This window comes from Pelobates fuscus, chromosome 8 (assembly GCF_036172605.1).
Source record: "Pelobates fuscus isolate aPelFus1 chromosome 8, aPelFus1.pri, whole genome shotgun sequence".
Taxonomy (NCBI): Eukaryota; Metazoa; Chordata; class Amphibia; order Anura; family Pelobatidae; genus Pelobates; species Pelobates fuscus.
In genome coordinates, this window is record NC_086324.1 from 180,275,908 (window position 1) to 180,420,086 (window position 144,179).

General features: G+C 44.1%; 2 protein-coding genes across 3 annotated transcripts; both read left to right on the forward strand.

Annotated features, from left to right (window-relative positions):
• The first annotated feature begins 29,679 nt into the window (after window positions 1-29,679).
• On the forward strand, window positions 29,680-30,418 carry LOC134572123 (cuticle protein 16.5-like). Of its 2 annotated transcripts, none has more exons than XM_063430957.1 (2): window positions 29,680-29,972; window positions 30,034-30,418. In XM_063430957.1, exons 1-2 carry the CDS (start codon window positions 29,695-29,697, stop codon window positions 30,416-30,418), a joined length of 663 nt encoding a protein of 220 aa, XP_063287027.1. In that variant the 5' UTR covers window positions 29,680-29,694. The 2 variants fall into 2 exon arrangements, with proteins under 2 accessions (XP_063287027.1, XP_063287028.1); XM_063430958.1 differs by having other exon boundaries at window positions 29,680-29,942.
• Window positions 30,419-30,483: 65 nt separating this feature from the next.
• LOC134572122 (transforming growth factor beta-1-induced transcript 1 protein-like) lies at window positions 30,484-70,891 on the forward strand. The gene is made up of 13 exons (XM_063430956.1): window positions 30,484-30,573; window positions 32,146-32,267; window positions 32,389-32,432; window positions 34,328-34,437; window positions 34,863-34,926; window positions 40,424-40,502; window positions 42,673-43,071; window positions 44,317-44,490; window positions 45,046-45,127; window positions 50,592-50,740; window positions 69,036-70,258; window positions 70,456-70,470; window positions 70,557-70,891. The coding sequence occupies exons 1-11, from the start codon at window positions 30,561-30,563 to the stop codon at window positions 69,300-69,302; spliced, it is 1,503 nt and encodes a 500-aa protein (XP_063287026.1). The 5' UTR covers window positions 30,484-30,560; the 3' UTR covers window positions 69,303-70,258; window positions 70,456-70,470; window positions 70,557-70,891.
• The last annotated feature ends 73,288 nt before the right edge of the window (window positions 70,892-144,179 follow it).

The following is a 144,179-nucleotide window of genomic DNA, read 5'->3' on the forward strand; positions in this document are numbered from 1 at the left end:
AGGGTTACACGGGCACTGAGATTCGAAAACAGGGTAACACAGTCATTAAGATACGGGGTGACACGGGCACTGAGATACTGGGTTACACGGGCACTGAGATACGGGGTTACACGGCCACTGAGGTACGTGGTTACATGGACACTGAGATACAGAGTTACATGGGCACCGAGGTACAGAGATACACGGGCACTGGGATAGGGGTTACACCGGCACTGAGATACAAGGTTAGATTGGCGCTGAGATACAGAGGTACATGGACACTGAGATACGTGGTTACATGGGCGACGAGATACAGAGTTACATGGACGCTGACACACGGGGTTACACAGGCATGTGTTTACGTGGTTACATGGACGCTGAGACACGTGATTACATGGGCACTGAGATACAGAGATACACGGATACTGAGATACAGGGTTACATGGTGTGACAAACGCTCCTTCCCACATACGTTTGCCACAGACTCCTGGAGGAGTCTAGAACCCAGCCTCCTGCCCACTGACTATGGTCCAGGTCTGGGACACCGTTTGTTCCAGACACCAGGTCTGGGACACCGTTACCCTGCCCAGCCGCCATTAGTAGCTTTCCCTGGGTGCCCCTGGTTCAACACTTTCCCTTCATGCAAAACTGAACAGCTGGGTCTCTGGCGGTCTTTTGCATGAACCAAACCCACGAATAATCCCAGCGGTACTTAGCTGCGACCACTATGGAACTAAATTCGGCATGAGCATGCATGTGTTCCCGGTCACCTCAGGGGGACTTAGCCACTCTTAAATTTTAAAATGTTAAATTAAATTAAATTTAAATTAAACAAAGAATTGTATAATAGGGGATGGGACTCTAAATGTGTTATGTGCTTGAGACTTACAACTTACCCTACAATGGATACATCCAAATACACAGATATGTATTCAAATATATTCAAAGAAGGTTCATGTGTTTTCTATCTACCATAAATACCTTATCCAAGACAATAAATCTATGGCTGCATTTATACGTGCACTGATAGACAAATCCTCTGGCTTATTAATTACACAATCCCTGTTCTATATTTATCTGTTATTGGGTTTCTATCTGAAAGCTTACACTTTAACCAGAATCTAGCAAAATACATATATTAGAACACAGCAACAGACTATACAAGAATCCTCAATGTTGGTTATAATGAAATCAATTTACTTAATCAATCCACAATTCAAACAATACACTTACAATACAATAATCCCCAACAATAAAACATAAACTTATAACTAGACATGTGCAATTTGTTTCGGTCCGAATGTGAATTTTGACGAATTTCAGGCAATTTGGACATTCGGGAACTTCTGAATGTCCGAATAGATGAATTGCCGAATTGTCGAAGCCCCGAAATTACTGAATTGACGAAGTTCCGAAGTACAGTATTACCTAAGAACTAATATACTTACCCAGTGGAAGAATGAACAATGTTACACTGTATACAATTTTAAATAAAAAGTATACAAACATAGCCAGGATTCAGCTGTAAGCATTTGCAGCACTTACAACAATCAAGTAACATACATTCATATAAAATGTTACTTAGCCAGTCAATGTAATGACAGGAATGAACTAGAAAAGCTAAAAATTTCTGGGGAAATTGTGTGAAGTGTTCTTGCTTCCACCAGTAGTCTACAACTGGAGTGGGCGGAGTAACTGTTATTATTTATTTATATAGCACATTTAATTGCAACGTTGTTGCCCAAAGTGCTTCACAGTTACATTAAAACATACAGTTATAAAAACATTAGCAGGTGCAAAAGGCCCTGTATATGACATCACTTGCTGCTGCAGCCTGGCAGAGGTCAGAGTATTTTTGCGGTTGCCATCTTGAAACGGTCGTATTTTAAAAACTATAAATCCTACAGTGAAGAGAAAGAGAAAGAGAAATTGACCTTCAAATGTGAGCTTTGCAGAGTGGAGTTTCAATGAATGTCAATGGACTGCGTGAGTTGCAAACAAATGGTCATATTGTGAAATCTATAAGGACTATGGCTTAGCTGTGGACATTTTTAGTGGCAGCAGGGATAGCTGAACGTTTTGATATAAGATTTGTGCAGGTGGGCCTGAAAATGAGGGAGTGGTGGCAGTTTAGAAATCATGTCCTGATTTTTCAGCTTTTGCCAGCTCCCACTCTAGCTTTGCCATTCATTCCTATGGAACAACTCCAAATAAAGGTGCGCTGTGTCTTTAAGACCAAATTTCTAAAGTGCCAAAAGTGCAATTTGTGATAAAGTGCAAAAATATACAAAGTGCACTCAAAGTGTTAAACAAAATTATACATACATATATGTGTCCTCTCCAATAGCAATGAACATATAAAAGGGAGAGACACAAAAAAAAAACAATAATATTGTAAATCTATTTTAAAAGACTTATTAGTATAGTGATATAAAGATTTACACTCACAAAGATAGAGCAGAAAAGGCCTGCTCTAGCTGTATCAGCTTCTTCAAATATTTCCTTAAGGAAAAAGACTGCACGGACAAAAGATTCTTTTCACATATTTAATGCCCAGCTTAGCACAGGTACTTCACCTTCCTCTGCATACAGTACGTGATCAAATAAAACAGGTCGTTTGTACTTTGGGGTGTCGACAAGTCCCTTAGTATTCAGCCGATACTGTCGCCGTCTTCGATTCAGACTTCCGGGAGGAGGAGTTACCAGTTGTGCGTAATACGTGGTGCGTAATTAGCGTGATGACGCGTTTCGACATATTCACGGCTTCATCAGATCTGTCCGTTCTCGTCCTCTTCGATCTTTTATACACATCTCCATGGGTGTGTTTAGCTAATTGGCATCAATAGTCTTTATTATAATCGCCCAACCACTTCTTAACACTGTGTACCTCTTAAATACGAAAAACTATTTAAAAATCAGCTTTATTTCAAAATTTTATCTATTAAAACCTGTTGGTATAAAAATCTATTGGCTTAAAATTGTATATAGCCAATACCACGATATCATAGTCCAAATAAACCTTATATACAAAAATAACTTTAAAATTAAAGAAACAGTACATAACATATAAAAACAACAAAATCCCCTTACTTGAAAATTCTATCTTATTGCAAGTAGTAAAAAATATATTTGTAGCATTAGAAAAATGCCTAATTGCTGTATAAAATATAAAAAATAGAAAATTAGTACATATATAAATTTCAATATAGTAATACATTTTTAAACTGAACAATTATCTAGAAAAATTATTTTAAAAATATTTAAAAATGAAGGAATTTTTCTTTCTTTTCTCTTTTTGGTAGAAGCCTAAATTATTAATATTTTAGCCTAAAAAATTAAATAAATCAAATTCTATATTGAGCCCCCTAGGTTCTAACGTTTTTAATCTATGGACCCACTGCATCTCTTTTTTTCCTATATCTATAATATGATTCCCTCCTCGCCACGACTTCTTAACCATCTCTATTCCTAAAAATACTAAGCCCTTAGGATCTTTGTTGTGATATTTCTTAAAATGTGCAGAGACACTGTGATTATCGTAACCCTTAATGATATTATTCACATGTATATTTAGAAAGATTAGCTGAAATCAAATTTATCCCCGAGACAAAACAAAAAATGTCTTTAAAAAGGTGGACGCTAATAATTATGTTCTGTATAATAGCAGCCACTATACTCCCTGGCTTAATAATATCCCTAAGGGGCAGCTACAAAGAATTAGGAGAAACTGCACTTATAAAGAAAAATTTGAGGAACAAGCCAAGGTAATTATAGATAAATTTAAACAAAAAAAGTATCCACAACAGATTTTAGAAAAAGCATATAATGAAGTGATCAGTTTAGAACCTGGTCATTTATTAAATAAACAAAATAATATAGAAAATGTAAATATGAAAAAGGAAGTGATATTACCCTTGTTTTTTTTTACTTTAATCAAGATTGTAACAAAATAAGATCTATAATCAATAAACATTGGCATGTCCTTAAAAAAGATAATGAACTTAAAAAAATAATTCCAGAGAAGCCTTTTATTACTTTTAGAGGAGCACCTAATTTTAAACGTATTTTAACTTTTAACCATCCAAAAAAGTAATTCGTAAGACCTTTTTGGATAATAAAAAAGGGTTTTATTCATGTAATAAATGTGCAGGATGTAAATGCAGTAGAAACGCGACTTTGAAAGGTATTAGTAAGTTCAAAAGTAATTTTTTATAAATGATTTTATTACTTGTTTTAGTAAAAATGTAATTTATTTATTAATATGCCCTTGTGGACTTCAATACGTAGGGCGAACAATTCGCCCACTACACAAAAGAATATACGAACATGTGAATAATATCATTAAGGGTTACGATAATCACAGTGTCTCTGCACATTTTAAGAAATATCACAACAAAGATCCTAAGGGCTTAGTATGTTTAGGAATAGAGATGGTTAAGAAGTCGTGGTGAGGAGGGAATCATATTATAGATATAGGAAAAAAAGAGATGCAGTGGGTCCATAGATTAAAAAGTTTAGAACCTAGGGGGCTCAATATAGAATTTGATTAATTTAATTTTTTAGGCTAAAATATTAATAATTTAGGCTTCTACCAAAAAGAGAAAAGAAAGAAAAATTCCTTCATTTTTAAATATTTTTAAAATAATTTTTCTAGATAATTGTTCAGTTTAAAAATGTATTACTATATTGAAATTTATATATGTACTAATTTTCTATTTTTTATATTTTATACAGCAATTAGGCATTTTTCTAATGCTACAAATATATTTTTTACTACTTGCAATAAGATAGAATTTTCAAGTAAGGGGATTTTGTTGTTTTTATATGTTATGTACTGTTTCTTTAATTTTAAATTTATTTTTGTATATAAGGTTTATTTGGACTATGATATAGTGGTATTGGCTATATACAATTTTAAGCCAATAGATTTTTATACCAACAGGTTTTAATAGATAAAATTTTGAAATAAAGCTGATTTTTAAATAGTTTTTCGTATTTAAGAGGTACACAGTGTTAAGAAGTGGTTGGGCGATTATAATAAAGACTATTGATGCCAATTAGCTAAACACACCCATGGAGATGTGTATAAAAGATCGAAGAGGACGAGAACGGACAGATCTGATGAAGCCGTGAATATGGCGAAACGCGTCATCACGCTAATTACGCACCACGTATTACGCACAACTGGTAACTCCTCCTCCCGGAAGTCTGAATCGAAGACGGCGACAGTATCGGCTGAATACTAAGGGACTTGTCAACACCCCAAAGTACAAACGACCTGTTTTATTTGATCACGTACTGTATGCAGAGGAAGGTGAAGTACCTGTGCTAAGCTGGGCATTAAATATGTGAAAAGAATCTTTTGTCCGTGCAGTCTTTTTCCTTAAGGAAATATTTGAAGAAGCTGATACAGCTAGAGCAGGCCTTTTCTGCTCTATCTTTGTGAGTGTAAATCTTTATATCACTATACTAATAAGTCTTTTAAAATAGATTTACAATATTATTGGTTTTTTTTGTGTCTCTCCCTTTTATATGTTCATTGCTATTGGAGAGGACACATATATGTATGTATAATTTTGTTTAAAATAATGAACCAAAGAACACGGTGTAATTAATATCAAATAATTAGGTGGGCAGCAACATACATACACAAGCGACTTAATTTGAGTGTAAGCTCAAGATATAGAATGTATGTGCGCTCCTAAATAAACTACAAAAGTGACCAAAATGTATACAAATATAAATATTTATTACTAAATAGTAAAGCAATAGATAGCTAAACAGGTCTATAGTTAATTAGACCATAATTACTAATAACAAGGTAAAATAAATAAATGAATAAAATGGTACAAATAAATCCTGATAGTAATGGATGTCACAGTAGGTGTCCCACAAACCAAACAAGTACAATATAATAGAATGTAGCTATCTGGATATACAAAAAACACACAATGTTATAAAATGAAACAAATATATATGAGTGAACTCAATAAGAGTACCGTGCCTCGGTGGGGGCCCCCACGAGGTATAAGCAAGAGGAATAATAAGGAGCAGGACGAAGTCCGACGTGAGAAGTGTGGTGCTAAACCGCGGTCGGTATCTTCTAAAAAGACCGCGGTATGTTGGAAAAGCACTCCAGCGAAAGATACGTTGCACCGCGGTCGGTGCCTTCAAAAAAGACCGCGGTGTAAGGGGACCAGCCCACGGCAGAACACGCTTCAAGCCGGTACTCACGGGGAATCCTGCATCTGACCTCCTCCTGCAACAGCTGATCAGGATGTCAGACTAACAGCTGTGGCTCATCGACGCGTTTCGTCCCGCCCACGGGACTTTCTCAAGATGCAGAAACAGCCACAGTTCATGCTTTAAATACATCCATCAATTAGCTATTAAATATAGAACAAGTGAACAAATAATATTGAATAAAAATAACAAAGGAAATAATGAATAAAGCTACCCATAGAACACACAGAGGAAAAGTGTAAGCCCCTGAAACATCTATATGCATATATCTTTTTATATAAAAGGCAAAAATGTAACAATAAACGCCTGTAATACAGAACCCATGTTATTTAAAGTGACAGATATTATTTGTGTATATAAATGTTATTAATGTATATAAATCATAATTTTGTTTAACACTTTGAGTTATTTTTACAATATTTCTTGGTATTTGCATTTAGACTTTTAGACAACTTTTAACAGCGCCTATTTTTTACTTGTTTTTGGTGTATATAATTCATTCCTATGGGACAAATTTCGCCACAAGAACGACGATATTCCGAGAACCATTCGGTGAAACGTTCCACAAAGTAATAGCAATCCGATCGGGAACAATCTGCACATTTTGGTATATTTTTGTCTATGTAGTGTAAAAACTGTGGGAGGAGTTAGGGTGGCAAATTTGGCTATAATAAGAATAATAATAATAACTAGAAAAGCTACAATTTCTGGGGAAATTGTGTGAAGTGTTCTTGCCTCCACCAGTAGTCTACAACTAGAGTGGGCGGAGTAACTGTTAGCATTTATATAGCACATTTAATTGCAACTTTGTTGCACAGTTACATTAAACCATACATTTATAAAAACATTAGCAGGTGTACAAAAGGCCCTGTGTCTATGACATCACTTGCTGCTGCAGCCTTGCACAGGTCAGAGTATTTTGGCGGTTGCCATCTTCAAACGGTCGTATTTTAAAAACTATAAATCCTACAGTGAAGAGGTTTATATTGTGAGAATCACAAGACCCAGACCTACATTTTGATGTATATTATGTCTCTGGGATATTAACAATGAAGGCACAGTCGCAGTTTAGAAATTGCCCTTCAAATGTGAGCTTTGCAGTGTGGAGTTTCAATGAATGTCAATGGAAGGCGTGAGTTGCAAACAAATGGTCATATTGTGAAAACTATCAGGACTATGGCTTAGCCGTGGGCATTTCTAGTGGCAGCAGGGGTAGCTGAACGATTTGATATAAGATTTGTATAGGTGGGCCTGAAAATGAGGGAGTGGTGGCAGTTTAGAAATCATGTCCTGATTTTTCAGCTTTTGCCAGCTCCCACTCTAGCTTTGCCATTCATTCCTATGGGACAAATTTCGCCACAAGAACGACGATATTCCGAGAACCATTCGGCGAAACGTTCCACAAAGTAATAGCAATCCGATCGGGAACAATCTGCACGTTTTGGTAAATTTTTGTCTATGTAGTGTAAAAACTGTGGGAGGAGTTAGGGTGGCAAATTTGGCTATAATAATATATATGTGAGATAACATTAAGTGGTCTTGCTATGCAAGAACACTTAATAACTAGAAAAGGTACAATTTCTGGGGAAATTGTGTGAAGTGTTCTTGCCTCCACCAGTAGTCTACAACTGGAGTGGGCGGAGTAACTGTTATCATTTATATAGAACATTTAATTGCAACGTTGTTGCACAGTTACATTAAACCATACATTTATAAAAACATTAGCAGGTGCAAAAGGCCCTGTCTATGACATCACTTGCTGCTGCAGCCTGGCACAGGTCAGAGTATTTTTGCGGTTGCCATCTTCAAACGGTCGTATTTTAAAAACTATAAAAGCTGATTTTTCAGCTTTTGCCAGCTCCCACTCTAGCTTTGCCATTCATTCCTATGGGACAAATTTCGCCACAAGAACGACGATATTCCGAGAACCATTCGGCGAAACGTTCCACAAAGTAATAGCAATCCGATCGGGAACAATCTGCACGTTTTGGTATATTTTTGTCTATGTAGTGTAAAAACTGTGGGAGGAGTTAGGGTGGCAAATTTGGCTATAATAATAATATATATATATGTGAGATAACATTAAGTGGTCTTGCTATGCAAGAACACTTAAATATATATGTGAGATAACATTAAGTGGTCTTGCTATGCAAGAACACTTAATAAGTAGATAACTGCCTGTGACAAACTGCCATTTGCCACTGGGCATTGGAGAGGACCTCTCCAGCGGCAGTGCGAGTTACAGGGAGCCGAAGGTGTCGTCCTTCCTCCCCAGCGGCAGTGTGAATTTCAGGGGGCCGAAGGTGTCATCCTTCCCCCCCATCAGCAGTGTGTCCTACAGGGAGCAGAGAAAGTTGGTCTCTCTCTCCAGCAGCAGGACAATGTTATGGGAGTGGAGACAGGCGGTCTCCCTCTCCAGCGGCAGCCTGTGTTTCAGGTAGAGGAGCACAGCACCCTATCTCCCCAGCAGCAGCTTACCCTACCAAGGGGAGACACCAATCTCCCAGACGGCGCAGATGGGACTGTGGTCTCTGTGCCTGACCTACAGGGATGCTGGACAGCCTGTCCAGATCCCCAACTACCCTCACAGGGACAACAGGAGGAGGGGGTAAGTACGAATTCCCCTCCCCAGCTAACTCCTAACTTGGCCCCAGGGTTAACAGAGGAGATATTAACCCCCACTGACCCCCATGTTCCCCTGGCTACTGAGCCGGACTATGTTCCCAGTACCCCAGCAGAAGAGCTGGCAGCTGGGCAGAGTGCAGTCTACCTCTGCCCTACCTTTGTCCCTTCTCCAGAGCCTGATGTCCTGCAGGCTATCCCAGCAGAAGAGCTGGCATCAGGGCAGAGCACCGCTGGCCTCTGCCCCTCAAGTCCCCACAGCGTGTTGCCCCATCACCACAGTGAAATACCCAGGTGCAGTAACTGTTTGTTGTGGGTGGGCTGCTCTTGCACTTTGTTGTTGTGGGGGGGCTGCTCTGGCACTGGTTTATTGTGGGTTGGTGGATCGACTAACATAGGCACTGACCGACAGAAGGTCAGGTACCTGGTTAGTCTTCCCCCCAAAGGGGAGATATGTGACAAACTGCCATTTGCCACTGGGCATTGGAGAGGACTTATTGCTAGCCTCCTTCCCTGCGACTATAGCCCTGGAAGGTATTGCCCTTTTAGAACTGTATTTGGGCACAATGGGTTTTTGTATGCTGTTCCTGGCCCTTTAAATACGTGGGAGCAGTGTTACAACTTTTAAACTGGCACTTCGAATGCAGTCGAAGTGCCGAAGTCGTCGAAATATCCAAGTCGTCGAAATGGCCGCCATTCGACAAAAGAACACTTGGCGGTGGCCATTTTAACTTATTCGAACGCAGTCAGCGGTGTGTGCAGCCAAATCTATGGAACTGTTTGCGGCTACCCAAATGCACGAACACCGCTGACCCGTACCTTCTTCGACACTGCGGCTGGAGACTAAGTCCCGTTCGAAGATTCGAACGCTCATTCAAATGGGACTTAGTCGTTTTTTCGGTGTAAAATAGACCGACCTCACAGCCCAAATCAATGGAACTGTTTTGGGTAGGAAAATGTGCTTGCGGTCGGTCATAAAGGACTTCCAGCTAACTCTTTAACCCCTGGATGGAATTGGCTGAATTTTGGACATGTTTCTAAGTAAAGTATGCTGATTATTAATATGTGGTTTTTATGAAGATTGAATGTATAGTTTTGGAGTTATAAAAATGTATTGAAAAAATACAAGTTTTAGCTTGGAGATAATTGAGGAGATACAGTAGGAAACTCAATTATCTCCCAAGCAGAGGGGAGGGAATTTGTGGGTTGTAACCATTGTTTGATTGGTTAATGTCTAATTGGTTGTGGGCGTTTCCCTTGCAGGGGAGCAATGCATAAAAACAGAGTACCTGTCATTAAACCAGAGATCTTCTTGACCCTCAATACGTAGCCTTGTCTCGTTATTGGAGGGAACTGCTATATCACACTGGGGATTGCTATGCTCTGCAAACTCCCTTGAGCTTTAATCACTTAGCTCTTGTTCCTGATACGCTCTCCTGGAGGAGAGGTCTTCCACACGGTCCTGGAGGACAGAAGCTGATCCAGGGTGGACGGAAGACGGCGAGGCTCCAGTTAAGCTACGGCGGTTGTGGAGTCTGCGGTGGTTGTGGTGCCCAATGCAGTGCTTGTGGTCCTCGGCGCAAGTTAGGAAGCATCCATCAACGGAAGGTGTCCGTTACACTGCCTAATTCCCACGGTATTAGTGAGCTATCTACTAAAAGGCTGAAAGACCTAAACTGGTCTTTCAGACAAATTTACTAATACTAAGTAAAGATTACTTAGTATTAGTAGATTATGCCTCTACTTGCTATACCGGTAGAGGCATCCTATGGCTGCTCACTTTAAAAAAAAAAAAAGCCCCCCCCCCTCCCGAGCCCCCACCCATTCCGTGCGAGTGGGGGCCTCTAACCTGAAAGGGGGACCCCTAAGCGGTGGATGGGGGCCCTAAATACTAATAAGGGGGGGACCCAATGTCCTCCCCCCTGGCCCCCACCCCTAAATAAAAATGTTACCCCCCAGGTGACTAGGGGTCCCCAAACCCCTAGTCACCCCCCTCCCAAAAAAAAACTAACCCCTACCTACCCCCCTCACCCTAAAAATAATGAGGGGGGGGCATTAACTAAGTACCTGTAAAAAAAAGAAAACTTACCATTTGATGTTTTCTTTCTTCTAAAATCTTATTTTTAGGGCCAAATAAAAAATCCATAATAACCGACGCACTTAAAAAACCCCCAAAAAAACGAGCGCAAAAAAAAAAAAAATCCAACTTCATCCATGTAGAGCTCCGCACAGACTGAGCTCTGCAGGGCTTATAAGCCTTACCCTGCCCTGCAATTAGGCTCAGAGCACCCTGATTGGTGGGTTTAGGCCATCCAATCAGAGTGCTCTGACAGGTAAATGAAGAGACTGACAGCTTCTTCTCATCCTCCGCAATATCGGTCTACAAGATATTGCTCTCTCCTGGTGCTCCTCCTACCTCTCCCAGCGCTCTTTCAGTGTTTCTTTCTCTGGATCTGCTTCTTCTCCCCAACTCCCCTCTGTTGGTGTCCCCCAAGGTTCAGTCCTTGGTCCCCAACTGTTCTCCATCTATACTGCCTCCATTGGTAAACTCATTAGCTCCTTCGGCTTCCAATATAATTTCTATGCAGATGACACGCAAATCTACCTGTCCTCTCCTCATCTCTCCCCGTCCCTCTTGACTAGTGTCTTTGACTGCCTCTCTGCTGTTTCTAACTGGATGGCTGCCCACTTCCTTAAACTAAACTTGACAAAAACAGAAATTCTGGTCTTTCCTCCCTCAAGTGTTGTTACTCCTGTGTCTCCCTCCCTCCAAGTCAACGGTGCTACCATCAGCTCCACCACGCAGGCTCGCTGCCTTGGTGTTCTCTTTGACTCCGACCTCTCCTTCCAGCCTCATGTTCAATTTATCGCCAAATCCTGTTATTTCCATCTCAAAAACATTGCGCGCATCCGCCCCTACTTAACGCCAGATGCGACTAAGGTGTTGGTCCATTCCACTGTCCTTTCTCGCCTTGACTACTGTAATCCGCTTCTCAGTGGTCATACGTGCTCCCAACTTGCGCCGTTACAGTCGATAATGAATGCGGTGGCGAGGCTCATCTTCCTGTATGCCCGCATCTCCCATGCCTCACCCTTCTGCCAGTCCCTACATTGGCTTCCTATCAAATATAGAGCTCAATTTAAAATTTTGGTTCTTGCTTTCAAATCTCTACATAATGCTGCTCCCACCTATCTATCCTCCCTTATACACAAGTATGTCCCGTCTAGGCCCTTATAATCTGCTGAAGACTTACGTCTATCTTCTGTCCGTACTCCCACCTCTGATGCTCGCCTTCAAGATTTCTCGAGGGCTGCACCGTTCCTGTGAAACTCGCTTCCCTCCTTGGTTAGATGCTCACCCAGTCTCCACTCCTTCAAAAACTTGTAAAAAACCCACTTCTTCATAAAAGCGTATCAATTAAACTGTTAATAGCTCCCAACTGGTTCCTCTTCTGCAACTGTCACTAGTCTAATACTATCCTTACCTTTTGTGTAATTTTACCCCACTCCCTCTAGCATGTAAGCTCATTGAGCAGGGCCCTCAACCCCTCTGTTCTTGTGTGTCCAACTTGTCTGGTTACAACATGTCTGTTCGTCCATGCATATTAAAGCGCTGCGGAATTTGACAGCGCTCTATAAGTATCATAATAATAATAATAATAATAATACATTTACCTGTCACAGCACTCTGATTGGTTGGCTTGAAATCCACCAATCAGAGTGCTCTGTGTCATTTTACACAGCGTGGGAAAGTTCTTTGGAATTTTCCCAAGCTGTGTAATTTGACTCATAACTCTCTGATTGGTGGATTAAGTAACCAATCAGAGAGTTATGAGTCAAATTACACAGCGTGGGAAAATTCCAAAGAACTTTCCCACGCTGTGTAAAATGACACAGAGCATTCTGATTGGTGGATTTCAAACCAACCAATCAGAGTGCTGTGACAGGTAAATGTAGAGACTTACCTGTCAGTCTCTTCATTTACCTGTCAGAGCACTCTGATTGGATGGCTTAAACCCACCAATCAGAGTGCTCTGAGTCTAATTGCAGGGCGAGGCAAGGCTTTATAAGCCTTCCCCCGCCCTGCAGAGCTCAGTCTGTGCGGAGCCCTCCATGGGTGAAGAAGGATAATTTTTTTTTGCGCTCGTTTTTTTTTTTTTTTTTATTGCGTCGGTTATTATGTTTTTTTATTTGGCTTTTTTGGGGCTGAAAAAATAAGATTTTAGAAGAAAGAAAACATCGAATGGTAAGTTATTTTTTTTTTTTACAGGTTCTTAGTTAAAGGTCCCCCCCTCATTATTTTTAGGGTGAGGGGGGTAGGTAGGGGGATCGTTTTTTTGGGGGGGGGAGGGGGTGACTAGGGGTTTAGGGCCCCCACCCGCCGCTCAGGGGTGGGGGCTTGGGGGGAGGACAATAGGCCCTCCCATTGGTATTTAGGGCCCCCACCCGCTGCTCAGGGGTGGGGGCCAGGGGGGAGGACATTAGGTCCCCCCTTTATTAGTATATAGGGCCCCCACCCACCGCTCAGGGGTGGGGGCCAGGGGGAGGACATTAGGTCCCCCCCCTTTATTAGAATTTAGGGCCCCCACCCGCCACTCAGGGGTGGGGGCCAGGGGGGAGGACCTTAGGTCCCCCCCTTTTTAGGATTTAGGGCCCCCACCCGCTGCTCAGGGGTGGGGGCCAGGGCATTAGGTCCCCCCCTTATTATAATTGTAATTTATACAATGTAACATTTTTCTTCTTTCACTGCGTAAGTACATTATTAGTACTTAGGCAATACTGTGCTTCGGCACTTCGGCACTTTGACACTTCGGAAATTCGGCATCTTCGGAACTTCGGCACTTCAGCACTTCGGAACTTCGGCACTTCGGAACTTCAGCAATTCGGACATTCGGAAGTACCCGAATGTCCGAATTGCCCGAAATTCGTCAGAATTCATATTCGGACCGAAACAAATTGAACATGTCTACTTGGTATAACTTCAAGCCTGCTTATATACAAAATACTTTATTCATTTACTTTCTAAAGATATTGTTTGTGGCATATCGCCTAAACCCTGTTTTTCTCACAAAGTATCCTGTTTGTGGCAGACCGCCCTTTATTCTTTATTTTCAGTAAATTTGTTATGTCTAATACAACAAATAAAGTTTTAACCAATAACCCTTGCAATCGTCTCCTCTTTGACCTGCTCAGGAGCATGACAGTATTGTAATGTTTTTTTTTTTTTTTAATTCTTTATTTTTCGTGCATAGATATAGATAACATTTAGTCTAGTAATGCCACAACAGCGATTACCATATTTTTCCGACACATAGAATTACAGTTGCATGGCATGAGAGACTGTGCACTTTTTTTTTAAGGTTAAAGACGAGTAGCAGTAGTGTGTGGTAGGTTAAACAGCATATTTTTAGAAGAAAAAACAAACAAACAAAAAAACAAAAAACATGAAGGCATCTGGCTGTATAACATCAGCAGATTGTTTTAAACTTGCTAAGCTAGACAGGCTTATGATTAGTTTTGTTACGTTTAAAAATTATGTTAAATATATGGCATAGCATTTCTGAGACGGTCAAACATGTATACTTATGCCATGTAGGCAATCACGTTAAAGGTTTAGCAAGGGGTGACATGGTATTAGCTCAAAGATTGGTACTTTAAGTTTAGTAGGTGTGCAGGATGTGTAAAGAGACACGGTGGGGAGGTCCGGCTGTAACGAGCTATGCTCGGCAGACCCTATTCCGCTGCCCGTGCTTATCCGATCCCCTCTGGGTGCCAGACACAGTCCTTGAGAGCTCTCCTGAGTATCCTGCTTTTCTGCGTCTCGGCGGGGCGGTGTGGGCTTCTGTGCCCGAGTGTCAGATGAGGTGACCTGTTTGCTTCTCGGGCTCGTGTCCACCTTGGGGCTGAATTCTGCAGTGATCTGTACCTCGGCGTTGTCGGGCAGGCTGAACGGGCCTGGCGGGTTTTGACTCTCCGAGGTGCCCTGCGTCTGTTGTGGTGTCTCCTGTCTGTTTTTGCCCTCTTGCGCTGGGGTCGTTGTAGCTTTGCCTGCCGTGTTAGTGAGGACTGTCCTGCAAGTATGCCCTGCTGAGCCTTTGTTCTGGTTGGAGGCAGTGTCTTTGCAGGGAGGCTGCTTGCCTGTGTGGAGATGAGCGGTTGCGTTCTGGCCTCCAGTTTGCGCCAGAAGTTGGCAAAGATTGCTTCCAGCCTCTGTAGGACCCCTTGTTGTGGGTCTGTAGGCTCGGGGAGACATGAGGCATCCGCCATGTTGGGTGTCGCGTCGTGTGCCTCCCTGGTATGGACCGCGATCACCCCCGACGGTCCAGGGGGGGGAGTAACGGGGCTCCCGCTCGTGATGTGTCGGCATCCTGTGGCGCCGGACCGGGAGATCGGCCGCCTCTCCCGCTCGACGGGCCCCAGGCCTCATGTCACAAGTTGGTTGGCCAGCTGGCCCCAGACGAGTCGCAGCCCCCAGTGTTGTTTTTGTGCCCTTTTGTGGGACAGGTAGGTCTGTTTGGGTTGCCAATTTTGTGTTATTTAGGACCAAGAACAGCTTTATTTGCCTTGTTGTCTGGGGAGCTCTGCAGTAGCACGTCTGTCTTCCATGCTGGTCAGGCCCCACCCCAGTATTGTAATGTTTTGATTGTTTTTTCCACAAGACCACGTGGGTGGTAACCTTGTGGGAAAAGTTGCATACAAGTGCCAATAAACCCTCAGACTGCTGTGTTCCTGTTTTACCCTCAACATAGAGCCTCGTCTCATGTGTGGGGGAAAAGGCTGCATTTACACTGGGGATTGCTATGCTCTGCATATTCCCTTGGCTATAATCACTAAGCTCTGTTAAGAGCTTGTTCCAGCTTCCCTCTCTGCAGGAAGAGAGTCTGCAGTGCTGATGGTGTCAAGTGGAGTGCTTGGAGTCCTCGGGAAGCACTAGGAGCATCCATTAACGGAGGTACTCGTTTGGAGTACTAGGAGCTCTGTTACAAAGACCATGAGGAGTCAGGCAAGGCCTAGACAGAAAAGGAACATGTGAGTGGGAGGGGAAGTGTATAGAGAGATGGGTAAGGAGATCTGTGAATGGTGGGTGGAGCAGTAAGAGGCAAAGGGGTGGGTTAGTATAAATAGGTAGGCAGCTAACTGGACAGCAGCCATCTTAATTATCAGTTGGTAACAGCTTGGTAATTGCATGGTAGTTGCTTTGTAGTGTACTTGCTTGCCAGGTGCTGTTTTCGGCCAGGAAAGTATGGACGTTAAGGCTGTTCTTTCTGCCCTCAGGGCTCAGGCCTTACAAGATGGGGGTCTGAACCTCCAGGCCTCCGCGGTCACAGGGGATCCCGGAGACGAGCTCGGCCACCTGGACGTTTCACCCCTACTGGGGAGGCTACGGGCTCTCCTGGGCTCAGGAGCACATGCCCGGCCTTGCAGATCTGTTGGTCTGTGGCCGTGAGGCTTGCTTCACCTCCCCGTGGGCTCCTGTTACCACCTGGGCATCAGGGCAGTCCGCTGCAGCCCGTGCCCATTTCCAGTCTCCCTTCTCTAGCCACTCACAGCAGGAGCCGTAGCCCCACCTACTGGTCCTCGGCTACCCAGACTGATGCGGCTTGTGTGCTGGCTGGATCTCCTACGGGGGCCGCTGAGGATTTTCCGGTGGCACGATCATCTCATGGGGACCTGCCATGTGCGTTCCACGGCCCAGGCAGGCGGAGTGGTGGACGGGCTCCCAGGCAGGTGAGTATGCCACAGGGTGTTTCACAGGGGGCAGAGGTTTCCCCTCCTGAGCTGGGGTGGATGGCTCAGAGTAGTGTGAGGCAGCTGTCTCCTTCCCCTTCCCGTAGTGGCTCTGTAAGCCCTTTTCCTTACCTGGGTGTTTTGCCTGGGTCTACCGGGCATCCCTTGCCCTCTCTGTCCCCCTGGGGTGGGCCTACCATTCGGGGTCGGGGTGGGCCTTCCCATTTGGCTCCGGACCGGGCTATGTTTCAGCCTTCGTTGGGCTCTACTCCGGTGTCCTTTCCACTTGTTGTTGCAGCTCTGGTTGGTGTGGCTCCGCTGCTCCAGTCAACTCCTGCGTCGTCTGGTTCTGTGTTGGAGCACAGTCGGGCAGTGGGTGGGGGTGGCTCTGGCGGTCAACTTGATTGGGATCTCTGGTGGGGTGTTTACAGGGTTTCTTGGATCAATGGGAGCGTAGCTCTGCGGGGTCTCCAGGCCCCTCTTCTTTGGATGCGCTGGTTTGGGCGGGGTGGGATGCTTCTCCGCTTGCTCCTTCTGGGAAGACTGGGGTTTACGTTTCAAAGGGGATGGCAATGGCCCCTGCTTCAGTGGTCTCCGAATCCGCCCCCACTGTGGTGGGGGGCGGGGCCGCCAGCGGCTCCACCGAGCGTGGAGGTGGTGCCGCCCGCCCATGGTGCAGCCTATATTTGTTAGTCGGGCCCTGCTTCTGCTCCCGTTAGAAGACTTGTCCCCTCCTGATAAGGAGTCCAATGACTCTGACAAGGATAAGGACAAGTTTAGGTTTCGGAAGATCCCCCAAACATTTGGTAATTGGCTCAGTGCCTTCTTGATCCTGGCAAGTGTTATTGGGGAGAAGGCTCCGCATGTGTGCTCAGCCCTATTCTGTTACCAGGATATGGTGTGGAATGCATGTCGGGCATATGTAGGGTTGAGCTGGTGGCGCTATGATGAGTAGTTTCGCCAACGGTTGGCGGTTCGCCCATTCATTGTTTGGGATCAGATGTATATCGGTTTGTGGTTGGCGATTATGACTCGCCCAGCCTCTAACTAGGGGGGTATGTTGTCCTTTCTTGGGGGGGGGAGGGGGAGCGGCACGGTGGGACACTCCTCCACGTCGACCTTACCCAGGTGTGCTGGTTTCTGCTGGCAGTTCAACAAAAGCCATTGTAGGGGGCCAGATGCAAGTTTTAGCATGAATGCTCTGGGTGTGGTGGTTCTCACTCCACAGCCCGCTGCTTCAAGCAAGGATGCCGGTGGATGTCGGCGCAATGCTACCGTGGCTACACCGTTATAGGAACCGCAAGGCAGCGGATTTTCCTGGGGTCTGTCAGAACCTTAAGTAGGTGCTGGATCACCCGGACATGGTGGCAGATAAGCTCAACAGGGAGCTGTCATTGGGGTGTATGGCGGGCCCGTTCTTAGCTCTGTCCATTCCTAACCTCTGGGTCTCCCCATTGGCAGGGCCGGATTAACATAGGGGCTGATGGAGCTGCAGCTCCAGGCCCAGGCCCATGGAATAGGCCCATTTAAAAAAAAAAAAAAAAAAACATTTTTTTTTTTTTTTTTTTACACACTACTCTTAGGTTTGCCACCTGACTGGTATTTTACTGGAACAGCCGGTATTTGAGGCTGCCTGGCCGTGCCGGTATTGCATTAATACCAGCAATATAAATGCAGGTATTTTTCTCAGAATAAATGGAGATTACTCTGCAATACCAGCACCGGCCAGTAGGGGTCACTGTGTGTGGAGAGAGGCAGGTATAGGAAGTTACAGCATATCCCTGCCTCTCTCTACTACTCACCGATCCATGAGGGAGCAGCAACACAGCACAGAGTCCAGACAACAGCTCTACAGTAAGTGAGGGATGGGGGAAAAATAGTAGGGACACATGGGGACACTGAGACAATAGGGGACACATGGGGACACTGAGACACTAGGGGACACTAAGGGGCATATGGGGACACTCAGACACTAGGGGACACATACACTAGGGGACACTGAGACACTAGGACATATGGGGACACAGACACTGGGAGACCTGGGAACACAGACACTTGGGGACACTGGAAAACATGGGGACACAGACACTAGGGGACACTGGGACACATGGGGATGCTGAGACACATGGGGACGCTGTGAGACATAGGGACATTGGGAGACACTGAGACATTGGGACACGGAGACAGTATGTCCCCATTTCTCCCAGTGTCCCCATGTCGCCCAGCCAGTGTCCCTAGTGTCTCAGTGTCCCCAAGTCTCCCAGTGTCTGTGTCCCATGTCTCTCAGTGTGCCTAGTGTCCCCAGTGCCCCTGTATGTCCCAGTGTCCCCATGTCTATGTCCACAACTGTCCCCATGTCTCCCAGTGTACCCAAGTGTCTGTCTCCCAGCCAGTGTCCCCTAGTCTCCCAGTGTCTGTGTTCCCATGTCTCTGTGTCCCTAGTGTCTTAGTGTCCCCAAATGTTTCAGTGTCCCCATGTCTCAGTGTCTGTGTCCCTAGTGTCTCAGTGTCCCCATTTCTCCCAGTTTCCCTAAATGTCTCAGTGTCCCCATGTCTCCCAGTGTCCCCATGTCTGTGTGTTCCCGGGTCTCTCAGTGTCCCCATGTCTCTCATTGTCCCCGGGTCTCACTGTGTCCCCAGTATCCTAGTGACATGGGGACACACTGAGACATTGGGACGCTGGGAGAAATGGGGACACTGAGACACTGGGAGACTAGGGGACTGGGCGACATGGGGACACTGACACTGTGATACATAGGGACACTGAGGCACTGGGTGACTTGCGAGACTGAGACACTGGGAGACAGGGAGACATTGGGAGCAATCCATCTATACAGCAGAATCAAACTGTGAGTAGTTTGTTGGTGATTTTACAGAATTTTCTCTGATGTCACTCCTTGTGATTATACAAATGATTAAGGCTGGTATTTTTTCCCAAGAAAGGTGGCAACCCTAACTACTCTTCACATACTCTTGCTTAAAGGAGCACTACAGGGTTAGGAACACAATCATGTATTTCTGACTGATTGTGCTCACTAGGCAGTACTGCCCCAGGAAGCACCTCGAGCAGCCATCTAAAGAGTGGCCAGTGGAGTTATTTTCTCTGAAAAGACAGTGTTTACTGCAAAAGGCCTGAATGGAATGATTCTACTTACCAGAACAAATACAATAATAGTGTCCCTTAAAGTTTGGAAGCTTAATAGGGATGTATGGGAACAAAACCTGTGTGGACTGGCTGAAAATAAAATTAGTTTAGGTAATGCTGTTGGTCTCTCTAACACTGTGGTATGTCCCATCCTTTCTACACTCACTACATACACCTTTTCTCTGTCTCAGACTGTATACCAGGAACTTCTGCCTGCTAGTAAGAAGATAAGGAGACAAGTGGACCAGCGAGTGCTAGGGGACAGTCCTTAGAAAGCATGGAGTGAGCGCATCATTAGACGCATTTATGTCAAGCTCAGAATGCTGCCTGCATAGTATGCCCTTAGTTGGCCAGCCTGCAGGATTGGCGGGCAGCCTGACATGCATTCATGCCAGGCTGTCCTTCAAATTCTTTGGACAGACATGCCCCCTTTTTGGGCATGTTCTCCCCTTTTGGCAGGTCTGGTGATGTGATTCGCACCAGTGGCCCACCCTTTTACCCCGCCCATTGACTTCCTGCTTCACTGGACACTGCTGTTAGGGGGTATGGATTTACTTGAAAGATGAAAGCATAAATTAGAGAGAGATTAGCATAGAGTATGTGTTTTCTTATAGCTGCATCCTATGAGTTTCCCTCCAACACCATCTCCATCAGATACATGACGCTCGGGAGGTATGACCATTTTAGTGTTTTTGGTCGATAAGATTCTGTAAATAGGCCCATCATAATTGTCAGCACCAGGCCCACTGGGCTCTTAATCCGGCCCTGCCCATTGGGTGTGGTGCCCAAGAAGGAGCCGGGCAAGTTTCTGCTGATTCATCATTTGTCCTACCCATTTAGGGGATCGGTGAATGATGATATTGATGTGGAACTGTGCAGGGTATCGTACGCGTCTTTCGACACTGGAGGTTCGGATGGTCCGAGCTGCTAATTTGGGGGCTGTTATGGCAAAAGCAAATGTTGAAGCGGCCTTTTGGCTGCTTCTGGTGCACCCGGGCTGCCATCACCTGCTCTGCTGTTTTTTCCAAAACAGTTATTACGTGGACTTGTGCCTGCCCATGGGTTGCTCAATCTCCTGTTTCTATTTTGAATGTTTCATCACGTTCCTGGAGTGGGTGGTGCAGAGGAAGCGGCCTGTAACTCGTTGCTACACTACTTGGATGAATTCCTCTGTGTTGGTCCAGCAGGTTCAGACGTGTGTTCACACCTTCTTTGTACCCTGGAGTTGGTCCCGCGTTTTTTTTGGGTTCCTCTGGCCCCTGATAAGACGTCCTTCCACTTGTTTGTGTTTTTGGGGGATTGAGATCGATTTTGAGTGTTGTCTGCCAGAGGATAAGGTATTAAATTTGCGGGGTCTGGTTTCAGATGCCGGGTTTCCCAAGAAGATTCAACAGCGACAGCTGCAGTCACTCTTGGGCAAGGTGGTACTCAGTGACGGATATTTATTTACTGAGTAAATTATGTATGTAGAATGTCTTATGTTATAAAGTTGAAGTTTAAAGATTTATATATTTTAATAAAGCTGTGGCCTATTTTCTCCAAAAAGCAAGTGGTTGTTATTTCAGGCAGTATGTGGTTGGGGGTTTTATTGGTGGGTTGAGTGTTATGCCCATACACATTTACCCTCAACTTACGCACATGGTTGCCCATCCTATACACAAAAACCTGTATTTGTAACTGACCACATTCTGCCCTACAGCCATCATGCATACTGCCTTCTCACACATTTTTATATTATATTAATTCCCATTTATAAAACAAAAAGCCAAGAGTTTATAAAATTAGCCTTTCCATAGTGTAACATCGCGAATGTTATGGAACTGTTTTCGGCATGAGGTGACTGTGTGGACTTGGTTCGCGTTTTTTAACCACTTTAAAATCCGCTAGGAGAGAGCTTTTTGGAGAGAAGGTGCCTGAGACTAAGGGGAACAAATGCTACCTAAGAGCCAGGTGAAGCACCCTGTATTGCGGTCGCAGGAGCTCCCGAAAGTTGACCGGCAAAAGTGCCAAATGCCCTGGAACTATTTTGGGCTAGGTCCACCTGTGCGGCCAGTCAGAACTTTAACACGGTGGCATTTCCCCTACACTGCATGGATCTGAGCACTATCTGGAGCACCTGGGTGCTCAGATCAGGGCTATTTAAAGATGTAAAATTTGTGGGTTTATTATATATTTTATGATGTTTAGGGGTATTTTTATGTTTTTATATTTTTGTGTTTGGTTCTCTGTTCCTGGGAGATAATTAGCTTACCGGTCTTTAACGCAATTATCTCCCAGGCCCATAGATTCCTGGGAGGGGCTTGAAGACAACAGAGATCCTCTGCTGAGGTCTGTGTATAAAAAGGCTGTGTTTGGATGCATTAAACCAGTTGTACACCTAGAAATATGTGTCGTCTAGTTACTGGGAGGGAAAGGGCTATAATCACCAGGGCCGGACTGGCCCACCGGTATACAGGGAAATTTCCCGGTGAGCCGCGGAACCTGGGGCCAGGCACACAGTCCTAATCATCAGGCTCCTGTAATTTAGATAATTTCCCCCTCGGACTGTGCCAGCCTGTGTCCGTCCAAGGGGAGTAATGACGGAGGAGCTGGGCACTGGTGCGGCCGCAACTACTCCCGGCACAGTGTACAGCAAATACGGCCTCATGCCCCATCTGCACTTAAGCCCCACCTCCCGAACACAAGCCAGATGGAAGCTGCTGGAATGAAGAGGCCAGACATTGACACCTTCACCTACCAGTGCCAGGTAAGCTGTGTGTGTGCTAGTTAGTAGGAAACTAATAAAACACAATAAAAAGTCCCACAATTAATATCCAACGCGTTTGGTCCAGTCTGTGGACTTCCTCAGGGATCTGGGGCATTGTTCTCGCTTCTCCGTTTAAGTATGCTTCCTAATTTCAGACCTTCTGATCAGCTGGCGTTCGAATGCGTTCCACCGTGGACCGCAAAGTATTTCCTGTGTGCTGATGTAATTTCCGGCTTTCGGCTGTGATCGGCAAAAAATGGACATAACGTGTGTGTTGTTGTGCTATTTGGTGCCCCATAATTTTAATATTAAAAGAAAAACAATATGGATGCTGGCGAGCGTGGCCTGGACATTACGTAATGCTGTTTCAACACAGGTCAAAGGAACTTTGTATTTTGTAACCTTAAAGGACCACTCTAGGCACCCAGACCACTTCAGCTTAATGAAGTGGTCTGGGTGCCAGGTCCAGCTAGGGTTAACCCATTTTTTTTATAAACATAGCAGTTTCAGAGAAACTGCTATGTTTATCAATGGGTTAAGCCTTCCCCCAAATCCTCTAGTGGCTGTCTCATTGACAGCCGCTAGAGGCGCTTGCATGATTCTCACTGTGAAAATCACAGTGAGAGCACGCAAGCGTCCATAGGAAAGCCTTGTAAATGCTTTCCTATGCGACCGGCTGAATGTGCGCGCAGCTCTTGCCGCGCGTGCGCATTCAGCCGACGGGGCGGAACGGAGGAGGATCGGAGGCAGAGATCTCCCCGCCCAGCGCTGAAAAAAGGTAAGTTTTACCCCTTTTCCCCTTTCCAGAGCCGGGCGGGAGGGGGACCCTGAGGGTGGGGGCACCCTCAGGGCACTCTAGTGCCAGGAAAACGAGTATGTTTTCCTGGCACTAGATTGGTCCTTTAAGAAGTAAACAGGAGGAATACTTATCTACAGTTTAATTTGTGAGCTGTAGGTGTACAAGGGTAACGATAACAATGGTTTATTACTCAATGGGACGTTACAATCCGAGATACTTAAACTTACAGAGCTCCAAAGGGGTAAACAAACTATGCAATTGTTTGTGCATAAACATCACAGGCAATCCAGAGTGTTTGTCAGCCATACAAACCCAAAGTCTGAGGTCGCTTCCATATTTTCAGGATATTAGAACTTAAATGAATCTATTGGACTCATGCATGATATACAAATGTAAACTAAATGTGTGATTGCTACAGTGATGTCTAAAACTGCATCATTGACTGATTTAGGGGTGAAAGGTAATATAGATATACTAATATAATTAGATTCTATTATTCTTTGTAAATATGAATGTATCAATCAGTTATTCATACAGGTTAGATGGATACAGGATATAGACATATTGCATGATGATTAATATAACCAACCCTGTTTCAATTAAAGAATATACATAACCAAAGACAGATATTTAAAGGACCACTCTAGTGCCAGGAAAACATACTCGTTTTCCTGGCACTAGAGTGCCCTGAGGGTGCCCCCACCCTCAGGGTCCCCCTCCCGCCCTGCTCTGGAAAGGGGAAAAGGGGTAAAACTTACATTTTTCCAGCGCTGGGCGGGGAGATCTCTGCCTCCGATCCTCCTCCGTTCCGCCCCGTCGGCTGAATGCGCACGCGCGGCAAGAGCTGTGCGCGCATTCAGCCGGTCGCATAGGAAAGCATTTACAATGCTTTCCTATGGACGCTTGCGTGCTCTCACTGATTTTCACAGTGAGAATCACGCAAGCGCCTCTAGCGGCTGTCAGTGAGACAGCCACTAGAGGATTTGGGGGAAGGCTTAACCCATTAATAAACATAGCGGTTTCTCTGAAACTGCTATGTTTATAAAAAAAATGGGTTAACCCTAGCTGGACCTGGCACCCAGACCACTTCATTAAGCTGAAGTGGTCTGGGTGCCTAGAGTGGTCCTTTAACGTAATTTGAAATATCCCCAGTACAGGTGAATTAAAGGTCAATTCATTTATTTAACCAGGTCATCAATGATCTAATCAAGGTATTCATCCCTAGGGAAATAGTGCCATCTATTGATGGAAGTCCCTAAGGGCCACATTAATAATTAAATATTAAGATACGCCCATAACACATCAAAAGCCAGATTTAAGTCCCAGGTACCGCCCATTTACAAACAAGGGGTAGGAACTGATAAGGGGGAAATAATGGTTAAATAGGGAGAAAAATAAGAGACAGGATTTTCAATATCTTCAGATCATCTTAAAAAAGATCAAAGGAGAAAATAGAGGGCTATGAAAGGAGGAGATTGGCTGACTGAGGGCAATAGACTGAGTTACAGACCAGAGCACCCAGGGAGGAGAATCCCAAATTGAATGCCTTCATCCTAGACTCTTGGTAATGTATAAAGGTTTCGCTTTACTTTATATTAAATAAACTGGACGATTGAATGCCCTATGTGTCTATATTGTGAACTGATCCCTATCGATAGAACAGTTATATCTCATTCTACCTGCAGCCTGGGTCCGATATAACCTTCTTGATTCCTTCTTTAGACGTAGATCAGTTCAAAATACATAGTAAAAACAAAGAGAACATTACCTGCGCTCTGGCCTAAATCCCCATGTACATTTAAACAAAATGGAGGCTCTTTAGTTTTATTCCAATGGCCATTTATATATAAGCTCACCAGCCACGTCAAGGCAAGCCTCAATAGGTGAGTCCTACACTAGCCATTAGATATGCCGATATCAGCCAAGAATCTCCAGTGAGACAGGAAGGGGTGTTTTATAAACCCTTTCACATTTAACCCTTTATAGGGCTTCTACACATACAATAAACTGTGCTGATATCAGACAAAGTGTAAACATCTCTAAGGAGACAGGAAGGGGTGTTTTATAAACCCCTACATACTTAGTAACCCTAAATAGGGCTATAACACATACCAATCACCGTGCTGGTATCAGCTAAAAGGTAAATTTCTCTGTTGAGACCGGAAGGGGTGTTGCCCCTACATACTTCTAAACTCTTAATAAAACAAACATGGGGAGGCTGGCAGCAATGTAACATAGCTGTGTAAGCACAGGTAACGTTCTCTTTGTTTTTACTATGTATTTTAAGCTGTTGGATACTAAGCTACTGCTGCTGTAAGCGCGGTGCTTTATCTTTGTGTTAGTATATGATGTTTGTATCACACAGCTATGTTACATGTGTACATGTGTTACATGTGTTCCGTGTAACTCTGAGATACAGAGTTACACGGAACATGGGCACTGAGATATGGGGTTACATGTGCACTGAGATACAGAGTTACACGGAACATGGGCACTGAGAGACGGGGTTACATGGGCACTGAGATACAGGGTTATACGGAACATGGGCACTGAGAGACGGGGTTACATGGGCACTGAGATACAGGGTTATACGGAACATGGGCACTGAGAGACGGGGTTACATGGGCACTGAGAGACGGGGTTACAGTACACCCCGGTATAAGAGGGGTTAATACTGCTGAAGATGTTCCCTTTCCGAATAGAGAAGCAGCTAACGAAAGCTCCAATTAGCCGAACAGGAACCATACGAAATCCTTCACGAACCAAACAGCCGAACGAGTAAACCATACGAATCCAATACCCCCAAGTATAAGACCAAGCTCCGTATTGAGGGGTAAAGGAACACTATAGTCACCTAAACTTTAGCTAAATAAAGCAGTTTTAGTGTATAGATCATTCCCCTGCAATTTCACTGCTCAATTCACTGTCATTTAGGAGTTAAATCACTTTGTTTCTGTTTATGCAGCCCTAGCCACACCTCCCCTGGCTATGATTGACAGAGCCTGCATGAAAAAAAAAAACTGGTTTCACTTTCAAACAGATGTAATTTACCTTAAATAATTGTATCTCAATCTCTAAATTGAACTTTAATCACATACAGGAGGCTCTTGCAGGGTCTAGCAAGCTATTAACATAGCAGGGATAAGAAAATCTTAATTAAACAGAACTTGCAATAAAGAAAGCCTAAATAGGGCTCTCTTTACAGGAAGTGTTTATGGAAGGCTGTGCAAGTCACATGCAGGGAGGTGTGACTAGGGTTCATAAACAAAGGGATTTAACTCCTAAATGGCAGAGGATTAAGCAGTGAGGCTGCAGGGGCATGTTCTATACACCAAAACTGCTTCATTAAGCTAAAGTTGCTCAGGTGACTATAGTGTCCCTTTAAGCAGCGATCTGTTTAATCTGGGCTACCTGCCCGGTATTTATGCGGTATTCCACCAGGTGGACACTCCCTTAGGGGACCTTGTGGAAAACTGGGACAAATATAATACAGTAGCCAATAGAAACAATTTAGCTATAAACACTCCCCTTTATGCTGTACAGAACCCTCCTCTCTATCCTGGAGATAATTGGGAAGTAACTCAATTATCTCCCAGGATAGAGGCAAAACTCCATTTTACACGTGGTGGAGAAAATACATAAAATTATATAACATTACAATAACTGAAGAAAATATATGGGTTCAACATATCCTCAGATAGCTTGGATCTGAGCGCACATTATTGCCGAATGGTGCTCAGATCCCATACACATAGTCCAATCGCCATGGAGCCAAAGTTGTGCACATAGTCTTTCGGTATACGAATAGGCTCCATGGGATAGCTATCTGAACTGAGTCCATTCGTGAATTAAAACTACCGAACAGGATGGCGTTCGTATACAGAATCCACTGTAGGGAGGAGGTCGGTGGCTTCAGGGGTGTTTGTGTAATTCAGTGTCCGTTTTTAGTTCCATAAGATTCTCGACGAACACCGCTGGGCATTTGTACGTCCAAGATTGCTGCCGCCTCGTGTTCGGCATACGAACGACGACCACCCAGCCTACCCTTATCAATTAGAACATGTCTGCGGTTAACCACAGCGTTCTAATGAGGTCAAGAGGTTAACCAGCAGCACACTTTCATGCTGGGTGGCCGGTCGTTTGGCAGTTCATTCGGGAGTTGGGGAAATAAACGAACGGGGTGTACCGACAGGCAATTAACCGAACAAACAGATGAACCAAGGAGGAATAAAAGTATTTAAAAGACAGATGGGTCTGTCACACAGGGTTACATGGGCACTGAGAGACGGGGTTACATTGGCACTGAGATACAGAGTTACACAGAACATGGGCACTGAGATATGGGGTTACATGGGCACTGAGATACGGGGTTACACGGAACATGGGCACTGAGATACAGGGTTATATGGGCACTGAGACACAGAGTTACACGGAACATGGGCACTGAGATATGGGATTACATGGGCACTGAGGTATGGGGTTACACAGGCACTGAGATACAGGGTTACACAGGCACTGAGATACGGGGTTACATGGGCACTGAGATACAGGGTTACATGGGCACTGAGATATGGGGTTACATAGGCATTGACATAAACAGTTGCTGACACTGCGACAGGCATCTGGTACCAAAGATATTTCCAGAAATTCTGTGTAAGCGGCCTTCAGCTTGTTAAACACAGAGAGAATGGTAAATGCTAAACACAGGTAACTGTCACAACTTCATAAGAGAGAGTGGATATAATACAGAGAATGAAGGAATCCGTAAAGACAGGATGAGGTTTGATTGTCTTTATATATTTCCATGAGTTTGATGTCAGTCTCTTTTTCTCTCTGCCTCCCATTCTGACTGACTTATAATCTATCTTCCAATATTATACTCTCTCTAACACTCTGCCTCTCTCTAAAATTATGTCTCTCTCTAACATTCCGTCTAACATTCTGTCTCTCTCTCTAACATTCTGTCTCTCTTTAACACTCTGCCTCTCTCTAACATTCTGTCTCTCTCTAACATGCTGTCTCTCACTAACACTCTGCCTCTCTCTAACATTCTGTCTCTCTCTCTCTAACACTCTGTCTCTCTCTAACACTCTCCCTCTCTCTAAAATTCTGTCTCTCTCTAACACTCTGCCTCTCTCTAAAATTCTGTCTCTCTCTAACATTCCGTCTCTCTCTCTAACATTCTGTCTCTCTCTAACACTCTGCCCCTCTCTAACATTCTGTCTCTCTAACACTCTGTCTCTCTCTAACATTCTGTCTCTCTCTAACACTCTGCCTCTCTCTAACATTCTGTCTCTCTCTAACATGCTGTCTCTCACTAACACTCTGCCTCTCTCTAACATTCTGTCTCTCTCTCTCTAACACTCTGTCTCTCTCTAACACTCTGCCGATCTCTAACATTCTGTCTCTCTCTCTAACATTCTGTCTCTCTCTAACACTGTCTCTCTCTAACATTCTGTCTCTCTCTAACACTGTCTCTCTCTAACACTCTGTCTCTCTCTAACACTCTGTCTCTCTCTCTAACATTCTGTCTCTCTCTAACATTCGGTCTCTCTCTAACACTTTGTCTCTTTCTCTAACATTGTGTCTCTCTCTAACATTCTGTCTCTCTCTAACACTGTCTCTCTCTAACACTCTGCCTCTCTCTAACATTCTGTCTCTCTCTCTCTAACACTCTGTCTCTCTCTAACACTCTGCCGATCTCTAACATTCTGTCTCTCTCTCTAACATTCTGTCTCTCTCTAACACTGTCTCTCTCTAACATTCTGTCTCTCTCTAACACTGTCTCTCTCTAACACTCTGTCTCTCTCTCTAACATTCTGTCTCTCTCTAACATTCGGTCTCTCTCTAACACTTTGTCTCTTTCTCTAACATTGTGTCTCTCTCTAACATTGTGTCTCTCTCTAACACTCTGTCTCTCTCTCTAACATTCTGTCTCTCTCTCTCTAACATTCTGTCTCTCTCTCTAACATTCTGTCTCTCTCTCTCTCTCTCTCTAACATTCTGTCTCTAACATTCTGTCTCTCTCTCTCTCTAACACTCTTTCTCTCTCTCTAACATTCTGTCTCTAACATTCTGTCTCTCTCTCTCTCTAACACTCTGTCTCTCTCTCTAACATTCTGTCTCTCTCTCTAACATTCTGTCTCTCTCTCTAACATTCTGTCTCTCTCTCTCTAACATTCTCTCTCTCTCTCTCTAACATTCTGTCTCTCTCTCTCTCTCTCTAACACTCTTTCTCTCTCTCTAACATTCTGTCTCTAACATTCTGTATCTCTCTCTCTCTAACACTCTGTCTCTCTCTCTAACATTCTGTCTCTCTCTTTCTCCCTCTCTCCATGTCTCATTCTCGGGATATATCACCCTCTGTCTCTCTCCGTTTCTCTACTTTTTTGGGATATTTTGCAGACGTGGGTTCTGTCTGTATATGTTTATATGTTAAACCTTATAACACCCTTCTGTTTGCCATATAAGGAAATAAAGAGATGTCAGGGACCTCTCCCTAGCCTGCCCCCTCATCCTCATTCCAAACCTACTTTCTCATCCTTAGAGTGCTTCCCCTCATCCTTCAGTCCTCTCATCCTGCGCTCTCAAACTCTGTCATCTCATCCTGCGCTCTCATACTCTCAGTTCTCTCATCCTGCACTCTCATACTCTCAGTCCTCTGGTCCTGCGCTCTCATACTCTCAGACCTCTCATCCTGCGCTCTCATGCTCTCAGTTCTCTCATCCTGCGCCCTCATACTCTCAGTTCTCTCATCCTGCGCTCGCATACTCTCAGTTCTCTCATCCTGCGCTCTCAAACTCTGTCATCTCATCCTGCGCTCTCATACTCTCAGTCCTCTCATCCTGCGCTCTCATACTCTCAGTCCTCTCGTCCTGTGCTCTCATACTCTCAGTTCTCTCATCCTGCACTCTCATACTCTCAGTTCTCTCATCCTGCACTCTCATACTCTCAGTCCTCTCATCCTGCGCTCTCATACTCTCAGTCCTCTAGTGCTGTGCTCTCATACTCTCAGTCCTCTGGTCCTGCGCTCTCATACTCTCAGTTCTCTCATCCTGCGCTCTCATACTCTCATCCTGCGCTCTCATACTCTCATCCTGCGCTCTCATACTCCCATCCTTTTGCCACCAATTGCGATCTTTGCGTTAGTTGCTAATTGTAACCTTTTTCTGTAGACCCAACCTGCAAAGCTGTGACTAAGCTTTCTAATCCAGTGCTTGTTCCGTTTTACAAACTAGCGCACATTGTCACATTGTTAGATTGCAAATAGTCATTGGACTTTATCCTGCCTGGGAAAAATGGAGGATTTGGGTAAGTGTTTGATGGGAGCAGAATCCGTCCTCTTGTTGAAAAAGTAGAATTTGTAGATCAGTAGATTTCCACATTGTACCTTAGTTGACAAACTGCCTGATGTTTCGTTATGTCTTGCGAACAGTGCACTGCTTCTGCCTAGTGTCTCACTTTTTGCAAGTTATCTTTGTGTCATTGGGTCCAGGGATGTCTGGCGTTTGCATCTGACTATATTCTCCAAATGTACTAATTTGCTGTATAGCCGAGCATCATTGTGATGTATTCCAGGATTCTTTTCAAATATTTTTTACTGATTTTTACATTTTTATAAAATATAACAATATAATTTTAAAACAAACATCTAATGGGCATAGTACATTAAAGAAAAAAAAGAGAAAGAAATTATAAAAGTACCAAGGAAAAAAAGAAAAGAATACAAAAAGGGGAAAGGGGGCAATCAGTTTTTTCATTAATAAAAAATAGGTCTGTAGTGTTTCCAATATACATGAGAGATGCATGAATTCTTACAGCAGGTACCTCATACTACCATCGTCACAGGGTGTGTCATCGTATATGATGCCTTTTTTTATCACCTCGGTTTCCCAGATATTCCATTGATGTTTTAAAGTATCAGAGTGTGGATGGGTTGTATTAGTGCCTGTTCATATCTTTTATTATCAAGTATCATATTTATAACTTCCTTACCTGCAAATTATCAAAATGTTCATCTGGGGAATTTAAAATCTGCTAAAAATATTCACCTCAAAAACAATGCACATGTTTTATTAATTGTGAATTAAATTGTAAATGGTATTTTCTTTATATACTAGATGAATTCTAAAAACGATTCAACGGTTATAGCAACTCCTAATCCTTCTTCATTCATTTTATTTTCTCATTAATTGAGTCTATATAGTGTGTGATATGTCTCGGACAGTCCAGGGGGTGGTTTCTAACAGAGTGTGATATGTCTCAGACAGTCCATGGGATGGCGTTTAACAAAGTGTGATATGTCTCGGACAGTCCATGGGATGGTTTCTAACAGAGTGTGATATGTCTCGGGCAGTCCATGGGATGGTGTCTATCAGAGTGTGATATGTCTTGGACTGTCCATGGGTGTGTGATATGTCTCGGACAGTCCAGGGGATGACTTCTAACAGAGTGTGATATGTCTTGGACAGTCCATGGGATTGTGTCTAACTGAGCTTGATATGTCTTGGACAGTTCATGAGATGGCGTCTAAGAGTGTGTGATATGTCTTGGACAGTCCATGGGATGGCGTCTATCAGAGTGTGATATGTCTTGGACAGTCCAGGGGATGGCTTCTAACAAAGTGTGATATGTCTTGCCAGGGAGTTGTGTCTAACTGAGCGTGATATGTCTCGTACAGTCCATGAGATGGCTTCTAACAGAGTGCGATATGTCTCGGACCGTCCAGGGGATTGTGTCTAACAGAGTGTGATATGTCTCAGAGAGAGTGTTGCTGCATGTTTTAGTTTCTACACGGGGGCCCTAATATTTTGTCTTCTGATTGTGACATATTTTTAACTGAGACACTGTGGATGTGACATGTCTTCTGATTTTGACATTTAGATGCTCTCCTTGCTGACCTTCAAATCACATCCCCTGCCCATTGCCCCGTACTGTTGACGGATTCTCCTGGTATGCCTGAGAATAGAGAATCACGCCCTCCACCACCACCATATGAACCCCAGGTAAGTCCTGTCTCACAGCCACCTAGTCCATATGTTCAGTCATTCCATGGAACTGCAAGTATAATATTTTGGTCAAGCATGTCCAGTGTCTTCTTCTAATAACTAACTTGTTATTTGACAGATTTCAAGCTCAGAGAATCACGGAAACCAAGCCCATCTTTACAGGTGACCTCTCTGCACTCTATGTGACAGTCCTTTTTCTTGATATGTCCGCCCCATTCCTGACCTCTGTTAATGATACTCACTCTCTTGGTATGGCTTAAGGTGTCTCTCTCTGATGTTTCAGTCTCTCACATGGAGTCTCCGTCTTGTCCCATACCCAAGTGTGTCTCTAATGTAATCTCGTAGATTGTTTCTCGTAGAAAGACTTCACATAAACCTGTCATTCCCCATCTCTAATGCAGTGTTCAGAGTTAAATGTTGAATCTCAAGTCTCCGTCCTTGATCTCTGTCATTTTCTCATGCAGTCTAATTCCCTGATCTGTTTTTCTTACATACAGTCTCATTCCCTGATCTCTGTCTCTCTCACATGCAGTCTCATTCCCTGATATCTTTGTCACATGCAGTCTCATCCCCTGATCTCTAACTCTCTCACATGCATTCTTATTCCCTGATCTCTGTGTCTCTCACATGCAGTCTCGTTCCCTGATCTTTCTCTCTTACAGGCAGTCTCATTCCATGATCTCTGTCTTTCTCACACTCATTCTCATTACACGATCTCTGTCTCTCTCACATGCATTCTTATTCCCTGATCTCCATCTCTCTCACATAGTCTTGTTCCCTGATCTCTATCTCTCACATGCAGTCTCGTTCCCTGATCTCTGTCTCTCTCACATGCATTCTTATTCCCTGATCTCTATCTCTCTCACATGCAGTCTCGTTCCCTGATCTCTATCTCTCTCACATGCAGTCTCGTTCCTTGATCTCTGTTTCTCTCTCACATGCAGTCTCGTTCCTTGATCTCTCTATCTCTCTCACATGCAGTCTTGTTCCCTGATCTCTATCTCTCTCACATGCAGTCTCGTTCCCTGATCTCTATCTCTCTCACATGCAGTCTCATTCCCTGATCTCTATCTCTCTCACATGCAGTCTTGTTCCTTGATCTCTATCTCTCTCACATGCAGTCTTGTTCCCTGATCTCTATCTCTCTCACATGCAGTCTCGTACCCTGATCTCTCTCTCTCTCACGTGCAGTCTCGTTCCCTGATCTCTGTCTCTCTCACATGCAGTCTCGTTCCCTGATCTCTGTCTCTCTCACATGCAGTCTCGTTCCTTGACTTGTCTCTCTCTCACAGGTAGTCTCATTCCATGATCTCTGTCTCTCTCACATGCAGTCTCGTACCCTGATCTCTCTCTCACGTGCAGTCTCGTTCCCTGATCTCTGTCTCTCTCACATGCAGTCTCGTTCCTTGACTTGTCTCTCTCTCACAGGTAGTCTCATTCCATGATCTCTATCTCTCTCACATGCAGTCTTGTTCCTTGATCTCTATCTCTCTCACATGCAGTCTTGTTCCCTGATCTCTATCTCTCTCACATGCAGTCTTGTTCCCTGATCTCTATCTCTCTCACATGCAGTCTTGTTCCCTGATCTCTATCTCTCTCACATGCAGTCTCATTCCATGATCTCTATCTCTCTCACATGCAGTCTTGTTCCCTGATCTCTATCTCTCTCACATGCAGTCTTGTTCCCTGATCTCTATCTCTCTCACATGCAGTCTTGTTCCCTGATCTCTATCTCTCTCACATGCAGTCTTGTTCCCTGATCTCTATCTCTCTCACATGCAGTCTCATTCCATGATCTCTATCTCTCTCACATGCAGTCTTGTTCCCTGATCTCTATCTCTCTCACATGCAGTCTTGTACCCTGATCTCGCTCTCTCTCACGTGCAGTCTCGTTCCCTGATCTCTGTCTCTCTCACATGCAGTCTTGTACCCTGATCTCTCTCTCACGTGCAGTCTCGTTCCCTGATCTCTGTCTCTCTCACATGCAGTCTCGTTCCTTGACTTGTCTCTCTCTCACAGGTAGTCTCATTCCATGATCTCTGTCTATCTCTCCTTAGCACAGTACAGAAGAATCCTTCAACTATGGCTACTCCTGTCATTGGAGTAGGACTATGTGAGCTTGACAGATTACTCAATGAACTAAATGCGACTCAGTTTAACATAACAGGTACAAAAAGTCCACGAGCGCTCGCTCACTCCTTGTACTCCTGTTTTTTTTCCTTTCCCATCTCTTCCCGTCTCCATATCTGAAGCATATTCTCCATTGTCTCTCATTATAATAAGCATTTACATATATATTGTATATATATTCTGCAGTGCTTTTCAATCATAGAAAGGGGGTATTTAGAGGTGAAACAAGTTTACGAACTATGAGGATAGGTGGATATATATCACCAGGTGCCTTATCCAGGGAATTAAACTTAGGTTTCCGAATTTGAAGGCAGTGATGCTACCAATGCTATCAGCAGCCATAGCTACAGTATGTCTCTCTCACAGCTTCCTTCTCACAACAAACCAACAAACTGCTCAATCTCGCTTGTATTGTTTGAGTTTCCATTATGCTCTTAAATCCTAATTTATTTTGCCCATCAGATGAAATCATGTCCCAATTCCCATCAGGAAAGAAGTCAGAACTGCAGAAAGAAGAGGAAAAGAGGTCAGAAACTAGGTCATATCCTAGATCATAGCTGAATTCCTAGTTCATGAATGCATGCCTACATCATGTCTGAGTGCCTAGTTTCTACCTTAATGCCTTGTTCATGTCTGAATACCTAGTTTATTTCTGAGTATCTGGTACATATCCTAATGCCTTGGTCATTTCTGAATGCCGGGTTAATATCTGCATGCTTAAGTCTGCATGTCCGAGTGCCTTGTACATGTCAGAGTGCCTTGTTCATGTCTACCACAGTCTACGTTCCTACTTCATGTCAATGTGCCTTGTTCATGTCTAAGTGCCTACTTCATGTCAATGTGCCTTGTTCATGTCTAAGTGCCTACTTCATGTCAATGTGTCTTGTTCATGTCTAAGTGCCTACTTCATGTCAATGTGCCTTGTTCATGTCTAAGTGCCTACTTCATGTCAATGTGCCTTGTTCATGTCTAAGTGCCTACTTCATGTCAATGTGCCTTGTTCATGTCTACGTTCCTACTTCATGTCAATGTGCCTTGTTCATGTCTACGTGCCTACTTCATGTCAATGTGCCTTGTTCATGTCTACGTGCCTACTTCATGTCAATGTGCCTTGTTCATGTCTACCACAGTCTACGTTCCTACTTCATGTCAATGTGCCTTGTTCATGTCTACCACAGTCTACGTTCCTACTTCATGTCAATGTGCCTTGTTCATGTCTACCACAGTCTACGTTCCTACTTCATGTCAATGTGCCTTGTTCATGTCTACCACAGTCTACGTTCCTACTTCATGTCAATGTGCCTTGTTCATGTCTACGTGCCTACTTCATGTCAATGTGCCTTGTTCATGTCTACGTTCCTACTTCATGTCAATGTGCCTTGTTCATGTCTAAGTGCCTACTTCATGTCAATGTGCCTTGTTCATGTCTAAGTGCCTACTTCATGTCAATGTGCCTTGTTCATGTCTACGTGCCTACTTCATGTCAATGTGCCTTGTTCATGTCTACGTTCCTACTTCATGTCAATGTGCCTTGTTCATGCCTACGTGCCTACTTCATGTCAATGTGCCTTGTTCATGTCTACGTGCCTACTTCATGTCAATGTGTCTTGTTCATGTCTAAGTGCCTACTTCATGTCAATGTGCCTTGTTCATGTCTAAGTGCCTACTTCATGTCAATGTGCCTTGTTCATGTCTAAGTGCCTACTTCATGTCAATGTGTCTTGTTCATGTCTAAGTGCCTACTTCATGTAAATGTGCCTTGTTCATGTCTAAGTGCCTACTTCAAGTTTGATGGACCAATTAGGTGACCTAATGATGGAATAATGAGATGATTTATTTCTAAGATGATGATGGACCTTGTGATGAATGCACTGATAAAGTGTTATATAATTATGCAATGATAACTTGTTGTAGCAGCATGATGAAGCAATAAGGGAGCAATGAAATAACATCATAATGGGCCAGTTACAAACTATAATGTTAGACCAGTGCTATGATCTGATGATATAATGACTGAGCAGTAAGATAACGCAATGATGGAATAGCGATGCAATTATGTAATGAATGATAGAGCAGTAACATGATGTATTGACAGAGAAGTGTGATGATATGATGATGGAGCTGTATGATATAATGATGGAGCAGTGTGATATAATGATGGAGCAGTGTAGTAATATAATGATGGAGCAGTATGATGATATATTGATGGAGCAGTATGATGATATAATGACGGAGCTATGTGATGATATAATGATGGAGCAGTATGATGATATAATGATGGAGCAGTGTGATGATATAATGATGGAGCAGTATTATGATATAATGATGGAACTGTATGATGATATAATGATGGAGCTGTATGATGATATAATGATGGAGCTGTATGATATAATGATGGAGCTGTATGATGATATAATGATGGAGCTGTATGATGATATAATGATGGAGCTGTATGATGATATAATGATGGAGCTGTGTGATGATATAATGATGGAGCAGTATGATATAATGATGGAGCAGTATGATGATATAATGATTGAGCAGTATGATGATATAATGATGGAGTAGTATGATGATATAATGATGGAGCAGTATGATGATATAATGATGGAGCAGTATGATGATATAATGATGGAGCAGTGTGATGATATAATGATGGAGCAGTATGATGATATAATGATGGAGCAGTGTGATGATATAATGATGGAGCAGTGTGATGATATAATGATGGAGCTGTATGATGATATAATGATGGAGCTGTATGATGATATAATGATGGAGCAGTGTGATGATATAATGATGGAGCAGTATGATGATATATTGATGGAACAGTATGATGATATATTGATGGAGCAGTGTGATGATATAATGATGGAGCAGTGTGATGATATAATGATGGAGCAGTGTGATGATATAATGATGGAGCTGTATGATGATATAATGATGGAGCAGTGTGATGATATAATGATGGAGCAGTATGATGATATAATGATGGAGCTGTATGATGATATAATGATGGAGCAGTGTGATGATATAATGATGGAGCAGTATGATGATATAATGATGGAGCAGTATGATGATATAATGATGGAGCTGTATGATGATATAATGATGGAGCTGTATGATGATATAATGATGGAGCAGTGTGATGATATAATGATGGAGCAGTGTGATAATGTAATGATGGAGTAGTGTGATGATATAATGATGGAGCAGTGTGATAATGTAATGATGGAGTAGTGTAATGATATAATGATGGAGCAGTGTGATAATATAATGATGAAGCTGTATGATGATATAATGACGGAACAGTGATATTAGGTGAAAGGTGTCAAAAAAATAAGTAGGTAATGTGACAAACTCCCCTTTCCAAGTGAGTGTGCGACAAGTTCCTGGAAGAGCCTGCTTGCCAGCCTCCTGTAAAATGTGATGTTCGTATATTTGGTCTATATGGTTCGAGAACCGAACAGCCCTTCGAACTGGAGACCACCCTGGAGCTTGTTAAGCCTAATTGATACTTTGTAGCAATTTCCACTGCAGTGTTCTAAGTGTTCGTCTGGGTGGCCACAATTCCTATGGACAACCACGAGGTGGCGGCCATCTTGTTTGTATGAACAAAGGCAGCGGTGTTTGGTTGTCGAGCTCATGGAACTATTTTCAGACAATGAAACTCCCGAACACCGCTAGACTTCCCTGATCACCTGCGTTCGGTTCTACAACACTTAGAAAGACACTGTTCGGTGGAAACGTTCCCACGAAGAAGGGGAGCAAGCTCCAGGGTAAGAACATTGACTATGTTTGGTAGTTTGTTCGGTTTTTAAACTACCGAACTAGACCGACCGCAAGCCCTGATTCTCTGGAACTATGGACTAGTACTCCCAGTGCCTGGGGGTGTCTAGAGCCAATTCCCCATTTGGTTCCAGGAGGGAGCGGTTCCAGGACCCTAGTCAAGGCACGGTGACTGTGGGCAGGAGTGCTGCGGTTTGTCCCCTGTTCCAGCTAGGAAGCGGTCCTTGGCGGAGGAACCCAGCAGCAGGTACAGGGAGCTCCCTTACAGGTAAGATTATGTATTTTAGAACATACACATTATGGACTGCGCTACCACATTACAATGGGTATCTTTTTATGAGAAATCTCAGCATCAAAGTCACATTGCCCATAAAAGCATCATATACACATACTGATGAATACAGACCAACCAATATAGCTCCATTATGAAATAGTTTTTTTAATGTATGTTAAAACCAATATTATTTTAACAGCTACTAATTAAAGTATGCTTACAATTAAAAAATAAAATTCAGAATGATATAAAATCTTAACTATCAATTAAAAATACAAAAACAAGAAAAAGAAAATGTGGTGAAAGTAACCTCGCCATGGGCTCCTGGAGGAGCCTGCTTGCAAGCCTCCTGTCTCAGGACTATGGGCCCTGCAAGATACACTGTAAAATACACTTTAAAAGGCTCTGTATGTGTTGGGATTATATTGTTCGTGCCTCCTGCCCACAGACTATGGACCCTGTAAAATGTGATGTAAAAGTCTCCGTTATTATATTTGGCCTATATGGTTCGAGAACCGAACAACCGCACGAACCAGAGACCACCCGTGTGCTTGTTACGCGTTCCACCGAAGTGTTCTAATTGTTTGTCTGGGTGTCCGCAATTCGTATGAACGACCACGTGGTGGCGGCCATCTTGTTCGCAAGAACGCAGGCAGCTGTGTTTGGTCATTGAGTTCATGGAACTGAAAGTGGACACTGAAACACCCGAACACCGCTGGACTTCCATTGTTGTCTGCGTTCGGTTCTATACAACTTAGAAGGGCACTGTTGGGTGGAATCATTTCCACGAACAAGGTGAACAAGCTACACATGTTAACTATGGATTCAGTTTTTATGCACTTTTATACTCCCGAAAGAGACCGACCGTTAGTAACTGTTGGGGTTTCTATGGATTTTGGGCGTACTTTTGGGATGTTTATAAATTGTATGTTTTTTGTACCTGAGAGATAATTTAATTATATGTTTGCTTCTCAGATATTTATCTCTCAGGCACAAAATATTATGAGAGGGATTTCCCTGTATTCTTGTACTGGAAACCCCATGCAGGGGCTTTTGCATAAAAGGCTGTGGGGGGCCTCCAATAAACCAGTACACTCCCAGCATTCAGTCTCGACTAATGTATGTGAGGGAAAGTTATACTTGCTATAATCACTTGCTATACTCTCTTGGAGGAGAGGTCTTCCCAGCGAGACCCTAGCCAAGCTGCGGCAGCTAAGGGTACTACGGTGCTTATGGTGTCCGGTGCGGTGGTTATAGTACTCGGGGACAGCTAGGAAGCGCGACTGGTGGAGGTACCCAGCCGGGGTGCCAGGCTCCGCCACAGAAAAAAAAATCAAAATAAGACTTGTTATCTCCTGCCCCAAAATGTCCAGTGTTTTCTATGTGAATTGGTTGAAAAAAACCTCTATACAGCAGCCATAATAGTGAACATGTCTTTGAATCTCTTCAGGGTCACTTGGGCAGGATGGTTAAAACATTATTTGTGTAGAAGCAATTCTGTTCAAACATGTTTGGCCGTTGCTGGCTTTGTCAATGATACAGTCGCAGATCACAGCTGTCTTTTTTTTTTTTTTTTTAAAGGTAATCTATAACCCATGTGGTCAAGCCTTATGCCTACATGTTAGTGCAATATGCAATGCATTTGGTACTTAACTTTCACTTGTAAGTCAATATTACTACTGACAGTCTAAAACTTCTCAAAATTTCTCTATTTTACTAGATCATCTAATTTTAATCTGTACACTCATTTAACTATACATTCTTCAACTCATTAAAATTCTTCAAATGCATTTCTCAATATTGATTGTTTTTTATTTATTTTCATTTTATGTCATTTGTGTTCAGGGGCCCAGGTTAAATAAGCAACACTTTGAGCACTTATTTTTATTTTTTTTAGATTGCTACCCCATTCACACACCCTTTGCTTTAATAATGAAACACACTCTTCCAATTATTTTAGGGCATTAACGGCCTCTTCTGCTACACTGGAACTCGACCGTTTGATGGCATCCCTGTCTGACTTTCACAAACAGAGCACGGTTTGTTAATGATGTTAACATATTAATTTATATGAATTTTAAGCTTTCTGTGTAATGTACAATGTGTCTGAGTGTATAACAGAGCTCCACGGCAATAATACTCCCAGTAACGTGTCTGAGTGTATAACAGAGCTCCACAGCAATAATACTCCCAGTAATGTGTCTGAGTGTATAACAGAGCCCCACAGCAATAATACTCCCAGTAATGTGTCTGAGTGTATAACAGAGCTCCACAGCAATAATACTCCCAGTAATGTGTCTGAGTGTATAACAGAGCTCCACAGCAATAATACTCCCAGTAATGTGTCTGAGTGTATAACAGAGCTCCACAGCAATAATACTCCCAGTAATGTGTCTGAGTGTATAACAGAGCCCCACAGCAATAATACTCCCAGTAATGTGTCTGAGTGTATAACTGAGCTCCACAGTAATAATACTCCCAGTAATGTGTCTGAGTGTATAACAGAGCTCCACAGCTGTAATACTCCCAGTAATGTGCCTGAGTGTATAACAGAGCTCCACAGCAATAATACTCCCAGTAATGTGTCTGAGTGTATAACAGAGCTTCACAGCAATAATACTCCCAGTAATGTGCCTGAGTGTATAACAGAGCCCCACAGCAATAATACTCCCAGTAATGTGTCTGAGTGTATAACAGAGCCCCACAGCTATAATACTCCCAGTAATGTGTCTGAGTGTATAACAGAGCTCCACAGCAATAATACTCCCAGTAATGTGTCTGAGTGCATAACAGAGCTCCACAGCAATAATACTCCCAGTAATGTGTCTGAGTGTATAACAGAGCTCCACAGCAATAATACTCCCAGTAATGTGTCTGAGTGTATAACAGAGCTCCACAGCAATAATACTCCCAGTAATGTGTCTGAGTGTATAACAGAGCTCCACAGCTGTAATACTCCCAGTAATGTGTCTGAGTGTATAACAGAGCTCCACAGCAATAATACTCCCAGTAATGTGTCTGAGTGTATAACAGAGCTCCACAGCAATAATACTCCCAGTAATGTGTCTGAGTGTATAACAGAGCTTCACAGCAATAATACTCCCAGTAATGTGTCTGAGTGTATAACAGAGCTCCACAGCTGTAATACTCCCAGTAATGTGTCTGAGTGTATAACAGAGCTCCACAGCAATAATACTCCCAGTAATGTGTCTGAGTGTATAACAGAGCTCCACAGCAATAATACTCCCAGTAATGTGTCTGAGTGTATAACAGAGCTCCACAGCTGTAATACTCCCAGTAATGTGTCTGAGTGTATAACAGAGCTCCACAGCAATAATACTCCCAGTAATGTGTCTGAGTGTATAACAGAGCTCCACAGCAATAATACTCCCAGTAATGTGTCTGAGTGTATAACAGAGCTCCACAGCTGTAATACTCCCAGTAATGTGTCTGAGTGTATAGAAGAGCTCCACAGCTGTAATACTCCCAGTAATGTGTCTGAGTGTATAACAGAGCTCCACAGCAATAATACTCCCAGTAATGTGTCTGAGTGTATAACAGAGCTCCACAGCAATAATACTCCCAGTAATGTGTCTGAGTGTGTAACAGAGCCCCACAGCAATAATACTCCCAGTAATGTGACTGAGTGTATAACAGAGCTCCACAGCTGTAATACTCCCAGTAATGTGTCTGAGTGTATAGAAGAACTCCACGGCAATAATACTCCCAGTAATGTGTCTGAGTGTATAGAAGAACTCCACAGTAATAATACTCCCAGTAATGTGTCTGTGTATAACCGAGCTCCACAGCAATAATACTCCCAGTAATGTGTGTGAGTGTATCACAGAGCTCCATGGCAATGAGCTAATAAATAAAGAAAGAAATCAGTTTATTTCAATAAAATATTCTGGCCCTGATCTAAATGAGTGAGGATGGGGGGAAGGAAAGAAGGTATAACATCCAAATTTGTAAACAACCAAAACCCTCTAGATATATTGAACAGAATTTTGCTTGTTAGTCTAGGGGCTTATTCACTAAATGTTGCTAAACACATGACAAGTTTGTGACCAAAATCTCATTGCACATTTAGAATGGAAGGGATATTTGAATTGCTATTTCCATTGCATTTTATGAGGCACTAAAAAGGGCATCTATTACCCTACCATGTTGCCAGGATTTCTGCGATGACATTTTTTGCCATTATTTTAGGGATCACTAGTACAGCAGGAATTGGAGACAAACTGTTGTCCTGAGACAATACCTGGTCAAACATTTTCTGAAGGAAAGTGTCACAGTTTTGATCCTGTGACCAGTCCTGAAAGTGTCAAGATACGTATTCCAGACAGCTTGGAGAAGGCATCAGGACCTTTGGCAATGGACTCCTCAAGCTCTGCTGTATTGGACAAAGAGTCAGATATGTGTGCGAGAATACCTGATCCTCTATGTACAGCTGCATTATCCGGTCCTAAAAGCTTGGAAGATCGACCTTGTCCAGAAAGCGAACTTGACTCTATGATGGTAAAACTTCAGTCTGGGCTGAAACTTCAAGGGATTGAAACTCAGAGTAAAGGCCTGTGTCAGAGCTGCCAGCGACCCATAGCCGGACAGGTAATAGGACATTTCTACAACAGGAATAACTTCACTAAACATCAAATTGTGGTGAAACAGAAAATATAGGCGGAATTTGCGAGGTGGAAAAACAGTTTATTGAAGTATTTTTCAGTTCCAGATATTTTTTTGCTTACATTTTCCAAATGCTATTTATCTTTCAGGTCGCCACTGTACATTTTTCTTGGTTATTTAGCTGACAAAGAATTTCAGTATTCTATAGAGAGAATAGATTCAGCACTAACATGTGGGGCACCAAACACTAATAGTTGGGATACTCTCAAACCCAACAGGTGAAATGGTAAAACACAAAAGGTTACAAACAGGTGGCTCCTAGTCCAAGTAATGGTAGAGAGTGTAAAAAACGGACAGTATATAAATACAAACAATGCTAAATGAAGTCAGGAATTTCCCACTTTCTTTTGTAATAAATGCACCAATTTACACCAAATTACTTCACTATCAGATGCCTATTCTGTGTTCCCTCTCGATACATACTACATATATGTTGACCCGTTGAGGATAACAGACTATTACTGGAATTGTCCATCCCATGAGAAGTTTCTCTTCATATGGACCTTCTTCTATAAATTAAGAACAATTAAAATAATGTGATATTACTTTAATAGATCATCTAAGCACTCACAATTAGATTGCACTCAAAGTATTATGTTGTAATATGACCACCATTGTACTATTGTATTAAATATGACTTCAGCAGGACACAATATGAATGCAATAAAACCTATTTCTAACTTAACCTTAAAGTCACCACTCTTCAAAAATGCTTGTCAGTCGGTTCTATGCTTTTCAACCAGTTATTAGACCTCGACAGGTACAACAGGAGTGACGTAGATCTACACTATTACATAAAATGAACAATCCAATACAAATATAACCCCACCAAAGTTTGCAAGTAAATAGTTAAATCCTATTACAAACCTTATTGGTGATCCACTAGGCTTATACAGCTCTTCCCCTCCTCATCTAACTCCTGCTCTAACTATTGCATCCAATTACAATTTTTTTCCCTAAACAGGTAAATCTCTGGGATTGAACTGCTTAAATTTAAGTAAAAACTGTAACAATTAAGGTGTTTAAAACACTTGACGAGTCGAGTTTTCCCGTAGCTGAATCTCAGATCATATCTGGATAGCGCTAATTCTACTTATAAAAGAGATAATGAGCTTGCTGTATCGATAATGCTAATGATAAAATGGGTTAATGATGTAACCATTGTTTTAGGTTGTGACTGCTTTAGGACATACTTGGCATCCCGAGCACTTTGCCTGTGCCCACTGCCACACACTGATTGGCAGCACTAATTTCTTTGAGAAGGACGGCCACCCATATTGTGAACGAGATTATTTTGCATTACATGCTCCACGATGCGCAATGTGTGACTCGCCCATCCTGAAGGTAACCATGTTTTGTGTATGGAAAAAACATCAGTCTGTACTCTCCCTTACAGCAGTATTATTCTCCTTTCATTTCTTTATATTCTTTAATCTTATCCACTCCTTGTTCATTGTATACCCAATTAAAATCCTCTTGTACCTCCGCTGTGAGTGCAGGTTTACCATTATGTCCATTCTTTTCATTTTTCCTGGTACCTAGAATCACCTTTCACTAGCAGGCAGTAATTCATTTAAACATGCACATCACTAAAAGTGAAGTTAGTATATGGACTCTCCTTCCAGTAGAAATGGCAGAAGTTAACAGTACAGAAATTAAAATAATCTTGGGCTAATGGGATCATAAACAAGATGTCCATCGTTATAATTACTATAAAATATATATTTTTCATGCAGAGAGAAATAAAGATTAAACAAACTTGCTAACGTTCTTAATCCAACAGGTTTGGAGTCACATTCCATGAGCTGTGTGGCTTTCTAGGTAAATCAAAGCACCCTTTCTTCATTTCTACTGCATCTTCCTTCACATAATCTTCCCTCTTTATTCCTGCTTTTCCAGAATATGGTTACGGCACTTGGTCGCACTTGGCATCCAGAGCATTTTTGTTGCAAAATATGCAGAAAACAAATTGGTGAAGAAGGTAAGTAGCATATCTGCCTCGGACACACAGTCTCTCTGTCCCCTCTTACTCTAGTTAATCTATGTGATACATCCTGGATAAGCTCTCAATATAAAATCAGATTAAATATACGAATAAGCCGACTCTATCTCCCAATGAACAATGGACTAACTCTAAACAGATTATTCTACGAGCAGTATAACTCTGTCCAGAAATACCTCCTTTTATATCATCTTAATAACCCAGACTGCTCTTCATCTGATCTTTTGAGTGATGACCCAGTCCTTGCCAGGGGGTGTAAGTAGAGATTTTTTTTTATGGGGGTGTCAAGGGGACTGTGGACCTTTAGTCACCCAAAGGGAAAGAGGGGAGGAGCTGTTATAATTTGGTGGAATAGCATGTCAACCCCCACACCTGTTTAATTAATTAGAGCTGCCAGCTGGCAAATAGATCTTAAAATATCATTGGCTTGAGCAATCTACTGGATGCATGCAAGCTAAATTTTAGTAATATGGGTGCTTTGTGAATCTTTTAAATCCTACGCTTCTTTTAGTATTCGGATATGAAAGCTCCGATTTTAATCCACAAACCAAATGCATGTGGGCGATTGCTGCAGATATGCTTGGGGAGACCGAATTCAGACCATATTTTAGCAAATATGAGCATTGCCATGTCTATCGGAATTCAATCATTGTCACAGGATCCTATGTTTAGTGAATAACTCCGTATGTGTTTTTTTTTATTATTTTTTTTAAATTCTTTATTTTATTGTGCACGAAAGAAATACAAAGAGGCAAGCAATGCCACAACAGCTATTGCCAGCTTTTAAGTCAACATCTAAAGACGTGTTTGGCATATCAGAACATTGCACTTTTTATATATTATGTGGATTCTTCGAGGATTAGATCAATATGTCAGTTGTAAGAGAAGGCAGACAAAATACTGTTTCAGGTTATCATACTGACTTTTGTAAAATTATAGAATAACAAGCTTTTCTAAGATCGAAACCAAATAAAAACAAAATTGAGAAATATACTATAACTAGCCATGAGTTATACAGGCCAGGTAACTGCTGTTTTACAGTAAATTACTATAATCTATGACCAAAGAGTGATCATGAGTCTTACTGGTGTAGGACCTGCTGAGCTAGTGGTAGATTTGTTGTGCTGTACCTACATAGGCTGCAGGGCTCTGAAGAACAATACAACTTATGGAACATTTGCATTAGTGCTAGTGTTTTACTGTTGTGTTAAATTACATTAAACTCGATTAAGATACTACAGGGTGCGCTATGCCTCTGCCATGCGAGTCCAACAGCGAAAAGGTATGGTTTATACTGAGCGGGCTAGTCTACCAGCTCACTGCTACTCTTCGTGTGACCTGTGTGTTATAACGTATAGGTCAGCGATTAAGGTACATGCTAGGTATATTCTAACTTCAATATTCAAGCAGGTCTGGCTAGTTCAGCGTGGGTAGTGCTGGTTGGGTAGGTTAAGCTATGAACAGGTTATGACATATTTGAAATGTGTGAGCACATGTGTGCTGCCAACTTCGTTAAATAGTCTACATGACTAACTGAATAACACATCTAGGAACAAAACAGTTAAGCTGAGATTGGTTATAACACCGTTGAATACTGTCCTAGGCCTATGCCCGTGGCAACCAGGCAACTCCGTATGTGTTTATATTCCAAAAAGCAGAGTTTGGAATAGGAGAAGAGTAGGTCAGGAAGTGACTGAGTCCAGTTAATCAGTGGTATATGAAACAAATACAAAAAATAGATAACCGCGTCTAGAACACAATAATGCCCATAAGTGGAGTCACATAAAGATCATATATACGTACTATTTTTTATGGGATCTTTGGCTGTTATACAGTGTATGATATCTCAAAAAGAAAGGAGAAAAAAGAGAGACAATAATAGTGCAGTATGTCTTTAACACAGTGCAATAGAGTGCTATAAAAAAATTAACTCACAATTTACAGAGCTACAAAGAGCTCTGCAGTATTGGGCGTAGATGGTACAATCCCTGTCACAAGATATATTTTCAGCTGCAGACTTTGGCAGTGTCTTGGATATGTGGAAACAAAAATAGGGATATCCAGTAGTGCAATATGTATATCAAAGTGACTGTGCATATACCTCCAGGGTGAAACACGTAAAGTGTGGCTCTGTCTTCCATTTGGATTGCTTTTTAATCTATACATATTTTTTATTCTTTATTTTTGTTGTGTATTCATTAACAACATGCTTGGGTAGCCACGACAGCTATAACAAGCTCAGTAGCAATAGAGTATAACAAAAACATTGCATATTGAGTAACGGCACAATATTTTAGAATAGTAAAGATTATTCGCAGAATATAACAACGTAGGGTTAGTGTTTATGTGTGAAAAGAGTGGTTTCTGATCCGGTCGTAGAGTTAGGTTTGGCATATGTGCTTGCGATCTGGAGTGAGCGTGCATGTGGAGGCATGATGTATGCTTGTGTGTCGCATGTGTCAAGGTTTAGTGGGGACCATGCCCTGTAAAGGAGTAGCTCGATATGCCTTGTTGCGGGGGTACAGGGAAACCCCATTTATAACCCCATTCGGACGCAGCTTTTTCGTTCTCCTCCCCATCGGTGGAGGGGTGTTAGCAGGCTGTCTGCCAAGTGATGGGGTGATTTTGGGCCTTTTAGGGCTGCCGTAGGTGTGCGACCGTTCATGCCGAGAGCTGGCTCCGCCACCCTTTATTTTTAATATACATATATTCTGTTTACCATAATAAAATTAATCCTTTTAAATATAAATTTAAATATAAATTTAATTAAATATAAATGTAATTTATTTTAAATTAATTTTTTTAAAAAATGTTTTGGCTTCCTGAATCACATATATCCCGGGTGGGGATTATACCACTGCTGCGCTAAATACTAGAGCAAGTCCATGCTCTAGTTCATGTGAGTAAGATACCTATCCTTTTGTAAATGCACAGTCACTTTGATATACATATTGCACTACTGGATATCCCTATTTTTGTTTCCACATATCCGAGACACTGCCAAAGTCTGCAGCTGAAAATATATCTTGTGACAGGGATTGTACCATTTACGCCCAATACAGCAGAGCTCTTTGTAGCTCTGTAAATTGTGAGTTAATTTTTGTTATAGCACTCTATTTCACTGTGTTAAAGACATACTGCACTATTATTATTTTTTTTATTTTTTATTTTTGTTATTCTTTATTTTGATTGTGCACAGAATGAACAAACAGCCGGCGTGCGCCACAACAGCGACATCCGGTAGAATAGGTGAACATTGGTATTACATGTCATGGCATTCGATATACAGGCACATTTTTATAATATTAATATGATCTCTAGTACAGTAGTTTAGGTTCACGTTTGGTGTTGAATATGTTAGCATACTGCATATGACATAGGTAGAGGAGAGACATAGGAGGAGAGCATGGCTTGTGCAGAGAACGTACATATAAGATTATTCTGATATGCTCCTGCTAGGCTGATTGACGTGGTGGTGTTACATCTGGCTTGTCTGCCTATGCGGTAGCACATTTCTATGATTGTATAGGCTTAATCAGTGTAGACTATGGTTGCTAAATAGGGGTCAGTTGGCAAATTAATAACATAGAGGCATCTAAAACACCTTATGTGGGCAACAGGCCTAAAACAAACATAAAAACATTAGGTATGCCCTGGGGACCTGTTAGGTATCAGAGGAAAACATGCTTATAGTGTGGGGACACCCCGCAATCCCAGCGTCAGGCAGCTGAGTACTAATGTGTATTGTAGTTATATAGGGCATTTTGCACCCTCAGTGAGGGCAAGGATGTGCTTAAGTCATTCCCATTCAGAGTCCACAGTATGGAGGAGGAAAGCTGGGAAGTCCCCTTATGGCGAAAAGTTCGCCTCAGCCCATACCCTCCAGCCTTTTGGTGTCATTCTGTTGCGGTCCGGCTGGCAAATGTCGCAGTGCCGCCTTGGAGATGTGGAGAGGTGTTGCGCACTTTGCTTCTGCCGTCCGGCATGCCCCAGGGATTGACTGCTGGGTCTGATTAGTTGCTTCTGTGTCGGCTGGCAGCTTCTCCCACCTCTTTGCCGAGTGTGCTCCCAGGGACCACGGTAACCTTTTAGCTGTTTTTCCCTGCGGCCAGCCAGCATGGCGGTCAGGTGCTGCCCATACTGCACTATTATTGTCTCTGTTTTTCCTCCTTTCTTTTTGAGATATAATACACTGTATAACAGCCAAAGATCCCATAAAAAATAGTACGTATATATGATCTATATGTGACTCCACTTATGGGCATTATTGTGTTCTAGGTGCGGTTATCTATATTTTGTATTTGTTTCCTATCTTGATTCCTACAATGTTTTAGGGAAACCTTGTAAGATTGACTTCTGAATTTAAGTATATAGTGAGCATCTAATTTCTGTGTTTTTCTACTCAGTGGTATATGTATCCGCATTTTTTTTCTTTTTGATATCGGTTATTTTTGCCAGGTCATTGACCTTGTATGTAATTTATACGTTTATTTCAATACAAGGTCCGAAATGAAATAAAAAAAAAAGACAAAAAAATCACTGATTGTGGTGGTGACCTATATAATGCAATATAAATTACTACACCAGGGTATAATAAAATCACTTAATACATATGTAGAAAATATACATCAAAATATATAAAAAATAAGAAAGATTATAAAATTACAAATAGAAAATCAAACTGTATTGTAAAAAGACATCACATAAGTTTATGTAATTCAAAATCTATATTCAAACCATGGTTCGATGTCTTGGATTCTCAAAGTTCCTCCTAACGTTACCTCTTGATTAGCAATTCTAGTTGTAATGCTCGGGTACCTGCTTGGGCAAGTGAGCATATCAATATTTGTTTTTGCATTGCAAGTAATTAGCGACTTCACTCACTAAATTTAGAATTGTCATGAAAAAAAGTAATTTGACATTGAATGCTTAAATACCGTAGCTTAATTGAAAAAAAATTCACAAGTCAGCAGTTGACCACCATGGCCTTTAATTCAAAATTCCGTCTGAATTCCCGATCATTGTCATTTTAATGAATTTCCTGCTAAACTTCCTGTTGTAAGCATCAGAGGTGTCGTTTTTACATATCTGTGGGTTCATTTTAGTAATCTTACATGCCACACTATCCCCACATCTAGAGAAAAACCTAGCTGATAAACTTTTAAAACAATATTATGAAAAATCATTTAATTGTGTAATTTTTTAAATATCATTTTGGATATTTTAATATTTTGAAAAAAACTTTTTTTTATTAATACTTTAAAGTCTTCTTGATAATAATAGAGACCAAATATGTGAAAATATATTTGCATGTATTTCATGACCATTTGCAGTAATTACTATTAAAGACCGAATTTCGTTTTATTTCTCACTGGGAAGTGAAGTAAAGAACGAATAAATCTCAGGATGAACAATCTGTGTTTCTTTTTGTGTCTTGCGGCAGGGTTCCACGAGAAAGATGGCGTTCAGTACTGCGCAGATGATTATTTCCGTCTTTTTGGCGCTGTGTGTGCCGGCTGCACCGAGCCGGTGATGGAGAGCTACATATCAGCACTTGGTGGTCTGTGGCATCCCCACTGCTTCGTGTGTAATGTGAGTGTCACATCCTAACATGCTGGCTGTGTAATTGCTTGACAAACACATCATCTGGAGAATCACAGACAAATTACCACGGCCACAGACTTGAGATATTTCTAGTTATTCAGAGTGCACTCACTGTATTTTCAGATCACATAAAAACCACAGTCATTCCTTGTGGTGAACAGAGAGATATTATTAAATATAAATGACTACAGGCAGAGGAATTTAAATCTAATAGGAGGGGGTGGGGCCATATAGGGGGCATGTCATCACCAATGACACATTCTCCCAAGGTGGGCATGTCAGTTTGATGGCCCTCCTGGGCAGCCCCTGCGCAGAGCTCATGGAGAAAATGACATGCTTGTTCTGCATTTGCTGGTGTCTCTGGTGTCCCCATAAGTGAAATAACAGAGAACAAAAGAAGGATTGGGCAAGGAGTTGTGTTTGTGAGGCTACCTCTCTTCTACACACTACAACCCCTATCCCCCTATACACTACAGCCCCATCACCCCCACCCACTACAGCTCTGATCCCTTATACACACTACAGCTAGCTCACTTCCATATTCTACTTTCATACAGTCTGCATCCCCCATAAATACTAAAACCCCTATCCCACAGGCCATGGGGGGGGGGGGGGGGGGGGAAGGGGAGATGAGGCAGGCACCTGGTGGCGAGGGAGGCTGATCTTGCAGTTCCTTACTCCTCCCTCGTGCCCTGTGTGATGCCGGGAGCCGGAATAAGACATCATTCTGGCCCCGGCATACTAAACTGCGTGCCGGAGGAGTGAGGAACTGTCACATCACAGCTCCACACCGGACCCCAGGGAGAGGTAGGCAGGCTGGATGGTGCTCAAAAAATTAAATCCATTTGTGAGAGAGTGCAAGAATGTGTGTGTGCCTGTCAGTGAGAGTATGTCAGTGTGTGTGTGTGTGTGTGTGTGTGTGTCTGTCTGTCTGTCTGTCAGTGAGTGTGTCTGTCAGTGAGTGTGTCTGTCAGTGAGTGTGTCTGTCAGTGAGTGTGTCTGTCAGTGAGTGTGTCTGTTAGTTAGTGTATGTGTCTTTCAGTGAGTGTATGTGTCTGTCAGTGTGTGTGTGTCTGTCAGTGTGTGTTTGTCAGTGAATGTGTGTGTTTGTCAGTGAGTGTGTCTTTCAGAGTGTGTCTGTCAGTGAGTGTCTGTATGTATCTGTCAGTGTGTGTGTCTGTCAGTGAGTGTGTCTGTCAGTATACCGGACTCAGGGTAACCCGAATAGTTACCTCCACTATTCTCCCTCTCAGCCAGACTGGAACCTTGTGTGATTATGCTCGTTTCCCCTAGTAACTAGACGAGACATAGTTCTGGGAGTCATCTGGTTTATTCAGGCACAAATGCTCAATTTATACACAGACTCCCAGCATGGAGTCTCCATACAAGAGTATAGCAAGCCACTCCCTGGCGTCACTGTGTCTGGGAGATAATTGAGTCAAACAACTGTAACTCAATTATCTCTCAGTGACAGGGAAACATACAAAATATGTATACAATCCCCCAAAAGTATCCACAGGAACCCCACAAGTATCCCGCATAGCCCAGATCCGAGCGCCCAAGTTGTCCAAATATTGCTCAGATCCGTTTGGTAGAATAGAATCGCCACCGGGGTAAATTTCTGACCGGCTGGCCACGAGGTTGAAGCCGAAAATAGTTTCATAGAAAGTAGGGCAATGGCTGGTCTCCGATCAGGGGTTCCTGTGCGATCATTATTTAAAGATAGTGACTTGCTTCTAGGGAGCGACCCCTGGTTGATAGTCTCTTTCTCCAGAAAAGCGCTCCCCTAGCTGGTTGGGGCACGGAGCAAGTAGCGGTCGAATTTCTCCAAAGTTTGTGAGGTCCTCAATCCAAAAAGGGTTCCAGGTGTTCGACGACCTCATCCCGCTACCTGTGTTCAGGAGAGAAAATGGCTGCCAGTCCTTCGACCAAGTGCGTTTGGTTATGTGAAATTCCATCCAGGGGAAGCACTACTTAATAGTTTCTTTTGGAGAGACATATGGAGTGGCTGGGGGAGGTAGGAGAAACACATGGAGGGGTTGGGCAGGTGGGAGAGACACATGGGGGGGCCCAATTTTCACACTGGGGCCTCTTTTTTTCTAGTCACGCCTATGATGAGAGCTGTAGTGTATGGGGATAAGGGCTATAGTGTGTGGAATGGAGATAGCTGTAGTGGGTGAGGGTGATGGGAGATGTAGTGTCTGGGATGATAGGGACTGTAGTGTGTGGAAGGGAGATGGCTGTTGTTGGTGGTGCTGATGGTGGCTGTAGTGTATAGGGGATAGGGGCTGTAGAGTGTGGAAGGGAGGTGGCTGTAGTGGGTGGTGGTGATTAGAGCTGTAGTGTCTGGGGGGGATAGGAGCAATAGAGTGTGGATGGGAGGTGACTGTAGTGGGTGGGGGTGCTAGTGTATGGGGGATAGGGGCTGTAGTGTGTGGAAGGGAGGTGGCTTTAGTGGGTGGTGGTGATTAGAGCTGTAGTGTCTGGGGGATATGGGTTTTGGTGTGTATCGAGAGGGAGGTGTCAGGGTACCTGTGGTCTCTACCTCCGAAAGAGGTAGAGACTTAGCCGTTCCTCCATCCAGACGGTCTGATGGCTTCCTTCCTCGCGGTCTATCCGGTCATGTTAAGCCGGCCGCGAGGGAGTGACTGCCTTTTACAGCATCACGACCGGAAGTCGACGGCAGGACGCTACCCGGAACGACCTGTCAGTCAATTGCTGCAGGACCAATCAGGACGCCTCGGAGGCGTGGTTACTTTCCTGAACAGGGTATTTAATGGAGCATCTTTCTTTAGCTCATTGCCCTGTCGTGGTTCTAGCTTGTTCTAGTCACTCAGTGCTTGTATTCTGCTTATTCTTTTTGGTTTTGACCCGGCTCGTTTATCCTACTCTGCTTACCTCTGTAACCTTGATTTGGCTTGCCTCTCGCTCACCTGTCTTCTGTTACCCTCGACCTCGGCTTGTCTTTGACTATTCTCTACAGTACTACTTACGTTAGTCCGGCCATTCTAAGGTCCGGTATACGTATCTGGCTACTGTTTGTACGCTGTGTGTTGGATCCCTGTCCCGATCCTGACATTACGACAGGGCCAATGGATCCTGCAAGTACAAACAGTCAGCTTGCTTCTCCTGATCCTAGGTTTGAAGCCATGGATCACAGAATGGATCAGATGGCGCTTGCGCTACAGGCACTTTTATCTCGTGCTAATAACCCACCAGAGGAGATACATAATACCCCTATTTCTCCTGTCAGTTCAGGTCTAGAGGTAGCCACAGTGGGTGCTTCTTCTCGCATTACCCCCCCAGTACGCTATGGTGGGGCTCCTGAGAAGTGTCGTGGTTTTTTAAATCAAATTAGTATCCACTTTGAATTGCAACCTCGCTCCTATCCTACAGATAGGGCAAAGGTAGGATTTATTATCACCCTACTTATTGAGAAGGCTCTGAGATGGGCCAACCCATTATGGGAAAACGATAACCCCTTAGTGTATAACTATAATGCATTTGTAGCTGCTTTTAGAAGAACATTTGACCCTCCAGGTAGAAAGGTGAATGCAGCCAGATTACTGTTGCGCCTGAGACAGGAGAACCGAACACTTGTGGATTATGCACTAGAGTTCAGGTCTCTGGCGTCAGAAGTCAAGTGGAATGAGCAGGCATATATGGATGTATTTTTGAATGGCCTATCTGATGTAATCCTTGATGAGGTTGCTACTAGAGAACTCCCTGAGAATTTAGAAGACTTAATTTCGTTCATCTCTCGTATAGATGAACGTTTAAGAGAGAGACAGAACACTCGAGAGAGGAATCGGAGACTTCTTTTAGGTTAGCCCCCGCTTTTCCAAGTCCTGACTCCACAGTATCTTTGCTTCCTGAACCTATGCAGATAGGGTATACCCGCCTCTCTGAGGAGGAAAGACAGTACAGGAGAAGAGAGGGTTTGTGTATGTATTGTGGAGCCAAAGGTCATTTACTCTCAAACTGTTCTAACCGTCCGGGAAACGCTCGCACCTAAGTCTCTCTAGAGGACAGGCCTTGGGTGTTTCTATTTTGTCCTCTACTCCTAATTATAAAGATCACAGGCTTCTGCTACCAGTTTCCTTAACTTGGGAGAAGGAAGTAGTCAGGGCTATGGCTTTGATAGATTCCGGTGCTGCTGAGAATTTTATAGACCAAGCCTTTGCTATTAAAAACAATTTCCCATCCCAGCTAAGGGAGACACCCTTGGCCGTTGAGGCCATAGATGGTAGACCACTACTAGATCCTGTTATCTTTCGTGAGGCCGTACCCATTAATTTAAATGTTGGTATCCTACACGTGGAGAAGTTATCTCTTTTGCTCATTTCGTCCCCTTCCGTTCCCATAGTTCTGGGGTACCCATGGTTGAAGAAACATAACCCTATTATCGATTGGGAGTTAGGGGAGATACTCTCGTGGGGCCAGGGCTGCCAGGAAAGGTGTTTAGGCAAGGTTTCTCCATTAGCTAACATTAACATACCGGAGAATCCTACTCAGTCCACAGAAGGACAGATACCAGACCTTTTACGAGACTTAAAGGCAGTATTTGACAAGAAGAATGCCGATTCTTTACCGCCCCACAGGTCATTTGATTGTAAAATTAAGCTTCTACCCGGGACTATGCCTCCGAGGGGTCATGTATATCCTTTGTCTGTTCAGGAAAACTCGGTTCTAGAGGAGTATATTCGGGAGAATTTAGAAAAGGGATTCATTAGGAGGTCTTCTTCTCCGGCCGGGGCTGGGTTCTTTTTCATTAAGAAAAAGGATGGCACGCTGAGACCTTGTATCGATTACCGAGGCTTGAATAAAATAACTGTCAGAAATGCCTATCCCATCCCACTGATTACAGAGTTATTTGATCGTCTTAAGGGCTCCAAAATCTTCACTAAGTTAGACCTCCGAGGGGCATACAACTTGGTGAGAATCCAGCAGGGTCATGAGTGGATGACGGCATTCAATACCCGGTATGGTCACTACGAATACACGGTGATGCCATTTGGACTTTGCAATGCTCCTGCAGTATTTCAAGATTTGATTAATGAGGTACTTAGGGAGTTTCAACATGATTGTGTTATGGTTTACCTGGACGACATACTAATACACTCTAAGGAGATTGAGACTCACCATAGACAGGTCAGAAAGGTGTTACACAAACTTCTGCAACATGGTCTATACTGCAAATTGGAGAAGTGCAGGTTTGATCAGTCTCAGACAGACTTTCTTGGGTATGTGATTTCTGGGGAAGGTTTTAAAATGGATCCTGAAAAGCTCCAATCCATTTTAGACTGGCCTTTGCCCAAAGGACTCAAGGCTATTCAAAGGTTTATTGGTTTTTCCAACTACTATAGGCGCTTCATTAAGGGATACTCTTCTATCATTGCGCCTATTACCAATATGACCAAACAAGGGGCTGTTACTAAGATCTGGTCTAAGGAAGCTCTCGTTGCTTTCAAGACTCTCAAGGAACTTTTTGCCTCGGCTCCCATTCTAGTCCATCCTGATACGACTCTGCCTTTCTTGCTCGAGGTCGATGCCTCGGAGTTGGGGCTGTTCTGTCTCAAAGGTTAGGGGTGGATAAACCAATACACCCTTGTGGTTTCTTCTCTAAAAAATTATCTGGGCCTGAGAGCAGATATGACATCGGGGAGAGGGAACTCTTAGCGGTCATTAAGGCTTTAAAGGAGTGGAGACATTTACTGGAAGGGACACTACACCCTGTTACTATTTTAACGGATCATAAGAACTTGTCTTATATTGGGGAGGCTAAGCGCTTATCCGCCAGACAGGCTCGCTGGTCATTGTTTCTCACTCACTTTAATTATGTACTCACTTATAGACCTGGTTCTAAGAACTCCAAGGCTGATGCTCTGTCCCGTCAATATGAACCATCCACTATAACTGAACCAGTCCTGTCCTCCATAGTTCCTAAGGGGAATATCATCGCAAACACGAATCTCAGGATTCACTCTCCATTGCTTTCCGAGATCATGAAGTTTCAGCATATGGCACCTAAACAGACTCCTGGGGATCGACACTTCGTTCCTGCCGCTCTCCAACTGGAGGTGCTACGCTGTCTCCATAACAGCAAAGTGGCTGGGCATCCTGGCATCCGCAAGACATATGCCCTGGTCTCTAAAGATTTTTGGTGGCCTGACTTACGTAAAGATATTAAAGAATTCATCGGGGCATGTGAGGTTTGTACCAAGACCAAGCTACCTCATTCGCTTCCATGCGGATTTCTGCACCCTTTAGAAGTTCCTGAGAAGCCTTGGTCCTGCCTGGCTATGGACTTCATTGTTGATTTTCCTATCTCTAAAAAGCAGACTGTCATCCTCACTGTGGTGGACAGATTTACTAAAATGGCTCACTTCATTCCCTTACCTAAACTACCATCTTCGCCCGAATTAGCGGAGATATTCGCTAGGGAGATTTTCCGTTTGCATGGGATACCTTCCCAAATTGTCTCTGACAGAGGCTCCCAATTTGTTGAACAATATTTACGTTGTTTCGTTTCGGAACACCAGGACGATTGGGTCGGTTTGATTCCTTGGGCGGAGTTTGCACATAACAATCTCATTTGTGATTCTACGCATTCTAGCCCTTTTTTCTTGAATTATGGCTTTCATCCCTCCATCCTTCCTTCGGAGTCTTCTTCTCAGGGGGTACCGTCGGTGGATGTTCATGTGGCCAATTTAAGGAAGTTGTGGGATCAAACTCGACAAATCCTGCTGCACAATTCTATGCTGGTTAAAAAACATGCTGACAAACGTAGAAGGGCAGCACCGGTGTTTGTTCCAGGCGATAGAGTATGGTTAAGTACCAGAAACATTCGGTTAAAAGTGCCGTCCATGAAGTTTGCTCCTCGATATATTGGACCTTACAGGGTCCTCTCTCAAATTAACCCAGTTGCGTATCGTTTAGCGTTGCCTAATGCCTTACGCATCCCTAATTCATTTCATGTTTCTTTACTAAAGCCTCTAATATGTAACAGGTTCTGCTCCGCAATCGCCCCTCCTCGCTCAGTTCAGGTGGAGGGTCAGGAGGAGTATGAGGTCAATTCCATCGTTGATTCTCGAATCTCCCGAGGGAGATTGCAATATCTGGTCGATTGGAAAGGTTATGGTCCTGAGGAGAGAAGTTGGGTACCTCAGGAGGAGGTGCATGCTCCCCGTCTCCGCAGGGCGTTTCACTCTCGCTTCCCTTCTCGCCCTGGTACCTTCCGCCCGGTGGGCGTATCTGAGAGGGGGGGTACTGTCAGGGTACCTGTGGTCTCTACCTCCGAAAGAGGTAGAGACTTAGCCGTTCCTCCATCCAGACGGTCTGATGGCTTCCTTCCTCGCGGTCTATCCGGTCATGTTAAGCCGGCCGCGAGGGAGTGACTGCCTTTTACAGCATCACGACCGGAAGTCGACGGCAGGACGCTACCCGGAACGACCTGTCAGTCAATTGCTGCAGGACCAATCAGGACGCCTCGGAGGCGTGGTTACTTTCTTGAACAGGGTATTTAATGGAGCATCTTTCTTTAGCTCATTGCCCTGTCGTGGTTCTAGCTTGTTCTAGTCACTCAGTGCTTGTATTCTGCTTATTCTTTTTGGTTTTGACCCGGCTCGTTTATCCTACTCTGCTTACCTCTGTACCCTTGATTCGGCTTGTCTCTCGCTCACCTGTCTTCTGTTACCCTCGACCTCGGCTTGTCTTTGACTATTCTCTACAGTACTACTTACGTTAGTCCGGCCATTCTAAGGTCCGGTATACGTATCTGGCTACTGTTTGTACGCTGCGTGTTGGATCCCTGTCCCGATCCTGACAGGAGGAGGCTGTAGTAGGTGACGGTAATGGGGCTATAGATTGAGTGTACAGTGGCTATAGTGTCTTATTTATCTATATTTATTAAAATCAACATTTGTTTTTGTTTTTTAAAGGACAAATCTTCTTTCTCAATATGTCTGCCATATTCTCTCATAAGACTCCTTTCTACTCCAACTTTTTTTATTTTTAATATCTGTTTCCATGTCTCTCCTACCCTCTTTTGTTTGCCTTAAACAGCCTTGAACTATGTGGGTTTGTGCAAAGACAGGCGGTTTGTAAAATCACTGTTCTACATGCCTGCACTGGCCAATGTGATATTGGCATGGTGGACACCAGTATCTGGGTTTGGCTAGATTGCCAGACTTTGATGTGTGTATGGTGTCCCTGGTGGTGTTTGCCAGTGACCGCAGGGTTGAATGAGGCAGTGATCACAACATTCATAACATAAACGGCTTTTACTGGTAAATAACAAGTTCCCTTCACAACATCTGTCTGTCAGGGGCCTCTCCAGACATGGAGTGCATGGAAATCAGAGCCCCAAAATCCTCTTCTCCAACTTAGAACCCAGACAAACCATACATCCCAGGATGTATAGCACTCTGATTACACATATGGTGTCCAATAGCGACCCAGTTAACGTTCCGAAGCGATGTATAGTTCCATGGGGCCATAGTCTGTGGGACGGAGACTGGCATCTAAGCCTCTCTACGAGTCCCAGGAATGGAGGAATCCATTACAAGGAGAGGAGACAATGGAGGCAGGAAGAGGAGAATATGGAACCAGAGATAGGGGACTATGGATGCATGGAGAGGGGACTTTTGTAGGCAAGGAGAGGGGACTACAGAGCCAGAGAGAGAGAGGACTATGGGGGCAGGAAGAGGGGACTATGGAGGCAAGGAAAGGGGACTATGGAGCCAGAGAGAGGGTACTATGGAGGAAGGAAGAGGCAAGGAAAGGGGGCTATAGAGCCATAGAGAGGATACTATGGAGGCAGAAGAGGGGACTATGAGGCAAGGAGAGGGGACTATGTAAACAGAGAGAGAGGACTATGTAGCCAAGTAGAGGGGACTATGGAGAAAGATAGAGGGGACTATAGAGCCAGGGGACTAAGGTTCTGTCCTTGGTTCCCTACTGTTCTCGATCTACACTACCTCCCTTGAAACTCATCAGCTCCTTTGGCTTCCAATATTATTTCTATGCTCCTGTGGCTTCCAATACCATTTCGATGACATGCAAACCTACCTGTCCTCTCCTGATCTCTTTCCGCCCATCTTGACTCATGTCTCTGACTGCGTCTCTGCTATTTCCAACTGGATCGTTGCTCACTTCCTTAAACTCAACCTGTCCAAAACAATACTTATGGTCTTTCCTCCCTCAAGTGTTTCTACTCCTGTGTCTGTCTCCCTCTGTCAGGATTACAAGTTACATAGTTACACAGCTGAAAACAGACTTGCGTCCATCAAGTTCAGCCTTCCTCACATTAGTTTTTTTGCTGTTGATACAAAATAAGGCAAAAAAAAACAGTTTGAAGCACAATTTTGCAACAAGCTAGGAAAAAAATTCCTTCTTGACCCCAGAATGGCAGTCAGATTTATCCTTGGATCAAGCAGTTATTACCCTACATTGAAAGATTATATCCTTGAATATTCTGTTTATGCAAGTATGCATCTAGTAGCTGTTTGAACGTCTGTATGGACTCTGATAAAACCACTTCTTCAGGCAGAGAATTCCACATCCTGATTGTTCTTACAGTAAAAAAACCTTTCCTTTGCCTTAGACGAAATCTCTTTCTTCCAGTCTAAACGCATGGCCTAGTGTCCTATGTAAAGTCCGGTTTGTGAATAAATTTCCACAGAACGGTTTGTATTGGCCCCGAATATATTTGTATAATGTTAACATATCCCCTCTAAATAGGTTTAAATTTGTTAACCTTTCTTCATAGCTGATATGTTCCATTCCTTTTATTAATTTTGTAGCCCGCCTATGCACTTTTTCAGTGCCATAATATCCTTCTTTAGAACAGGTGCCCAAAATTGCACAGCATATTCAATATGTGGTCTTACCAGCGATTTATAAAGAGGCAAAATGATATTCTCGTCCCGAGAATGAATGCCCTTTTTTTTTTATGCATGACAATACCTTACTGGCCTTGGCCACTGCAGATTGACATTGCACATTGTTGCATAGTTTGTTGTCTATGTCAATTCCCAAGTCCTTTTTGTGTGTTGTTATCCCTAATTCACTTCCATTAAGGGTATACGTTGATTGTGTATTCTTTACGCCAAAGTGCATAACTTTGCATTTTTCAACATTAAATTTCATCTGCCATTTGAGTGCACAGTCCCCCAGTCTATCTAAATCCCTCTGCAGCAAAGTAATATCTTGCTCACATTGTATTATTTTACAAAGTTTTGTGTCATTTGCAAACAATGAAACATGACTTTCAATGCGGTCTTCAAGATCATTTATAAAAATGTTAAATAGAAGGGGTCCCAGAACAGACCCCTGAGGGACACCACTTGCCACCTCTGTCCAGCTTGAAAATTTACCATTAATGACAACTCTTTGTACTCTCTTTTTAAGCCAATGTTCTACCCAAGAACAAGCATTTTCATCTAGACCGATTTCCTTGAGTTTGAACACTAATCTAATCTATTGTCTGGAACTGTATCAAATACCTTGGCAAAATCCAAATAGATCACATCCACTGCAACACCCTGATCTATACTTCTACTTACTTCTTCGTAGAACGCAATCAAGTTAGTTTGACATGACCTGTGCTTCATAAAACCGTGCTGATTTTTGCTGATAACCATGTTCTTTTCAAGGAATTCTTGAATATTATCCCTTAATAACCTTTCAAATATTTTCCCAGCCACAGAAGTTAAGCTCACAGGTCTATAATTTCCAGGCAAGGATTTTGAACCCTTTTTGAATATAGGAACCACATCTGCCTTCCTCCAATCCTCCGGAACACTTCCTGAAAGAAAAGAATCTTGAAAGATTAAAAACAGAGGTTCACTTATTTCTACACTTAGTTCCTTAAGTACACGTGGATGGATACCGTCAGGCCCTGGAGCTTTGTTTATATTAACTTTCTTTAGTTGCTGCAGCACCTTTTCTTGAGTTAACCAATTACAATTATTCTGCAAGTTTTTAGTAGTAATCATTTACATAGGTTCATTTACATAGGTTCTTCCTTACATAGGTTCTTCCTTAATATATACGGAGGAGAAATAGTTATTTAAAATTCCTGCCTTTTCCTGGTCTTCATTAACTAACACCCCTGTTTCAGTTTTTAGTGTAGCTACACTTTCATTTTTTTTTTTTTTTTTTTTTTAGAATTTATGTACTTAAAAAATGCTTTGCGGTTGGTTTTGCTCTCTTTCGCTATCATTTTTTCATTTTGAAGTTTAGCAAATCTAATTGCCTTTTTGCACTCATTATTTGCTTCCTTATATCTTTTATAAGATGCATCTGATTTGTCCGATTTAAATGCTTTAAATGCCCTTTTCTTATTTTGAATCTCTTGTTTTACTTCTCTACTAAGCCACATTGGTTTTAATTTGTTTCTTTTATATTTATTTCCCAATGGTACATACTGAGAAATGTACCTTTCTAATATTTGTTGGAAGATGATCCATTTATCCTCAGTGTTCTTTTCACTAAAGAGTTTATGCCAGTCAATATATTGTAAAGCTGCCCTTAACTTATTGACATTGGCCTTTTTAAAATTATATGTTTTTGTATACCCCGTGTGCTTGTGATCACTATTTCCCAAGTGCTCACCTACTTGAATGTTGGTCAAAAGATCGACGTTGTTTGTTAAAACCATCTCCAGACAAGCGTCCATTCTAGTTGGTGCTTGTACAAGTTGTGACATGAAGGTGTCATTTAACAAGTTTAAAAACCTAATTCCCTTTGCTGAGCTCCTAGTCACTCTGTCCCAATTTATGTCCGGGTAATTAAAATCTCCAATAATTAAAGTGTTACCCAGATTTGCAGCTTTCTCAATTTGCTCAAACAGTTGTTGTTCCTCGTCAATATTAACATTAGGTGGTTTATAACATATCCCAACCAATAGTTGGTTTCCCTTCTTTTCCCCCAAGCAGATATTTACCCATAAAGCTTCCACATTTTCCTCATCGCATTCCATTTGCTTAAGATTTGGCTTTAAATCATGGCTGACATACAAACATACCCCACCACCCTTCTTGTTTTTCCTATCCTTCCTAAATAACATGTACCCATTTACGTTAACTGCCCAGTCATGTGTCTCATCCCACCATGTTCCAGTTATGCCTATTATATCATATTGTTTAGTGTATGCTAATGCCTCTAGTTCCCCCATTTTGTTATTTAGGCTTCTTGCATTAGTAAGCATACATTTAATATCATGAGTCACTTGTACTTTTTGTGAATTATCAATATTACATAGCTTCTCTGTTCTGAGCTTGCCCCTCCCCCGTCTCCACCCCCCTTACACTGTGCTAAAGCCCATCTCCTTTATTTCCTATCTACATTTTGTAGATTGTTATGACCCTCCCCTCCCCCCCTACTACTAGTTTAAAATCTCCTCCAACCTTCTAGCTATCCTATCCACCAGCACTGCAGACCCTTTCCCGTTTAGGTGCAATCCATCACTACTATAAAGGTTGTACCCAATCGCAAAGGCGGCCCAGTGCTCTAAAAACCAAAACCCTCTTGTCTGCACCAAGACTTCAGCCACGCATTGACCTCTCTAATCTCCCACTGCCTTTCCACTGTAGTGCGTGGCACAGGTAATATCTCAGAGAATACCACCTTGGAGGTCCTTTTCTTAAGTTTGCTACCTAATTCCCTGAAATCATTCTTTAGGACCTTCCATCTTCCTCTTACTTTGTCATTGGTACCAACATGGACCATGACCGCTGGGCAGGGCCGGATTAATATAGGGGCTGATGGAGCTGCAGCTCTAGGCCCAGGCCCATGGAATAGGCCCATTTTCCCACGGGGGAGCAGCTACACAGCACAGAGAGTTCAGACAGCAGCTCCCAGTCTGCAGACAGCTCAGGGAAGTGAAGGATGGAGGGGAAAGGCAGCAGGGAAACATGGGGACACTGAGACACTAGGGGACACAGACAAGGGGACACTGTGAGACATAGACATTTGGAGACACTAGGCACACAGTGTCTCCATGTCTCCATGTCTCCCAGTGTCACCATGTCTCCCAGCCAATGTCCCTAGTGTCTCAGTGTCCACACTATCCCTGTGTCCCCTAGTCTCCCAGTGTCTGTGTCCCCATGTCTCTGTGTCCCTAGAGTCTCATTGTCCTCATGTGTCTCAGTGTCCCCAAATATCTGTCTCCCAGTGTCCACATGTCTCCCAACCAGTGTACCTAGTGTCCCAGTGTCCCCATGTCTCCCAGTGTCCCCATGTCTCCCAGCCAATGTCCCTAGTGTCTCAGTGTCTCCACAGCACCCAGTGTCCCCTAGTCTCTCAGTGTCCCTAGTGTCTCTGTGTCCCCATGTCTCCCAGTGTCCCCAAATATCTTTCTCCCAGTGTCCATATGTCTCCCAGCCAGTGTCCCCATGTCTCCCAGTGTCACAAAATGTTTCAGTGTCCCCATGTCTCCCAGTGCCCCAAAATGTTTCAGTGTCCCCATGTATCCCAGTGTCCCCATGTCTGGGTCCACAAGTGCCCCCATGCCTCCCAGCCAGTGTCCCTAGTGTCTCCATGTCTCCCAGTGTCCTCTAGTCTCCAAGTGTCTGTGTCCCCATGTCTCCCAGTGTCTGTGTCCCCATGTCTCGGTGTCCCTAGTGTCTGTGTCCCCATGTCTCCCAGTGTCTCCATGTCTCCCAGTGTCCCCATGTCTGTATCCAAAAGTGCCCCCATGTCTTCCAGTGTCCCCAAGTGTCTCAGTGTCCCCATGTCTCACTGTGTGCACATGTCTCACTGTGTCCACATGTCTCACTGTGTCCACATGTCTCTCAGTGTCCCCTAGTATCCTAGTGACAAGGGAAACACTGAGACATGGGGACACGGGGAGAAATGAGGACACTGAGACACTGGAAGACTAGGGGACTGGGCATCCAATTCTTTGGACAGACATGCCCCCTTTTTGGGCATGTTCGACCCTTTTGGCAGTTCTAGTCACGTGATTCGCATCAGTGGCCCACCCTTTTACCCTGCCCCTTGACTTCCTGCTTCACTGAACACTGCTGTTAGGGGGTATGGATTTACTTGAAAGATGAAAGCATAAATTAGAGAGAGATTAGCATAAAGTATGTGCATTCTTATAGCTGCATCCTTTGAGTTTCCCTCAAACACCATCTCCATCAGATACATGACGCTTGGGAGGTATGACTGTTTGTGTTTTTGGTCGATAAGATTCTGTAATTAGGCCCCATCATAATTGTCAGCTCCAGGCCCGCTGGGCTCTTAATCTGGCCCTGCCGCTGGGTCGTCCCCAGCCCCTCCCAATAATCCATCCACTCTGTCAGCAACATGCCGGACCCGAGCACCCGGGAGACAGCAAACTGTCCGGTTGAGCCGATCAGAGCGGCAGATTGCCCAATCTGCTCTCCTAATGATAGAGTCCCCTACCACCACAACCTGTCTTGCCTTCCTTACATTTTGATCCCCACCTGTACTAGGGGGGCTGTTAGAAGTAACAGCTTCCTCTAATACAGCTACTCCTGAGCTGATGCTCCCAACATCTTCCCTCAAACTGGCAAATCTGCTAGGTTGCACCAAATCAGGACTAGCTAGCCCTTTCCTCTTCCCTCCCCTCCCCTGCTTCCTCGCCCCACTGTCACCCAGCTCCATGCCTGTTCCCCATCTGTCTTATCTCCTCTCTCTCCACTACCTGTCCCCACTAAACTCTGCTCAGTGAGCAGCAGACTCCTCTCAAGATTGTCAATCTCCCTCAAAGTTGCGATTTGCTTCTCGAGATCTCCAATCTGAGCTTCCAGAGAAGCCACTCGCACACAACCATCACAGAGGTATGGACCCTGGACGGGTACATCCAGGCATCCATAGATGCAACAAGATGTGCATTGAGTCAAACCTGCAATCTTGCTAACATTCATTTTCCCAGATACAGAACAATAAAACAATTACCTTGATAGTTTAAACCCCTTGTTAGTTTCAACTCCTGGTTTTCTAACTCCTACTTAATAGAGTTTGCTTTCAAGTAATGCGAGCAAGTGCAGTGAGGTAGGTGTGTGCCTTTATGGGGATACAAATCCCACACAGGTGCAATTAATGAACACTCCCACAATCAATCAAGCAGCAACACAAAAGAGGGGGGAAAACCAGAACACAGAAAAAAAAAAAAATATATATTTTTTTTCAACTTTACCAATTGAACACATGTGAGCACGAAGTTGATCCAGCACACAGAATTGTATCACACCTAGGACTAAAAGGTAACGTCTTACCGGGCCTTAGAATGACTTAACGTACCAAAGAATAGTCAGAATACTTGCCGAGGTCAGGGATACAGAAAGAGACACAAGGATGGGGGAAAACCAAAAGTCAGGGATACCAGAATACAGAGAAGTCAAACGAAGCCAAAGTCATATACCAGAAATAAATGCTCAGGAACCCACTCTCGGACAACCACTAAAGGAAACCAGCAATGAGCAGAAGGAATAGGTAAGCTTAAATACCCCTCTTGTGGATCCGATTGGCTGTAACCGGCCTTTGACCCCAGAACGTGTGTGTGCGTCCTTTACGTGACGTCACATACACGTCGACGTTGTCCATGCCATGGGCAGACATGGGGTTACAAATTGGTGTAGATCCGCAGCGTCCGGCGTCCATCAACATGCTGCAGGGGTCAGACATATTGACGCATGGCTGCTGAACGGCCCCACCGCACTTGCCGGCAAGGCAATCACTAGCAAGGTGAGGATGAATATGTTACACCCTCCAAGTCAACGGCGCTACCATCACCGCTAACTCACAAGCTCGCTGCCTTGATGTTCTCTTGGACTCCAACCTTTTCTTTCAACCCTCATGTCCAGTCGATCACCAAATCCTGCTGCTTCCATCTCAAAAACATAGCGCGCACCTCCCCCTATTTAACCACAGATGCGGCTAAGATGTTGGTCCATGCCATTGTCCTCCGTACTACAATCCACTTCACAGTGGTCTTATGTGTTCACAACTTGCCCTGTTACAGTCTGTAATAAATGCAGCTCTCCTGTCCTGCTGCACAATGCTGTGTAGAGCGTTGCCATGGTAACACACGGCAATGCTCCACACAGATTGTTCGCCGGAGGACAGGAGAGCTGCTTCCCAGATCTCTCCCCCTGCCTTCGGGTCCTCCCGACATGGAAGCAGACAAGATGCCTGCCGTTTTGGGCAGTCAGGTGCCTACTCTGCATTGTTACCGACAGCCAGCGGCCCCCACCCCCAGCGACCTATGGCCGCGTGCCCACAGAAAGGGCACGGCGTGCCACCTGTGGCACGCGTGCCATAGGTTCGCCATCACTGCCCTAAATAGTAGTGAATTAGGGTGAACAACACACAAGAAGAATTTGGGAATTGTTATAGACAACCAATTAGGCAGCAATATGCAATGTCAATCTGTACTTTCTAAGGCCAGTAAGGTTTTGTCATGTATGAATAGGGGCATAAATTCTCGAGATGAAAATATAATTTTGCCTCTTTATAAATCGCAGGTAAGACCACACCTTGAATATGCTTTGCAATTTTAGGCACCTGTTCTAAAGAAGGATATCATGGCACCTGAAAAAGTGCAGAGACGAGCTACAACATTTTTAAAAGGAATGGAGCATTTTAGTTATGAAGAAAGGTTAAAAAATGGAAATCTCTTTAGTTTTGAAAACTGGCGCCTAAGAGAGGATATGATAACATTATACAAATATATTTGGGGCCAGTAAAAAACATTATCTGGAAATCTATTCATAAACAGGGCTATACATAGGACACGAGGTCACACATTTAGGCTGGAAGAAAGGAGATTTAATCTAAGGCAAAGATTTGTTTTTTTTTACAGTAAGAGCAATAAGGATATGGAATTCTCTGTCTGAAGAGGTGGTTTTATCAGAGTCACTACAGATGTTTAAACTGCAATTGGATAAATACTTGCAAAAACATAACATACAGGGATATCATTTCTAATTAGTGGGGTAATAGCTGCTTGATCCAAGGAGACATCTGACTGCTATTTTGGGGTCAAGAAGGAATTTTTTCCTAGTTTGTTGCAAAAAAGCGCTTCAGACTAGGTTTTTTTGCCTTCTTTTGGATCAACAGCAAAAACATATGTGAGGAAGGCTGAACTTGATGGACGCAATTCTCTTTTCAGCTATGTAACTATGTAATATCTGTGTGTAACTATGTGTCATTGTGTGTGTCTGTGTGTCTGCATGTGTATTGGTGTGTCAGTGTGTGTATCTTTGTGTGTCTGTGAATAAATATGTGTGGAAGTGTATACATTATATACAAATGCCTACATTCCTTCATTCAAACATCCACATTCACACACATACGCCATACAAAAACATGCTTACATTCAAACACAAATTGTGTGTATGTGTATAAATATATATATATAAACATACAAACACACACAATATACACACACTGCATCCACTACATGCACTGCATCCACTACACATGTACTAATACACACCATGTCCACTTTACACATGTTGCATCCAATACACAAACACACCCTGTGTCAACTTTACACAAACTGCGAACTTGGAGGCAGGCCGTTTGGGCGGGCTGGTTGGCTGGCCTTGTGGGCAGGCTTGGAGGCAGGCCCCCAGGGACCCAGACTTGGGCTGTGTTAGGGGCCCCAAAAGCTCTGATGGCAGCCTTGCTCCCTAATACACAAATATGTCCCATATAGGCCCCAACACTCTGCCAAAGATCTACATCTAGCCTCTGTCCATACTCCTACCTCTGATGCTCGCCTTAAAGACTTCTCTAGGGCTGCACCGTTCCCATGGAATTCCCTTCCCCTCTCTGTTAGATGCTCACCCAATCTCCGCTACTTCAAAAAATAATTGAAAGCTCACTTTTTTTTAGGAACGTGTATCAATTAAAAGGTTAAACGGTTAACAGCTTTCCTTCCTTGCACCCTGATTCGTCTCCTGCAACTGTCAACACGAAAATAAAAACACAAAGTCCTGAGCGAATACTATTCTAACAAGCTACTTTTCCACCCTACCCTTACCTTGTATCACTATACCCCACTCCCTCTAGCATGTAAGCTCAGGGCCCTCGACCCCGTTGTTTCTGTGAGTCCAACTCATCTGATTTTAAATATGTGTCTCTTAGTACACCCATTGTAATTGTACAGCGTTGCTAAATTTGTTGACGCTTTATAAATAATAATAAGGAGACATGGAGAGGGGACTGTAGAGCCAGGGATAGGAAACTATGAAGGCAGGGATTTTTTTATTTATTTATATCATAGATTGTGGTTTTTTTTTTCTAGGTTTGTCACACGCCGTTCATCAATGGAAGTTTCTTTGAAAATGATGGCCTTCCTCTGTGTGAAACGCATTATCACTCCTGCCGAGGCTCGCTGTGTGCAGGATGTGACCAGCCAATAACAGGTCGTTGTGTAACTGCAATGGGCAAGAAGTTTCACCCTCAGCACCTTAACTGCACCTTCTGTCTCCGACAGCTGAACAAAGGGACCTTCCGGGAGCATGACAGCAAGCCATACTGCCAAGCTTGCTATGCTCGACTTTATGGGTAGAAATGTGATTTTGCAGTGTGGTACCGGAGTCCTAATGCAATGGAGCCTCTGCTTGCCAGTCAGTATGTGAAGATGCTGAGACTGGTAGAACGGTCATCTAACATCATGAATGGCATGTGGATGTGGCTATACCACGAGATAATGTTAGACCCAATACCTTCCTGACATGGGAATTAGCTTGCAACTTAGCAGTCTGCTGGCTCTTAGGATGGACCAGAAGGGCCATGTGAACAAAAAGTGATTTAGCACCAAAGTCCTATAATTGGAACAATCAACGTGACAGAATGTTCCTTAGGCTTCACAGCTGATTGTTCCAATTTTAAACTTTTTTTTCCTTCATAAATATAGCCATAATGTTTATAAATAGACTTTCATGCTTTGGTAACATTCTAAGGAATAAAAACAGGGACAGCTTTTATTTACAGGGAAATGTGGGTTATTTGATATAGATAGGCAGCTCCGTGTCTTTATATGACCAATTGCTCTGCAGTCGATATGCTGACTATGTTACAATACAGCACAATGCCCTGTGGATAAACACACGATCTGTCAGACTGTAAGGCACAGATTGTAAGGGAATCCAGGAACCGCCCTGTAGGGGGAGCCAGCACATGCTCTATCGGACTGTAGGGCACAATTCCTGGTAGGGGAATCTGGTTCTCTCTCTGTCACAGTATGATACAATGCTCTCAACTACCACTGGAAAATCTAGGATATGATCTCTAGGCAATATGTGATCTCTAGGCAAAGCTTGCACATAGTGTGACTATAAGCCAAGCAATCTGCAGAAGGAGCCGGTAGTGACTGAATGGTCAGTGGTCTGTACGGGGTTCCAGTGTATGCCTTTGTGACTATTTGGTCAATCGTCTGTAAGTATTGCTGGTACATGACTATGTGACTGTATTGTCAGTGGTTTGTAGGGGGAGCTGGTACATGCCTGTGTGGCTGTGTGGTCAGTGGTTTGTAGGGGAAGCTGAAACATGCCTATGTGACTCTATTGTCAATTGTCTGTAGGGGGAGCCGGTACATGCTTGTGAAGTCAGTGGTCTGTAGGGGGTGCCGGTACATGTCTGTGTGGCTGTGCGATCAGTGATCTCTATAGCAAACCGGTACATGACTGAGTAGCTGTATTGTCAGTGGTCTGTAGGGGGAGCTGGTAGATGCCTGTGTTTGTGTATTGTCAGTGATCTGTAGGGGGAGCCGGTACATGCCTGTGTTTGTGTACTGTCAGTGGTCTGTAGGGGGAGCCGGTAGGTGACTGTATTGTCAGTGGTCTGTAAGGGGAGCTGGTAGATGACTGTGTGGCTGTGTGATCAGTGATCTCTATAGGGAGCCTGTACATGACTGTGTGATTATATTGTAAGAGGTCTGTAGGGAGAGCTGCTAGATGCCTGTGTGGCTGTATTGTCAGTGGTCTGTAGGGGGAGCCATTAGATGACTGTGTGGCTGTGTAATCAGTGATCTCTTTAGGGAGCCGGTAAGTGACTGTGTGGTTATAGTAAACAGCAATTTTTTTAATGTTTGTTTAAAAAATATATGCTCTAACATTTCCCATGTCCCTCACTATGAATAAAATAAACGGTACACATCTTCTGTGTTTCTATATATTCTTTAGACATTAAGGACATTCTTCAAGGGAAGCGAATTAGGGATAACAACACACGAAAAGGACTTGGGAATTGTTATAGACAACAAACTATGCAACAATGTGCAATGTCAATCAGCAGTGGCCAAGGCCAGTAAGGTATTGTCATGCATAAAAAAAGGGCATTCATTCTCGGGGCGAGAATATCATTTTGCCTCTTTATAAATCGCTGGTAAGACCACATATTGAATATGCTGTGCAATTTTGGGCACCTGTTCTAAAGAAGGATATTATGGCACTGAAAAAGTGCACAGGCGGGCTACAAAATTAATAAAAGGAATGGAACATATCAGCTATGAAGAAAAGTTAACAAATTTAAACCTATTTAGTTTAGAAAAACGTCGCCTGAGAGGGGATATGTTAACATTATACAAATATATTTGGGGCCAATACAAACCATTGTGTGGAAATTTATTCACAAACCGGACTTTACATAGGACACTAGGTCATGTGTTTAGACTGGAAGAAAGAAGATTTTGTCTAAGGCAAAGGAAAGGTTTTTTTTACTGTAAGAACAATAATGATGTGGAATTCTCTGCCTGAAGAAGTGGTTTTATCAGAGTCCATACAGATGTTTAAACAGCTACTAGATGCATACTTGCAAAAACAGAATATTCAAGGATATAATCTTTCAATGTAGGGTAATAACTGCTTGATCCAAGGATAAATCTGACTGCCATTCTGGGGTCAAGAAGGAATTCTTTCATAGCTTGTTGCAAAATTGGAAGTACTTCAAACTGGGTTTTTTTGCCTTCTTTTGGATCAACAGCAAAAAACATATGTGAGGAAGGCTGAACTTGATGGATGCAAGTCTCTTGTCAGCTATGTAACTATGTAACTATGTAATATGTAAAGGAGAACATGTTTAGAGTTTATGTTATTAATGGGCTGGGGTTCTGCAGTCTCTCTAGCTAGTCCAATGGAAGTTCATTTATTTTGATGGACTACCAACATATATCTTGGAGACCCAGTCCCCGACACAAGTCATTTCTCATCTTTATTATTATTATTATTTTATTATTTATTTAGCGCCAGCAAACTCCGTAGCTCTGTACAATGAGTATTATTATACAACCCTTGACCATAGTAGCTGCCATCAAGATTTATTTTGCAGCCTCTGTAAATGTCAGGCCTTAGTTCCAATGATTATCCCTCTGTTGAACACTCCAACCCCTAAAGCACCTTAAAGGATCACTATAGGGTCAGGAACACAAACATGTATTCCTGACCCTATAGTGTTAAAACCACCATCTAGCACCCCTGGGCCCCTCATGCCTCCATGGAAATAGCAAAATCTTATCTGTATTCAAGCTTAAGCCTGCGGTTTGCCTCAGAAAAACAAACAGTCTGTTGACATCATCAGAAGAGGTGGTCTGATCCAATCACAATGCCCCATAGGATTAGCTGAGATTGACAAGGAGGCAGATCAGGGGCAGAGCCAGCATGATTCAAACACAGCCCTGGCCAATCAGCATCTCCCCATAGATATGAATTGAATCAATGAATCTCTATGAGGAAAGTTCAGTGTCTGCATGCAGAGGGTGGAGACACTGAATGTTTGGATGCATTTTATGCAGCCATGACCCAGGAAGGATCTCTAACAGCCATCTGAGGAGTGGCCAGTGAAGTTATCACTAGGCTGTAATGTAAACACTGCATTTTCTCTGAAAAGACAGTGTTTACAGCAAAAAGCCTGAAAGTAATGATTCTACTCACCAGAACAAATTCAATAAGCTGTAGTTGTTCTGGTGACTATAGTGTCCCTGTAACTTGCCAAAAGTTACTTACGGGTAAACATAGTGTTTTCTCTCTTATTTTATACAACTGCCGATTTCAAGAGAATTAATGCGTTTTATAAATATCCTGTTGCACCTGTCCAGCTGTCAATCAGCTCTTTGTACTTCAGCACATAGCGGAAGGCAATACTTCTTATAGAACTGTCCATCACTAATGATGACCTCCTAGAGGTAAATCTACAGCAAGAAGACCCAGGTTAAGCCACCATATCCATGTATCCCCAAGCCATTACCAATAAGGTGACCAACATTCAGCAGTTACAAAACAAGTAACGTGAATAAAAGTAAAAAAAGAATGAAATGCATAATTCATCTAACCGTTTATCTGTGTCTCTGTCTGGAAACAGAAGCTCCTGTACCACGGTCCGCGCTGCCCGGTCACGCTAAGGGACACTGGGGGGAAGGGGGAGGGGGGAGGGAGAGGAGGAGAGACCACTAAGGAACAATGGAGGAGGGAGGGAGAGGAGGATAGATCGTTAAGGGACACTATGGGGGGAGAACAGACCACTAAGGGACATTGGGGGGGGGGGAGGAGAGACTACTAAGGGATACTGGGGGAGTGGAGGAGAGACTACTAAGGGACACTGGGGGGGGGAGGAGAGACCACTATAAGACACTGAGGTGGGGGGAGGGAGTGGAAGAAAGACCACTAAGAGACACTGGGGGGGGAGAGACCACTGAGGGACACTAGAGGGGAGGGTGAGGAGGAGAGACTACAAAGGGACACTGGGGGAGGGGGAGGAGAGACCACTAAGGGACACGGGGGGGGAGAGAGACTACTAACGGACACTGAGGGGGGAGGAGAGCCACCAAGGGAAAGATGGGGGGGGGGGAGACACGTAAAAAAAAGGGAAAGATGGGCGAGGGGGAGAGCTCAATGGGAAGGAGCAGGGCAGGGGAGAGCACAAAGGGACAGGGGGGCAGGGGAGAGCACTGTAGTGGAGCCCTAGTCTTAGCAAGGATTTTTCTCCGCTGGTACTCCAAACTACAGTCAGGAACAAATGAAACAATCCAATGGAACAGTCAGGCACAGCAAAGTAATACAGGAATCTCCTACCTCATCCCCAGTAACTGGACGACACTTAGCTCTGGGGGTCTAACTGATTTTTATTTCCACATACACTGCTTTTATGCCATCTCCCATGAAAGGTGTCACGTCTAAACATTTGTTATGAAGGAACACAACTGCAGATTTCTTATAGTTTGAATATTTATTATAAAAAGTAGAAGATATTGTGACGTTAAGTCCAATTTACAGGTACTGTAGCTTTAATTAGTAAATGATAACTGAAGTCCACAATTACAGGCACTGTAGCTTTAAGTAATAAACGATAACTGAAGTCCACAATTACAGGCACTGTAGCTTTAAGTAATAAACGATAACTGAAGTCCACAATTACAGGCACTGTAGCTTTAAGTAATAAACGATAACTGAAGTCCACAATTACAGGCACTGTAGCTTTAAGTAGTAAACGATAACTGAAGTCCACAATTACAGGCACTGTAGCTTTAAGTAGTAAACGATAACTGAAGTCCACAATTACAGGCACTGTAGCTTTAAGTAGTAAACGATAACTGAAGTCCACAATTACAGGCACTGTAGCTTTAAGTAGTAAATGATAACTGAAGTCCACAATTACAGGCACTGTAGCTTTAAGTAGTAAACGATAACTGAAGTCCACAATTACAGGCACTGTAGCTTTAAGTAGTAAATGATAACTGAAGTCCACAATTACAGGCACTGTAGCTTTAAGTAGTAAACGGTAGTAATTAGCAGACACTGAATCAGAAAGAGTCTCTTAGTAGTATTAACGAATTAGGTGATAAGAAGTTACAATAGCTGTTCCATAGCATTTAACTGAAGCAAGACAGATGCAGCTAACTTGTGTAGAGAATGAGTTGAAGTTAGCTGTAACTGGGTTGTTTTATAGAAGGACTTTGGAGACAGGAAATAACGGCTTTGAGATGTAACGCTTATCACAGAGGTTTTACTTAGCTTCCGGCACATAGAACACTGGTTCCCGAGATCTCCTCAGAGGCGGTTATCATAAGTGAAGAGAGTTCAGCTTTAGTCGTGGATGAGGAGAGGTGAAGGGAACTTGAAGTGTCTTCCAGTCCGGTCCGGTAACAGAGGGCTTTCACAACGAAGTTGTAGCCGGTTCGTGAGTACGGAACGTAGTTCAATAATCCAGCGTCGATCAGCTGGTGCGGTCAGATTAAATAAGGAGACCGTGTCATAAAGGGGTGTGGCTAGGCTCCGTGGAACCAGGAAGTAAGAGGATACCATAGTTAAGGCATGACAGTACCCTCTCCTTAATGAGCAACCTCTGGGTGCTATTGACTTGGTTTAGAAGGGTAACGCTTGTGAAATTTGGAAATCAATTTGTCAGCATGAACGACAGAGGAGTTTTCCCATGTATCTTCATCAATTCCATATCCTTTCCATCTGATGAGGTATTGTAAAGAGCCACGATGGATCCTTGAATCCAGTATACTTTGAATTTCGTATTCTTCTTCACCCTGGACCAATATGGGATCAGGAGAAGTAGTGACATTTCTATAGAAAGGGTCAGGATGATGAGGTTTTAGCAAGGACACATGAAAAACAGGATGTAGTTTCAAAGTAGGTGGAAGTTTCAATTTAACAACATTACGGTTGATAACCGATATTATTGGAAAAGGACCAAGAAAAAGGGAACTTAACTTCTTTGATGGACGGTTTGTAGAGATGTTCTTTGAGGAAAGCCAGACAAGATCACCGATTTCATAAGAGGGTGGAGGTTGTCTTTTTGTATCAAAAAACTTCTTTTGATTGGAGGAGGCCAATTCTAGATTTTCATGCAATTTCTTGAATAAAGAGGACATATGAGAGATTTGATTCGAATCGGAGAGGTTAGATGAAGAAACTGTCTGAGCAGGAAATGAGGAGGGATGAAATCCATAATTGGATAAAAATGGAGTCATTTTGCTGCTGGTATGAAAAGAGTTATTGTATGCGAATTCTGCCATGGGTAACCATGTTATCCAATCGTCTTGTAAGTGAGAACAATAACATCGTAGATATTGTTCTAAGCATTGGTTGACTCTTTCAGTTTGTCCATCTGTTTGAGGATGATATGCAGATGATAGTTTACGTTGGATATGAAGAGTAGCACATAATGCATTCCAGAATTTGGAGGTAAACTGAGTTCCTCGGTCTGAAATGATTTCGTCTGGCAATCCATGAAGTTTAACTATGTTGTCAAGGAATAATTTTGAAAGTTCAGAGGATGAGGGTAACTTCTTTAAAGGAATAAAATGAGACATTTTCGTGAAGCGGTCTACTACCACTAAAATGGTGGTATGATGGTGAGAAGGAGGTAGTTCCACCAAGAAGTCCATAGAAATGGATTGCCAAGGTCGTTCAGGAATCGGTAAATTCAATAATTGACCGAATGGTTGATGATGGACATGTTTGGATCTTTGGCATATAGAACAAGATTTGACATAAGATTCAATAGTTTGGTCTTGACGAGGCCACCAATAGTATCTTTTAGACAATTCAAGGGTCTTTTTTATACCTGGATGACCTGCCAGAGGAGAATCATGAATAAATTCAAGTACTTTAATTCTGAAAGAGGGAGGTACATAAATCCGGTCTTTAAAATAGTAGAGACCGTTTTTCTTGGATAATTTAATTGATTTAGGAAGTTCAAGAGCATCTTCACTGAGATCTTTAATGTCGTCAATAAGAGAAGATAAGATTCCAATGACTGTAGGCGGAGGAGGTTCAAATATAGTGTCTTTATGGATCCTGGAAAGGGCATCTGCCTTTTTGTTTCTAGACCCAGGTCTAAAGACGATTTGGAAATTGAACCGGGAAAAAAAGAGATTCCATCTTACTTGTCGAGCAGACAGTGTTTTATTGGAGTGAAGATATTCGAGATTTTTATGGTCAGTATATACGATTAAAGGGGTCTGAGCACCTTCAAGAAGGTGTCTCCAGGTTTCTAAAGCCACTTTGATACTTACCGTATATACTCGAGTATAAGCAGAGTTTTTTAGCAAATTTTTTTTGCTAAAAAACCCCAACTCGGCTTATACTCGAGTCATAGTCTGTATTATGGCAATTTGCATTGCCATAATACAGACTGGGGGGAGAGGGGGGCTGGCAGAGCTGTACTTACCTTTCCTGCAGCTCCTGTCAGCTCTCTCCTCCTCCGCGCCGTCCGTTCAGCACCTCGGTCAGCTCCCAGTGTAAGTCTCGCGAGAGCCGCGGCTCTCGCGAGACTTACACTGTGAGCTGACAGAGGGAGCTGCACGGACGGCGCGGAGGAGGAGAGAGCTGACAGGAGCTGCAGGAAAGGTAAGTACAGCTCTGCCAGCCCCCCTCTCCCCCCACTGAACTGCCAATCCCACTGGACCACCAGGGAAGGAGCCCCCCTCCCTGCCATGTATCAAGCAGGGAGGGGGGACGAAAAAAAAAATAATTAGTAATAATAAAAAATAAAAAAAAGTAAATAATAAATAATATTACAAAAATAATAATAATTAAATTAAAAAAATAAAAATAATAATAAATAATAATAAAAAAAATTAAAATAATAAAAAAAAAATCCCCTTCCCCCACCAAGGCTCTGCAACACACACACACACACCACTCATACACACACACACACACACACACCCCACTCATACACACACACAAACACACTGCATTCATACACACACACTGCATTCATACACACACACTGCACTCATACACACACACTGCATTCATACACTCACACTGCATTCATACACTCACACTGCATTCATACACTCACACTGCACTCATACACACACTGCATTCATACACACACTGCACTCATACACACACACTGCATTCATACACTCACACTGCATTCATACACACACACTGCATTCATACACACACACTGCACTCATACACACACACTGCATTCATACACACGCTGCACTCATACCCACGCTGCATTCATACACTCACGCTGCATTCATACACTCACTGCATTCATACACTCACACTGCACTCATACACTCACACTGCACTCATACACTCACACTGCATTCATACACTCACACTGCACTCATACACTCACACTGCACTCATACACACGCTGCATTCATACACACGCTGCACTCATACACACACACTGCATTCATACACTCACACTGCATTCATACACACACACTGCATTCATACACACACACTGCACTCATACACACACACTGCATTCATACACACGCTGCACTCATACCCACACGCTGCACTCATACCCACGCTGCATTCATACACTCACGCTGCATTCATACACTCACTGCATTCATACACTCACACTGCATTCATACACACACTGCACTCATACACACACACTGCATTCATACACACACTGCACTCATACACACACACTGCATTCATACACACGCTGCACTCATATCCACACACTGCACTCATACACACGCTGCATTCATACACTCACGCTGCATTCATACACTCACTGCATTCATACACTCACACTGCATTCATACACACACACACTGCATTCATTATACACACACTGTAAATAAATATTCAATTAATTTTTTTTTTTTAGGATCTAATTTTATTTAGAAATTTACCAGTAGCTGCTGCATTTCTCACCCTAGTCTTATACTCGAGTCAATAAGTTTTCCCAGTTTTTTTGGGTAAAATTAGGGGCCTCGGCTTATATTCGGGTCGGCTTATACTCGAGTATATACGGTAATAATTCTTTTTCCCCTATAGGATAATTCTTTTCGGCAGGAGATAATGATCTTGAGAAGAAGGCGACTGGATGAAGAGGTTCCTGAGGAGTTTTATGTTGAGAAAGGACAGCTCCAATTGCAATTTCCGAAGCATCCGTTTCAAGGACATAAAGATATGAAGGATTTGGAAGTTGAAGAACAGGAGCCGTTATAAACTTTCTCTTTAATTCATTGAAGGCAGTTTGAGCCTTCTCGTTCCAATTGAAGGGATGTTTTTTACTGTTAAGTTGATTGAGTGGGTGAGCTATCTCAGAGTAGTTTTTAATAAATTTTCTGTAGAAGTTGGCGAACCCTAGAAATCGCTGCAATTCTTTTACTGTAGAGGGAACAGGCCAGTTGATGATACAATCAACTTTTGAATTATCCATACTTATTGAATGAGGGGAAATAACATAACCTAAGAAGGTTATTTCATTGACGTGAAAAATACATTTTTCGGGTTTAGCGAATAGTTTGTGAGTTCTGAGTCTGGATAACACCCATCTGACATGTTTTCTATGTTCATCAGGAGTGTTGGAGTATATGAGAATATCATCTAAATAAATGATAACACAGACGTCCAATAGGTCTCTAAAGATATCATTTATGAAATGTTGAAATGTTGCAGGGGCGTTGCAGAGGCCAAAAGGCATCACCAGATATTCGAAGAGGCCATATCTTGTTCGGAAAGCAGTTTTCCATTCATCATTAGCCTTTATCCTGATGAGGTTATATGCCCCGCGAAGGTCAAGCTTAGTATAGATGGTAGCAGTTTTTAATCGTTCAACCAGTTCATTGATGAGGGGAAGAGGATAACGATTTTTAACTGTTATTTTGTTTAAAGCTCTGTAATCAATGATAGGACGTATAGTCTGGTCTTTGTTTCTCACAAAAAACATACTTGAGGCAGCAGGTGAACTAGAGGGTCTAATGAACCCTTTCCGTAGGTTTTCATCCAGATATTCTTTGAGAATTTGCAGTTCAGACTCAGAGAGAGGGTAGATGTGCCCAAAAGGTACTGGGGCACCAGGTATGAGATCTATAGGACAATCGTAGGAACGATGAGGTGGGAGCGTTTCAGCTTCCTTTTTACTGAATACGTCTGAAAAGTCTGAATAACAAGAAGGTATAGTTGGTTCTTTGGAGATCTGAAGAATGGAAATTTGTTGTAAACATGTTTCTTTACAATAATGGGAGTTAAAGGTGAGAGAGAAGGGAGACCAAGAAATTTGAGGGTTGTGGTTCCTTAACCAGTTGATCCCTATTATAACGGGATAGAGAGGTGATGGAATAACATCAAATACTAGAAATTCAGTATGAATATGATTGGTGGTTACCTTTAGAGGGATGGTTTCATGAAGAATCGGTCCCGAGGAGATAAGGGAGCCGTCAATCACTCTAATAGGAACAGAAGTGTTTTTTCGAACACAAGGAATTTTATTCTTTGTTACAAAGGTTGAATCGATGAATACTCCATTTGCACCAGAATCGATGATAGCTTCAGTCATAATTCTCACCTTATCCCACTGTAGTATGAGAGATATAGGAGTGAACTGAGTGGTTGGTGTGCACTTAAGATAGCAGAGGCATAGGCTTGCCTACCGGCCTTTGTCCGTTTCAATAAGGGACAGTCAGGAACCAAATGATCTTGAGAAGCACAATACATGCATAGGTTTAATTGACGTCTTCGGTTCTTCTCTTCAGGAGTGAGAGGACTTCTTATTACCCCTATTTCCATAGGTTCGCTTGGTAAGGAAGTCTTTTCAGGAGCTTTTGAGGGAGTGAAAGGTTTTCGGTCTTTAGAATGTAAGAGGGCTTTTTCGGCCTTTCTTTCTCTTAATCTTCTGTCAATGCTGATTGATAGGTGAATTAGAGCGTTCAAAGTAGTAGGGAGTTCTGTTCTAGATAGTTCATCTTTTACAGCTTCAGATAAACCAATTCGAAATTGGTTGCGCAATGTGATGTCGTTCCATTGCGTTTCTACAGCCCATCTTTTAAATTCAGCAATGTAATCTTCAACGGGTCTATGTCTTTGCTGTAGAGTTCTGATTGTTAAATCAGCTGTTGCTTGTTTGTTAGGATCTTCATAGAGAAGAGACATGGCTTCAAAAAATTCATCCAGTGAGTCTAAGATGGGGTCATCGTTTTCCAGAAAGGAATGGGCCCATGACATAGGTTCACCTCTTAGAAAGGAAATAACCGAACAAACCTTAGTTCTTTCTGTAGGATAAGATCTAGGTTTCAAAGCAATTAATAGTTTGCAAGAGTTAAGGAACTCCCTGTATTTAGAACGATCTCCAGAGAACTTTTCAGGGTTACATACAGCAGGATCACTAGCCGAGTGCAGAATAGTATGAGGAGTATGAGTTTGTAAATCTCTGACATAAGTGAGAATTCTTTCGTTAGTAACTTGCAGGTCTTGCACACCTTGGGCTAGTGTATCAACTCTTTGATTCAGTGTAGTTATCGTAGAATCGAAATCTGCTGGATCCATTACAAGGGCTGGATTATTCTGTCACGTCTAAACATTTGTTATGAAGGAACACAACTGCAGATTTCTTATAGTTTGAATATTTATTATAAAAAGTAGAAGATATTGTGACGTTAAGTCCAATTTACAGGCACTGTAGCTTTAATTAGTAAATGATAACTGAAGTCCACAATTACAGGCACTGTAGCTTTAAGTAATAAACGATAACTGAAGTCCACAATTACAGGCACTGTAGCTTTAAGTAGTAAACGATAACTGAAGTCCACAATTACAGGCACTGTAGCTTTAAGTAGTAAACGATAACTGAAGTCCACAATTACAGGCACTGTAGCTTTAAGTAGTAAACGATAACTGAAGTCCACAATTACAGGCACTGTAGCTTTAAGTAGTAAATGATAACTGAAGTCCACAATTACAGGCACTGTAGCTTTAAGTAGTAAACGGTAGTAATTAGCAGACACTGAATCAGAAAGAGTCTCTTAGTAGTATTAACGAATTAGGTGATAAGAAGTTACAATAGCTGTTCCATAGCATTTAACTGAAGCAAGACAGATGCAGCTAACTTGTGTAGAGAATGAGTTGAAGTTAGCTGTAACTGGGTTGTTTTATAGAAGGACTTTGGAGACAGGAAATAACGGCTTTGAGATGTAACGCTTATCACAGAGGTTTTACTTAGCTTCCGGCACATAGAACACTGGTTCCCGAGATCTCCTCAGAGGCGGTTATCATAAGTGAAGAGAGTTCAGCTTTAGTCGTGGATGAGGAGAGGTGAAGGGAACTTGAAGTGTCTTCCAGTCCGGTCCGGTAACAGAGGGCTTTCACAACGAAGTTGTAGCCGGTTCGTGAGTACAGAACGTAGTTCAATAATCCAGCGTCGATCAGCTGGTGCGGTCGGATTAAATAAGGAGACCGTGTCATGAAGGGGTGTGGCTAGGCTCCGTGGAACCAGGAAGTATGAGGATACCATAGTTAAGGCATGACAAAAGGGGTCTTACAGACAGAAAATGCAAGGGTTTCAATCCCAGGATCCCTTGTGCCTGAGAAATAATTGCCTGAGTAAACTCCTCTAATTCAATTATTTCCCAGGCACAAAAAATCCACAAAAGTTTTGACAGGCCAGACACAAGACGCTAGCCCAAAATAGTTCCAGGGAAATATGTGTCTTGGCTGGTCTCCGTTTATGGGGCTCCAGTGCAAAAACCATACAAGGGAATCTCTCACATTCAGGGTACGAATGCTCCCCCTATTCGGTAGTTTATATCTCCCGAACGCCGTTTGTGTAGGTGGTCGGGAAAAGGAACGGCAGTGGTCAACAGTTTACCAGTGTTCGCGAGAGTGCCTAGCCGAAAATTGTTCCAGGCACTCGATTACCAAGTACCGCTCGGAAGACAAGAAGGAAAAGCACTCATTAATTGTTTCCCTTGCAGTTTCGCACTTAAGTGGTTGGTTTTTAACGTTCTAATGGGGCACAGGGATGGACCTTGTTCCGGAATGAAATGGACTCCGTTCATATGAAGTCTCCTGAATGGCCAAAGAAGAACCACACAAAATAAATAGGGCAAAATACACTAAATAACAGGGGGAGATACAGACAGCCAATATAAGGAATAAGGAGTAACTTGCAGATGTCCATTTCGCTAAGCTGCTCCCCCGTAACCACAAGTCGGCATACACAGTCTGATCCTCACCGGAGACTGGCTCAATCTTAGTGTGTTTGGGCTTCTGTTGCCCGCACCCCACTTGGTGACCGAGGTACTGTACCTCAGCCATGCCTATATGGCACTTGCTAGGCTTAAGGGTTAAGCCCGCTTCCCTAATCCTATCTAGGACCGCTCCTATATGGGCCAGGTGCTCCTGCCAGGTATCACTGAAAATGGCGATATCATCGAGATACGCGCAGGCATAGTCCTGGAACCCATCTAGGAGCCGGTCCACCATCCGCTGAAAAGTAGCTGGAGCGTTTTCCATCCCAAATGTACCTTAAATTGGTACAGGCCGAATGGGGTGACAAACGCCGACTTAGGGATGGCTTCTGGGGCTAGGGGGATCTGCCAATATCCCTTACAAAGATCAATTGTATTGAGGTATTGGCCCCTAACCATCCAGTCTAAGAGCTCATCTATCCTAGGCACCTGACACAGTCTTGTCATTTAACCTCCGATAGTCCAAGCAGAACCGGGTCGTACTGTCCCGCTTCAGTACTAGGACTACTGGGGAGGCCCAGGGTCTGTCAGAGGGCTCAATCACCCCTAGTTGGAGCATCTCTTGGATCTCCTTTCGCATACCCGTACTGATTCTGGGATTCGGTACAAGGGTTGGCATAGTGAGAGTTGACCTGGTGTCTCTACCCGGTGAGTGGCCAGAGGGGTGTACCCGGGTACATTGGTGGCTTTCTTCTCCTCTAATAGCTGTTGTACCTGGGATCATTCCTGTGGGCTCAGCCGGTCTTTCAACTTGACCTCCTCTATCTAACCTGATTGACTCCCGTCCCCTAGGAGGTCGGGTAGGGAAAGGTTGTCAAAGTCCTCAGAGGCATGGACCCAGATCGCTGCCACCTACTCTGCTTGCTCATGGTAGGGCTTCAGTATATTCACATGAAGCATGCATAGCCCTCCAGAACCAGAGCAAGGGCCGATCACGTATGTGGTGTCGCACTTTTGCTCCACCACTTGGTATGAGCCCTGCCAGGCTGCCTGTAGCTTGTCATTCCAGACAGGTTTTAAAATTAAAACTTTGTGCCCTACCTGAAAGCTACAGTCCCTAGTGCCCCAATTGTATTAGGTGCACTGGCGGCTCTGTGCCGCCTCGAGGGTCTCTCGATCTGACCTAGTCAACTCCTCCAGGCGGTCACAGAACTCCAGCATATATGGAACAATAGGGGTCCCATCATGGCTAATATTTCCCTCCCAATCTTCCCGGATAAGGTCTAAGGGCCCCCTCACACCAAAGAGTAGCTTGAATGGGAGAACCCTGTGGATATAAAATAAACCAGAAAAAGGAGTTTAGTGCACACGTACCATTTACCTTTAAAATAATCACTTGGTAAAAAGTATTTCTTTTAGAGTTGCACTGTTTCCTGTATAGAACAGTAGGCATGTGCATGGGGAAGATTTTCGGTTCAGTTCGGCATTCCGAAATTCGGGATTTTCGCAATTCTAGACTTCGCCACTTCGCCACTTCGCCACTTCGCCACTTCGCCACTTCGACACTTCGCCACTTCGACACTTCGCCCCTTCGGAATTTCGGAATTTCGGCACCTCGGGACTTCTCTTGCAGCTGCTTGGTAGATAACTCCCTAATTCCCACGATATTAGGGAGTTATCTACCAAAAGGCTGAAAGACCTAAATTGGTCTTTCAGACAAATTTACTAATACTAAGTAAAGATTACTTAGTATTAGTAAATGTTGCCCCTACTCGCTATACCACGAGTAGGGGCATGTCTAGTAAACAGTGAGCAGCCTGTGACTGCTCACTGTTTAAAAAAAAAAATAGTACCCCCCCTGACCCCACCCGTGAGTGGCGTGTGGGGGCCCTAACATAAAATGATGGGGGGACCTATTGTCCTCCCTGATGGGCCGCCACCCCTGAGCAGCGGGTGAGGGCCCTAAATCAGAATAAGGGGGGGACCTAATGTCCTCCCCCCTGGCACCCACCCCTGAGCGGTGGGTGGGGGCCCTAAATTACAATAAGGGGGGAACCTAATGTCCTCCCCCCTGGCCCCCATCCCTGAGCGGCGGGTGGGGGCCCTAAATACTAATAAGAGGGGGGACCTAATGTCCTCCCCCCTGGCCCCCACCCCTGAGCGGCAGGTGGGGGCCCTAAAAAAAGTCGGCATGTCTAGTAAACAGTGAGCAGCCTGTGACTGCTCACTGTTTAAAAAAAAAAAAATAGTACCCCCCCTGACCCCACCCGTGAGCGGCGTGTGGGGGCCCTAACATAAAATGATGGGGGGGACCTATTGTCCTCCCTGATGGGCCGCCACCCCTGAGCAGCGGGTGAGGGCCCTAAATTAGAATAAGGGGGGGACCTAATGTCCTCCCCCCTGGCCCCCACCCCTGAGCGGCAGGTGGGGGCTCTAAGTTGTAATAAGGGGGTTGGGTGGGGGACCTAATGTCCTCCCCCTGGCCCCCACCCCTGAGCGGCAGGTGGGGGCCCTAAAAAAAGTCGTCGTCCCCAGGTGACTAGGGGTCCCCAAACCCCTAGTCATCCCCTCCCCTACCTACCCCCCTCACCCTAAAAACTAATGATGAGGGGACCTTTTACTAAGTACCTGTAAAAAAAAAAAAAAAACTTACCATTCGATGTTTTCTTTCTTCTAAAATCTTTTTTCAGCCCCCAAAAAGGCCAAATAAAAAACCATAATAACCGTCGCAATTATAAAAAAAAAAAAAACGAGCGCAAAAAAAAATTGGTGGGTTTAAGCCATCCAATCAGAGTGCTCTGACAGGTAAATGAATAGACTGACAGGTAAGTCTCTACATTTACCTGTCACAGCACTCTGATTGGTTGGTTTGAAATCCACCAATCAGAATGCTCTGTGTCATTTTACACAGCGTGGGAAAGTTCTTTGGAATTTTCCCACGCTGTGTAATTTGACTCATAACTCTCTGATTGGTTACTTAATCCACCAATCAGAGAGTTATGAGTCAAATTACACAGCGTGGGAAAATTCCAAAGAACTTTCCCAAGCTGTGTAAAATGACACAGAGCACTCTGATTGGTGGATTTCAAACCAACCAATCAGAGTGCTGTGACAGGTAAATGTAGAGCCTTACCTGTCAGTCTATTCATTTACCTGTCAGAGCACTCTGATTGGATGGCTTAAACTCACCAATCAGAGTGCTCTTAGCCTAATTGCAGGGCGGGGCAAGGCTTTATAAGCCTTCCCCCGCCCTGCAGAGCTCAGTCTGCGCGGAGCCCTCGCCGGGTGAAGAAGGATTATTATTTTTTTGCGCTCGTTTTTTTTTTTTTTATAATTGCGTCGGTTATTATGGTTTTTTATTTGCCCGTTTTTTGGGGCTGAAAAAAGAAGATTTTAGAAGAAAGAAAACATTGAATGGTAAGTTTTATTTATTTTTTACAGGTACTTAGTTAAAGGTCCCCCCCCATTAGTTTTTAGGGTGAGGGGGGTAGGTAGGGGGATCATTTTTATTGGGGGGGAGGGGTGACTAGGGGTTTGGGGACCCCTAGTCACCTGGGGGGGATTTTTTTTAGGGCCCCCACCCGCCGCTCAGGGGTGGGGGCCAGGGGGGTGGACCTTAGGTTCCAAAATGTAAATGTAATATGGACTGACAGTGAGAAATAAATATACCCAATGGGATGAAATAACAGTAGGGCTGCGTCACATACAAGGGAGCGACTTATTAAATGAAACCGAAAAGATATAACTGGTATGTGAGCGCTCCAATTAATTATGCAGATCTACATAAAAATCAAGATGAAAATATCAATAAACTTAAAAATGACCAATCTCGCCGAGATCACCACAATGACCACCATAAACCACAATTGAATGTACTGGGTGAGTCTTATCTGAATCAGAATACTCTACACATATATATAAGAGTATAACAAAATATCATTTATTGTATAATAAACCAATCATAAAAAATGAAACAACATCTCAAAACGTCCAGTATCAGATGTAATCGTGATGAATAGTAAGGGGCCCCTTATTCATATTCTTGTCGACAAAGGACTGATGTAAAAAATCAGAGATGTGCACATTAGCATAAAAACTATATGTGAACTCAAAAAAGTTCAAGCAGTAGGCTCCAGTCCAGTCCGTGAAAAAATATATAAGTGGATAAACGGATAGTGCCCAGACGACCAAGCCGTCTTACGGAGAGGGAGCTCAAACACCAGCCAAACACCCTGGTCAAGACTAAGAGGGAAGCGATAGGGATGGCCCCAAAGGTGAAAAATCACATCCAGATATGGAAAACTATGGGGATATCACTTCAGCAACTTACCCTATCCGTCCGACCATCGGGTGAGAAACTGGGAGCACATAAACTCCAAACCGTGAGGGCTGCAGGAAAAAGGCCGTTCTCGCCAGGTCGCTTGCCGAAAATCAATGGCGGGTCGTAAAGGACGAATCGGCTGGGAAGTTCAAATCCGTCGGCGGTGTGGTGAGGTAGCAGACAGCACGTCTACGCGTTTCGTCCTAGCTGGAAAAGTTCGTCCTAGCTTGAAAAAGTCCTCCAGCTAGGACGAAACGCGTAGACGTGCTGTCTGCTACCTCACCACACCGCCGACGGATTTGAACTTCCCAGCCGATTCGTCCTTTACGACCCGCCATTGATTTTCGGCAAGCGACCTGGCGAGAACGGCCTTTTTCCTGCAGCCCTCACGGTTTGGAGTTTATGTGCTCCCAGTTTCTCACCCGATGGTCGGACGGATAGGGTAAGTTGCTGAAGTGATATCCCCATAGTTTTCCATATCTGGATGTGATTTTTCACCTTTGGGGCCATCCCTATCGCTTCCCTCTTAGTCTTGACCAGGGTGTTTGGCTGGTGTTTGAGCTCCCTCTCCGTAAGACGGCTTGGTCGTCTGGGCACTATCCGTTTATCCACTTATATATTTTTTCACGGACTGGACTGGAGCCTACTGCTTGAACTTTTTTGAGTTCACATATAGTTTTTATGCTAATGTGCACATCTCTGATTTTTTACATCAGTCCTTTGTCGACAAGAATATGAATAAGGGGCCCCTTACTATTCATCACGATTACATCTGATACTGGACGTTTTGAGATGTTGTTTCATTTTTTATGATTGGTTTATTATACAATAAATGATATTTTGTTATACTCTTATATATATGTGTAGAGTATTCTGATTCAGATAAGACTCACCCAGTACATTCAATTGTGGTTTATGGTGGTCATTGTGGTGATCTCGGCGAGATTGGTCATTTTTAAGTTTATTGATATTTTCATCTTGATTTTTATGTAGATCTGCATAATTAATTGGAGCGCTCACATACCAGTTATATCTTTTCGGACCTTAGGTTCCCCCCCTTATTAGTATTTAGGGCCCCCACCCGCCGCTCAGGGGTGGGGGCCAGGGGGGAGGACATTAGGTCCCCCCCCTTATTAGTATTTAGAACCCCCACCCGCCGCCCAGGGGTGGGGGCCGGGGGGAGGACCTTAGGTCCCACCCCCTTATTTTACTGTAGGGCCCCCACCCACCGCTTAGGGGTGGGGGCCAGGGGGAGGACACTAGGTTCCCCCCCTCTTATTTCAATTTAGGGCTCCCACCCGCCGCTGAGGGCTGGGGGCCAGGGGGAGGACACTAGGTTCCCCCCCCTCTTATTTCAATTTAGGGCCCCCACCCACCGCTCAGGGGTGGGGGCCAGGGGGAGGACATTAGGTCCCCCCCCTTATTAGTATTTAGGGCCCCCACCCGCCGCTGAGGGGTGGGGGCCAGGGGGAGGACACTAGGTTCCCCCCCTCTTATTTCAATTTAGGGCCCCCACCCGCCGCTCAGGGGTGGGGGCCAGGGGGAGGACATTAGGTCCCCCCTTATTAGTATTTAGAACCCCCACCCGCCGCTCCGGGGTGGGGGCCAGGGGGGGGACCTTAGGTCCCACCCCCTTATTTTACTGTAGGGCCCCCAACCACCGCTCAGGGGTGGGGGCCGGGGGGGAGGACATTAGTTCCCCCCACTTATTAGTATTTAGGGCCCCCACCCACCGCTCAGGGGTGGGGGCCAGGGGGGAGGACATTAGGTCCTCCCCTTATTATAATTTAGGGCCCCCACCCACTGCTCAGAGGTGGGGGCCATGGGGGAGGACATTAGGTCCCCCCCTTATTCTGATTTAGGGCCCCCACCCACCGCTCAGGGGTGGGGGCCAGGGGCTCGGGAGGGGGGAACTTTTTTTTATTTTTTTATTTCTTACATTGAGCAGCCACAGGCTGCTCACTGTTTAATAGACATGCCCCTACTCGCGGTATAGCGAATAGGGGCATAATTTACTAATACTAAGTAATCTTTACTTAGTATTAGTAAATTTGGCTGAAAGACCAATTTCGGTCTTTCAGCCTTTTAGTAGATAGCTCCCTAATACCGTGGGAATTAGGGAGTTATCTACTTATTCATTCCGGTCATTACATTGACAGGCTTAGTAACTTACATTTTATATGAATGTATGTTACTTGATTGTTGTAAGTGTTGCAAATGCTTACAGCTGAATCCTGGCTATGTTTGTATACTTTTTATTTAAAATTATTTACAATGTAACATTCTTCTTCTTTCACTGGGTAAGTATATTAGTACTTAGGCAATACTGTGCTTCGGAACTTCGGCACTTCAGCACTTCGACACTTTGGAAATTCGGTCATTTCGGAACTTCGGGTCCTCGGCAATTCGGACATTCTGAAGTACCCGAATGTCCGAATTGTCCGAAATTCGTCCGAATACATATTCAGACCGAAACGAATTGCACATGTCTATAGAACAGGAAATAAAACAATACATCGTATAGCCTGTATAAATATTTACAATTGGTCTATACAAGGTCAGCACACTCACAATTTTTAGAGCCTATTATAAGTTGGCTCTAGACTTATAAGGCACATCAACTCCTCTTAGGTGTTCAGAGTATATTCTCCAGCTTGTCTCACAGGAACAACAGGGAATCCCAGGTCCAAAGTGAAAAATAAGCTATTTTTTGGTGGTCTGTAGGGGAAGTTACATCCCCTGATAGCCCTGATCTGGGTGAACAACATATCCAAAAATCACCCAGATCAGAGCAGGGGTTCAGGAAATTCCTTGAACTCTCTTTTTGACTGACCGCACGCATGGTTTCATGCCCAAAATAGTTCTGCAGGTTTCCCAACAAAGGTGACTCCCAGATGGACCTTGTTGGGCACAGGGACACAAAGTGTACAAGCCAATAAAAACAACGTAAAAATGAACGACACTCCCACATACAGTACACAATCCCTCCCCTCTGTCTGTTATACAGTTAAGGTAGATAATACATTAACTTAATTATCCCCAAACAGATAAAAAACACACATTTTTATAAAGTCCAATAATGCTTCTCAGCTTCGGACGCTCACCTCATAGAAGTGAAGCTCCGCGAGCTACCCATGAAGGGCGTTATACAACCCGTGCGAGAACAAGGATGCTTCTTCAGCAACATGTTCCTCGTCCACAAGAAAACCGGGGATTTCAGACCGGTGATAAATTTAAGAGATCTGAACGCCCACGTGACCTACCGCCACTTCAAAATGGAAGGCATACACTTACTAAGGGACCTCCTTCAAGAAGGGGGACTGGTTTACGTGCCTAGAGGAATTGCTCAGGTGGGGCCCATTCCCCGGAGCGGGGGTGCAATATGTTTCTGGGGTCAAACATCCTCTGCCCCGTGGCATCCAGGGATATCTCCTGTTCCTGCGTAGCAGCTGTAGTGGATGACTCCACATCTCCTTTACACTGGGGCTCACCCAGGAAGGTCTCCCTGACGTATGGAGCCCCAATCGCCTTCGTCAAAGTCTGAGACCTCTGCCTGCCACTCATCCAGGATGGAGAGGGAGTGGGGCATATCTTTGTCCTCATCCGAGGAAATCTCCAGAGTGTATGTGGGGGCCGTGGTCATAGGGCGCTTACTGTGCTTCAGCGGTGCCTTGCCTTTGTTGGCTCGCTTTTTGGACTCCTCGCCCTTCCAGTGGCATTTTGCCAGGCGTTAGAGGAGTCATCTGACTCATCTGAGTCTTCCCTGGTATTGGAATGTTTGCCAACCGGCTTGTTGGTTTCAGAGGCCGTTGGTAACACCTTCGCCATCACCTACTCCAAGGACGCAGCCACTGCTGCGTTGATCATGGCCTGAAGGTCAATCGGGTTCTGTGTGTCCTCCATAATTCAGGCACTAACAGGCACATGAGAGGTGAAGGGACCGTGTGGGAGGGACTTAGACAGGCCGTAGGCCGTATAATGCTTATTGCCCAGTGGCGTGGAAAGCAGACTCTGTAACAGTGGAGCTCACCCAGGATATCGGAACTGCTTCAACAGATTCCGTTAGGCAGCACTCAGGAAATTACCCAAATGGGGGCTCACCCCTTGCCAGACTACTAGGGTATACCTAACTGGCAATCCCACTCCCCAGGGGTAACAACACCAACCTGTACAGGTCCCAATAGGAAAACTGGAAATTCACCTCTGGAATTGGGTTGAAAAAACGTCAAAACGAGAGCCACCGCGGGTCTCGCGAGAGACCCAGGCTAGCTGACAGGAAAAAGCCAGCAAAAGGCGTTCGCGGGCAAAGTGATGAAAGACAGGGATTGATTGAAGTGTTCGGCAGAAAGTTAACGAATGGCCGTTCGTTTTGATGAACAAACTGCCGAACGCCCACCGTGTTGAAGAGTCCACAAACAGAAGACCTACAGAATTTACAGTTCATGCAAATCTAGACAAACGGTAAGCCAGTTTGCCACCCGTCCGTGCAGAGAGGCGGGAAACAGTGGGTGGCTGCTCTGTTCGTGCAATTATAGTGCAAACAGACAGAAGAAGACAAATGCAGGGTTTTGGGTCCGTTCGTGCTGAAAAACACAGTTGACAGCCCGCTTTGTTCGCACAGACTACAGTGCGAACAGCGTGGGAAAGGAAGGTTAGAGTGGCAAACGTAGCCACCAAAAGGGAGGGGGGGTAAAGGGGGAAGTGATGCTGCCTCAGAATAGGTCTGAGGGGAGAGGGGATAGCCCCTCCAACAGTTAACAGCCCAAAGTAATACAATAATTAAGGGATCCCCTGTCACCCCCAGGAAATATAAACTAAACACAATAAAGTCCAACAGAAGATCATAATAGAATGTAATAATATACAGTTAAGAAATCAGTACTCTGACCTGACTTGTGATGGAGCAGCAAAGAAAGAGGAAGTGATTGGCTATGCTTAGACTTATATATACTCTGGCTCGCTCTGATTGGTTCTTTATTTCAACTGTTTTTTCTTTGCTGCTATGGAGTTAGTAAAGAAAGTTTATGCAAAATATGAAGCCTCCTGTCATGTTGTAAAATTGCCTCCATCCTTAAGGGGTTAAATAAATTAAGAGAAAGAAAATCATTATACACATTATTGTAATTGTACATAATCTCATACATAAACAGAAAGAACCATAAATATATAAAAAATTACAAGTTACATTCAGTAGAGACCGGGGGCGGGGATGCGCAATGATTTAGCACATTTGCATGCCACGCGTTGTGGCGAAACTAACCTCGCCACTGGGTCCTGGAGAAGCCTGTGTTACAAAACGCCTTTTGTCCCTAATTTTTCTTATGACAAATTGCCCTGTTTCCCTGGGTTATGGTGAAGCCTGATTGCCAGCCTCCTGCCTCATGACTATGGCCCCTGTCATCAGCCCATGCTAAACTTAAACCCCATGTCGATTTCACTGTGTTAGTGGGATCTGAGCGCTGTTTGGATATATTAAGTGCTCAGATCCAAGCCATCTGGGGATTGGTTGAATGTGGGGGTTCTGTTCAGTATGATAGGAGTTATGTATTTTTGTGTATTTTTGCTGCTGTTGTGAATAGAGATATTTTCTGTACATGGAGATAGTTGGATTACCACACCCAGTTAAGCCAATTATCTCACACAGCTTAACTCTGTGGAACTGGTTTGGGCTGGAAAACCATGCTTGCAGTTGGTCACTGTTACGACACTCACCGCCAGGGAGATGAAGCCGCCGTTTAGTAGATAATCCCCTTTCTCCAGAAATGCAGTTTTAAATCAGCCGATCGTCAAACTCCCGAACGGAGCATACGAACGCGGCAACTCCCAATCAGCAATCCAGTCGAACTCCTTCCACAGCTAAAAATAACGAAAGTACTGTCCCAATAATAAATCCCTCCACAAACGAGACCAAGCTCCGTCTTGAAGGTCAAACAGGAATGTGTTTAATGGGGGCTACCTGCCCGGTATTTATGCGGGTCTCCACAAGGTGGACACTCCCCTAGGGGACCTTGTGGAAGACTGTAAAACATATTGGACAGTAGCCAATCGCAGTGGCTTCAACATAAGCCCTTCCCATTTTACCCATAAATCCTTCTTTTCTATCCCGGAGATAATTAGGAAGAAACCTAATTATCTCCAAGGATAGAGACAATCGCCATTTTAAAATACAGTAAGAAAAATACATTAAAATACATAACTTGAGAAATACCGAATGCATATGGTTCGTGTAACGTATCCCCAGATAGCCTGGACCTGAGTGCATACTTCTACCGAATAGCGCTCAGATCCGATGTACATAGTTCAATCGCCATGGAGTCAAAGTCTTTCACAAGTCCTTCGGTATACGAACGACTCCATGGGACGGCTATCTGGGTAAAGTCCATACGAACGGTAGAAACTCCCGAACTAACCGGTGTTCGTACGCATCGACGAAATAGGAGGCGGGCGGCGACTTCCAGCGGTGTTCGGCAGATAAAGTGTCCGTTTTTAGTTCCATAGGATTTGCACCGAACTCCGCTGATTCTCCTCGTGTCCCAAAATGGCCGCCGCCTCATGGTCGGCATTAGAACGACGACCACCCGTACGAATGGAATGGAGAGGTGTCTGCGGTTAACCGCAACGTTCTAATTGAGGTCAATAAGTTAACTAGCAGCACACTCCTCTCCTGGGTGGCCGTTCGTTCGGTAGTTTCAATCGGTAGTTGGGGAAACACACGAACAGGGGCATACGGACAGGAAATCCAACGAAATCAAGGGAAACAGACGAACTAGCAATATAAGTCTATACAGATGGATCTGTCACAGTCACAAAGGACTTTGACCTAACTTTAAAAACCACTGGAGGGAATTGTTTGATTTTTGAGTATGTTTGTATTTGAAGTATGCTGGTTCTAAAAATGTACGTATTTTATTGGTTGTTTTACAAAACCCTGTGGGCAGTACTATGTTTGTAAAATGGGCATAAAAACAGAGTGTTTCATTAAAAGTTCAGTTCTTCTTCACCCTCAATCTAGAGTCCTGTCTCTTATTGGGGGAATTGCTATATCACTACAAGGGATTGCTATGCTCTGCATGCTCCCTTGGATAATCACTTCTAAGCTCTTTTAAGAGCTTGTTCCTGTCTTGCTCTCTGAAGGAGTCTACGGTAGTTATGGTGTCGGCTGGAGTGCATGGAGCCCTCAGGAAGCGCTAGTGCATTCTTCAACGAAGGTACCCAGTCGGGGTGCCAGGTGATCCGGTGGTCTTGGAGGAAGGAGAGCGAGTTCGGACTGCAGCTGACTAGTCATGGAGACTGAGGTTGTAGTGGTCGCTAAGAGGTGAAGGAAGGGAGAAAAGCCTAGACGTTTCCAAGAGATCTCTAATTGGAAAAGAGAAAAAAGAAGCAGAGGGAAAAGGAAGCAGGTCACAGATAAGCTAAATCTAAGAGGTTAAGTAAACCAACAGTCTCTTTTTTCACATCTAAATTGTTGTGTGCCTTGTTCATCTATATTTAGTAAATAAGATATAAATCAAAAGGGATAAAAAGAAGAAAAAAAGAGGAAAAAAAACAGAATAAGAGAGGGAAGTAACAAGGGAGAAGAGGAAAGGCGGAAAGAGGAAAAAGAGAGGAAAGGGGGAATTGAAAGAGGAAGAGAAAAGGAAATGAGAAGAGAAAGGGGGAGACAACGTTATGTCATAACTTTGTGTCAAGCTACAATATCATTATTAAACAAAGCGTTTCTTAATCTGATAATAAGCACTATATTACTAATAGCAAAGAAAGCTGTGAGGTCTCCCTGAAGAATTACCCACCTCTCTACCTAGCCTATTTAACCAAAGTTAGAGGATCACTATATGGTCAGGGACACAAACATGTTTTCCTGACCCTATAGTGTTAACACCACCATCTAGCCCCCCTGGGCCCGTCATGCCTCCATAAATATAGCAAAATCTTACTGTATTCAAGCCTGAAGCTATAACTCTGCATGCTGTTTGCCTCAGAAAAACAAGAGGTCTGCTGGCATCATCAGAAGTGGTGGTCTAATCCAATCACAGTGCTTGTCCATAGGATTGGCTGAGACTGACAAAGAGGCAGATCAGGGGCAGAGTCAGCACAATTCAAACACAGCCCTGGCCAATCAGCATCTCCTCATTTATATGAATTGAATCAATGAATCTCTATGAGGAAAGTTCAGTGTCTGCATGCAGAGGGAGGAGATACTGAATGTTTGGATGCATTTTAGGCAGCCATGACCCAGGAAGGATCTCTAACAGCCATCTGAGGAGTGGCCAGTGAAGTTATCACTAGGCTGTAATGTAAACACTGCATTTTCTCTGGAAAGACAGTGTTTACAGCAAAAAGCCTGAAGGTAATGATTCTACTCACCAGAACAAATTCAATAAGCTGTAGTTGTTCTGGTGACTATAGTGTCCCTTTAAATAATGTACTCTATACAGATAATTCTTCTGACTGCTGGGTTAATACCCTCATTATCCCTCAACTCTGCTTACTCTCTACTGTGATCTACTGGCTGTTTGTTTGATTCTGCCTGTTTCCGTTTTTTTCTCCTCCGTTTGTTCCTTTTTTTTCACACTCAAAATGGCTTCTAAAAAGGAGATAAAAAATAAACTAAAATGGACAAAAGTATGATAGTCTTTTTCTCCACAAAAAGACTATCATAAGGTTCAGAAAGAAAAAAACTCCTAATTTGAGCGTTGAAAGATCTGCAAATGTCAGCCTCGCTTCGCAAGCAGAATTAGAAGAAACTCAAGTGTCTTCTTATTTAAAAATCTGCCTTGATTCTATATTAGAGACAATCAAAGAAGAAATAGAAAGAGTCAGTTCAGCGGAAATTAAAGGAAAAATCAATAGGCTGTAGACTAACTAGTTTGGAAGAAAAAATTGAAGAAATTGAGAAGAAATATCTGGATTAAAAGACAGCACAATCAGCTGTGGAACAAAAACTTACGAGGTTGGAAGATAAATTAGCAGATTATGAGGATCGAGCTAGAAGACACAATCTAAGGTTCTGCAATATACCAGAACTAGTGACTACAGAAACACTGCAGGACTATCTACAGGATTTATATAAGAAACTAGAAATAAATACACCTGGTCAGTACTCTATTATGAATCGGTGGCACAGAATGCCTATGCCTAAAGGTATCCCTGAAAAATCACCAAGAGATCTTATAGTTAATTGCATCTTATATCAAATAAAAGAACAAGTCTACAAGCGGTTAAGGAGTTCAAATTAACTGGATTGTAGCTTTTCCAATTTACTCATCTCTCAAGACTTTTCATACATTGCCAGACTTAAAAGAAAAAGTTTCTGAGCAAGATTAACTGTTTAAAATCCCACAACAAGTTCCGCTGGGGCTCTCCTGCTCTTCTGAGAGTTTACCTGAATGGGTCATGGGAATCCTTCGATTCAGCTGGAAAATGTAAAAACTGGATTGTTGGGAATAATACACTTTATCTATACTGACCCAAGGCTTAAGCTATAGATGACTGGATGATCAGTCTGTTTAAAATTGGCTAACTTGGAGCATGTCAGTTATTTGAAACAATATACTTTGTCTATATACAATGCTTAGTGAATATACTCCTAGACAAGAGCTATAGAATACTGTGTAATAAGTAATAGGTGTTATATGCTGTATGTTTCTGTCTGTCGGCCTTATTTCCTGTTTTTCTCCCTTTGATCATAACTGCATAGTAATGTGTAATTTAGAACTGTGTAGTAAATATCTTTAATTCGTAGTGCGCATGCATATTAATTTGAAGTGCGTAGTTATAGTGAAACTTAGCTTTGAGCAAGGCCTGAACATGAAGATACACCTGCAGGCTTGCTATAGGTTAAGATGTTAAGATAAGATAGATGATTTTATTAGGATTGGATAATGCTTGTAATGTAGCCCCATGTAGCTAGAGCGCAGCTAAGCGGAAAAAGGCCTTGACAGGGGTTAGGAGGCGGGCTTAGGAGGAAGTAAGCGTGGGTTGGAATTATGGGTAAGTGGGATTGGCTATTTAAATGAGCAGCCATTTTAGGTGAGTCATTCTAACTTCCTACCTGGTCGAGTTTGTGTTCGCCTCGGTGTGCGCGGACTTTGCTTGGTCGGATTTCTTTTGTCTCCTCTGCAGGAACAATGGACGACGTGGAGCGTTTGCTGGAAGGGATCAGGTCGGCAGCACGGCATCAAGGTGTGGACTGGCTTCGGGCACAGCTTGGCCCTGCCCTGGCGGAGGCGGCGGATCGGGACGGCGATGGCGGGAGACCGGTCCGGGCCCGGAGGCCCCCGAGGAGGCTAAGCCCGGGCGCGGGGCCCGGTGAAGTGGTACCCGGTAGCAGTGGAGTTCCAGTTACAACCGGCAGCAGGCCCGGGAGCCGCGTGGTCGAGGCCTTGCCTCCCCGTGTGCGGACGGAGCCTCGGATGTGCACTAGGCGGCAAAGGGATATCGTGGACGGGGGCGCGGCTGCTAGCAGGTCGGAGGCGGCCGGGCGGCCCCCTGGTGCTTCGAGACCCACGGAGGGGAGGCCCAGGAGGGCTTCCCCCCCCTTCGGACAGCGGAGACAATGAGGAGGCTGGATCCGGGAGACCGCATGGCAGGCATCAGGCAAGTGCAGAGGGCTCAGGTCGGGGCCCTCTTGGCGGGAAGGTTGTTCGGGGGAGCTCTGCCACTGTGGGGGGCGGGAGTAAGCCGGTTGGGGGTACACAGGCCTTAGTGGGAAAGGGGGAGGGCCCTGGGGCCCCGAAGAGGAAATGTGGCTCTAAAGGAGTAAGTTCTACGGGTGGTAGGGGTTCCCGGGGGGGGGCCAGGTCAGACAGAGGGTCTCCCGTAGGGGTGGTGGGTAGTTCGGGGCCATCGGGGTCTGGCAAGCAAGGGGTCAGAGGTAAGGGGGTGGGGGAGGGGGTTTCGGAGGTAGCTAGGCAAGGGCGTAGGGTAGGCCGGGAGTCGGGTCTTTCCGTAGTGGAGGGGCGCAGGGGGGGCCCGGGTTCCAGGAGTAGTAGTGACAGTCCCTCGCCCGTTAGATCTCTGGGGTCCCGGGATGCTCGGGGGCGGTCGGGTCGGCACTGCTCCCCCTCGGATAGCTCAGCAGGGGAAGGTGCGGCAGCCCCTCGGTATGGACAGCAGGGGCGGCTTGCTGGTAGAGACGGGAGGAGCCGTAGCCCCAGGGGTTCCCGGGTGCCACGTGGTGGTAGAGGTCAGCGGGAGGCTTCGGTGCAGAGCAGGCGCTCCCGGGGTCGGGACGGGAGGGGAGTGGATGTTCGTTACCCCCTACCCAGGACTTCTTCTCCTTGTCCTAGATTTCGGAGCCGTTCTGCTTCCTCACAGGCTGGGCACCGGGTGGGCTCCCCGGTCGGCGAGATGGCGGCGGAAGTTCCTCTTCCCGGACGTCAGGCGACCTGCACTGCAGCCCCCACCGCTCCGGTGTCGGGGGGCTTGGCCGGTGAGTCCAGTGGGTCACTACACTCTAGCGCACTAGTTACCACACTTCAGGCACTACTCCACTCATTGGGGGCGGGGGGTGACACTAGCGGCGTTGGTCAGGTGTGGGCTCCGGGTGCAGGGGCTTCAGGTTCTCGGATCCGGGATTCCGCGGGGCCTAGTTCGGGCGGGGATTTGGCGGGGCCGCAGGACGTAGGAGAGGTTGGGAGCGAAAGGGCTGAGTTGTCCGGGGGTATCCCCGACGCGGCTAGGCAGCACGCGTACGTATCTTTTGCGGGCCCACTGGGGGTCCATTTGAAACAGGACGTGAAGGATAAGATTTGGAAGGGCGAGTTCTGTGAGATCTTCTCCCTCCTCCCGTTAGAGGACTTCATTGACCTCAAGGAGGAGGATAAGAAGGATGAGAAAAAAGAGGAGGAGGAGAAGAGGAAGCGGTACCGCAAGATACCGAAGTCCTTCGGTAATTGGTTGCGGGCCTTTTGTGTGCTGGCTAGTGTGCTCGGCGAGAAATCGCTGGGGTTGTGCTCGTCTTTGTTCTGCTATTTGGATGGCATTTGGGAGGCGTACCGGACTTACGGGGGGTTGGCATGGTGGAGGTACGACGAGCAGTTTCGGCAGCGGCTGGCGGCTAACCCGGGTATGCGGTGGGACCAAATGGACCTGCCGCTCTGGATGAAGCTAATGATGGCGCAAAAAGCGCAGCCCTTTCAGAGTTCGGCCGGCGCCAGGGGGCAGTCCGCCTCGTCGGCCACCTTACAAAAGGGCTTATGCTGGCTCTATAACGAGGGCCAATGCAAATGGGGAGCCTCCTGTCGTTTCAAGCATGAGTGCTCCGGCTGCGGGGGAGCTCATGGGCTCAACCGCTGCTTTAAGAAGGGTAAGTCCGGAGGCGCCGGCGCGGCTGTCGCGCCGGGGGGAGGGGGTGCATCCGCTTCCCCTGGGCCTAACCCCAGTGAAGCTAAGCGCGATGGAGCCGTGGCTAGGCCGCTACGGTAACAGGGCGGACGCTGCGGTGCTCCTGGCGGGGTTTGCGGTGGGGTTCTTTATTCCGTTTCAGGAGCGACGAGGGGGTCAAGGGAGGCTGCGCAACCTGAAGTCTGTGGCGGACTTCCCGGATGTGGTTAGGGAAAAGCTGGGCAAAGAAGTAGGACTGGGCCGCATGGCAGGCCCATTTGTAGTGCCTCCGCTGGAGGGCCTGCGGGTTTCCCCACTTGGGGTGGTCCCCAAGAAGGAGCCGGGTAAATTTAGACTCATTCACCATCTCTCATACCCGAAAGGGGAGTCGGTGAATGACGGTATTCATAAGGAATTGTGCTCGGTGTCATATGCATCTTTCGACCGGGCGGTCGATTTGGTCCGGCGGGCCGGGCATGGGGCCCTGATGGCTAAGGTGGACATCGAGGCCGCGTTCCGGCTGCTACCGGTCCACCGGGACTGTCATCACCTGCTGGGGTGTTTCTTTGAAGGGGCCTACTTCGTGGACTTGTGTCTGCCCATGGGCTGTTCCATTTCCTGCTCCTATTTTGAGAAATTCAGCACTTTTCTCGAATGGGTGATACGGGTGGAAGCGGGGAGTCGTCTTATTGTACATTATCTAGATGATTTTCTGTGTGTGGGACCGGCCGGTTCCCTGGATTGCCTGCGCCTGCTGCGGACGGTTGAGTGGGTGGCGGGCCAATTCGGGGTTCCGCTGGCGGCGGATAAGACCGAGGGCCCGACCACGTGTCTGAGTTTTCTAGGTCTGGAGATTGACTCTGGGAGGGGAGAATGTCGGCTGCCCCAGGATAAGCTGGCAAGGCTTCGGGGGGCGGTGGCTGCCGTTGCTGGGGCACGCAAGGTGACTCTGGTGCAGCTACAGTCCTTGATTGGGTTGCTCAATTTTGCGTGTCGGGTCATCCCGATGGGAAGGGTGTTTAGTCGCAGCTTGTCGGCCGCTACCGCGGGGGTTAAATCCCCGCACCATTTTGTACGGGTGTCGGCGGCCATGCGAGCGGACTTGGGCATTTGGGATGCCTTCTTGCGGGACTTTAATGGGACGGTGTTGTTCCGGCAGGAGGGCCAGTCGTCGGCCGAGCTGGAGCTTTTTACGGATGCTTCGGGCAGTATAGGCTTTGGGGCATATTTTGGGGGCTCCTGGTGTGCGGAGCGGTGGCCGGACTCTTGGGGTTCGAGCCCTCTTATGCGCAACTTGGCTTTCTTGGAGTTGTTCCCGTTGGTTGTTGCAGTAGCGTTATGGGGTGACAGGTTGCGTGATCGGAAAGTGGTATTTTTCTCGGATAACATGGCGGTGGTTCACGCGGTGAATCGCCAGTCGGCGGCATCAAAGCCGGTGGTTCAGCTGCTTAGGCGACTGGTATTGCTGTGTATGTCCCGAAATGTTGTTTTTCGCGCGCGCCATGTTCCCGGCTATTTGAATGAGGTGGCTGATGCTCTATCTCGTTTTCAGTGGTCCCGTTTCTGGCTGGCGGCGCCGGGGGCATCGAAGGAAGGGCTGGCTTGCCCGGACGAGATTTGGCAGCTGGGGGCGTCCTGCTTGGAGGACTCGTGAAGGCTTCTCTGGCACCGGCCACTTGGGCCTCGTACAGTAAGGTTTGGGGCTTGTGGGAACGGTCACTGGAAGGGTTGGCCGTGGACAGCGGGGAGGCCCTGCGGGACGCTTTCTTGTGGTACACCTGTCAGTTGCTGACAAAAGGGCCGTCCCCTGCCGTGGTGGACAGATCCATGGCGGCGATGGCGTTTTGGTTTCGGTGGCATGGGAAGGAGGACTTTACCAAGACCTTCGTCATCAGGCAAGCCCTGAAGGGTTATCGCAAGGGGCGCAGGGCGCCGGATACCAGGCGCCCAGTGTCGGTGCGGCTGCTGGGGGATTTGGTGGGTATATTGCCTGAGGTTTGTTTTGATGGGTTTGAGGCTTTACTGTTCAAAGTAGCGTTTGTTTTGGCGTTTTTTGGGGCATTCCGAGTAGGGGAATTGGTGAGTGCTAGTAAAATGGCGCAGGGGGGCCTGCAATTTTCGGGGGTCCGTATCTTGGATAGGAAGGTGGTGGTGCACCTTGGCAGGTCCAAAACGGACGTCCGCGGCGTGGGCCGGGATGTGACACTGGGGGCCTTGCCGGGCTCGGCTTTGTGCCCGGTGGCTGCTACGGTGGAGTATCTGGCGCGGAGGCCAGCGGTAGGGGGCTCCTTATTGGTACATGCTGACGGATCGTCCCTTTCTCGGTTCCAGTTCACGAAAGTTTTTCGGTTGGGCTTGGGCAGGTTGGGGCTTCAAGCTGCACGATTTGGGACGCACTCGTTCCGTATTGGGGCGGCCACGGAGGCCGCACGGTTGGGATTGGGGGACGAGGTGGTGAAGAGGATCGGGAGGTGGGAATCGGTAAGATTCCGCTCCTATGTCCGGTTGGGTCTATTGGATTAATGGCATGGGACTGTTTTGTATTTCAAAAAAAAAAAAAAAAATAACCATCAAATTTAAAAGGTGTTGTGTTATGATATGAGGGGTTAATGGCTATGTTGGGATGTTTCGCTGTGTTGGTTGGGGATGGGGTAGAGGTCTCTGTTGGACTTCCCTCATCATTTGTTTTCTCCCCCCAGGGCGTGTGGCATGGATCGTGGGCCATTCGTTTGTCTTCTGGGCCGAGAGGAGGGCCGCAGCTCGAGCGCAAGGCCAGCAGCTGGGTTTTCCGAGAGGCCAGTTGGCAGTTCGTTGGTTTGGGTATCGGGGTTTTTGCTGGGGGGATGTTTGTGGGAAACTGTTTGGGATGCTGGCAGCAGGGTACACGCCAGACGTGCTGGTATTACATGTGGGGGGTAATGACCTGGGCCTTACGCCGCAGCGCCGGCTGGTGAAGTGGATGAAGCAGGACATTAATAAGTTGAGGGGCCTGCTTCCGGGGGTAATGTTGGTCTGGTCTGAGATTGTCCCGCGGCGCCGGTGGTGGCACGCTCGGGATACGGGGGCTATGGAGAGGTGCAGGAAGAAGGTGAATAGCTTGATGGCAAGCTTTGTGCGGAAAGTAGGGGGTGTAGTGGTACGGCACCTGGAGTTGGAGGAAGGGTTGCCAGGATACTACCGCTCGGATGGTGTTCACCTCTCGGATGTGGGTTTGGACCTGCTCAACTTGGGTTGGCAGGATGGTATAGGGATGGCCCTGTTTCTTCGGGGTGGCGGAGCTCAGACAGCTTAAGGGGTCAAGGTCTGAGCTTGTGGCGGGACGGGGAGCTGAAGGAGAGGAAATAGGCTCCCCTGGATGAACGTGAGGTGGAATAAACAGATTGTGGTCATCGGTGGTTGAGAGGTTTCGAGTCCTGGAGGTGGCTCAGAACCTGGTGGGGCAGGGGTATCCGGGTATACCCCTGCCGTGGTTAATGGTGGTTGGCAGGGGTATCCGGGTATACCCCTGCCGTGGTTAATGGTGGTTGGCACTTTGATATAAAGTTGGTGTATGTTATAATTATGTATATGTGTTATTATATGGGGGTCATTGCCTTTTGTATGGTAGCCGAAGGAACAGGATGCGAGGGGGCGGAGTATGGGGGGCAATGACCCATGTTTACCTGTTAATTTATTATCGATATTATTATTATTATTATTATCATTATTATTATTATTATTATAATTATTGGTTAATAAAGCTGTGGACAAATTTCCCCATACTACTTAGTGTCTGTGTATTATTGGGTTAGGTTATGGGGGTGGTTTGTCCTGGATTCCGACTGCCCAAATGGCGACTATAGACCTGTCATGTAGCCCCATGTAGCTAGAGCGCAGCTAAGCGGAAAAAGGCCTTGACAGGGGTTAGGAGGCGGGCTTAGGAGGAAGTAAGCGTGGGTTGGAATTATGGGTAAGTGGGATTGGCTATTTAAATGAGCAGCCATTTTAGGTGAGTCATTCTAACTTCCTACCTGGTCGAGTTTGTCCCACCCACCCTCCCTTTGTTTGTTTTGTGTTTATTTAACCCGTTTCTTTCACAGCGGCGGGACGGGGAGCTGAAGGAGAGGAAATAGGCTCCCCTGGATGAACGTGAGGTGGAATAAACAGATTGTGGTCATCGGTGGTTGAGAGGTTTCGAGTCCTGGAGGTGGCTCAGAACCTGGTGGGGCAGGGGTATCCGGGTATACCCCTGCCGTGGTTAATGGTGGTTGGCAGGGGTATCCGGGTATACCCCTGCCGTGGTTAATGGTGGTTGGCACTTTGATATAAAGTTGGTGTATGTTATAATTATGTATATGTGTTATTATATGGGGGTCATTGCCTTTTGTATGGTAGCCGAAGGAACAGGATGCGAGGGGGCGGAGTATGGGGGGCAATGACCCATGTTTACCTGTTAATTTATTATCGATATTATTATTATTATTATTATCATTATTATTATTATTATTATAATTATTGGTTAATAAAGCTGTGGACAAATTTCCCCATACTACTTAGTGTCTGTGTATTATTGGGTTAGGTTATGGGGGTGGTTTGTCCTGGATTCCGACTGCCCAAATGGCGACTATAGACCTGTCATGACCACCCCTGTTTTCTGCTGTATAAAATCGGCCCATTAAGTGTCAGAAGTCACTTTGAACCCTGCATTGTCTTGTCTCGTTCATTGGGGCTCCTCTCCAGCTAGTGTGGGGACAAGGAGAAATACAGAGAGTTCCAAATTGATATAAAGGACCATGGCATGACATAATGGAAAATTCCTGACGCAGGAAATCTTCGCTAACATAGATAATAAAGAAGAACTGGGATTAATGTATAAGAAGATAAGATCTCAGATCAATGTTGTTGAAGAGAAAGACTATTTTTTTCCCTTCTCTCTAAAGAAGCTATGATCTAACAATAAGAGGCATTTTAAATATTTTTTTTATATGAATATAATCAGCCATTATTGATCCACTATTTGCTTGGTTATCAAGGAGTTATACATGTTTATGACTGTTTGCACATATATGTGTGGAATCTCTTTATTTTTATTTATTTTCTTAAGCTATTCGTATATTTATAAAATTCTTGTCTAAGATAGGAGTAATTTACTCAATTCTAACAGAATAGTGCAGTTTCACATTTAGAGAGTATCTACGCGCATATTAATGCGCTTCAACTATAAGACACACGTCCATTTTTAAATGTAACATTTTTTTATTATAAAGAATGCACAGTCTAAATAATAAGATGCACCATACAGAACCAGTGTTTCCACACAAAATTAGCTTGTTAGCTAGATATATTTTTTTACAATTCTTTTCTAATATAGGTATAATCTATCTAACACTAAAAATATAGAATAATTCATATATAGATAGTTTCTGGTACTCATGCACATATTTATGCGGTATAATTAATAAGACGCACTTTAAATAATATGTTTTTGCACATGTTCTATTATTATTATTACACTATTTGTATAGAAATTAAGGAGATTAGCATGTATATATTTGCATGAAAGTTTACATATTTGTTACTATTAAAGCACTAATCTTTCATTCATACAGTTATAGAACTCCTATTTAAGACAGGAACAATTTAATTCATTCTTGAATAGTATATATCATATGTAGAGAGGCTTATATATTTACACGCATATGTTTGAATGTGTGGATATATACATATAGATAATATTTGTTTTCTTATCTATTTACTATATTTTTTTTCTTAATTTTACAAGTATATAGTATATTTGATCCTGCTCTGTATCTATTAATGCTCAGTCCCACACTTTGCATCTTAGAATGAGATGCTTTTGTTGTAATGGGTTTCCCTTAAAGGGACACTCCAGGCACCCAGACCACTTCTGCTCATTGGAGTGGTCTGGGTGCCAACTCCCACTACTAGTTTTTTATAAACTGCAATAATTACCTTGCAGGGTTAACTCCACCTCTAGTGGCTGTCTACTAGACAGCCACTAGAGGGAACTTCCTGCTTCATAGCACAGGAAACCTGTGCTAGAGCGTCGCTGGACATCCTCACGCTGTGTGAGGACCTCCAGCGTCGCTCAAATCCCTAAAGCAAAGCATTGAAATTCGTTTTCAATGCTTTCCTATGGGGAGACGTAATGCGCATGCGCGGCATTTCCGCGCATGTGCACTAGGTCTCCTCGGCCGGTGGGCGTGATCAGTCTCGCACACCGGCTGACGGAAGCACAGGGAGGAGCGTCGCGGAGGAGGAGACAGCGGCGAGGGACATCGCCGCTGCCTCAGGTAAGTGACTGAAGGGGTTTTCACCCCTTCAGTAACCGGGGATTGGGGGGTGGGAGGGAGAGGGACCCTCCTGTGCCAGGAAAACTGATCGTTTTCTTGGCACTGGAGCTTCCCTTTAAGGAGATTGAACTTAGGGCCATTTGCACTAAAGTTTTTTAATTTGTTGAACGAAATCTCAAAAATATCCAAAGCTGATAACGGCCTCTAAACAAAGCAAAACGTCTTGTGGAGTTGCCATCCTCTTCTCAGAAATCCTGCAGATAGACATACTTTATAGAGAGCCGCTATCTGATTGTTGTATGTCTAATCAATGACATCAAATATACCCTAGTGGATGTTTATCTCCCAAATATTACTCCGACTAGAACATTAAAAAAGATTCTGGATAAAATGGAGGAAGTTAAAGAGGGTATTTGTATAATCGCAGGAGATTTTAATTCTATTTTAGATCCTACTCTAGACATTCTAAATCAATACAACTTGTTTGATATCTGGAGATTAATCCACCCCTTTGAAGGGGATTATACCCATCTTTCCAAAACTCATATTTCTTATTCAAGGATCGATATGATCTGGGAAAACTCACTACTCATAGAGGAAGTTAAAGCAATAATAAACAATGCGTAGTCAGATCATAGTATAATAAATATGGAAATACAAAATAAGTATCCACAACTAAACAGATCTACTTGGAAGCTTAATGACTTTATTTTGAAATATGAAAGCAATTATGAATATTTGAATCAGAAAAAAAAAAAAAATCTTAGACATTAATCTTCAGGACACTTTGCCAATTAAAAATTGGTGTGTTGGGGCGGAGCCTGACTGGCAAGAGGAGCAGACGTGTGTGTCTGGAGCTCCTGCTAGACAAACGAAAAAACAACCTTAACCCCGGCTAAACCGTGATTACACCCCACCGACGGGCAGCTAAGAGCCCAGAGGGGACTAAGCGTCTAACCCTCAGACTCTACTGAGCGGCTTAAGCACGGGAGTCCGAAAAGACACTGCTGCGGCCTACCACACCGAAACTGGGGAGGCAGACGACCTTTCCTGCTTCCTGGTATCCAGCTAGAGCCAGCAATCTCCTACCCCCCCCCCCCCCCCAACTGGACCGGAGGGGGTTATCCCGGTCCCTACTCGACTGCACACATCGAGGGGCACAGCACCGACATACAGACCCAGCACAAGGATTTAACAAGCAAGGAAAGACAAACCAAAATGGCGACTGTCGCATGGCCTGCTGAGACGACACACAAGCAGCGCGTACCAGCTCTCTGCTCTGCAGACCGCATGTTGAGGCGGCTAAATATGCACTTCCAAAGGCTGTGGACCGCTCTGGAGACACACCTGTTACCCGAACCACTCCGACCCAAAGTCTGTGAACGGGGCGGCGGGAGACGAAGGGTGCAGAGAACTCCCTCGGGCCTAACGCACTCGAATAAGCCTGCACTTCCTAACGCTAGCCCACCTGGGCCGAGGGCCGCCAAGGGCTTGACCCGAAAACGTCGTCCACACGGACGGAAGGAGAACCGCCACAGAAGGCGACAGACCACCAGATCCCCCCGTTACCCCTGCTATGGGACAGACCCGGCCCATGGAGGAGCCCGGGTCAGTGGTTTAAAGACGTCGGCCTTGATCCCGGCCTGGGGCTGGAGGGAGGACTCACCTCGCCCCCGCCGAACAGCCGCCTCCGTACCCTCCTCTGCCTCATACCTTCCACGGCGGAGAATATACAAACCATCACAAACCCTGCATACCTCCAGCAACCGGCCAGGTCGAACAGGTCAGCCACGGAAGGCTCACCGCACCGCAGCACGCGACAGGCAGACAAAGCCACAATTGCCCCAGCGGATCACTACTCCCCGGCAGAGAGAAGAAGAGGACAAGGCACCGGGCACTCAGAGCCGCAGGGTAATGCGCAAGCAGCTCGCTAGACCTTGGCAGCCAGGCTATGGCAACCTACCACAAAGGGGCATCGGCTGAGTGGCCCACTGGGACTTTAAACACACAGGCAAGAACTACGGCACCCAAAACCCGATAATGCCCTATTTACCTCTATCTTTACTACTAATGCTGTTTAATTTATAATTGTCTCATCCTTGATAGCTATACCTGTCACCATAATGTGAATAGAGGGGCCTCACTTAACATGTCCACAAAGTTATATTAGCAACGTTATATCTAGTGTTTTATGTTTATATTTGTTTTATGTTTTCTATTGTCTTAAAACCCACCGGGCAGCACGGCATTAGAGACGAAGATCTAAGACATGTAATTTTTAAGGTCAATCTTCATATGTTATAAAGCGCCTGCCAGAGGGGCGGGGCCTGGATGCCGAGCCGACTGGTCGCACTAAACCAGAGCTCCGTGTGATGACCTGCAAATAGGCGATTTAACCCGACAAATCACACCGAACTCACTTACCTGGCACAGCAGAGCAGCGGCAGTATCCCGGGACGTATCTAGCCAGACCTCCGGGAGGCATTTTAAAGCTAACGCAGAGTTGCGGCCTACCAGCGGGCGCAGACGTGTGAGTGGCGGCCGACCTCCACGCCGGCAAACCCGTGGAAAACGCTGCGGCGTTGAGGCCCTGATCACCCCCCCCCTGCCGGTGTGGGATATCCCGGCACAACTAAGCGAGAAACGAGCCAGAAGATCCCTGGATTAGGAAGACCAAACTCCACGTGCAACCTACGGGGCCCAACCAAGATGGCGGCACAGCCCAAACGCACACTCACAAAGCCACCCCAGTATACACAGGAGTTCATCAACCGACTAGGTACCTACTTGTGGGCGAAGCTCAGAGCCCAGAAACGGTTGTACAACCTGGCAATGAGAGAGGCGGTGGCATGGATCCGCCCGGCCACCCGGCGTAAGCTAAAGAGGAATCCCCCTCGCAACTTTAAAGCGGCCCCCAGACTGGAACGGAGCCAAACCTCGAAAAAGCAGGCAGGGGCGCCGGGCCCCTCAAATAACGACATAACCGAGACAAAGACACGGCACAGGACCCGACCAGCCTACCACTCAGCGGTCCCGACAACCACCGACCGGCACCCAGCGCCAGATCATCCATACACCCCCCCAGAAAGCAGACAACCGCAAACCAGCGATACAGCCTGGGGCCGGAGGGAGAAATATTACAACTTTGGGACAAACGCTGCCTTCCTGAACCCCTATTCCCAGGGCTTCGGTTTCCCTACTTACCCTGCCTACCCTCCAAGTCACAGAGACACTACTCACATGACGCCCAGCCAAGGCATCGGCTGAACGCCTTATTGCAAAAGACTGGCAGCTCCGCGGAAGCAGAACAGGCGACCCTTCTGCGGCTGGACCAAGCAACATAAACCACATTTCACCTCACAGCTATGACACCTACCTTTAACCTGCCTGCCAGCCAGTTCGGTGAGGGACTTTTGCCTGGGGGACCCCAGAGGAACTTAGTATAATAGTTGTTTCACACATGAGGAATTATTAATTTCCATCTGCCTAGCATGTCTTATACGTATAAATCATTATTTTATATTTTAATCTGACGCTCTTTAAACTCTATACAGCATTCAGTAGGCATGCATCCAAATATTCAGCGATAGCTTTACTGCATGCTCCAGCCATATTAGCTGAATTTAGCCTGTTGCTAACAAATACATACTTACTGCTTACTCACAAGGCTTTGTTTTACCTTTTTTTTTTTTTTTTTTATTTCTTATCTTTCACGATATATCTTACGTGCCAACATTGTTTAGTAACTTAAAGCATAGTGACTAACTGCATCCTACTACTAATCGACGCATGCTTAATGCCTACTCATAATATGTTACTCTACTCACATAAAATACGTTGTGTAACAGAATTGTTTACTACTAGCATTAAAGCGATGTCACTAACGTTTAGATATCAAACGCATAGCCACCGCAATGATTTAACTGGAACTAACTACCTAGCTACTTAAACAAGCGACTGTCTCTATTTGTTAATATTATATTATAAAATGTGCCTGTTCATCTTGTGCCCCGCAAGTTGAGCGTGGGATACGTTGGAGGATTGCTTTTGGGGCACCTCTTACCTGCCTGTGATATATATGTGCACAACAAAAATAAAGAATTTAAAAATAAAAAAAAAATAAAGCGCCTGCCTTCACATTGTCTAGCTACCACCTAGCAAATGACGGGCTCTGGGTACATAAATCTGTAGCCACCCCTCACCAGGTTTAGACTGGCCCGTTTCTGCAACGGTTCACATATGTTAACACTCTATGCAAGATGTCGCTTACTAACTTACTGCCTGTAGTTTTCTGTTTATAATTAAGCACGTCACAGCATGTACCCTAGCTATGCCTTCACGAGCACAATTTCTACAAAGTACAACCTAGAACAAACGATAACCCTATATGTCTTAGTACCTTATTGCAATATACTCTGTTGCACAAACGGCGAGAACCACTTAGAGATAACCCAAACCAATTGCGCAGTCTTATTGAAGAAGATGATTATGCTACAGTTATCAGCGGAGTTTAACAATTTATTATTATTTTTACATTCACAAAATAGGATGCAACTTTCTGTTACTCAATTATAATATAAAAATGTGCAATGTTTTTCCCTGCCGAACCAATGTACAATATTGTCGACACTCTACACGCCCTAGCTGTTATGGCAGAGCGTGATGTTTGTGATTCTCCCTGCACAATAAAATAAAGAATTAAAAAAAAAAAAATTAAAAAAAAATTGGTGTGTTTTCAAGGCATTATGCGTGGACATTTCATCAAGCTTCAGAGTAGATTCAGTAAAAAACAAGGTAAAAAATTATCAACTTTATACCATACGCTTTATACCCTGTCTAAGAGGAGTAAAATTCTCCCTACACAAGAAATTCTGACTGAAATAACTCCAGAATAAAATCAAACAGTGTTAGAACAATAAAATTTTTGAAAAATTACAGGTAAATTATTATTATAAGGGAAACAAATCAGATAAATTGTTAACCAAGAAACTAAGAAAGAAACAAACAAGTAACCGAATATTTAAAATAATTGATGGTACACAGGGGCGGAGCCTGGCACTAAACCGGACCAGATGCCATTTCTGACTGCTCCAACACCCTAAAACACAATCCACACAGTATCTCGGCACTCTGACACCATCCAATCCCGCACACAGCAGATACAAACTGGGGACGTCTTGCTGCACCACCCGATGCCCTTCTTATACTCCTCAAAGCAGCCAAAGCCAAAACGCAGGCACGGGGCCTATTACACACCAGCATACCGTGGCCTCGAGTATCTCCTGAGCGGGGACCTCGACGGGGAAACGGCAGAACTGTGGACACCTCACACTGGGCCCACTACTCCTTCCATGGGGCGCAGGTCCCAGAAGCCTCAGCCCAGAACCACAAATGAACAACGGGACATCAGAGCTATGCTCCAGCGGCACACTCCAGCCAAAATGGTGGCCGCGGAAACCTTACCTCCAACTGAAGACTCCCGTGCCGCATTACAGGCTCCCCTGCAGGCACAGAGCCCACTGGAGGGCACACAACATCAGTCCACAGCAACAGCTGGCTTCCTAGAACCCGCAATGAAGCAGGACTTCCAAACCCTACACACCATGCTCCAAGACATCCAGAGACTTCTCACTATTGACTTGCCAGTCCTGAAAACGGCCATGATAGCAGCTGAAACTGAAGTTAAGGAGATCCGCAATGATACCTCCACAATGAAGGCCTCCATACTACAATTACAAACAGCCCAAAAGGCCCTCTCACTGTAATTATCGGTGCAAGAAGACACAGTACCGCCGCAACCATTTTAAGATATGAGGCATACCCTCTACCGTCCATGGGGAGGAATTGCCACACTATGTGAGGAGACTGCTGTCCACCATACTACCACCTACAACCTCAAGAAAAATCAACATAGCTGGGCTCTACCGTCTCCCAACGCCGACCAAAACTACTTCCACAGTGACAGGGGACGTAATACTCCGCTGGGGAACACCGAGATCCCTCCACATCTCTCACAAGGGCACCATGCACAAGCTCACTAAAGGAACTGCCACATATGCGTTCCTTTCTACACTGGGCATAGGAGATGTGACGACTACCCCGGCGGATCCAAGCCACACGCAAGAGTGGGACTCTTAAATTCCCTGGAAGCTCTTATGAAAGGAATCAGTTTCAAATTAAATATGTCTAAATCTATTATGATGGTAATAAATGTGGATAAACTCCACATTGAGGAGATTCACTCTCAATATCACTTTTCTTGTGAAACAAAGGTGTTTTGATTATTTGGGTGTTAAAATTGTCAAAGATGTAGATAGAACAATGGAGATAAATTTCCTCCATATCAACCTGCAAACGGAGTAGTCGCATGGCAGAGGAGCTCCCGAAGCCATTGCTGATTTCAGGGAAATTACCACAGATCCAATGCTTACATTGATGCCGGAACACGCTGCCCAGGCTACGGGCACTCTGGCAAATCGTCTGATACCGGACACCGGTGTTTCCCGCAAGCGTGTAACGGAGGTGGCCCGCTGCGGCCTACGGTGGATGGGGATGGGGGGAGACGGCCGCTCTCCTCGCCTCTACACCGGGGGCGCTGAGCCACTAATTGCCCGCTCCTCCCCCCCCTTAGGACCGGTGGGGGTGATCCCGGTCCAACCCTGCCAGACACAAGAGACACGGCTGACAAAGATGGCGGGGCCCCACAAGCAACCCCCAGCTCCACAATGGCGGACGCCACGTGCGACCATGACTGCTGCGGAGGGGAGACTACCACGATGACAAGGCTGACCGCAATCTTCAACGCCTTTTGGGCGAAACTAGAAACCAGAGAGCGGCAGGCTAAAGCACAAAGAAACCTACCCAGAGAGAATCCCACAGGTATCCGCCCCAGCCGTGCTAAACCCTGCTCGACAGTCAACAAACAAAAATGTCGCCGAAGACGGAGACATCTACCGCCTGCCCGTAGGTGCTTATACAGAGCGGCACTACCTCCCCGAGGAGACCTACAGGATACAGGTCGATTCCGCACGACATCAAGTACTGCTCAGCGACCGCTGAATGGCAGACCCACGCCGTGGCGCCGGAGCACAACAAAGACCTGGGGAACCATAGAGTCCCGGACAAGCACACCACAAACCTGCACCGTGATCTCAAGTACCCACGGCGATGAACAAACATGCCCACCACGGGAACCATGCCAGCTGGACTTTGCCCTACCTCTGCGAGACCCCCATGCATCTCCTACATCATTTCCCCTGCTGGGAGTTGGATAAAGAAGGACTCACATCGCAGGAACGCACGGGGGGCACTGTCTGGTACCTCTGCCGTAATAAACCTTGGCTAGTCCATTCTGCAACTCTTTAAACCGTGCTAGCTGTTCAACACTGAACTTTACTTCTCGGTACTGTTCAAACGTTTATGCTGACTGCATATATCACTGATACCTGCATGATAATATTAATGTCTTGTGTGTTTGTAGATAGACTGCTACTGTCCAACTTCATGCCAAATAGCCTATAGGTCCGACAGCTTACAGGTTGACCTGACCCCGAGTTCAACCAAGTTTTATCAGCATGTTTGTTTTTGTTTTTTCAGATCGCACAGGCAGTTAATTTATCATATACCGTACTTTGATATCTCTCATGCCTTAGCATGGCTTACCCTCCTTACGTTTACCCCCCTGCTAGCAATTCTTAATACTTGCAAAGCGCAGGGATGTTATGTTTGACCTATTTAGTGCAGTACAAATGTTCAGCGATCACACGTCTCACTACACATAACTCTCTTGCAAGCATGGCACTAAATTAGCAGGCATAACCCTCACCAAAAAGCGCAGAACAAACCAGTAAATATCGTTGTTACAAGTAACCAATACTGACCCAAGATATGTGTTAGCATTTCTACATGTTTATACATGTTTTACGCTTAGTAACCATCTTGTCAATCTAGTCAGCCTGAAGCATGCATGTCCTCTATTTACGTTACAGTTATGTTTGGTTGCGTTTCCTACCTATTGACGGAGACAGCCCAGTATGTGATGTTCTGCCTGGCGATACCTTTATTTCCTTCATATTACTCTTGGTTAAGCGAGAGACCTTTCAAACACGAACGTCCGTATGTAATAAGCTACACTAACAAACCCTAGGGCACAGACACCCATCCAAAGCAGCGAGCATGATATAATATTTAGACTTCGCATAAGGGTACAAAAAACGTATAACCTGAAACCGATGTTGATTCTGCTACACACAGATTATACCTACAACTAGTTCAGTTCAAAAATGTACAACCCTTCTATGCCATGTCATGTATTGAATATACCTAAACGATTTTAATCAATCCTATGTATAACCTTACCTAAAAAGGTGCTAGATCCACCGTCTGCCTCTTTACTTAACCCCTTAAGGACCAAACTTCTGGAATAAAAGGGAATCATGACGTGTCACACACGTCATGTGTCCTTAAGGGGTTAACCTGTCTCCCTCTTTGTCACTCCTCTGAAAACTCTTCCCAGACATGTGTAACTTACTAACTCACTTAAACTAAATGAGAGCATAAACTGTTAACATATAGATCTCATTAACTAAAAAATTTGTGCTGTTTTACATATGCCATGATGATGTCTTTCTCTACTGTCACTATTGTACTTGCCCATGCTGTCGTGGCTGTGCAAGCTCTTTTGTTATAACATGCACAACAAAAATAAAGAATTTAAAAAAAAAAAAAAAAAAAAATTTCCTCCATATCTTCAGACAAACTAATGCAAAAATGAGGAAGTGGAGACAAGATGATATCTCGTGGATGGGCAGAATGAATACCATATGTGCATATATTTTACCCAAATGGCAATACCTGTTCCAGATAATTCCCCTAAAAATCTCAAATAGTTGGCTATTGATGATTCAAAATAACTTTGATACAATCATATGAAAGGGCTAGAGACCAAGAATCAATAGAATGGTATTTGCGAACAAAACAAAAAAGGCTGGAATTAATATGCCCTTGATTGGCCATATTTACAAAGCTACCATGATAACGCATATCTATAGATCCTAGTTGTTTTCCTCTAGAGAGGAATCTTGGTGGCAAATTGAATGTAATCTCACAGGGGTGAAGAATTGGGATATACTGATATGGAATCCTAAAAGGAAAAAAAAAAGAAGAACGAAATGGGTTGGAATAATAGCTTGGTAGTTGAAAATCTAATGTATGGATGGGATAAAATTAAAAATAAATTTGAAAATGGATAAAACAATCCTGCGATATCTCCAGATTATTATATTATTTTTAAACCTTTGCCCCTCTAATTTAAGGTAGTTTTTCTTCTTTTAAATATAGTCTCCTCCTTTACTGTGTTGATTCCTGTAACAGATCCTTACAACTTAGTCTTTTGGTTTCATTTCTCTGTTCGCATGATTTCGTGCGAAGTCCGTATGTGAAATATAGGTGGCCGCCATTTCGGGACTTTACACGTGTTCGCGGCCATCTTGTGTACGAACAGCGGTGTTTGCCTGGAACCGCATGGAACTAAAAACGGATACGCAAACAGGCGAACACCGCTGAGTCCTCCAGACCTCCATAAGTTCGCACAGAAACTACCGAACACTCCACCATTCGGTAGTTACAAACAATCATCTATGGGGATTTCAGCGAACCCCGCGATTCGGATGGATGGCAAGATTTTCATACCTTTTTACCGTGTGAACAGAGACCGACCGCAAGGCCAAAACTCATGGAACTATTTTCGGCTAGTTGGTCTGTGCGGTCGGTCAAAACTTTGAAACTCTGTAACTCCCGAACCATTCATCCAATCGGGCTGATTTTTGGACAGAGTGTTCCCCTAACTAAGATCTCTCAAGCGGTGCCGGATTTAAAGGTGTACCCCCTGTTTTTGGGGTACATCCAGAACTGGGGTAAAATATTGTATGTTATAATTGTATTATGTGGTTATCTGAGGGGAGGAGACGTGGGGGTGTTACCCTGTGCATAATTGGTTGTTTTTATCCTCCCCCTGGGAGTGTCCTGTGTGTACCCTTTTCTAATAAAAAGCAGGCTGGGTGTCCCAGTCCTCAGTTCATCTTGACCCTTCATAACGTAGCCTCGTCTCGTTCTTGAAAGGGGATTATTTGGGAAGGTTATTCTGTTCCTGTTGCAGCTGAACCTGATTCTCGCTCTGGATATCGTGGATGGGATTACATCAGCCTACTTCTCCACAGCAGCTTGCAGGGAAAAAGGACGTCTTCAACGGCGGAAACCCTCTCTCTATCTGGGTAGCCGTTACATTGGTGGCAAGCGGTGGGATGGTCCTTTTATCCAAGGAGCAAGTGCTGAATGGAGTCTCAGTATGCCAAGCTGAAAAGACCCACACTAAAGGATTTATTGGAGAATCGTGGTAGGAGTGCCAGCAACAGACCACGGAGGGAGCTGATAGCTGACCTGCTGGAGCTGGACGAGATGGATAGGTCCATGGAGGGAACGGAACCCATGGCACCCATCAGTGAGGACGATGTGATTACGGCAATTGTACAGCGGAGATTAGCGTTGTATCCAGTCACGTCTACAGAGCTAATAACCCAACTGTTCCGGGAAGCGAGGGAAGAGATCCAAACCAAGAGGGATCAAGAAATGGAACTGGTAAGAGCCAGACAGCTCACTACACAGACAGTTCCTACCCCGCTACCCACTACTACAGTAAAGAAAATTCCCTTCACTGCATTTAAAACCTTTGTGGAAAATGAAGAGGAAATTGATGGGTATTTGGCGGACTTTGAAAGACAGTGCTCGCTACATCAAATACCGCCAGAGCAATGGGTCACTATCCTGGCGGGAAAACTATCAGGAAAAGCTAGTGAGGCTTTTCGAGCGCTCACTACAGAGGAGATCACGCAGTACCAAACAGTAAAAGAGGCACTGCTCACCAGGTATGCGGTAACCCCAGAAGCATACCGTCGCCGCTTCCGGGAGTCCAAAAAGAAAGCTGTGGACTCCCACATGGAATGGGCCAACCGACTACAAAGAGTGGCATCACATTGGGTCCAAGGATGTAAGGCCAACACCGGAGAGGAGGTATTGCAATTGTTCTTAATGGAACATTTCTTCCAAAATTTGGCTGCGGACATACAAGACTGGGTACGAGACCGGCGCCCCGCTAATTTAAATGAGGCGGCTCGGCTGGCCGATGAATACGCCGAGACAAGGAGAGTAAGCCAGGGTACTCCACGACCAGCTCCTAAGATAGAGCCACGTACCCCAGCCGCTGTCTCACGCCCAGAGTTTCGAGCTCCAGTCCCACCAGGACCACCCCGTCCTCAGGGACCTACCAACTACCCCCGAGATTTGTCGAAAGTGACGTGCCATCACTGCGGCAACCTCGGACATATTGCTCGATATTGTCCCCTAAGATCCAATAGCAACAATTGGAGACGCACAACTCCCAACACAGAGGCCCCTGCATCACGACCCTCTGCGGCTCACTGTGTGGAAGCTGAAATGGGCCCTGAGGAATGCCTGGGGATTTTGTATGAAGCAGATCCCATACAAGCTGCTTCGCCAGATAACCGACAACATCATCGGCAGGAAGTTCGGGTGAATGGACAAATAGCACAAGGCCTAAGAGACACCGGGGCTACCATCACGTTGATCCAAAAACACCTAGTAAAGCCAGAGAATGTGTCTACCCGCACTGTTGCTGTTCGGGTCGCAGGGGGCGCTGTTTTTCGCTTGCCCACTGCCCGAGTACACTTAGACTGGGGAGTCGGATCGGGAAAAACCACAGTTGGCATTATGGACAACTTGCCTGCCGAGGTCGTCTTGGGAAATGACATTGGCCCCTTGACTTCAGCATATTTGCCCACACCTGCTGCCGCTTGTCCCGTAACCACCCGCTCACAGGCCCGTGTCACAGATGACCCTAATACAGGCCGGGAGACCCAGGTAAGCCAAGCACCCACATGTAACCCCACTACAACAAGCAGGCCCATAGCTTGGGACACCCCAGAGGAGTTTGGGAGGGAAACTAGAGAGGACCCCACCCTCCAAAAGTATCGGGAATTAGCAGACAGTAGGGAGGGCAAACAGGAACGTTTTCTATGGGATGGGGACAGGTTGTACAGACTGACGGAAGGAAAAAAGAGAGGCTGTCCCCCTTCGCAGAAGCGCCAACTAGTGGTACCCAGAAAGTACCGGTTGGAACTTCTTCGAATCGGCCACGACATTCCGTTGGCAGGGCATCTAGGGGGTAACCGTACCACCTTCCGGATCACCCAGACCTTCTTTTGGCCGGGGATCTCAAAGGATGTACGACGTTACTGCAGCACTTGTGACGTATGCCAACGGGTAGGGAAGAGAGGAGATCACCCTAAAGCTCGACTGTTACCTATGCCTGTGATCGAGGAACCATTTAGCAGGGTGGCAGTCGACCTAGTGGGACCCCTACCTAACCCCAGTCCCTCTGGTAAGAAATACATCCTTACCGTAGTGGACTATGCTACTCGCTACCCGGAAGCTGTCGCTCTGACGAATATCCAGGCTGACACTGTCGCCAGTGCTCTAGTCGGGATATTCACCCGAGTGGGATTTCCTCAGGAAATCTTGTCCGATAGAGGGACCCAGTTTACCGCAGACCTAACCCAGCAGCTATGGAAGGTTTGTGGTATTAAGCCCCTACTTAGTTCCCCGCACCACCCTCAGACTAACGGTCTCTGTGAACGTTTTAACGGTACCCTAAAGCAATTGCTACGGACCTTTACAGCGGAATACAAAGACTGGGAACGATTCTTGCCGCACCTCCTGTTCGCTTATCGGGAGGTGCCACAGGAATCCACAGGGTTCTCTCCCTTTGAACTGCTCTATGGCCGGAGAGTACGAGGCCCTCTCGACCTCATCCGAGAGCACTGGGAGGGAGAGACAGAACATGAGGGTGTCCCCATCGTACCATACGTGCTAGAAATGCGGGACCGTATGGAACAGTTAGCCCGGATGGCACGGGACCATCTCCATGCGGCCCAGGGACGGCAGAAACGTTGGTACGATCAGGGCGCCCGCCAGCAAACGTTCCAAGTGGGCCAGAAGGTGCTGGTGCTTAGACCTGTCAAAGGGAATAAGCTCCAGACCTCCTGGCAGGGCCCTTACAAAGTGGTAGCACAGGTATGTGACACCACCTATGTAATTGCCAGCAGCAAAGATGAAAGGATTCAGAAGTCCTTTCACGTAAATTTATTAAAAGAATATCAAGAAAGGCCCGAGGATATAGCAGCCATATGTATACCAGCCACTGAAGACCCTGACAGCTTACCCATACCCGACCTATTAGCTAACTCGGAACCTAAGACCCTGCTCAATACCATACAGCTAGGGGAGCGGTTAACCCCCGCTGAAAAGGGACAGATCCGACAACTGCTGACTGAAAAGAGGTTGACGTTTTCCCAAGAGCCCGGATACACCCCCTTAGCAACTCACTATGTAGAGACCCCAGGACAAACCCCTCTCCGACAAACTCCCTATAGGATCCCTGAGGCAGTAAAAGATGAGATGAGGAAGGAAATCCAGGAGATGCTAAGACTAGGAGTGATAGAGCCATCTGACAGCCCGTGGGCCTCACCGGTGGTCCTAGTCCCCAAAAAGGATGGGACTACCCGGTTCTGTGTCGATTATCGACGTCTCAATGACAAAACCCTGACAGACGCATATCCCATGCCCCGAGTAGACGAGCTATTAGATCGTATTGCCAGGGGACGTTATCTGACCACCATCGATTTGTGTAAAGGGTATTGGCAGATTCCCCTGGCCAAGGAGGCTATCCCTAAGTCGGCCTTTGTCACCCCATTTGGCTTGTACCAATTTAAGGTCATGCCATTTGGGATGAAAAACGCCCCGGCTACATTTCAGCGCTTAGTGGACCGCCTCCTTGATGGCTTCCAGGATTTCGCTTGCGCGTACCTGGATGACATTGCGATTTATAGCGAAACCTGGGGAGAGCACTTAAGGCATGTAGAGGCCGTACTGGATCAGATTCGGGCCGCAGGCTTGACTCTGAAACCAGAAAAGTGTAACTTCGGCATGGCAGAAGTCCAGTACCTGGGACATCGAGTGGGATGTGGGAAGCAGCGCCCAGAACCCGCTAAAATTGAAGCTGTAGCTAACTGGCCCACACCCCACACCAAAACTCAAGTATTAGCATTTTTGGGGACCGCAGGATATTATAGGAGGTTTGTCCCTGACTATAGTACCATCGCAAAACCCTTAACAGACCTAACCAAAAAGAACTTGCCTAGGATAGTCCTGTGGTCTCCCGCCTGTGAAACAGCCTTTCAGGCCCTAAAGAATGCTCTAATTCATGCACCTGTCCTGTCTGCCCCCGTCCCTAACAAAAGATTTGTCGTTCATACAGATGCATCCATGTATGGACTGGGGGCAGTTCTAAGCCAGGTCGGAGAAGATGGAGGCGAGCACCCTGTCGCGTATCTCAGTAGAAAACTGTTACCTAGAGAAGTGAGCTACGCGGCAGTGGAAAAGGAATGCTTAGCCCTGGTCTGGGCATTAAAGAAACTCACCCCATATTTGTACGGACAGGAATTTACACTAATCACCGACCATAACCCCCTGGTGTGGTTAAACAGAGTAGCTGGAGATAATGGACGTTTGTTGAGATGGAGCCTAGCACTGCAACCCTACAACTTCTCCATTCAATACCGCCCTGGCAGGTTTAATGGGAACGCCGATGGTCTGTCCAGACAAACAGAACTATTACCCTAACAAGGGACCGGACAGCCCCAAGTTGACCCGAAAAGGATCAATCCGGGTCTGCCGGAGTGTTCCACAAAAGGGGAGCAGTGTAACAGATCCTTACAACTTAGTCTTTTGGTTTCATTTCTCTGTTCGCATGATTTCGTGCGAAGTCCGTATGTGAAATATAGGTGGCCGCCATTTCGGGACTTTACACGTGTTCGCGGCCATCTTGTGTACGAGCAGCGGTGTTTGCCTGGAACCGCATGGAACTAAAAACGGATACGCAAACAGGCGAACACCGCTGAGTCCTCCAGACCTCCATAAGTTCGCACAGAAACTACCGAACACTCCACCATTCGGTAGTTACAAACAATCATCTATGGGGATTTCAGCGAACCCCGCGATTCGGATGGATGGCAAGATTTTCATACCTTTTTACCGTGTGAACAGAGACCGACCGCAAGGCCAAAACTCATGGAACTATTTTCGGCTAGTTGGTCTGTGCGGTCGGTCAAAACTTTGAAACTCTGTAACTCCCGAACCATTCATCCAATCGGGCTGATTTTTGGACAGAGTGTTCCCCTAACTAAGATCTCTCAAGCGGTGCCGGATTTAAAGGTGTACCCCCTGTTTTTGGGGTACATCCAGAACTGGGGTAAAATATTGTATGTTATAATTGTATTATGTGGTTATCTGAGGGGAGGAGACGTGGGGGTGTTACCCTGTGCATAATTGGTTGTTTTTATCCTCCCCCTGGGAGTGTCCTGTGTGTACCCTTTTCTAATAAAAAGCAGGCTGGGTGTCCCAGTCCTCAGTTCATCTTGACCCTTCATAACGTAGCCTCGTCTCGTTCTTGAAAGGGGATTATTTGGGAAGGTTAGTCTGTTCCTGTTGCAGCTGAACCTGATTCTCGCTCTGGATATCGTGGATGGGATTACATCAGCCTACTTCTCCACAGCAGCTTGCAGGGAAAAAGGACGTCTTCAACGGCGGAAACCCTCTCTCTATCTGGGTAGCCGTTACAATTCCCTTTATGTATTTAAATGTTTCTATCATATCCCCCCTGTCTCGTCTTTCCTCCAAGCTATACATGTTAAGATCCTTTAACCTTTCCTGGTAAGTTTTATCCTGCAATCCATGAACCAGTTTAGTAGCCCTTCTCTGAACTCTCTCTAAGGTATCAATATCCTTCTGGAGATACGGTCTCCAGTACTGCGTACAATACTCCAAGTGAGGTCTCACCAGTGTTCTGTACAATGGCATGAGCACTTCCCTCTTTCTACTGCTAATACCTCTCCCTATACAACCAAGCATTCTGCTAGCATTTCCTGCTGCTCTATTACATTCCTACCTTTAAGTCCTCAGAAATAATCACCCCTAAATCCTTTTCCTCAAATATTGAGGTTAGGACTTCATCAAATATGCTGTACTCTGCCCTTGGGTTTTTACATCCAAGATGCATTATCTTGCACTTATCCACTTTAAATGTCAGTTGCCACAGCTCTGACCATTTTTCTAGTTTACCTCATCTATTTTCCATTTGGTTTATCCCTCCTGAAACATCAACCCTGTTACATATTTTTGTATCATCAGCAAAAAGACATACCTTACCATCAAGACCTTCTGCAATATCACTAATAAAAATATTAAAGAGAATGGGTCCAAGTACAGATCCCTGAGGTACCCCACTGGTGACAAGGCTATGCTTCGAATATACTCCATTGACTACAACCCTCTGTTGCCTGTCACGCAGCCACTGCCTTACCCATTCAACAATATTGGAATCCAAACTTAAAGATTGCAGTTTATTGATAAGCCTTCTATGTGCAACAGGGTCAAAAGCCTTAGTAAAATCTAGGTAAGCAATGTCAACTGCACCACCCTGATCTATTATTTTAGTTACCCAATCAAAAAAATTAATAAGATTAGTTTGGCGTGATCTCCTTGCAGTAAACCCTATATGTGGTGTGACTCAGTCACTGTTCTTATATTAAACCACACTGACTGATGATCACTGGATCCTAAACTTTCACCTAAAGTAATATCTGATACCAAATCTCCATTTGTTAAAACTAAATTTAGAGTAACCTCTTTGCGAGTTGGCTCCTCAACGACTTGTTTTAGAGACAATCCCAGTAGGGAGTTTAGAATACGTGTGCTCCTGGCACAAGCAGCTATTCTGGTTTTCCAGTTCACATCAGGAAGATTAAAGTCACCCATGATGATAACTTCCCCCTTCATTGTAATTTTAGCTATTCCCTCAACTAGTAGATTATCTAACTCTTCCATTTGTCCTGGGAGCCTATAAATCACACCTACACGAGTTACTGTGTGATTACCAAATTGTAACGTAATCGAAACGGGCTCTATGTTTGCCCCACTAACTTTTATTAGGCTAGATATTATGCTATCCTTCACATACAGGGCCACACCTCCCCCTTTCTTGCTTTCACTGTCTTTCTATATAAACAGTACTCTGGTATTGCTATGTTCCAGTAATTTTTCTCATTATACCATGTCTCAGTAACAGCGACTAAATCTACACTATCAGTTGCCATTATTGCCACAAGTTCATGGATCTTATTCCCTAAACTGCGAGCATTTGTAGACATGACTCTAAGCTTATCTTTTTTTAACACATTTTCTACAGGCACCTTCTGTCCTTGTTTTGAGGAGGAAATTGGATTTATGTTTTATCACCCTTTTGCCCCCCCTCCTAGTTTAACCCCTTAAGGACACATGAAATGTGTGACATGTCACGATTCCCTTTTATTCCAGAGGTTTGGTCCTTAAGGGGTTAAATACATCCTAGCAAAACCTCTGAACTACTCACTGAGAACATTTGTTACCTTTTGAGAAAGATGCAAACTATCTTTTTTGTACAGTTTATTTCCATTCCAAACAGAGCTACTATGAGAAATGAAGCCAAATCCTTGCTCCCGACACCATTCACCAAGCCACAAGTTAAAGTCCCTAATACGCATCTGTAACGGATCACCTGGCACCCCGACTGGGTACCTCCATTGAAGGATGCTCCTAGCGCTCACAGAGGGCTCCAATCGCTTCGAAAAACACCACAACCACTGCAGACCCCACGAACCGCCGCAGCTTGGTTGGGGTCTAGCCGTCTCCTACCCACCATGGACCTACGACAAGGCTCCAGGTGTAACAGATCCCCCTGTTTTGCATTGGATCTGCAATCTATGTTGTATCAGCCAACGTCCATGTTACCTGGGAACCTCTACCCTTTATTTTATTCTATGAGGTCCCATCATCCACCTTGCCTGCACTTAAAGACAAAAACTGTTTCTGGCCCTTTAATTGTGTTGTGCAAAGAATGGATACGTTTGATATGGCACTTCGGATACAGCCGAAGTGCCGAAGTAGTCGAAGTGGCCACCATTAGACAGTCGAACACGTGGCGGCGGCCATTTTAATGCAGTCGAACGCGGTCAGTGGTGTGTGCCGTCAAATCCCTGAAACGGAAATCGGCCACACATTTGAACAAATGCCGCTGACCTGTACCTTCCCCTACCCTTCGACACCGCGGCTGGAGACTAAGTCCCGTTTGAAGATTCGAACACCCGTTCGAATGGGACTTTGTCATCTTTTCATGGGAAATAGACTGCCACTCGACTAACGACCACCGCAGAAGTTTAACCCCGGTCTACTTCGACGCTTCGACAGAAGTCGAAGTGCGTTCGACTATTCGAACGCCGCCTTCGGATGGGACTTTGTCAATTTTCAAGGCAGAAATAGACCGACCACACAGCCTGAATCTGTGGAACTGTTTTGGGCATGCAAACAGGCGTGCGGTCGGTCCAAAGAGACTTTTTCAATATCTCTGGAACCACTGAACCGATTTATATGAATTTTTTATATATTTTTCCCCAAGTTGTGTGGTTCATAAAAATATAAGTTTTATTCATGTGTGATACAAAATCATAAAGTTATAAAAATGTATAAGTTTTAGCTGGGAGATAATTGAGTAGATACAGTAAGAAACTCAATTATCTCCCAAGCAGAGGGGAGGGAATCTGTGGGATGTAACCGTTGTCTGATTGGTTAATGTCTAATTGCCTGTGGGCGTCTCCCTTGCAGGGGAGCACTGCATAAAAGCAGAGTACCTGCCATTAAACAAGTTCTACTTCACCCTCAATCTAGAGTCCTGTCTCTTATTAGGGGTAACCGCTATACAGCTATTCACACTAGCTCTTGTAAGAGCTTCTTCACTTGGAAAACGACTGGATGCTGAGAATCCTCCTCACTGATCAGGAAAAGGAACCCCTCTGCTACACGGGGTAACCGCTACACCAGGTTCCAGTGGGTGAACCTCTCCTCCAAGAGAGTGAAGCAGGAACAAGCTCTTAAAAGAGCTTAGAAGTGATTATCCAAGGCAGCATGCAGAGCATAGCAATCCCTTGTAGTGATATAGCAATTCCCCCAATAAGAGACAGGACTCTAGATTGAGGGTGAAGAAGAACTGACTGTACTGGCACATACAGCCTCTTTTATTCAGATTCTACAAACATAGTACTGCTCACAGGGTTTTGAAGAACAACCAATCAACACATTACAACACAGCTAACACTCCCATTCATTACATCAGAAATCCTCTCCTCTGCCTGTGATACAATTATCTCAACACAATAGACTAACTTAATTATCACAGGCAGGAAAACACAGTATTATAAAACATATCACAGGGACCCCAAAACATGCAATAACCCCATAAAAAATATATATCCTCTGAACCGGGGGAACCACATATCCAAAATTGACCCAGATCCGTTCAGTAGTTTGGAAGATACGGTTTAATGCAGATTCTGCAGAACATATACAGGCTATATGAAAAATAATTACTGTTAAATGTGTCCCCTGTTCTGTAGTTTAAAACTACTGAACGATGTCTTTGTGCACCAAATACCGGCCAGATGGCACCATGTACAAAAGTCAAAACAGTGTCTGTGAGTTAAAATGGCTGCCATCCATTGTTCTCTTCATGTGCTTCATCCATTGTTCTCGCCATGTGCTTCATCCATTGTTCTCACCATGTGCTTCATCCATTGTTCTCACCATGTGCCTCTGATACATAAAATGGTGGCCACCCAGTAACTCCACAGTTTGTCTGGTAGTCTATCCAGCCGAACCAACAGATGAAACACATGGGGAACAGTGCAGCAAACGAAGGGAATCATAAAAAATATGGACAATAGTCATATTTGTGCACAATCTCCAGTTTTGTCACAGGGCACAAATAGTGTTTTCAAATGCCATATATCCCAGGGCCATAGTCAGAAGGTAGGAGGCGGGCAAGCAGCCCCTTCCAAGAACACGTGGCGAGGTCTGTTCCGCCACAGCATCAGCCTGTAATTCTGAGTGTTATGCACAGGCAGAACTTCAGAGAATGACAGTGTGGAGGCAACCGGCCGTATATCATTGGCAAAAACACAAAAAACTTTCTTTACCTCTGAAACCTCTTTGCATGCCAAGTCATTTGTCCCTAGATGGACAAGTACATCAAATTCCCCTTCCTGCTCTGCTCGCTTAACAATATTACAAATACGTCTCCTGTCTAAACCTGTCTCCATAACACCACTATACTTGGTGTCTGAGCCTGTCTCCATAACACCATTACACTCTGAAAGAGCAGAAAATGAATTATGTAGAGCAACAGACTCAGCAACAGACTGATAGAGGATCTAAGCATTAAAACCGGGATAACGGCTGAGAAAGGTTATAATAACTATTGATTCAAGGAAACAATATCATAACTTTTACCCAATTACAAGAGGAATTTTCCTTACCAAGCCAAGAATTATTTACCTATCTAAGGCTCAAGAATTTTGTTTAACCCCTTAAGGACCAAACTTCTGGAATAAAAGGGAATTATGACATGTCACACATGTCATGTGTCCTTAAGGGGTTAAGGGACACTATAGTCACCAAAACAACTTTAGCTTAACAAAGCAGTTTTGGTGTATAGATCATGTTCCTGCAGTCTCACTGCTTAATCCTCTGCCATTTAGGAGTTAAATCATTTTGTTTATGAACCCTAGTCACACCTCCCTGCATGTGACTTACAAATCCTTCCTAAACACTTCCTGTAATTAGTCATCTAAAGTTTATCCTTGCTTTATTGCAAGTTCTGTTTAATTTAGATTTTATTATCCCCTGCTATGTTAATAGCTTGCTTGACCATGCAATAGCCTCCTGCATGTGATTAAAGTTCAATTTACAGAGAAAGAGATACAATTGTTTAAGGTAAATTACATCTGATTGAAAGTGAAACCATTTTTTTTTCATACAGGCTCTGTCAATCAGAGTAAGGGGAGCGTGTGACAAGGGCTGCATAAACAGAAACAAAGTGATTTAACTCCTAAATGGCAGTGAATTGAGCAGTGAAACCTGAGAAGCATGATCTATACACTAAAACTACTTCATTAAGCTAAAGTTGTTTAGGTGACTATAGTGTTCCTTTAAAGGGACACTATAGTCACCTGAACAACTTTAGCTTTATGAAGCAGTTTTGGTGTATAGAACATGCCCCTGCAGCCTCACTGCTCAATCCTCTGCCATTTAGGAGTTAAATCCCTTTGTTTATGAACCGTAGTCACACCTCCCTGCATGTGACTTGCACAGCCTTCCATAAACACTTCCTGTAAAGAGAGCCCTATTTAGGCTTTCTTTATTGCAAGTTCTGTTTAATTAAGATTTTCTTATCCCCTGCTATGTTAATAGCTTGCTAGACCCTGCAAGAGCCTCCTGTATGTGATTAAAGTTCAATTTAGAGATCGAGATACAATTATTTAAGGTAAATTACATCTGTTTGAAAGTGAAACCAGTTTTTTTTTTTCATGCAGGCTCTGTCAATCATAGCCAGGGGAGGTGTGGCTAGGGCTGCATAAACAGAAACAAAGTGATTTAACTCCAAAATGACAGTGAATTGAGCAGTGAAATTGCAGGGGAATGATCTATACACTAAAACTGCTTTATTTAGCTAAAGTAATTTAGGTGACTATAGTGTTCCTTTAATATCTATGTTTTGGGACTGTAACGGAGCTTCCTGTACCCCGATTGGGTACCTCTGCCGACGGATGCTCCTAGTGCTTACCGAGGGCTCCAGGTTTCAGTGGGTGAACCTCTCTTCCATCAGAAAGCGTAGCAGTAACAGCTCTTACAAGAGCTAGTGATTATCCAAGGGAGTATGATGATCATAGCAATCCCTTGTAGTGATATAGCAATTCCCCCCAATAAGAGACAAGATTGAGGGTGAAGGAGAACTGGTTAATATACTTTAAACAGGCTCTGTTCGTGCAATTGGAACTACATGGTTCAGAAAAGGAAAAGAGGATGATAGGCGCTCACTATAGTAGATGGTGAACAGGCAGCAGTATACAAAGCAAGGATTCCCGAACCTTGTGAATAGTTTACAAGAAAAAAAGGAGGTGTATACCGCGCCTAATAGTTTATATATGCAAAATATACATACATATATTCTCAAGTGTATCCAGAAAATCAGAACCTCAGAATAAAACAAAGAATAAAAATAATAGTGCAATACAGTTTGTTAATTTCTAACAGTGGTGAATATAGCTATACACAATCCACTCACATTTATATGAGCTATAACAGAGCACAGCTGTGATGCGCTTGGACGGTACAATCCCCGTCTTAAGATATGTTGTTGTAGTTAATGCAGTTGTTTCCAAAGTGCAATATGCGTGGTATATGCAAGAAAAGGAAATAGCAGCCAATGGTGAAGTAAGTACTAATAATAAAATAAATAGTGAATAGTATTGTACTTACAATTGCTAGAGCATATAACTTGCTCTAGTATAATCAGCTTAGGTGTTATAATCCCCACCAAGGATATACAGGATCCAGGAGGTAGAAAAAAGGTTGAGTATAAAAAGTAACTAAAAAACGCGTTAAGTGGGACTTTCTTTTTAAACCTTTTATGGTTTTGTATATGTTTGTTTATATTAAAGTATGTGATTTATAGTCTATGCTGAGAAATTATTGTTTGGATTGCTTATCAGGCGAAACGCGTTAAGTGGGACTTTCTTTTTAAACCTTTTATGGTTTTGTATATGTTTGTTTATATTAAAGTAACTATATGGTTCAGAAAAGGAAAAAAAAGAAAAAAAGAAAAAAAAGAAAAAAGGATGAGTATAAAAGTTAAAAGTAAAAGTAAAAGTAGATGACCAAAACTACATTTTATTTATTATTTCCACTGAAATTCAAATAGGGATATCTAATATGGTAATCTGTGAAATCTGACCGCCTTTTTATTTGTTCTTTTTGTCTGTAATTGATATTTGTTTAATGCATACAATATAGAATATTGATTCTTCTATTCTCTTTGGAAGAAATGTGCATTATCATTTGTGTGTATGCTTTGGTCTTTTTATGTCAATCTTTTTTGTCAATGCAAAATTATAAATAAAAAGAATTAAAACAAAATTCAGTAGAGACCTTAAAATGTGAATAAATTGGAAATGGGGCAGGAGAATATGCATAAAAAAAATACTGAGATGATTGGTTGTATCGCTGTTATTTATAGTCTAATTATAGTTTTTAGGAAATAAGATTCCTGATAAGACAAGGTCTTATAGTGTGTCCATAGAATCTTAGATAGGGGATAACCCTTAATTTCGAAATGAATGTAGGAACTGCAGGTGGACCCAAGCCCAATAAAAAGAAGAGCTCAGGGGCACCAAGAAAGATTCTATGAGTTTACTCTTGTATGGACAGAAAAATAAAAACACCTTTATTATAGGGTACAATTTCCCCAAAAAGATAAAGGAAACTTATAAATAATGCTAACACATCTAATAAATCAAATCGAGGGAGGTAGTAATATATACAAGTGAGACAGGAGTGAGCAATTTAAGTTATACACAGTAGGGTACCTAAGACCCTCTAACCAGGGGTTACTTATGTATCTAAGAGGTCTGTGTGAAATACAGACAAGGCTTGTTGAGGACTAACAGAGCCCTTAAAAGAAATAGTATCTTTTGTAGGGCTATAACTTAGTCAACAGTAGGATAGATACAGTTAGGTAATGAAGCTTTGAACATAGTATCAAATGTATCCAGGACTGGCAAGTCTTGTTGGATCTATTGCTCAATGCTTCCAATTGCTGGGCTTCAACATATGGCCAGTAGATAAACTGTCCATAAAAGGGGTTGAGGACGCCCCAAATGCTTAGTATACTGCTTAAGCACTAAGATAGGAAAAGTATATATGTAGTATCTACAGGAGATTCTGTAGCCTAGCTTCAATAACGGGTATCCACACTGTTGTGCCTATTGGGAGTAATAAGCCTTCACACGAGTGCCAGAAATACACTGTTCGTATAGGCTTAAATCACAGGTATCCACGCCATTGTGCCTATTGGAAAGTAGTTTAACCTTCATCTGAGTTCCAAAAAATACATTGTTCGTATAAGGGGTTTTGGATGCCCCAAAAACACATATAAGTTGCTTGGCCCAGAGGTAGAGGGCTACTGCTGTGGTGTACAATGGCATAAGCAACAGATAAACACGCTGTTTGTTATCGGAGGGTTACTAGACCTCCATCTGAAAATCTGCGTTGAATTATCTACAGACGGGGTAAGATGCCCCAAGTTGCTCAGTATAATGCTTTCTAACCACTGGAAATCTTATGCAGGCATAATAGAACTATGATCTCTCCAGGAAATTCCAGCACACCATAGGCATACGAGTAATCACACTAGTGCTCCTGTTACAGAAGTGCTAAACTGAAGTGCTAAACTGAGAAAACACGGCCACAGAATCGAAGAAGCCCCAGATCACTCTAAACTGATATATCCATCAGACTCCTATATTCTCATCTACCTCCCCCCACCTAGTGAACACACACAAAGTGCTCGGTGATAGTTTAAAAAAGCATAACCTAACGCACGTTTCGGCGCTATGCAAGTGCCTTTCTCAAAGGTAAAGGTGACACTGCCATCGGCTCGTTTTTATAACACACTCCTTTAGTCAGGTAGCCAATCAAAGGGCGCCCCTATTGGGATACTCTCGCGCCAGAATTATAGTGGGCGGTCTATGTATCATAGCTCCGCCCATCCACATCATTGGGGGTGTGTGCGAGACTACCACCCATGTGATCCTAAATTAGCATGACCGAAAAAGGTATGTGAGGACGAGATTATTGTGTTGCACATTATATCGATCCTGAAGATCGATCCCGGACGAGATTATTGTGTTGCACATTATATCGATCCTGAAGATCGATCCCGGACGAGATTATTGTGTTGCACATTATATCGATCCTGAAGATCGATCCCGGACACAATTTACTCCCCTAAACAGTTGTAGAGAGGGAGTACACTTTCATAACTATCCTATTACCCTGCTGTACCACAATTTATGTCTTCAACCTGTCCCATATTCCAGGGAAACAATATTTCTTGTCCCCGGGATGTATGTTATTTGTAGAGTGCAAATATGATCAGGGGGCAATTTACTCTATTAGGGGTATACAGAGATCCTAAGAGAAATACTACTAAGGTGATATAGTGTGATGTGCATATCCCGGTATGAAGGCTAATAAATGCCCTACAAGGAGGATATATTTTATTGATTATATTAAGCAGGGTCGAGGTGTGTAGAGGTAACAGAGGTTATCACCATTTATGGTTTGAATAATTCTGTTGTCCGCATATCAGACTCTTATTGCTTGAATAGCACATCTCTATCTTATATGGTCTGTATCTATGTTATCCCTGGTGATACTGTATGCTCGATATGAGTCACCATTGGGTTCATATGCCTCCTTATAAAGTGATGGGAAGTAATGTGCTGGGCTAGTGTCACATTATGAGTTAGCTTATGTTAAATATTATAACCCTGTTGTATCTTAGGTGTTAAATGGGTCACGAGTAAACAAATTCTTATATACATATATACATATTTACAGTAATGGATTTCTTAGGGTCACTAACTAATGAAGGGTGTGAATGTGAAACCCTCATTGAGTCCTTTAGGAGACAGAGTGTCCAATTTGTGGATCCAGTAGCACTCCCTTCTTTTGAGTGCCTGGTCCAGATCACCCCCTCTTCTACCCATAAGAACCTTTTCAATGCCCGCAAATTTGATGCAGCGGGGTGTATCCATGTGGTGAGATCTAACGTGTCTGGCTACTGGAGTGTCTCTATTTGACGTCACTGAATGAACGTGTTCCATTATTCTTTTCTTGAATGGGCGTATGGTTTTGCCAACATACTTCATCCCGCATTTGCATGTTAACAGGTACACCATTCCGGACGTATTACAATTAAAAAACTGTTTTATGGGGATAGTGGTGGTGTCAGTCGAGTCCATAATTGTTTTAGACCCCTTGGCAATGAAGCCACACGCGACACATCTCCCACATTGATATGTGCCCTGCACCGTTAACCAATTTTTTGATGTGTGTCTAGATGTGGATAGATGGCTGGGTACCAGGATATCTTTTATGTTTCTCCCTCTTCTGGCCGTGACCGACACTCTAGAGGGGATAATATCCCTTAGGTGTGGGTCTTGTGTCAAAAGCGGCCAGAATCGGCTTAAGATCTTTTTTGCTTCCTCCCAGCCGGCATCATAAGTGGCTATACACCTAATTTGTTTGTCCGTATCCTTCTTATTTTTCTGCAAAAGGGTTTCTCGGTCACTCTCCAGTGCCTTTTGGTAGGCTTGTTTGAGGCATCTTATGGGGTACCCTCGTTCCCTGAATCTTTCCCTCAGTGCCCTGGCTTTAGTCTTGAAATCGTCCGTTGATGAGCAATTTCTCCTTAGCCTGAGGTATTGTCCCACTGGGATACCTCTTTTCAGAGGGATAGGATGATAGCTCTCCCATCTAAGCATATTATTTGTTGAAGTGGGTTTACGGAAGAGGGTGGTATTGATCTTCAAGGATTCATTTATCGTGAATGTGCAGTCGAGGAAATTGAGGACTTGATCACCGAATTCCATGGTGAATTTCAAATTTATATTGTTTACATTTAATGTTGTTACAAACTCCTCAAAGCATTGCTTGGTACCTGTCCATATCACTAGGATATCATCTATGTACCGTTTCCATACATAGATGAAATCTGTGTACTGTGAGTTTTGTACAGAGAATACCACCTCCTTTTCCCACCAACCCAGGTGCAGGTTGGCATATGCGGGGACACAAGATGTCCCCATAGCAGTCCCCTGCACCTGGTGGTAGTATTTATCCTTGAATAAGAAAAAATTGTGGGTCAATATGAATCTCAAAAGGTTGAGTACAAACTTGGTATGGGTGTCATGTTCTGGACCCCTTTTTTCCAGGAAATAGCCTACATGGTCTAGCCCACTTGAGTGTGGGATAGATGAGTATAGGCTTTCTACGTCCAGACTGCAAAGTATTGATCCTCTTGGTACCGTCAATGATTTCAGGTATTTCAAGGTATCCTTTGTGTCCTTGAGGTAGGAGGGTAAGGTTTCTACATATGGTCGTAGGATTTTATCAACGTATATGCTTCCCTTACTGGTCAGATTGTTAGAGCCTGAAACGATAGGTCTAGCTGTAAGTGTTTCGTATTGTTTGTGGATTTTGGGAAGACCATAAAAGGTTGAGATTGTTGGACACTTTATGAAGATGCTACAGTATTCCTCTTTTGTCAGGATACCATCATCATATGCTTGATCAAGGAGTTCCTTGTACTCCATTTGATATTTGGTTGATGGGTCATTGGCAAGCACTCTGTAGGTCTTATTGTCCAGGAGAATGTTTTCTATTGTCTGTATATAGTGTGGTTTGTTCATTACCACAATATTGCCGCCTTTGTCCGCTGGCTTGATGATGATATTGTCATTCTCTTTTAAGCTGCAGAGTGCCCTCCATTCTGTCCTGGATAGGTTCCCTTTGGGTTGCATAGTGAGCATATCCGTATTGATTGTTTTTATCAAATTGGTAGTGGATTCTACAAACATGTCAATATTTTTATACTCCCTTAGGTTGGGGGTAAATTTACTCCTGGGTCGCAGGTTTGTATAAGGGGTAGATGTGGAGGTATCGTCATTCTCCTCTAAAAGGGTAACCAGTTCCTGTAGGCATTGGTACTCTCTTAGGTTGAATCCCAGTTCTTTCGCCTTTTTTTCATCTTTGATTTTAAAGAATTTGTGTAGGGCTAGTCTTCTGCCGAACAGATTGACGTCTTTGATCCATTCAAAATGGTTGAATGGAGGGATCGGAACAAAAGACAGTCCTCTCATCAATACTTCTATTTGGGTAGAGGTAAGAACGGTATCTGACAGATTAACTATTCTCATATCTTTCTTTAATATCTCCTGCGTGCCCTGCCCCTGTTCCTTGTTAGTCTGTAGTTTTGTGTTTCCCCCTCTCGGGGGGGCTGTCCTAAAAAAGTCACACCTTTTTTAAGGATTCCTTTATTGCCCTGTTGTCTCCTATTACTACTGGTAGTGGGGGTTGGTTCACTGTCTGTGTCGGACGTTTCATACTCAGATGTCTCATAATTGTCAGAGTCCATCCTCATAGTTTTTTTGAACCGTCTATACACATTGCCTTTTTTGTAGTCGTCATTATCACGGATGAATTTCCCGTGTTTACGGCTTTTTATATTACTCTGATATTTCTTCAGATTTTGTTCTAATCTCTGTTCCTGTGTGCTGAAAGAGGGGTCATCCTTACAGCTTTGTATATCCTCTATTGCGGTCTTTACTTTTTCATTGACCGTTTTTAATCTAGCTGCCTCAAATCTTTGCAGGATATCCATACATTTTTTTGAACAGATATCAGCCGCTTCCTCCCATTCTTTTAGTAGGGCCGGGTCATCCATTTCTATATTCGGTGTGGTCTGGATTCTCAGTCCCCTCGGTATCATAGACTTACTTTGATATTTTTGTAAAGAGGTTATTTCCCACCCCAGCCTTATCTGTTGTTTACACATATTAGATAAGTTCCTGAATTTTGAATTTATATTGTCATGTTCAGGTAGGTATGTTACATCTTTATCTGAAAAAACTGATTCCACATCTGTGCACCATTGATTTGGTTCTTTGAGTTGAGACAAGAAATTCGCCATTTCAAAATATTGTTATGAGAGAGTCATGTACATAAGAGTTGACACACTGTGATTGGTATTGAAACCTCTATTAGATAGAACGAATAATTATAGTTTTTAGGAAATAAGATTCCTGATAAGACAAGGTCTTATAGTGTGTCCATAGAATCTTAGATAGGGGATAACCCTTAATTTCGAAATGAATGTAGGAACTGCAGGTGGACCCAAGCCCAATAAAAAGAAGAGCTCAGGGGCACCAAGAAAGATTCTATGAGTTTACTCTTGTATGGACAGAAAAATAAAAACACCTTTATTATAGGGTACAATTTCCCCAAAAAGATAAAGGAAACTTATAAATAATGCTAACACATCTAATAAATCAAATCGAGGGAGGTAGTAATATATACAAGTGAGACAGGAGTGAGCAATTTAAGTTATACACAGTAGGGTACCTAAGACCCTCTAACCAGGGGTTACTTATGTATCTAAGAGGTCTGTGTGAAATACAGACAAGGCTTGTTGAGGACTAACAGAGCCCTTAAAAGAAATAGTATCTTTTGTAGGGCTATAACTTAGTCAACAGTAGGATAGATACAGTTAGGTAATGAAGCTTTGAACATAGTATCAAATGTATCCAGGACTGGCAAGTCTTGTTGGATCTATTGCTCAATGCTTCCAATTGCTGGGCTTCAACATATGGCCAGTAGATAAACTGTCCATAAAAGGGGTTGAGGACGCCCCAAATGCTTAGTATACTGCTTAAGCACTAAGATAGGAAAAGTATATATGTAGTATCTACAGGAGATTCTGTAGCCTAGCTTCAATAACGGGTATCCACACTGTTGTGCCTATTGGGAATAATAAGCCTGCACACGAGTGCCAAGAATACACTGTTCGTATAGGCTTAAATCACAGGTAACCACACTGTTGTGCCTATTGGGAGTAATAAGCCTTCACACGAGTGCCAGAAATACACTGTTCGTATAGGCTTAAATCACAGGTATCCACGCTATTGTGCCTATTGGAAAGTAGTTTAACCTTCATCTGAGTTCCAAAAAATACATTGTTCGTATAAGGGGTTTTGGATGCCCCAAAAACACATATAAGTTGCTTGGCCCAGAGGTAGAGGGCTACTGCTGTGGTGTACAATGGCATAAGCAACAGATAAACACGCTGTTTGTTATCGGAGGGTTACTAGACCTCCATCTGAAAATCTGCGTTGAATTATCTACTGTAACGGACCGTTTCACTTACAAGAGGATAAAACCCAGTTTAGGCGATAATCCCCTTTCCCGATGCACAGGCAGCTACTGCAAACACCATTCTCCCGACTGGAACCACACGAACACTGGAACAGCTGAACAAGAAAAGCAGACATCGGCTTACACTCTTGGCAGTCAGCATACAATCCCATTCCCCCAAAGACCGAGACGACACATCGCTTTGAGGGTTAAGCAAGACTCTAGACTGGGACACCCAGTCTGGCTTTTATTACCAACAAGTACATACAGGACACTCCCAGGGGGAGGATGAAATTAACCAATCACATGGATGTACCTCCCACACATTTCCTCCCCTTAGATTAACACTTAACACAATTATACTGTACACCTTTTTCCCCAATTCCTGGATGTACCCCAAATACCTATGCTACACCTCCAAAACAGGTATCCCCTGATAGCCCTTATTCAGGGGGACAACATATGCAAGAATCAGCCTATTCGGATAAATGGTTCGGGAGTTATGGGACTTTAAAGTATTGACCGACCGCATGGGTAAAGTATCCGAAAACAGTTCCATGCATTTTGGCCCTGCGGTCGGTCACAAACAGGTGAATGAAACATACGAATTACTTGGGTTATAGAGACTAAGGGGGATTCGCATGAATCCCCTAGTTCGTATGTTTCTTTCTACCGAACGGCGGGTCATTCGGTAGTTTCTATACGAATTCCTGGAAGTCTGGAGGTCTCAGCGGTGTTTGCCTAGTCGAGTGTCCGATTTCAGTTCCAGACACTCGACGGCAAAACACCGCTGTTCGGCAGTTAAAGATGGCCGCCGCCACGTGGTTGTTTCCTGAATGGCGGCCACCCAGAGGACACAGAACACATTACATGATTGCCAATTACCCGTTTGCAACATTGTTGCAAACGGTAATTGGAGGCACACTTAATCCTGGGTGGTCTGGTTGTTCGGTAGTTTCCTCAATACAATGAATGGAGTGATTCTACCGAACAATCAGATGAAGGCTGCATATATATATATAACCCAGGTTAACTGCATACATAAATACATATACAATATACAGGCAGTACAATAGGATATGCTTCACAGTCTTAAAGGGACAGTAGTCCCAAAATGTCCATTGCTGATTTTAAAGGGCCAGTAGCAGCAATATAAATTAGTACATGCCCAAATATAGTCTTTAAAGTGCAATATGTCCAGGGGCCATAGTCAGCGGGCAGGAGGCTAGCAGCCAGGCCTCTCCAGTTCACAGTGGCGAAGCTGGTTTCGCCACATCTACAGACGGGGTAAGATGCCCCAAGTTGCTCAGTATAATGCTTTCTAACCACTGGAAATCTTATGCAGGCATAATAGAACTATGATCTCTCCAAGAAATTCCAGCACACCATAGGCATACGAGTAATCACACTAGTGCTCCTGTTACAGAAGTGCTAAACTGAAGTGCTAAACTGAGAAAACACGGCCACAGAATCGAAGAAGCCCCAGATCACTCTAAACTGATATATCCATCAGACTCCTATATTCTCATCTACCTCCCCCAACATAGTGAACACACACAAAGTGCTCGGTGATAGCACAAATATCAAATGGAGTACAAGGAACTCCTTGATCAAGCATATGATGATGGTATCCTGACAAAAGAGGAATACTGTAGCATCTTCATAAAGTGTCCAACAATCTCAACCTTTTATGGTCTTCCCAAAATCCACAAACAATACGAAACACTTACAGCTAGACCTATCGTTTCAGGCTCTAACAATCTGACCAGTAAGGGAAGCATATACGTTGATAAAATCCTACGACCATATGTAGAAACCTTACCCTCCTACCTCAAGGACACAAAGGATACCTTGAAATACCTGAAATCATTGACGGTACCAAGAGGATCAATACTTTGCAGTCTGGACGTAGAAAGCCTATACTCATCTATCCCACACTCAAGTGGGCTAGACCATGTAGGCTATTTCCTGGAAAAAAGGGGTCCAGAACATGACACCCATACCAAGTTTGTACTCAACCTTTTGAGATTCATATTGACCCACAATTTTTTCTTATTCAAGGATAAATACTACCACCAGGTGCAGGGGACTGCTATGGGGACATCTTGTGCCCCCGCATATGCCAACCTGCACCTGGGTTGGTGGGAAAAGGAGGTGGTATTCTCTGTACAAAACTCACAGTACACAGATTTCATCTATGTATGGAAACGGTACATAGATGATATCCTAGTGATATGGACAGGTACCAAGCAATGCTTTGAGGAGTTTGTAACAACATTAAATGTAAACAATATAAATTTGAAATTCACCATGGAATTCGGTGATCAAGTCCTCAATTTCCTCGACTGCACATTCACGATAAATGAATCCTTGAAGATCAATACCACCCTCTTCCGTAAACCCACTTCAACAAATAATATGCTTAGATGGGAGAGCTATCATCCTATCCCTCTGAAAAGAGGTATCCCAGTGGGACAATACCTCAGGCTAAGGAGAAATTGCTCATCAACGGACGATTTCAAGACTAAAGCCAGGGCACTGAGGGAAAGATTCAGGGAACGAGGGTACCCCATAAGATGCCTCAAACAAGCCTACCAAAAGGCACTGGAGAGTGACCGAGAAACCCTTTTGCAGAAAAATAAGAAGGATACGGACAAACAAATTAGGTGTATAGCCACTTATGATGCCGGCTGGGAGGAAGCAAAAAAGATCTTAAGCCGATTCTGGCCGCTTTTGACACAAGACCCACACCTAAGGGATATTATCCCCTCTAGAGTGTCGGTCACGGCCAGAAGAGGGAGAAACATAAAAGATATCCTGGTACCCAGCCATCTATCCACATCTAGACACACATCAAAAAATTGGTTAACGGTGCAGGGCACATATCAATGTGGGAGATGTGTCGCGTGTGGCTTCATTGCCAAGGGGTCTAAAACAATTATGGACTCGACTGACACCACCACTATCCCCATAAAACAGTTTTTTAATTGTAATACGTCCGGAATGGTGTACCTGTTAACATGCAAATGCGGGATGAAGTATGTTGGCAAAACCATACGCCCATTCAAGAAAAGAATAATGGAACACGTTCATTCAGTGACGTCAAATAGAGACACTCCAGTAGCCAGACACGTTAGATCTCACCACATGGATACACCCCGCTGCATCAAATTTGCGGGCATTGAAAAGGTTCTTATGGGTAGAAGAGGGGGTGATCTGGACCAGGCACTCAAAAGAAGGGAGTGCTACTGGATCCACAAATTGGACACTCTGTCTCCTAAAGGACTCAATGAGGGTTTCACATTCACACCCTTCATTAGTTAGTGACCCTAAGAAATCCATTACTGTAAATATGTATATATGTATATAAGAATTTGTTTACTCGTGACCCATTTAACACCTAAGATACAACAGGGTTATAATATTTAACATAAGCTAACTCATAATGTGACACTAGCCCAGCACATTACTTCCCATCACTTTATAAGGAGGCATATGAACCCAATGGTGACTCATATCGAGCATACAGTATCACCAGGGATAACATAGATACAGACCATATAAGATAGAGATGTGCTATTCAAGCAATAAGAGTCTGATATGCGGACAACAGAATTATTCAAACCATAAATGGTGATAACCTCTGTTACCTCTACACACCTCGACCCTGCTTAATATAATCAATAAAATATATCCTCCTTGTAGGGCATTTATTAGCCTTCATACCGGGATATGCACATCACACTATATCACCTTAGTAGTATTTCTCTTAGGATCTCTGTATACCCCTAATAGAGTAAATTGCCCCCTGATCATATTTGCACTCTACAAATAACATACATCCCGGGGACAAGAAATATTGGTTCCCTGGAATATGGGACAGGTTGAAGACATAAATTGTGGTACAGCAGGGTAATAGGATAGTTATGAAAGTGTACTCCCTCTCTACAACTGTTTAGGGGAGTAAATTGTGTCCGGGATCGATCTTCAGGATCGATATAATGTGCAACACAATAATCTCGTCCGGGATCGATCTTCAGGATCGATATAATGTGCAACACAATAATCTCGTCCTCACATACCTTTTTCGGTCATGCTAATTTAGGATCACATGGGTGGTAGTCTCGCACACCCCCCCAATGATGTGGATGGGCGGAGCTATGATACATAGACCGACCACTATAATTCTGGCGCGAGAGTATCCCAATAGGGGCGCCCTTTGATTGGCTACCTGACTAAAGGAGTGTGTTATAAAAACGAGCCGATGGCAGTGTCACCTTTACCTTTGAGAAAGGCGCTTGCATAGCGCCGAAACGTGCGTAAGGTTATGCTTTTTTAAACTATCACCGAGCACTTTGTGTGTGTTCACTAGGTGGGGGGAGGTAGATGAGAATATAGGAGTCTGATGGATATATCAGTTTAGAGTGATCTGGGGCTTCTTCGATTCTGTGGCCGTGTTTTCTCAGTTTAGCACTTCAGTTTAGCACTTCTGTAACAGGAGCACTAGTGTGATTACTCGTATGCCTATGGTGTGCTGGAATTTCCTGGAGAGATCATAGTTCTATTATGCCTGCATAAGATTTCCAGTGGTTAGAAAGCATTATACTGAGCAACTTGGGGCATCTTACCCCGTCTGTAGATAATTCAACGCAGATTTTCAGATGGAGGTCTAGTAACCCTCCGATAACAAACAGCGTGTTTATCTGTTGCTTATGCCATTGTACACCACAGCAGTAGCCCTCTACCTCTGGGCCAAGCAACTTATATGTGTTTTTGGGGCATCCAAAACCCCTTATACGAACAATGTATTTTTTGGAACTCAGATGAAGGTTAAACTACTTTCCAATAGGCACAATAGCGTGGATACCTGTGATTTAAGCCTATACGAACAGTGTATTTCTGGCACTCGTGTGCAGGCTTATTATTCCCAATAGGCACAACAGTGTGGATACCCGTTATTGAAGCTAGGCTACAGAATCTCCTGTAGATACTACATATATACTTTTCCTATCTTAGTGCTTAAGCAGTATACTAAGCATTTGGGGCGTCCTCAACCCCTTTTATGGACAGTTTATCTACTGGCCATATGTTGAAACCCAGCAATTGGAAGCATTGAGCAATAGATCCAACAAGACTTGCCAGTCCTGGATACATTTGATACTATGTTCAAAGCTTCATTACCTAACTGTATCTATCCTACTGTTGACTAAGTTATAGCCCTACAAAAGATACTATTTCTTTTAAGGGCTCTGTTAGTCCTCAACAAGCCTTGTCTGTATTTCACACAGACCTCTTAGATACATAAGTAACCCCTGGTTAGAGGGTCTTAGGTACCCTACTGTGTATAACTTAAATTGCTCACTCCTGTCTCACTTGTATATATTACTACCTCCCTCGATTTGATTTATTAGATGTGTTAGCATTATTTATAAGTTTCCGTTATCTTTTTGGGGAAATTGTACCCTATAATAAAGGTGTTTTTATTTTTCTGTCCATACAAGAGTAAACTCATAGAATCTTTCTTGGTGCCCCTGAGCTCTTCTTTTTATTGGGCTTGGGTCCACCTGCAGTTCCTACATTGATTTATAGTCTATGCTGAGAAATTATTGTTTGGATTGCTGTTATTTATAGTCTATGCTGAGAGATGATTGGTTGGATTGCTGCTATTTATAGTCTATGCTGAGAGATGATTGGTTGGATCGCTGTTATTTATAGCCTGTGCTGAGACATGATTGGTTGGGTCGCTGTTATTTATAGTCTGTGCTGAGACATGGATGGCTGGATAGCTGTTATTTATAGCCTGTGCTGAGAGATGGTTGGTTGGATTGCTGTTATTTATAGACTGTGCTAGGAGATGATTGGATTGCTGTTATTTATTGTCTATGATGAGAGATGATTGGTTGGATTGCTGTTATTTATAGTCTGTGCTGAGACATGATTGGTTGGATCGCTATTATTTATAGTCTGTGCTGAGAGATGATTGGTTGGATTGCGGTTATTTATAGTCTGTGCTAGGAGATGATTGGATTGCTGTTATTTATAGTCTGTGATGAGAGATGATTGGTTGGATTGCTGTTATTTATAGACTGTGCTAGGAGATGATTGGATTGCTGTTATTTATAGTCTATGCTGAGAGATGATTGGTTGGATTGCTGCTATTTATAGTCTATGCTGAGAGATGATTGGTTGGATCGCTGTTATTTATAGCCTGTGCTGAGACATGATTGGTTGGGTCGCTGTTATTTATAGTCTGTGCTGAGACATGATTGGTTGGATCGTTGTTATTTATAGTCTGTGCTGAGACATGATTGGTTGGATCGCTACTATTTATAGTCTGTGCTGATAGATGATTGGTTGGATTGCTGTTATTTATAGTCTGTGTTAGGAGATGATTGGATTGCTGTTATTTATAGTCTGTGTTGAGACATGATTGGTTGGATCGTTGTTATTTATAGTCTGTGCTGAGACATGATTGGTTGGATCGTTGTTATTTATAGTCTGTGCTGAGACATGATTGGTTGGATCGCTACTATTTATAGTCTGTGCTGATAGATGATTGGTTGGATTGCTGTTATTTATAGTCTGTGTTAGGAGATGATTGGATTGCTGTTATTTATAGTCTATGATGAGAGATGATTGGTTGGATTGCTGTTATTTATAGTCTGTGCTGAGACATGATTGGTTGGATTGCTGTTATTTACAGTCAATGCTGAGAGATGATTGGTTAGATCTCTGTTATTTATAGTCTATGATGAGAGATGATTGGTCGGATTGCTGTTATTTATAGCCTATGCTAAGAGATGATTGGTTGGATTGCTATTTATGGTTTATGCTGAGAGATGATTGGTTGGATCGCTGTTATTTATAGTCTGTGCTGAGACATGATTGGTTTGATCACTGTTATGTATAGTCTATTCTGAGAGATGATTGGATCACTGTTATTTGTAGTCTATGCTGAGAGATGATTGGTTGGATCGCTGTTATTTATAGCCTGTCCTGAGAGATGATTGGTTGGATTGTAGTTATTTAGAGCCCATGCCGAGAGATGATTGTTTGGAGGAAATGATGTTGCTAGATGAAACTGTGCATCCCCTAGTGTTATATAATACTTTGGATTGCAGTCTCCTAACAGTCCTGATTTTTGTAGGACTGTCTCGATTTTGGGGTCATGTCCCACCATCCTGATATAGTTTCCCTGTGTCCTGCATCAATAGATGCGTTCATGCTGTGCAGGGGCAATAAGACTTTAGCAAAGTCATGCAGACTTGGTGCAGGCCACAGAGGTGATACCCTCTCTCAGGCGGGCCAACCTGTTCTGATCTCATACCTTCCAATGTTGGGAGCTATGGGATTGTGCTGCTTTTTCTATTTGCTGCTATTGGGAGTAAAAGAAAGACAAGCATAATATGAGCCTCCTTTTATATTAATAAAATTCTATGTACTGTTCTCGAATTGTATCTGTAAAAATTGCAAGCTTTTATCATTTGTACTTGAGGTGAATGTTCTGCTTCAATTCCCCCCCCCCCCCCCCCCTGCCCTCTTCCCCCTCCTCCGACAGGGAAACATGTTCCAAATCAGGATGGACTGGAGTAGTGTTTATTGAATAATTATGTTATCACTTTTGTCTCTATGTTTTTACATTACTTACAGTATCAAATAGAGAAATTGCATCCCTTTCTGGTTCCATGTCACATTCTGGATTGTTATTAGCTATTTTTATTTGCATGGATTTACTTGTTTTGAAGGGTATGGTATCCGCTCATTGATAGAGATATTGTTAGTATTTTCGTTGAGCATGTATAACTATTAAACTTACTGACATCCACTCCTCCGGCCTCTCAACACAAACAAAAGCAAGGCTGAAAAAGACAGTACCTACAATTCCCTATATGGTCAGAGCCTCCTATTAATAGCTATCTTAGTCGAGCCCTCCACCCTTCACTCTACAGCTGTTTTCTCCCGATTAGCTTGCCTGCTCTATTAGATTAATAGGTCCAACCCGCAGATATGCTTTTCCCCATAAAGCTCAAAACAACAAAACTTTACTTTAACCCTGATAGAATTTAATAGCTTAAAGCGCTGTATGTTTGCTGATTTTTGCATTGGGTCTGTGCTGACCAGATGTTTGGGATTTGTGTACTGAAAGGATCCATTTTACAGCAGCTGCACTGGGAAGACAAGGACATTACCTGTAATGCACAGTAATCACTTCATGAGTCTGATGTCATGGCATTATAATAATTATTCTAATCATATGACACTGTAACAGGTTTAAACGGACATTTATCAGGAGACAGACTTCACAGGCAAAACATCACAAAGTCATCACAAATTAACTGTTTAGTGGTTTATTTAAAATAAACTAACCCTGACGTCACCATAAGTTGCACAGGGTTATTCTCGTAAGTCTGGTTGGCCCAGTCCTGGATGGGGCAAAGCCATGCGGCTGTGTACAGGGCCATTTGGCATGCCAAATATGGATATTGTTCATACTAGTCAACAGTCCGAATTCTGAAATTCTGGCCCCAAATTTAGTTTGGATTTCTGAAATCTGGACCAACTGTTTCAAAT

Coding starts and splice junctions, on each gene's coding strand:
- LOC134572123 (XM_063430957.1), top strand. CDS start 29,695: ATGTTAAACCTTATAACACCCTTCTGTTTGCCATATAAGGAAATAAAG. Junction 29,973..30,033: donor TCTCATCCTGCGCTCTCATG/CTCTCAGTTCTC, acceptor GCGCTCGCATAC/TCTCAGTTCTCTCATCCTGC.
- LOC134572122 (XM_063430956.1), top strand. Junction 43,072..44,316: donor AGCGACCCATAGCCGGACAG/GTAATAGGACAT, acceptor CCATTGTTTTAG/GTTGTGACTGCTTTAGGACA. Junction 44,491..45,045: donor GTGACTCGCCCATCCTGAAG/GTAACCATGTTT, acceptor CTGCTTTTCCAG/AATATGGTTACGGCACTTGG.